We start from the raw sequence: 142,620 nt of genomic DNA, 5'->3' as shown, positions 1-142,620 counted from the left end.
GATATGTTTATATTCCTGAGGTCATGAAGAAATTTGTTCCTTGCTTGAAGCTATATGATGATACTAAATTAACATATCACCATGGTAACGGTTTAATCTTCAGCCATTAACTTTGATTCAAAACTAGTAGCCTAACTCTGTTTTCACAAAACTGAAAGGACTGAAAAATTGTGTGAGGTTGAATTTCATTTTGAGTTTCCTTGCTCAGCTGAAATCCAGAGTGAGTCAACACTTCCAACCACCATTACTTCTGCCTCCTCAACTCGTTATTGTCGTCTCCCGACCGCAGCCGAACCAGCTATCGTGTAAATATTTCTAAAATATATGACACCCACAGTGCAGCATGCTCAAATGCTACAGTAAAACACTGTTTAAAGGGCCCAATCAAACATATTCCTTCGATTAACTATAACGATAGCAAACTGTTACTGGCTCCACTGTGTAAAATGTCTGAAACTAGTTTGTCAGCTTTAGCCTTTGACAACAGAGGAAATCATTAGCACTACCTGACAGTCAGAGGATAGTGGTATTAGTCAGATGAGTCTTCTTGCTCTTTTGTTCGTGGTGTCAGAGGAGCTTGTAATGAAGTATAATGTTCCAGCAGAGTGTAACACAACACAAGTGTTAGCTGTTAATGGGATGGTGTTTGAAACAGGTGCTGAATATTGGCAGGACTACACAGTGACACATTACTCTACATTTCAACTTTAGAGAATCATTTCACTGAAATTATAGAAAAATATATTTTCTTTTTTGCCTCTGGTGTCAAGTCATGCAGATATATTTGGATTTATTCGCTTACGTTTTCAGTTATGAGATTTAAGCAGGTCAATACAGGAAGGTTAATAGATGATATGTCTTTGGGTTAGATCCTTCGAATTTTCTAAGGGTGTATTCACACCTGTGGGTCTTTGCTTTGTTCCTGTTGCATTCTGTTTTTGGGTCGTTTGTGTTCACACTGTAACAGTTCAAAGCGGTCCAAAGTTGTAAACAAATGCCATGTGCTAACCGACTTCTCTTATTGGTCAGAAATCTTCCCTGGAAGGAAGAGGAGGCTGCTCATGAAAAATAAAAACCATGGAAGAGAGCTAGGTCTCAACCGCTCTGAAAATTAAAATCTGACCCTGTCCGAACTGCGGTTGAAGCACCGACCCGACCCAATCCAAGTCATTTGTGTATATTTTCGTCCTAAATCCGACCAGAACAGCCAAAAAAAAAAGAAAAAAGAAGCCAACCGGAGTGATCCTCAACCCGAACTCGGCCTGAATCAGCGCGTCTGGTCGCTGTATCGGCTGTGTCGAATACGTTCTTACTGTAAACGAACCACTACAGGGCTCGAATGGAAACAAGCGAGATCTCGGCCTGCTTGTTTTGTTCCCCATCCGAGCACGATTGTTGTGTTCACATATGACCAAATGAACCGATCTTTGAGGTTGAAAAAAAGTTTTAAAAACATTAATGTTAAAGTTAATAAAGTATTGGTCCCAGACTTTTGGATTCCACTGTCCCATGATAAAAAAGATGAAAGCCTCATATATACATATAGAAATTAGCTGAAAGATTTATATGGATATTTTTATTGAGAGTTATTGAGGGTGAAAAGGGCACGTGAAGTTAATTTTTCCCATGATTTCCAAACCAATCTGGTGACGCTGCTGTTAAAGTCGACCTCCGACTTCAAGGAGATAAAGCTTCCTTTGCACCTCATAGCCTGAGTTCATGAAGTTCTCCGTGGTACTCCTTCAAGTCAAACCAGTGGCCAGCTTGTTTCCAAGAGAAAGTCACCGTGGGCAGAGCCCCTTCTGCCACTATTGTGCCTGATGGCGTGAGAAGAGATACAAATGATAACCTAAATGTATTTGTAATCACGGTTGTAACAAACATGTTGAGGGTCTTCATGGGAGATTTGTCAAACCACAAGAAGCTCTTTGTGCTGCTGCCCTAAGATCTGTCAGTATGACTCAGGCCACATGACGAGTCAATTCTAAGAGACAACCACAGAAGGAGGAAGGAGAGGCATCACAGATGAAAACAATACAGCTACCAATTCAAGGGCTATGACGACAACACAACGTTGATGCTGTCTCTCCCCGTTTCTAAGATCAAAAGAAGATCCTGCATCTCTTATCCTCTTATCTTAACTAGTGATAGAAGTTGTGTGTTTTAATGCGTCTTTTATCAAGAATTCTCAAAAACTTTAAAAGCCCTGAGGGTCATAAACAAAAATGCAAAAGTAGTGGAGAAGTCTGATGTTTTGGCAAGTTCTACACTTAAAAAGATGGCGACGAGTCTAAAGAAAACACTATTTTTGTGATTTATACAAGAAACAGGCTCTTTGACGTGTTTAATAGTGAGTGCAATAGTTTAAGGAACAGTGCAGTGCTGTCATCGGACTGGCTGCAACACAAAGCAGAGGCAAAGGGGATTAACATGGAGCTGTAACCGCAGTGCACTGATCATCTTCAACTGGCCTATGGCCAAACCTCTAGTCTGGACCACCAGCCGCAGGCTCCCCACTCATCACTATTACCACGCACACACACAGACATGTATTATCTGTCATCACTGTAGTGAACTGCAGATGGAATATACAGTGATTAAGCCGATGGGCAGTGAGAGGGAGCGAGAGGACAGTCAGTCCCATCTCATAACATCGCTGGTGGAATGTGAGAAAACCCTTCACTTTCAAAAATGTTGGCTTCCTTTTTTTCTTGGGGTTTTTAACTTTTTCTGTTCTTGCAGGAGACAATGAGGCAACACATGATGCAGTCACTTTTCTTTTTCTCAAATATGGTTATTGAGCTTTCTCTTCCCTTTTTTTTTTTTTACATTAACATAATAAACACACAACAAAACACTCAGTACAACATGTGTCTAGACAGCCCATACACACATACACCTCACATAACCCTCATCAGTACAATGAATAGGAAACAGCCCACATAACCCCCCATAGAAAAACTAGATAGATTAAAATATATATATTATATATTTGGTAGACACAGTATTTTAACACATGACTGATTAGTGCTGTATAGGAAAAGCTGGTTGGGGAGTGAATGTAACACAATCACCAGTGTGTGGGAGAGGTGTTAGTTCAGATGGTTAAATATTCAGGTGAAACCCGAGAATGCACATTACAATGTTCTGCCTCACACCTGTGACACATCATGTAAGAGTATGTATTCATACTGCGCAAATCTGTATTTAGAAGTGGCCTGATGTGTTTTATTGTGCAGAAATACAATGAAAGGAACATATCAAATGAACCGACTCTGAGACCATTTAACTGTTCTTCAAAGTTTTAGCTCTATGATTCATATTAGGTCAAAGAAGGAAATACACCTGCAACGCCTGACCTACACATCTTTGAATCACAGGATAATCTCAAAACCTACTGGGTCATATGATCCTGTATCTCAAATGACCTACGGGCTAGTTTCTTTCTCAGTTTTTTCCCCCAATTTGTGATCAAACTCACTTGAGATGAGGCATCACCACTCAGCCACCGTGTCTGTAAGTGCAATGGTCATGAAACCCTTGAAGTTTTTCCAGCACTCAACAGCTTTTAGCCCTTGCTTTTCTCCTTCACTGGCAATACTTTAAGGAGTTCATGTGTATAAACCCTTTTCTGAATGAATGCACCAACATGCAGGAGGTAAAGCAGAACTTCAGACTGGTTCGTGACGTGGTTTTCCGTCTGCTTCGGTCTGTGTTGTAGGAGTGTAATGATATGAAACAGCTTGCAGACAGAACGGACAGTAGCCCTGCTGGAGTGGAAACAGTCTGCTCCAATGTGACCACACTATGTCAAGCAAAGAGGGAACTGCTGAGATGAGTTGACGGCCTGTTTGAAAGCGGTGTGATCCTGAATGACACTGCCAACGACACACCAACCAGCAGGGATTTGCGTCAGCAGAATGATGAACGCTGAATTGTTCAGGATTGTGAGAGAATGTAAAGCTCTGTGAGATTTTTGCCTGTCACATTTATTAACAAAGGAGTAAATTAAGTCACTAACAGACAGAACAGATATCAGACATCAGATATGAGTGGGTTACTGGTGGTGTATGCATGTCAACATGCCTGCTAAACTGCCTATATGTGAGTCAAATACAGCTATTGACAAAAAATCTCACCACAAGGTCCTCTCATAAACTGTTCTGGAGATTTCAACTAGATTACACATTATTTTCCTCAGATGCAGTTGCCATAGAAATGCAGATGAACAGCTAAACAATGAATATGAATGAAAGAACAAATATCGGCAAGTTGCAATTTTGTCATTTGTCGAGCCTAAAGTGAACCAGGTCACTCAAACCAGACTTTAACTTTAATTTAAAACATAAGCTAACAAAAGTAAACTGCTGTAGCTGCTCAACTAAACTGTTAGCTACCTGAAACAGTAAACTCTGTTAAGTAACATTTACCCCACTAACTATATGCTACAAAAAGTACCTGTTGATCACGGGATATAATCAAAACAAAACATTTTCTCAACACTACTGTTTCCAGAGTTAAGAATGAACACTTAGTCTAAATGCATGCAGTTGCATTGTACATGAGTCTTTTTTGAACACAAACAAGACTGGGGGCAGAAAGAGAAATAATATGTACTAAAATCGAACCCAGTCTGGAGCCATTTATTTTTTATTGTAGTTGGGCCAGAACCGATTTAATCCCCAAAGACAGCAATTACTATAAATCTAAAACAAACCTTCAACAGTTGTTAACAGCTATTATATTTTTTGGAAGATAATTAAAGTTTAAGGCTTTTATTCCTGCTATTTGCTCCAACTTAATGGGACCTGCTGCGTCACTCACCATGAAAAAAAGAAACAATATGAATTTGGGAGTTACAACATACTACAGCTGTTCCCTTTGGGGTTATAAAGGTTATGAATGTTACACAATGTACATAGCATACACTGTCAATACATCAATGTACATTCCTCTCATCGTTTACACATATGGCTCCAAAGCACCTTTGCTACGCTGAGGTACAGAGTGGAACTGCTCTAATCTCCCTTGTAAACACAGTGTGTGTGTGTGTGTGTGTGTGTGTGTGTGTGTGTGTGTGTGTGTGTGTGTGTGTGTGTGTGTGTGTGTGTGTGTGTGTGTGTGTCTAAGACCCCAGGAGTCAAACCAGACCCCAACTCACCATTCATCCTCCCCTCATGAGGAAAAGGCAGTCCTCCCTTGCTCCTTGCTATCCCTCCATCCTCCTGTCTTTCACCACTTCTAATATCTCTGCATACCCCCTCCCATCTGACCCTCTGTCCCTCGTGTCCTCCTGCGTTTTGATGTCCTACAACTTAATCCATTGATGTCTTCGGCCCCCTTGGTCCTTTCTGTTTTCTTGTTCTCTTTTACTCCATGAATAAATGCAGTCTGCAGCCCTCTGTGTTCTTGTGTGTAAATCTACACTGTCTGTATACTCCCAAGTATTAAAAAAAAAAGGAAGAACCTCTCACTTCCTCCATAAACACCACAGCAAGAGCTTCTGAGGCTTTCACCCTCTGTAAATGCAGTTATGTCTTGTAAATAAGAGAAACATAAAAAGTTGTTGAAATGTCTGAGATGGGAAAAGATCTGTGTTTCTTAAAGCATGACCATTTTTTACAATATGCTCTAATTACATGTTAGCTAGCTACGGCTATCGCATTAGCCTATCCGTCAACTAACATTTTTTAGCTGCGACATTAACATAAATAATGAGGGTTAGACTTAATGTGCTGTTTTCTGCAGTTTGTGCTCTGTTCTGTTAATGTTGAGTATTTATAAGACTTTTTTTTCTATGTTTGTTTCATGTAATAAGATTTATGTGTTAATTACTGTAGTGTGTATGTAATTGCAGCCTTAATTGTTTATGTTTTGTTTGGGGGGCGCATACAGTTTAACTTTAATTCCTAACAAATAATGCAACATGCACACATAGTTGCACCAGTCCTGCATTCTTATCTTCAGACACAAACCACATCCATCTAAACTCAAAGCCAAGCAGAAAGAGCAACACTGCAGTGTGCCAACAACTGACACGCCACTGAATCATGCCGGTGTAAATCTACTGCTGATCAGGACGCTAAAACAATATGCACTTCCCAACCATGTAAGCAAGCACTCCTCTGTGATAGCTGCAGCAAAGTGTCTCCTCATCTTTGTCAAATTCACAGCATGAAAAAAACAACAACAAAAAAACACAAGATTGTTTTAAATTAGAAAAAAGATGCACACCTCAATGAAATCTAAATATTTAAGCCAAGTTTCTCCATTCATGGTCATGTTCTGATGAAAGACACAGGAGAGATGTATGAACCATATCCAGACTCACAACACTGAGATTAGATGTCCAGATCAGCCTACTGATAATCTGAAAACACACTGGTGAAAACACACTGGAGGTGAACACACACCGGGTGCGAGAGTAAGGCAACCAATCACAGCTTAGAAATCACTTTCAGTCATTTGGGGATGAATTAATAAATGAATGGATCATGAAAGAAAAAGCAAAAAAAACGTTACCACCAAAAATTGCAGCTATTTACGCTGACCATGAGTAAACATTGGTGTGTAACTTTCCAAAAATACCTTTACAAGTATTTACAAGCCTGTGATCCCCTAACAGACATCTGTTTCCCCCCTGAGGTGAATGGACCCTGAAATGAATCCTACTAAGCCAGAAAATGACTCACAGAGCAAAAACAGGGAGCAAACAGTTCAAACCTCTGACTCACAGCCCCTTTATAACCCCTCTATAACCTTTCATAGTCGAGTACGACCTTCTAATGACCCTTCATAGAGCCTTAATAACCCCCATGCAGGCCTAAGTGAGCAGAGACAGAACTGATGGAAATTTGATATCTGGTGCTCCGCTGCCCTGTAATTCACTCACACACATCATCTAGCTTTGACCAAGAGTCCACAGGCAGGTAGGATCTGCTCACAGGCATGCAGACAGCACAGACGCATCATGTTCACATGAACACAACCACAGACACACAGTGGCTGATGTCCAGCTGCTGTAGGTATGAAGGCTACTTTTTACTGTTAGAAAAGAAGAAGGGGGATAGTAGTAACGTGGCATGTTTATTTGGCCTTTGATTCATTTAAGTTATGCCATATGGTAGAAAGTGCCCCACAACACCGAGAAGCAGACACATTTTTAACAGATTACCAGAACAGGAAATAAAACTTTGACCTCTGTCATGTTTCTGCCATGCTTTAACCTTTGAGGTACGCAGAACAACAGTAAGTCTAAAAAAACAACTCCTCTCCTCTCTCAATAGAAAAATAAAAGCCCTTCCACGGGTTACTTTGAGCTAATCACTCAAACTCTTACAGCAAGTTCCTGCACTTTCCAAAAGACACTAAACTCTGGCAGATGCAAACCAAAGCAACAAGATTATAATGTATTTTAAAGCTTGTTTTTTTGGAGAATGCAAATATGCAAATATTCCGTTATTTCTGAGAGTTGATACCACTTTCTGTTTAGTAAATATGAAGCTACAGCCAGCAGCCCAGCTTAGTACAATGTCTGTAAACATAGGAAGAAGCTCTGTCCAAAAGAAATACATCCAAGTAGGATATTATAACCTGATCTGTGCAAAAACAGGCAAAAAGGTGTGAAAGCTATGTGTATTATTGGACAAGAGTCCAAGTGGAGGTCTCAAAAATGACCCTAACAATATCACCACGCTGTGTCTAATGAGAAATTATTGAACTGAGTTATTTGTCTTCAACAGACTGAAATAAAGAATGGCAATAAACCAGAACATGTGCTTGATAGAAAACCATGTGTAAATTCAAAGTAGGTTTCCAGCTGCTTTTTTCCCATTCTTTTTCTGCAGAGCTCAGTGTGACTGTGGCATCACTGTGGGACACACTTTCTGTCTTGTTTTCTGCCTAAATCTGTGGTGGATCTTCCCTACTGTGGATTCTGTGGATAAATTGTCCTGACACAAAAGAATAACATTTGAGAAACTGTTATGTTTCATGCCTTAGCTGAATTATGGGCGAGCTGAAATGGAAAAACCTGCTGTGTGTAAACCAGTCACTCACTGAATCTATTATTCAACAAAAGATACCCCTGATTACGGCGCTTTTACACTGAGGCTGAACACACAGGAAACTATCAACATGCACTGAAGTCACACAGGAAGCTGCCGTAATGTCAACAAAGCACAATGTCATCATCAAAGGATCCATAACAAGAAGGAGGAGGCACTGGCCTCACATGCATCAGGGATGGAAGGGAAACCCATGGAAAAAAAAAACTGCCCCAAACACCACACACCTACACGCTTGTGATGACAGCAGTAGAGACTACTGCTACTTAGGCTGCAGATGACTTGAGTGAATGGCTGCTCACTCTTTTCAGCTTTTCATCAGCTGCTTCTTTGTGATACAGACTCTGTTTTCCCTGTGGACTATGTTTCTCGCATCACCAACCAGATGCCTTTTTTAGATGAGAGTTAGTCGAAATTATCTTGCAAAAATCAATATCTCACATCGTGCCTGCACATATCTGTCTGTCTGTTTGTGAGTGTAAGTTTAGAAACTATTTTTCATCAGGACAGACAGGCAGACACTGCCCATTGTCCAGCGCAACAAAGAATAAACTAACCTTAACCAAGACTGCTGCTGCACAGCACAAAACACATTACAGGTCGGCACAAACAAGCACTTTGCAAAGGGCAAATGCTGCACACAGTAAACCGTATATTGGACAGCCACAGAATGATGCATTGTTGTTTTCTGTAATTCGTATTGCTATTGTTGTTAATGACTGTGCTGAAGTTGAAAAGTCAACATCTGTCTTTTTCAAATGTGAATCCTATTACAGCAGTTGCGTCATTTCTTCCCATGTTTGCCACACAGCTGTAGTAGAAGTTGATTTGTCATCTAAATCTGGACACAGTTAGCTGCTGGAACAGAAATCAAAATGCCAAAGCTGGTCATCATGTAGGTCTAAGGGAGATGAATTTTGACTCCGTTGACAGCTAGCTGGGAGAAAGAGAGTTGGGGAGAGCAATCGCTTTCTCTCTTTATCTCCTTCTTTTTCTCTGCCCCCATTTCCTACATCTGTAAAACCGATTATTCTTGTGGCGGATGGGTGAGATTAACCCCTAATAAGACTCCACATTAGCACCTCTCTGCTCTACAGCGTCTGCCTGGCTGTGATATGACGGATTAGCTGCTGAAAGCCTCGCGGTACGGGGCAAAGCAACAACACGCACCTTCTCCAGGTCATGGAGCAGGGAGGAAGATAACCTTTGAATTTTGGCTTTGTTTTTACAACTTGCGTTTTTTCTTGGCACCTGGCTGAGTCTCTGTCTCATGTGCACACACCACCACATATCCTCCTCCTTACATCCACACCATCACATATCCTCCTCCTTACATCTTCCCTCTGTTAGAGGCCCTGTGAGAGTTACACACACACACACACACACACACACACACACACACACACACACACACACACACACACACACACACACACACACACACACACACACACACACACACACACACACACACACACACACACACACACACACACACACACACACACACACACACACTGGAAGAGTTAAGACTTTGCCTTCAGCCAGGTCATATCGACTTCCCCTGTGGGAGAGCGGGAACATACAGTGTATTAAAAATTCATGGCGCATGTCTTAAACTGGAATGATCCATAATAAAATAGGTTCAACCAGGCTGAGGGTGACAGGCAACACAGGAGAACACACAGACACACACTCAGTTAATAACCACAAAAGACATTAATCAGCCTGGCAACAGAGAAAAACCACAAATGCAAACACAAATTTATGCAGAACTAAGCTCACAAAATTCCTGCACCAAGTGTTTTATACACATTTCGATAACCATGCCTCTGGGGGCACAACGCCCCAGAGTCCACACACAAGTCATGATATTGATTTTCTCACTCATGCAAAGACACGCAGTCTAAGTCTTTCAAAATGACGTTTATGGATGCCACCTGTCCATATGGGATGTGATAAACACATCAGGGCCTCTGTCTTGTTTAGCTGAATTTAGTCTCTGTGGCTGTTAACACACGGCACCAGCCTTCCTGCCCGGCCTGTCCTCTCTTCCACGCCACCCCACCCAACACATACTCAAACTGACACACTCAAACAAAGTGTCCAGGGTTGCCTCTGCTTGCGGTGGAAGTTATCCATCACATTTTCATTCCCTCTCTTCATGGAGCCCCTCACAATCACCTCATCTCTCCTCGTCACATCTGCCAAAAAACCTTTTTCTCACGCTTGCAGCACCGACCGTTTGCAAATGTGCCCCCTGTGAAAACTTCTTAGACTTCACTATATTGACATGATGTTGAGTTTTCAAGTTTGGCCATCACCCCAAATCCCTGGATGACACCTCAGCTTGGTTTGAAACACTTTGAAAAAGGAAATGCCTCAGTGGTTGATATACTGCAGATCTATGGTGGTCAGGGTCAAGAGCTGTTGGGTGGATAGAAGCTATGGATTGTTTACATTGTTCTGCAGATTCAAGTCCTTGATTGATTGTTTAGTCTATGAGACAACAATTTCAGAGGGCCTCAGTGTCCTGTTTTTGTGTTGTAACAAAACAAAAATCCAGATATCTAGTTTATGATATGAATTAGAGTAAACTATGGCACAGTTTCCCTTGGAAAATTAGCAGTGTTTCTGCTTCACCTGTTTCTGTGGATGATCATCACTGTCTACAACAAACACTAAGGGGACAGAGAGAGAGACAACAAAAAACAGAGCTGCAGCCTTTAGCCCACACGTTGTTAGCATCGTTAGCTTCTTGCTTCACAGCAGTGCTGACAGTTAGCTATCCTGCTAGCAAACAACATTTGCCAAAAGTGTTTGATAGTCTACTGGTAAAAGTTATCTCCGCAAAAGTGCAAAACGAATATAGGTTCAGGTTGTGTAGCAAACAAGTTACTTACACTTCAAGCAGAGGAAAGGCCAGTCCCGAGTCTGCAAACAGGGTCTTCTGTCTTGATAGAGGAAATCTCGCTTCTGCTTTAATATAATCCGTTGTAAATGTGACACAGGTTGAGAAGAGTGAGAAAACTAGTTTTGACTGGTTTTAACGGGCAGCCGGTGCATGGTTTCTTTAATTAAGGCCTTTTTTTTCTTTTTGGAGAAAAATCACAGTGTCTGTCAAAGGAGGATGACATTTCAAAAGCCCGCTTTTACCTGGAGGCGCAGTGTGTTGTCCCACCTGTGGGCGGGCTCTGTCGTCACCTGTGGAGAGGAGGACCCACCCACCCAACACGACGGACTGACTTACTCATCAGAGCAAATATAAAAAAGAAGAAAGAGACACACAATATCCTCTGCACAGGACGTTGTAAGGATAGGTGTTTGCTGCTTTGTGATTGTTTAACAGAAAGGTTGGCGGCACTTAAATAGCCTGCCCTACTACATTTCCTTTTCTCAGTGGTGTGAAGAATCAAAGCACTGTGAAATTGTTGTTGACACTTTCTGAAGGTCAAATTAGCCCCCCCCCCCCCCTTGCTGCAATGACACCATCAAAGCAGAAAACTGCAAAAACAGACAAAAATAAAAATGATATTCATTGTGGGAAGTTACCATATAATGTAAACAGTGTTGAGGCTTATAGTGGGAAAAGAGAGGTTTGAAAAAGATGTACTTATATTAAATCATAAATCAGCATCACTGTGTCCAAGAGCAGAAGGCAGACATTTTTCTGTGAAAAAGATCCATTGAGTCTCTGAGCCCTAAAGTTTCATAAGGCAGTTTGACAAACACTGGATCAGGGCCAATATAACAGCATATATAGAGAGATTTACAGCCTGTCAAAACACTTTTTTGAAAGCCAAAATTCCAGTTTGATTTGTGCACAGATTGCCACAGCTTTGTCTGGATTGAATATAGGTGCAAATATATATATAGCACAGTATGTATGTATACATGTATAATATATATATATATATACAAATACTAAAGGTCTGCAGAGCTCATTGGAAATAGGTACAATGAGTGATTTTGACCATGACTGGAGAAAGCATTATGGAGATATGGCCCACTTCCTGTTTTTTTTTTTTTTTTCAACCTTTATTTTACCAGGAAAGTCCCTTGAGATTAAATCTCTTTTGCGAGGGAGACCTGGGTGCACTGGTACAGCAGAAGCAGGTTACATAACAATATAAACACTTACATATAATACAAACATATCAACATTCAAAGCAGGTGCACTTTTCTATTACTTTAAAATTTATAAGGGTTTTGAATTCACCCAGGGAGATAAAATTGGATAACTGAAGTGTGTTCTGAGTGGTGTTCCAGGACCAGGGGGCAGCGTAGGAGAAAGCTGCCTTACCATGCTCAGTGTGAGTCCTGGGGACTTTATACAACTTCCGTGTAGAGGAGCGGGAGTTGTATATAGTGTGTGCTGGAGATAACAGATCGCACAGATATGACGGCAACTTATTGAGGAGCGCTTTGTAGGTGAAAGTAATCCAGTGGTGATGTCTTCTGAGTGTTTGTGTCATCACTGCCAACTTTGCCTCAGCCAGTTCATTTTAAATAAATGCTCCTGTCAGAAGTCTGAAATAAACTCACTCACAAACTAAAATAAAAAGCTTCATTTACTAGAGCCTGTCAGTTTTATGGGTTTTGGCCAATATGTGGAACTTCAACACTCTAATGCGCTCGATAAAAATAGGACAAATGAGAATGTTACAAATAGAAACTATGCAAATTGTTTCTGTGTTAACCAGAAAGAATATTATCGAGAATGAATCAACAATATAAAAGAAGCAAGATGCAAATCAGTGAATAAAATGGCTGGAACTGCTTTATTTGGAGTTTGTACTCATTTTATATGAAGTTTGATTAAATTTGGTGTGTTGGTGGTGCTGCAGGAGTATTACATTGGTAATATTTCATCTTTCAAACTAGACACCCTGCAAAACCATCTGAAAGTTAGTGCAGTTGGTATCTACTCTGGCCAAAGCCAAGACAGTTTTAAATTAACTAAACAACTTTTTTTCCTCTTTTTTTAAATGCCTGAACAGTCGAACAAACCACGTTTTAATCACTGAAGAAACTCTGGGGCAGATTTTGCAACATTAATCAACAGCTCAGAAGTTTGGATGAGTTCCCAAAGGGAAACAGAGACAGATAAATAAAAGCAACCCAGGACAAATGTGTTCAGCAGCTGACAAGCCTGTGTGGCTTATTCTGTGCTTTCAGCTTGTACTGAGACAGATAATGTGCTCCATTTGACTGAACAGCCTTAAGTAAAGATAGTGTAAGCGATTGTTATCCATTACATTTTGTAAAAATCAAATTCAGTGAAAATCTCCAATGGTCTGCCAGCTGTCCATTCTGTGGGCATGAAGAAAAAAACAATCTGATATTCCTATTTAAATGAAAAAATAAACGGCTTGGCTTGCTTGTGAATTATTATCATTAGCTTAGCTACAAACCTACAGTCATCTTTTCTGTCAGTGTAATTTTGTAAATCAATTTAAACCACTATCTCTCTGGTCTAAGAATGTTTTTTATAAGGTTCATTATGACTCAGTCGTGTCCATAAATTTGGTAGGAGGAGCTTCTGAAGGAGCACTGATTTGGGGAAAGCCTTGACAGTTTTAGCAGCTGGTGGAGTGTGCTGCCGTCTAGTGGCTGCTGAAACAATCAAACGTTTGCCTTTCCTTTTTCCCTTGGGGTGTCTTGGCATTTAAACAGACTTAGAAATGGCAAGTCTTATTTTACATGTGAATATTTATTTATAATTACAACAACAATAACAAATAGAAAAGTGTATATAGAAAAAGAAAAAAAACACACACAAAACACAGTACAGTCTGATCAGACATCCATAAAAAATTCAACTCTAGGTACAATAACTACGTATTTTCAATGTATCTGTTATGGAAAAAAGACACCACTGTACTTTTTTTTTTTTTAAATATCTAAGGTTATGAGTGATACAATACTTTCAAAACTTGTTAAGAACACATGAAACAGATGAGTGAATGAAGGTGAATGAAGTAAATTGTTTCTTCTTTCCAAGATAAGATAAAATGAAAGCACAAATGATGGTGGATAATCCCACTCACTTACACAGTCCTTGAAGTGACCAGAGATCACTTGTCTCTTTACAAACTGACCGCCTTGGACTTTAAGCTCTGCACAGTTTCCCGCATCTTCTGTATAGCCACCTCGTCGTCCTCCACGGCCTTAGAGCAGGCACGGTGAACTCTGCTGTGCAGCTCCTCCAGGCATTTCTGTAGCACAAAACGCCCAATGGTGAGCAATGACCCGCTAAGAACAGCCTCATCACATCAACACATTTTAATATTAGAATATGAACACAGGTTATTGAATAGTTTGTGCTTTAGTAGTTATATACGTAATAATTGATGTTTGCTGTCATTTATTTCCTGTATGACAATCAAGTCCCCTCTGCACGAAATGCTGATATTTAGTCAACAGTCTAACAATAGGCCATAGTGAAATATTTGACACTTGATAGCAATGTTCTCTTAACATTGTGTTTGATCCACATAGATTGTATTTCCTACTTGAGACCGACACATCGTTGCAGGAACATTTTTACCTCTGTAGTCGACAGGTGGTTAGCAGCTGTGGTAAACACAGATGCCAGGTTGTTAGCAACTGTTCGTCTCTCCTCATTGGTCTCTTGCAGCACCAGGTGGTACCTTGAGAAGAGATGAACACAAATCTTTTATTCCGGACATAAAACAGACAGAAATGGAGACTCCAATGATGTTCAAGCTCACACACTAATTCACATGTCACAAATATATTTTGTTAATAAATAAGGTGGCCATAGAAGACCATACTGTTTGTTTTGAAGCAGCAAGTTTTAGATATATATTCTAGTATTGATAGTCACTTACTGTTGCTGTGCTGCCTTCAGCTGTTGCACTGCATCATCGTATCCATAATTTACTTTCTTCTCCAAAAGTGTACGATGGTTTTCCACAGAATCCATCTCTGCTGCCCAATCCTCCTCCTCTCGGGCCAGCTCCTACAGACACAGAGACACAAAAACCACAACTGCTTCATACATGTAATATCTGATTTTCTGTTACAAACATTTTTAAAAACCCAATTACTTTCTCTTTGTGAAAAATTCTGCCTCACTGCACTGAATCCCATTGTACTGGATACTATCACAAAAATTCTCTCTTTTTGTGGGTTTCTATACATTGTCTCTTTAATTCAATTTAATTGTTGGAATTGATGAAAAATGGTTGTTCCATGTCCAGGGTATCAATCAATCAATCAATCAATTTGTTTATTTCGGGCATGTCAATTTAAATCATCATCATCACACTTCATCTTAGTTCGAGTAATACAATACACATGGCCGAAAGGGAAAGCGGGAGAAGCAAAAGCTTATCTAGTCCCGCCCCCATTACCCACAGAATAAAATCTTTTTCATAATCAGATCATATCATAATCTTTTTCTTTTGTTTTTGCTTTTTTACATTTTGATATAACATTCTTTTACTTATGACATTTGACATAACATGTTACAAACAAAACAAAAAAGTATAAAATTAACTTTTTGACCTACCTGCCAATGGCAGGCCAATTTTACCGGCCAAAATATGTTTTCACCGGCCACTTAACTGCTCACAACACAAAGTCATTAAAATCAGCAGTGTCTTCCCCAGTGCATTATAGTTAGGCAGCTGCCTTAACAACACACACCTGCCTCCTAACCTAAATTGTTGCAATAAATATATATATATAAAAAAAGGTTTAGATTAGCTGATGGAATGACAACTGACATTACATAAATAGGCTTTCAGAGGAAGATATAGTGATGTGAGTTTTGAAACTTAGCCTACATTTAATTCAGACTGAATAAGTGGTGTGAACACAGGTTTTTTTTTTTTTAAATGTAGCCTAGATTGCCTACTGTTCATCCTACAGTAGCCTATAGAAGGATGCAATTTTCTTTTGAAATATCAAACAAAGAGAACTATGGACTGTGGAAGTTTGAATAGCCATACAGAAGTTACCATGACGTGAATCATATGTTGCGGTGTAAAAAAAAAAAAAAGACCGTTGATTCGGTGGAAACCCGGCTTTACGGGCGGGGGCTGCGGGGGTATAGGCTATACTTTATGGCCCAGAGTGTCACTGACACTGTCGAGCCCAGTGTTTGAATTTCTCAGCACCTCTTCACAGGATTGCGAGTGGGGTGATGCTGCATTCAAGTGAACTCGGAAATACGAGAAAAACGCGGTCCCGTATTGATGCAAAACAGGACGCGGTTATTTAATCTGCAAATACGGGATGATTCCATATTGTCGGGGACATGTGGTCACTCTACCCCTCACCATCGTGATGTGTCGTCACATAAACACGTTACCACAAACTAAGGTCGCTCGCTTCTGACCGCCTCCTCTGAATGACCGACTGAACGCGAACGTTACAGCAGCAGAAAACTTGATACATTTTCTTAAATGTTGAATCACGGAGGATAACGAGGGACAACCCTGACACTCGAAAAAACAGTCAGTAGATCTCCTGTAGCTGTAAACTGTTCGTTTCACTGTTCAGCATTTATGATGACAATTATATAGTGAAGTTGGCATATTCCAGCTGCCGGCCAATGGCGAGTGGCCTAATAATTTTACTCGCCAAATCATATTTTTACCCGCATTTGGCGAGTGGCGGGTGCTAATTTTAAACCCTGTCCATGTCTGTAAAGCAGTGTCAGTTGAGTGACTATTTAAAGGCTGCCAGATGTACCTGCATGTCAGATTCCAGCCGTTCATCCAGCTTGCGAACTTGCTCTTTCAGCTGCTTCAGATCGTTGGACTTGTCCAAGATGTTTGAATTCAACTAAAAGACACAAACACACAACCAAAGAGACAAAGACACAAAACGAGTGTTAATGTCAGAACCCCATCAGACACAAGATTTTAAACCTCACATCCCATTCACTGTCAATTTTTGGAGATCACAGAGAAAAGCCCCACATCTGCGACTCATCATTCATGTCATACGTGGTGTGTACATGCCTTTAGATGTGGGAATATTTCTGGACACACGTGCAACAGTTTTGTTACCTGTTCACACGACTCCTCCAGACTGAGGTTCATGTTGGCCAATCGACTGTTCTCCTCCTCCACATCACTGATCAGCTTCCTCAGGAGCATCTACAGCACAAATCACAACAAGTGCACACGATTCCACAATCTATCAGCAAACAGAATAAAATAACAATACCACAAATAGTTGCTGGCTAGTCCGTCTAGTTCATATTTAACTGATTTAAAATATAAAACTCTGTTCTTACATGGATGTAAATAACAGCGTATACTGGATCACTAGCTGAAGGTACCTGTATCTGTGTTTTATGCTGGACTGTACTGCTGGGTCCACTTTCAAAAGGCCTCATCTCAAAATCATGACCACAGGCATTCTCCGCAGACTGTGGGATCAGCTTCAGTTTACGCGCCAACTTGTGGTACTCCGCTACCTTTACCTCCGCCTACAATTGAGGGAAATAGGAGGACAGAGCAGACGAAGAGGGGCAAAGAAAAAAGAAACCACAGGTCAGAATATGAGTCACTGGATCAAAACATCTGATCTTCTACACTAACTGTAAACCGCACAAGCACAATAGAGACAAAGTATACTTAAAAATCACAAAATTGAGTTTCATTCTGTATGCAGAGAATGATATCAAGAAAAACACTGTGATTTCAAAAACCATGATTCATGTGTGTCATGTACCCCACCAACAAAATGGGGCTGATGCCTACATCTCTTTGCTTGTGTGCTACATGTACACAGTACCTTCTCTTTCACTTTGGCCAGCATGATCTCTGAATTCCACATGTGCTGTTCGGCGTCTTCAAGCGACTTGCTGAGGGTGGAGATGGTCTGTTGGAGCTCTCTTTTCTCTCTGTTGATCCTCTCCACGTCAGCTGGAGTAAACTTTTGCTTCTGTAGGAGGTTTTGCAGCTCCTCCCGCTGATGTTTTAGAGATTCCACTTGACTGACTGCAAAAACGACAGGAGAATCATGATGTATAAGAAATCAGCAAGCCGCCCACAGATCAGGCTAACAATTGGTCAAATTGAGCCTATTTTATTCCCTGTGTTTACCAGAGGCCTCCGACATCTTATTCAGCTCTGAGTCTTTATTCTCCAGGTTGGCTCTAAAGGTTTCCAGGCTGCTTAGATAACTCTGGAGTTTCTTCAGATCTGCCTGCAGCTTCACCTTTTCTATCCTCTTGGTATTTAGACGGTCCTATCCAGGGGAAGGAGAAAGAAAATGATCTGTGTGATGTCTTGCTGCTCATCCTACTCACATTTCATCTACTGAAAGAACTCGGCACACTTTAATGCACAACTTTCCAAATATTTAAAATCATGCTCTAATCTACACACATAGGTTGGTAGTATTAATATTATTTAGGTCCCTGACCGTCTGGTTCTCCTTCTCCAGTCTCTCAACCTCATCACTGAGTATTTTGTGCTTCTCCTCCATGGAGGCCAGCAGGGCTTCGTCAACGTTGTAAAGCTTCTCTGCAAAGACAAACAGAGCACACGCAATTCTTACTGATTATGTTTAAATATAAAGGGAAATGAATTGAATATTTTAAAATAAATAAATAGAAATAAATGCTGTGCTATTTAGTTTAGTGAGGAATGCGTCATCAAATACTTTAAAATAAATAAATAGAAATAAATGCTGTGCTTACTTAGTTTGGTGAGGAATGTGTCATTGTCGTCCTCAAATGTGTCATTACCCTGCATGAACCCGGCGTATGTCTCAGCTGTGTAATCAAGGAAGAGCTGGAACACACACACACACACACACACACACACACACACGTTTACATAAAACAGAAATTTCTGCTACATTCAATTCTATGGGAACTTTGATTCCAAGAAAACCTGAGCAGCTTTGTTAACCCCAAAACTAAAGAAATATACACAGGCTTTTAAGTGATGGGGTGTTTCTGGCTCGTGATGCTGTGGAAAGATATCAAGGTACCTTGTTATATTCAGCCCCATCCTCAATATTGTCACCATCTTCACAGAAGTCAGTGAACAGCAGCTCCTGCTTACTCAGACTCCAGCTGACCTGACACACAGAAAACACACAAACATTTTAATGTATTTCTTTAAATAGAAATTAAACGGTTCATTCTATATTTGTAGCAAATCAACCTGCTTTTAGATTAAAAAAAAAAAAAAAAGAGGACCCAGAACCGATTGCTACTCACCTTGACGTTATTAATGAGCCACATGAGAGCACCCAGGGCCTGAGGCCAGGTATGGGGAGCTCCAACAGAATACATTGAACTCTTGGAGAGAACAAATGGATACCTAAAACCATAAACAGGATGAGCAACAATGAGCAATGCCAAAGAGTCGACATGGAAAATCATTAACAAATGGAAGGTATTAGTGCTTGTATATCTTTGTCTGTGATCTTTTTAATCAACGCAGAAGTCCTGTGTTATATACGTATGATAATGTGTAAAATACGTAACACTTAATATATTTCACCTCAGGGCTCTTATGAGAGCTGGAACCTCCTCCTCAACTTTGGAGTCTGGCATCTGAAAGGTTGGGTCCAGCTGCCGGTAGATGAACTCAAACATCTTCACAAACTCCTTGGTAGAGGGAGACTGGAGAGTCTTAGATGACAAAGTGCCCGGGTATCCGTACTCTGTTAAGAACTAGAAAGATATAAGACAGAATATCAGGATGGCTTCTGACCATTAAAATTACTTTTCATAAGACATTGATCCTGTACACTCATTACACAGACTGTCAAATTGTGTGTAACATAGTGAATTTACCTCATGTAGCTGTCTGATGCACTGCTGAACAAAAGATTTATCATGTAGAGGTCTGGTATCTTTGATCTTCTCAGTTCCTCCAAACCCAGACATGGTGCTGTTGCGAGGCATGCTAGCACCACTAGTTCTACAGTGAAAACAGTGACATACCACCTTTATATCAAATATAAATGTTGCTATTTGAAATTAAATAAAAATGGACATCTTCATTTTATTTGCATCTAAATATCTGCAATGTGGAAATGTAATGATGGGAAAGCAAAAGGCACATTCATAAAGTTAACAATTTACAAATTGGATTGTTGTTTTGATAGAGCAATTTCACTACTTTATTTCATCTTACATCTGCTTTGCTACTATTGGTGTTTGTCCCACTTTATCAATGCATTTGTGATTTGCTTTCCATCATTACATTGTTACCACAGTTTCGTAAGTTTCTGAAATATTATTCACATACCGTGCACCAAAGAAGCTGGTCCGCCTTTCAGATGTCACCGACTGTGGTTTGGGTATATTAAGCTTTCCAAAGGAATGCTTACTGTAAAGGAACAAACTGAGTGTGAACAAATGGTCGTGTTTCACTTGTGGACTCACATTTGAACAAGCGGCCAGCAATCCACCGATTACCTTTGTTAAACCATTTAATATTATTGAACAGTGAAGTCTGAAAGTTTGTCATTGCACATATAGAAACTGCAACATAAGTGAAATAAGTAAAATAGCTTACAACAATTTTACTGCAAACTAATCAATTTACTGTTTTAGGCAGCTTTCAAGCAGAAGTGCCACTCATGTCTGCTGTTCTTCCTGGTCTTTTTTTTTTTCTTTAATTACACAGATCAAACAGTTCTAATCTAAAAATGAATGTTCAACTGTTACAACCAGCAAATGTTGTCCCACTTTATTCATATTTAAATTATTTCAGCATTCTTGTGTTAGTGAGAGTAGTCACGTACTAAAGCATAATAATTCCTTCATGGGTGTGATTCACATTAGGTTTTACCAACCACACATTTGCTTGATAAAAGGGTGCAGTAAATCCAACCCAATCAATTTTATTTAACGTTATAAAGCACAAACACAAAGGTAATAACCTACGTAGCGTAAAAAGTCCAAGAAAATAGGTGGGTTTAAGAAGAGTTTTAAAATTAGAAAGTGAGGAGGCCTGTCTAATGTGCAGCGGTAGTTCATACCACAATTTTGGAGCTGCAGTGTCAGTGTAAGATAGCAGCATATTTACTGAATAAGTAGTACTGAATAAGTATTATGTCCAGAGACGTTATGTCTGAATGTATCGTAGCCTGAGTTACGTTACTTTCACCAACCTCTGGGGCGTTGTGTACACATTGCTCATCCTGTTGCTGTCTTGAACCCGCATCGGCAGCTCGGATTGTCTGCCTGCTCGACTCTTCCTTCCACTGGACACATGTTATTATACAAAAGAAACATTTCACTTATTCACGTTATTGTACTGTTTAAAAAAGAAACTCACCCGCCACAATCTATAACTACACATTAATGGGATAATACAATGGTAATGCTACGTTTTGACGTGATGACCGCGACTAGCCAACAACGTCCAAGCAAAGTTAACAAAACTGCCACATTTTGTCAGAAAATAACTTTCAGTCGGACAGAATAACATTAATAAAGGTCTTATAGTGAGTTTGAGACGTACCGCTCCATTTTTCGTGGGTTAAAAACTGATCAAATAAATCGACACACCGAGCAACGGACGAAGCAGCGAAACCGCCAAAACAATACAAACGGCGGTTACGTCAGCAGCAGAGTACGGCGCGCAGTGTGGTCCAAGAAGGCTCCGTTTGAGCGATCTCTTATTTTGTAGGGTATGTTGTTTTTACCATAGAGTGAGTGTTTTACACGGTATGATAAACAATTAGAATTAGAAAAAATGATTCGTTATTTTTTTCTTGCTTAGATTTTGATACGATAACAATAGTTTTAAGTTTTCTTAATTCTTAAATGTACCTATAAAGAAATAAACATACTTTTTTTTTCTGTGGCATTTCAACATTTCAATTACATCCAGATTGCTTACTCTTTTTCCTTACAAATAAAATTAACTTTTGGCTTGGTCTTGGCCTTATGCGTAACACGCAGGGTTGATTTTTGTAGGTAATTAGGCTATCTGGATCAAAATGAGCGAAAATGCACCTATAAAAACATAATGTTGTGTGATATGGGGTGGGGACATGTGCTAAGAGAGAAAGAAAAATAACCCCTGTGGATCATGTGACCAGATTTTTGAATCGTCCACTCCCCTAAGAAATATATTGACCGATTAAATGGGTGTGTCATTCTGTTACCAAAAGCCAAAATAGGCAATGATATGTTTCCTAGAGGCAGCAAGCTATCATCAGGGCGGCTTCCACCCAGGATGTTGCACTACCGCCATCTACTGGTGCCGAAAAATTCCTAGCCATCGGTCAGATTTTGGCCGCCAGTCCAATTTTTTTGAAAGGCTGATTAGGCATTTCCTGCCTCGTCCATCTCCCACACATCCCAGTATGTTCTTTAATCCATTTCCTGTTTTCTGCATCCCCTCCATCATGGTCTTTTTCTCCAATATGTGTTTCCTACACTCAATTATCACATGCCCCCCAGTTTCCTGTTTTTACCTACCGTAACTGATTCCCTATGACACAGAGTACTGCTTTATATCTATTATGTCATTAAATCATCAGCCCCTCCCTCCACAGAATAGTATATGTTATCTTCACATTGAAAAATACTGACACCACTGTCTTTTTGTTTACATGGGCTTTCCTTATATCATCTTCCAGACACAAAGCTGGATCCATAGTGGCCCTTCCTTTCCTAAATTGGCTCTGATAAAAGGCCACCATACCTCTTTATTCCAAGCTGCGCATCAGTCCCCCATCAACGGTCCGCTCCATTAATTTACATGCATTTGATGTTATTTTTTTGTCTTTACAAGCGATCTAACTTGCCCAAAATGTAAACAAACATGCACACATTGTAATTCTAATTATCAATTGTAAAGACAAATTTAAGAAAGATGATCCAAGATTACTTATCTAAAATCTTTTTGGTAACATTTGGAATTTGTTTGTGATCTAGAAACTATAGGGAGAAAAACAGGTTCAATACGTAACCCACTGAGTTAGTAGGAGACTTAAATCCTCTGACAAAATGACAGCAGTATTAACTGTGATAGTGATAATCCAAAATGTGTGCGACATTTGCCCCACATGATAACGATTTATGGATTACATATAGCCATACAAAAATATCCTGTGAAACATAGCAACATCTGTGTAGTAGTGTAGTTATCGATGTAGTTGTGTAGTTTGACTCTCCAAAGGGTGCAAAACAGAATTACATGATGGCATTTTCAAATACTAGAGCAACAATTTAAACCACAAATTCTAACCTTACTTCTGGTTTTGTTTCTTTGGACATCTATGAGGCTGAGCCTCTGTGACCAACCCTCTAAATTCCTTTCAGGCCCATCCGAGTTTTTAACAATGTCAAAGTCCTACACTTTTCTTCATTTGCAAAATGAAAAGATCAGATTAACACTTGAGCAGACAAGTGACAAAGAGAAGTAGAAAATTTATTGCAGTATTTGTTCCACCAAAAGGGTATGAATCCCCTTTTCCTCTTATTACTAGGGTGACCTAATACAACAAAATCTACATTTACAAAATATCCTCCTGCAATAGGCCACATATACTGCATGCGTAGTTCGAAATAGAATAAATTATATTCAGAGGACTCTGCCATTGTACAGCATGGACAAATAAAAGTGAACAAAAATAAAAATTCTTATTTTTTTGTTCTTTTTCTTTTTCTTTCAAATATCTAAAAGCTAAAAGGAAAAACCATCAGGGTGCTAGTAGTATAATAAACTCCAAAAACACTTTAATAAGAACATCAAAAAGACTAATTTCCAACATTCACTTAAGGTTTTATTCTTTTTTTTACAGCTTTTTTGTCTTCAGAGATATAAACATTTTAGTTTTTTGTCGTGTTAAACTATGATACAGTGGGAGTAGAAATGAGCGACTAGAATCTGCTGCACAACAGCGAAGGAGCTCCCACAACAATGTTGACAAAACATTTCCCTCCAGGTCTCTTTTCTGATAGCCTTTTTAAGGGATAATTTGGGTGAATTATTCCTTTAATGCCTTCTGGACTCTATCCTCGGAACTTGTACACAAACAAAACATGAGCAGTCCCTCTAATATAATAAGTCTTGTTTTGTGTCATTTTTGCAAGAATAACTCATGTAAAAGTATGTAGTGTCAAATATTCTTGCCCTCTTGTGTTTTCTTACAAAAATGAGGAAGGAGAGGAGGAGGGTAGGAATCCAGTGAAGTTTGGCTGTGTCGTTGGAGGTGGCAGGTTGAGGAGGAGGCGCAGGAGCAGGGAAAACGAAGATTCTGATAAAGTAGAAATGGAGCAGGGGGATCCAAAAACAAAAAACAAAACAAAAAAAAAGGGAGGGGGAAGGGGGGGGGGCACCACCACACAGGAGCCATTAGCTAGCCCCTCCGTCCCGCGCTGCATACATTGAGCGTAAAGTCTGTACTACTTTGTTGCTCAGTTTGTGGTTGCTGGTCAAGGCAATCTTCTTGTAAATGATGTCCGACTCCTTAATAGTGTCCACCCAAGGCACCTGTTTGCGGCCGTCACGTTTCTTGGCCTCTGCCCAGGGCCCCGAGTAGGAGCCGGCCATCCAGTGGATGCTGTATCCGCTGGAGGTCCTGTTGATGACTCGAGCTATCTGCGGCCGGTCCTTGTATTTGGGGCAGCAAAGGGCGATCACATCCATGGACTCCACTTGCTCACTCATACGGCCGGGGTCCGAGGAGTCACCAGCTCGCCTTGACCTTCGAGAGGACTGCAAGGAGGATAGAAGAAAAAAAGAAAGAAAAAAGGTGTGAATATTTTCTCACATTGTTAGATTCTGTTGTATTAGGAGTTTGTGTGTATCCGTGCGGCTGTCTCACCCCTGGAGTCCGTTCGTCACCCTCACTATCATCGTCATCTGTCTCTGGTCCTGCCTGATTTCGTGGGCTGGGTCCTGACATGGGGCCCAAGCCTCCCAGTAGGGCGTTTATGGCTTTGTTTCTGATGTTGGCGCTGGCAGACGCTTCTCCCTCCTCGTCCTCCTCATCTGGATCCAGATGTTCCATCAAAACCTTGAACTGTGTCGTGTTAAAAGACAAGAAACGAGTTCAGAGACGCCAACATCTACTAAAAGAACAATGTTGGGATAATCACTGCAAATTAATCAGTATTGAATGATACTGAATGAATGATTAAAGGGGAGAACCCTTAATGAAAACCAAAGGTACATTAATCTCATCCATGACAGAGGAGTAAAGGTCATCATGACCAAGTGAAGTCTGACAAATTAAGTTTATGTCAGGCTGCCATGCACTTCAGACAAATGAAACAGAAGTGTAAAAAAAAAAAAAAAAAAACTCTCACTAAGTTCTCCAGGCAGATGAGCCTTTTTTTTTTGTAGTTCATATTTCATCAATTAAATCTAAGTTCAGGAGTAAAGAAAACTATTTGGAAGTAATTTGAAACCACATGTTACTGGAGAAAAGACAAGAGAGAGAGATAAGAATAACTGAATCTGTGTAAAGAAAAACACTGGCAGTGACGTCTGACACCTGCTTCAGTACTTACATCTAGGTACTGTCTTACTATCCGCTTCTTGACATCGTCCGTCAGTGAGGCATGAGCCATGTTGTTGGAGATGAAGTCAATGGTTTGTCGTGGGTGGAAGTGAATGGTGCTTTTTCTGTTCACCGCCTTATCGTACACCTTGGCTGACTCTGTTGGAGAGTACTTCTGGATTTTACTGTTGGAAGATAAAACAATGTCGGTTTAAGTGGACGTGGACTTTCAAACAAAGGTGAATGTCTGAAGAGGTAGAAGTAATTCATACTGAAAAATGAAAACATTACATTGAATATAATCTGTACAGAAACAAAGTTGTGTTGATTTTACCCGTCAGAGAATCCGTATTGGTTCTTCAGATGCTGTTTGAGCACCAGCAGCAACAGGATGCCCTGAACGGCATTAGCGAAATCCAAGAGACTCCCGGGGTTGTCTGGGAGGAGCCTCATTACTTTTTCAGCATCCTCTACATCCAAGTCCTCCAGATCGGACTCCGACTCCGAGCTCTCGGCAGCAACAGGTTTTCTGGCCTTTTTGGGCCGACGTACCACATCCTCGTCATCGCTGTTGATGTTTTCTTCATCGTTGCTCCTGGGGGAATCACAGTTCATCTTCTCCTCCTCGTCCTCCCCATCTGATGTGTGCTTCCATTCCTTCTTTACTTTCTTCTCCTTGCGCCTTGGTTCTTTTAACAGAAGCTAAGCAGAAAGAAACAAAGAATAAAATTCTATCCATGATAATATTTTGCACTTTCTCCAGCCCCATTTTTCTTCAGCTAACACACAACACAAATAAAAAAATATATATACACATGCTACTCTCAAAAGCGCAGTTACCTCTTTGAAGGTTTGCAACAAGTTGCTGCCAGAAACAGACAATGTGATGTCTATGTGGTGCATGATGAAGAGAGGCTCCTCCTGGCTCTGGTATGGGAAACAGGCGAGGTTGTCCGCGACAAACAGCAGCATGTTCACTTCCGACTTCTGCAGAAAGAAAGAGAACATAGGAAAGTTGAAAGTAGATGGCTGATACTCACATGATATAACTAATATTGCTGAGTTTGCTGATAAGAATTGAATCTATTCATACAATATATTTTTTTTCAACTTTTTCTAGAAGGTTTAGTAAAGGTATAGAAAACCAACAGACCCAACAGGCATGACGTGCATGCTGCTGATTCTGTGGCGTGTTCAAAAAAATAGCAGTGCCAGGTTCAATTATTGAGGTCATTGATTATGTGAAAAAAAATAGGTGTTAAACAGGTGGCCCTTATTCAAGGATCAAGGCAACTGATGCTGCATATGCTGGCTGTGCATTTGTCCTTGAAAAACAGAGTAAAATGGGTTGTTCAAGACACTGTTAAGAAGAAGAGCATTCTTTGATTAAGAAATTAATAAAAGAGGGGAAAACCTATAAAGAAGTGCAGAAAATGATAGGCTGTTCAGCTAAAATGATATCAAACGCTTTAAAATGGCAGCCAAAACCAGAAAGGCGAGGAAGAAAAAGAAAAACGACTATTCGAAGGGATCGGAGAATAACCAAAATGGCAAAGGCTCAGCCAATGATCAGCTCCAGGAGTATCAAAGAAGATCTAAGATTGCCTGTGAGTACTGTAACAATCAGACAACGTCTATGTGAAGCCAAGCTACCACCAAGAAGCCCCTGCAAAGTCCCATTGTTAAAAAAAATACATGTAATGAAGCGGTTACAATTTGCCAACATTGACTGGCCTAAAAAGAAATGGCGTAATATTTTGTGGACTGATGAGAGTAAGATTGTTCTTTTTGGGTCTAAAGGCCACAGACAGTTTGTCAGACGTCCTGCAAACACTGAATTCAAGCCACAGTACACAGTGAAGACCCCCACCCCCCCACAAGCATGGTGGTGCAAGCATCATGATATGGGGATGTTTCTCGTACTATGGTATTGGTCCTATTTATCGCATACCAGGGATCATGGATCAGTTTGAGTACACCAGAATACTGGAAGTAGTCATGTTGCCGTATACTGAAGAGGAAATGACCCCAAACACACCAGCAAGTGTGTAAAAAAAGATGTCAACACTGCTATTTTTTTGAACATTATATTTCTTGACTTTCTGTAAAATATTTTCAAATTAAATTACTTTTTCCAATTTTCTTGGTTTGAAATAGAATGTGCAGTGTCCCCAATGCAGTTGTGTTCCTTAAAATACAATTTATTTGAAGAATTTTGAGGTTTACTCACCTTTTTAAACACACTGCTATTATTATGAACATAACTGTATACTGTATATATATTAAAAAAACACTGCTATAAAATCATTGATGTTGTCTGTATCCTGTATGTTGCTGTATAAAGCACTAATAAATATTTCTAGCAAAATATACTCTTGGCATAAGTGTTACAAACATGAAGTATATTTAGACTTGGCACACAGGCAATCAGGGTATACCACTTTAGACTGAGTGGTGCAAATGTGTGTTAAGATGAGTACAGGTTCACTCACAGAACTGTCATCAAAGAGGCTGAGCAGTGAGATGAGGAAAGCCCTGCGGTGCTGGCGGTTGCTCCGGATCATGGTGAAGAGGTGGGAGCAGAGTGCCGAGTGCGTCTCGTCCTGTCTGAAACCTCTGATGATGCGTTTACGAGACATTTCGATGGCCTGCTGCAAGTTGTATGACATCTTCATCCCAGCAACTGCCTTCATCTTTAAAAGAACATGTTCAAAAGAGATGTGTTACAAACCTGGCAATTTAGACAACTGTTGAGCAGCTGTTGCAATGGGCATGTGCGTAAGTAATAGTAGGACTACAATTACACTACATCTAACAGTACTACAAAAGTTCAAAAGTCAACAAGAAAAAAGACATTTATCAAGTAATACTGTATATCTCAAAATAACCACATCAAAATCTAAAAATAACTGAGAATAACATTGAGACTCGCAAACAATCAACACCAACTCACATGGATGAAACCTGTGTACTTCTTGTCAATCTCCACCAGCTGCTGGTCAGCTTTGTTCCTCATGCTGGGCTCTGGGTCTGTTCCCATTGCAATGAGGTAGGGTACGCACTGCACAAACAGAATGAAAATGATGTCATGTTCACATGCATTATATATTTAAGTGGAAGCAAATGAAGATTTCACAATACTAGCACACATGAGTTTAGAAGCTCTAATAGCATGAGAGCTATTATTAGGCGTCTAGTTGCTTACAAACTATTTTCAGATGGAAAATTGAGGTTAGGGGTAAAATGGACATGATAAGCCCATATCTATAAAACCAAATTCTAAGACAAAGACATGTCATTAAAAGAGGACTTGTCTATCAATTACCTGAGCTGGAAATGTGTGTGTGTGAGTAATTAGGTCTTACCTGTACAGGATGAATGAGACCCTGGTTGAGCGTGAGAGCTATGACGTTGAGAGCAAAGTGCCGTACACTGGACTGGGTGTGGAAGAACGCCTCCAACACTTGTTTTAGATAAAGCTGCATAATGGAGCTGCTCATCCCTGAAGAGATGTCGCCCATCTCCTTCAGATCCTCCTGTTTGGACAGTTTCTTCCCTGCAAGGACGCAAAACACCATGTGTTGACTGTCCATTCATTTCATTCTATCACAATAAATATAAAAATTGACACAAGAAAGTACTTTCTGCACACCAACATTTTGCAGCAATGCATGAAACACTGCTTGATCAAAAAGCTGTTGATGTTCAGCAACAACCGCAGCTTTACTTACATTCTCTGTCTGCTTCCTGCATCCGAGTGTCCTCCTCCTGAAGGTACGTTTGGAGGTTTTTGAGGATCTGGATTTTGAGGTTGATGGAGGAGGAAGCATCAGCCAGGATGCCATTGTACAAGGTCTTCACCTCAGGCATAAACATTTGGCTGGGATGCATGATAACAAGGAAGCCTGAGGGAAGAGAGCAGCCCACAGCAAAGGCATTTAAAATCCAGTTGGCATTACAGCTTCCATAGAAAACCTTCACCTGCTGCTGCAGCTTCATGAACATCTCTGGCTTTCTAATACAGTCTTGTGACTTCCCAACATGACACTGTAGGTCAGTCACCAAGAAACAACAAACATTACCTTGGATCATTCTGAACACTCTGTCTAAAAAGGTCACATTTTTAACACAACAAATAAGTTGACCTTTTAATCTTTTAACTAAATTATATTCAACAATGTTGTTCTTGCCTAAGCCGATGATAGCTTTGGTCTTGACCTCCTCATCTTCATGTTTGGTGAAATATATCAGCAGCTCGAGAACTTTCTCCTTGATAACAACCTGTACACAAGACACAGAGACACATTATGAGAAAGCAGATATTTGATCATTTGCAGTAGCAACGGCGTAGGGCTAGAACGGTTCACAAAATCCATGATTAGGTTTGTATCACAGTTTTGTGGTCACTGTTTACGGTTTGGTATACGTTGTTATATTTATCACCACAGAAAAAACGTATATCAACATAAGATATATATCCAATAATTCACCATTTACACTTTAAAAAAAATGTAATTAAGTCTTGCTGTCATATAAAAGAATGCACACACACCCATGCTTTCTTAAATGTATTATTAAAAAAAGAATCATTTTAATTGTCAAGTTCTTTATTTAAATAACTTAAACGGACAACGAGGAGTTTTTTTTTGGTTATAAAAAAGTCTCATATTAATGTGGATGTGATGAATCTACGTTACCCACGCTTGTTAATGGGTCCATTTTCGATAAATATATTGTTTTGTCTTCATAGTTATTTTGATATTATTATTATATATATTATTTAGTGGTTGCTCGCCCAGCATTTCCCACTTTTGGTTTCCCGGACGCTGCCGAATTGCCGTTTATGGTCGGCACTACGACGGTGTCTGATCGTCTTCGAACCTCCGACTTTCATTCTTGATGAATAAAAACATTCTTGGCAAATGTTTTCGCTTTTGTCCGTCTTGTGCCTGTCCAAGAATTTCACCGTGCGTGCGGAGGCTCATGGGAAATGTAGTGTGAAAACACTTTGCTTTCCAAAACTCCTCGTTGTCCATTTAAATACCTTTTTCAGACACAATATTGTGTCTGAAAAAAAGTGACTTCAACACTTTCAGTGTTTGACCTTCAGCCTACTTGTTGCAAAGTTTGCACCCTTTGTTTGAACATCATGTTTTGATTCAAGCTCCTTTTATACAGCCTGTTCAAGGCGGGAATGTTGCACAATACAATTATTCCGCCTCGCCGCTCTGTATAAAACATACGAACAGGGAATGGAGGGGCATTGTTGTTCGGCCTTTGAGCTGGCAGCGGAGAAGGTAGTCACAGAGTCAAATTGACGTCTGTGTAAAAGGGAGGACTGGCATGTGAACACACAAAGCCTGCATAATGAGGGGTCTTCCTTAACGGCATTATTGTGGGATCTCTGTCTAAAACAGTGTACACAGAGAGCAGGGGCTGTTCACAGACAGGTCCACTGTCAATGTGTTTGTGAGACAGAGAGTGGGGAAATGTCCACATCTGACTGCCTGCTACACTCCTTTGCCTCCATATTAAATTAAAACAAAAAGAAGAAAAAGTTGCGCATGCCTGTGACTCAAACGACACACGCTGCAATCCAAGGCAGTCGAACCGAATGGTTCGGAGCGTTTTCATAAACTGTTCCAGTCCTACATGGGTGGTGGAGCAGCAGGTTTGGTTTCATATGTCAAGATATTTTTTGCTTTGTTGCAGTTCATAGCTTTCCATAAGTTTAATTTATGTTAAATATTGAAAATTAAACTGCTAATTCTACCTTGTTGGTGCCCTTGAACTCCTCCAAATCAAAATCAAAGTGCCGGGCCAGGGCACCCACAGTGAAGAGTGATCGCAGCAGGAAAGGCTTGTTTGCTACCAACGTCGCGCTGTTAGGATCCTCCTGATGCTGAATCTTGAGTTTGTTCAGTGCACCTGAAAAAGAAGAAAAATAATTCTAAGTACTTTTTAAGATATAAATTATGGATGTCCTTTTATGTATTTTTCCCCTCTAATGTTGCTGGTGGCCAGGTGAAGCTCTACAATGACTCCCCTGAGGGAATATGTGGATAGACTAGAAGATGACACGTCAAAGCTGAGCACACCAGGCTGCTGTTATCTTTGCAAAAGCAAAGATCAAAGAAGCTGGATATCTCACCATAGAATCTGTTGAAGCAAGCCCAGACAAACTTGTAGTTGTGCGTCACTTTGTTGACAACAGCTCCAAGACAGCTCACACAGTGCTGGACCACCTAAACAAAAGGAAGAGGAGATTGTGTCAGCTCAATATTTTCACAGAGTAAACATGGCTCTATATTGTACACCCTATATCAAGTTCTTAAAAGATGACTCCCACATACAGTCATGCCATATTTGATGATGAGCTTCATGAGGTCTTCCTCGATGGTGGCAAGGAAAGTTTCACTGGGGTGCTCCATCAGCGGTACCACAAGTTCCAAGATCTTTGCAACATTACAGATGACCATGAAGTCATTGGCAGTCTGCAAGGGAAACAACGTAACAGCAATTACTGAGAAGCTCCAAGAGATCACACAAACCAATTGGTGGTCCTCTAAATTCACCAAGATGGAAACAATAATCAATTATCCAATAAGATTTTTCTTTTCTCTTAATAATAAAGCAATAACGATACTAACTTTGTGAACACAACTTACGTTACACTTTGTGGTAAGGTAGGGTTGCATGGTCATGGCATGTTTGACCATGAGTTGGGCCCTGATCTTGCTGAACAAGTACAAGGTGGTGATACACGCCACTAACCGCGTTGAGTTTACACCCTTGTTCTCTGCAGAGGAAAGAAAAAAACTGTTGTAACATCCGACAGTATAGACAGTAGTGTAAAGGTTCATCAGCTGCGTGCTTTACAACACAGTTCGAGAAGGTGTCGGATGATAAACTTGCATACCTGCGAGAGATTCCTCGTATTTGAGGATGTGTTCTACCAGATTGTCAACGAGCTGAACACAGGCCTTCTTGGCTGGTTTATATGACGCGTCCTCTTCAGACTTGAGAAGCTAGAGAAACAGAGACAATAGTTTATTTTAAAAAGTGTTTCAACACTGATGTACTGTCCTGTGTCCACCAGGTAAAGTTCTGACACTCAAAATACTCACATTCTGAAGAAGTTGCTCAAACCAGTCATAGCCGGTGTCTCGACACGCTGCAACCTGAAGAAATCAGACAGAAGAATTAAACTTCACCACGAGACAAGGTCAGAGCTGATAAAAGATTTAGCCTTTTTGTTGCGGTTCAACACATTTATTACTAGGCACAGACTGGTACGGCACTTAAACTCACCACATCAGTGATGTTCAGGATCTTTCTGGTCATGGTCTCTTTGTCATGAGCTGGAGTTGGAGTAAACCACAACTTCTGGAATGTTTCATTCACCAATTTCTAAAAGGAACATAAGTTTGTGTGTAATTAGCTTGGATCTAGAGTTTTTGACAAATGTTTTAAACTACATCTTTTGTGATGAATATTTTTTAAAAATGAAATGAGAAATTAATAGAATGATTAAAAATGGGAGTCATATTTCTGACAACGAACACAGAGGTGCAGTTGATCCATACCTTGATACCTTCCTCATCATTGACTCTGCGGATCATCCTCACACACATCTCAGTAATCTTACTGAAGGTTGGCTGCTCCAGACAGATGTCTCTGAGGATCTTAATCACCCGTTTTCTGACGCTGATACCAGTGTCCTGTGCACCAAAACAAAGAGAATTCATAGAGATTTTGAATTTTCTGCTCTTGTTTCCATTCATGAAAGAAAACACCTGCATGGATGCAATAGCATATTTTTGCCAATAGGTGGCAGTAAAGGACCGTGATGATGAGTGAACTTCTCATGAACCCTTGTGAATATTACCATGACAACAGGCAAAACAATTTCAATTCATTCACTACTCAGATGCTAAATACAAAGAATAAGTACGTGGCTTTTGTGTTGGACTGAATCTCAGGAACTATAAATGTACATTTTAGTGACCTGTCTCAAAACTCAACTGCTTCCTGCTTTTAAACCGGCTCCTTATTTAATAATTCTCATCATATAAAAAGAAAAATATATTTTCTTCAAGCTCAATCACTGGAGATGCTTTACCATCTAAAGTCAATGACCAGATAAATGCACTTTCATGCTCATGAAGTGAAAAATAAGCCAGGCTCCCTCATTTGTATATGCATTCAAAAGGTGCAAGAAACAGCAGCTCCATTTCCACACAAGCAATTCATGTGATCAATTCAAGTGCATCTTAAAAGGTCAAACTTGAAAAAACTAAAGAAGATTCAGCTGTATTTCTACAGGTGAAAATCTCCAAAGTGCACACACAGTGAACACACGGCATCTCAACTATGCCCAATCCAAAAGCTTGGTTTATAAAAGGTTCTTGAACAAAGAACAATCAACACTGGAGTTATCAGGTGGCTAATTGCCGGTCTATGGTATAATGGGCAATATCATAAAATGAAACAACAATTCAAGGGACAATGTTACGCTATAGCTGTAATGGTGAAACAGCAGGGTAGGTCTTTAATATATATGCACTAACAATGTCTAACAACTGTCCATTCTGATAACTCATCATTCCAGCTGCAGACACACAGTGTGGTGTAAACAGCATGAAACACAACCCAACATTCATTCAACTGTGCAGGATAGTGATGGATGTGTAGTTGACAACAACATTGCACTTGAATTCATTGATGGCCAATATTCAATGGGGATTTTAAGATATTCCAATGTAATAATGTGTCCCAGTGGGGAACTCACCAGTATCCTCTCTATGAGCATGTCATAGTACTGTTCAGTGAGTTGGGGTCGGCTGAGGACGAATTTGCCGAGCAGCTCAACAGCTGCCTCCCTCACACTGGTGGAGTTGTCCATCAGACGACCATGGACGCCACGTTGCATGTCAGACTACAGGAGTGGAGAAGAGTTTGAGTGTGCAGCATGGGGAGAGAAGAAAAAGTACATAAATTGCAAAATAATTTTCCTATAGTGTTTAACAAAACATAATTTAAGACCACACATTAAATCAAACATGAGAAAATGTCTTGACAAAAACAAATCCTCACATACCCTTGCCAGTATGCTGGGGTCCACAGCAACAACCTCAGACAGACATTTCATGGCTTTAGTCCTGACAGCGATGGCACTTTCCCCAAGCACTCGCAAGATCTATTTGAAACAAAAACACAAACAACAACCTATGATTACACAAACTGATGATGTTTCATTTCAAAACTATGGAGCCCTAATATCAACTAGACTACACATTTTGCTTTCTCAAATGGAGCTATTGTGCTTCAATAAAAAGGCAAGGATACTTGCAGTAAGAATATTACCTGTGTTAAATAAATATCAAAGCTCTGGGCGAACGGCCTCATGGAGGCCAAATAACGCACGATTAGACAGGAGTCTTCATAGTCCACAGTGTCAGAGTTCATTCTGTGAGAGAAGGGCAAAGAGGAAGAACGTTGGAGGATTACACAGTCATACAACAGGCAGGGGGAGTATAACTGAAAGGCAAGTGTGACACCAAAACAGAAACAGGGAAAGAGATGGAGCAATACCATCAGAAAGAGTAGGAACAACCAATCTCTGTTGTAAGAGTGATGCCAAAACATTCACACATCCTTACTTCAGTGTAGCGAAATGAGCTGGCGTGGTTTTGATGATGTTGCGCAGGAACTTCTTGCGCTTTTCAGCACGCTGCATAATTTCACCAGTGCTCTCCAACTCCTTGGCGTGTTGCGGTCCGTCCGATGAGTCCTCATCCTTCGAATTCTGGTTCCGCATGGACTTCTCCGCTTCCGTGGTGGCGTCCCGGAACCACTGGGCGATGTAGAACTTTCTGGCAAACTAAAGAACGAAAAGAGTCTCAATATCAGAGGCAGATGGTTCAGTGGTTACAGTAATCACTTGTTCAGTCAGTCTAATGTGAACCCACCACCAGTGAGGCATCAGTCTCTGCGTTTTCTTCCAAGTAGTCCAGTAGAGCCTTCTGCAGCTGCTGGGTCTCATCATTACCTTGAGACTATATAATCAGAAAGAAACAACCGTCACTCACTCCAAGCCATTTTTGGGAAAACGGTAAATAGAAACTAACTTGTAACATTGCATTGCATTGCACCATTTCCCCCCACCATTATACGTTTAAGAGTATGTGATATTAAATACCTGTTGTAGAATACGATCAATTGATCTCTGGTCCATCTTGCTGGTGACGGCGTCCTTCCTCAGCCGTGCAGCCACTGTGCCCAGGTAATCTAGAGACGCTACTCTCAGAGCCATCTCAGTCTGCTTATTACTGAACTGGTGTACCTGATGAGAGAAGACACAAAATGTGTCACCAAGAACTGCACTGTTGTGACAGTCAACATGCTACACTTAGAACGAATTTCAAGTTTTTCAATACTTTTCAGCCCCAAGTCCAAAAGTGGCTCAAGATAACAAACATCTGATCAAGTACAAAGCAAGCGATATTAAAATGTTGTACGGCTCTGCAACATCGTGGCTTAAAATGGGGATGTCTTACAAATGAGTTGCAACCTCTTCTGTCCACATCTCATGGCTAAAAGGTTTTTTTGTCAAAAGATCGTAAAGCTGTCCACCGCTATTAACCTGGATCATCTATTTCTGGAAACACTTAAGCACAAATAGGAGCATTTTTGGTCTACACAAAGAGCTGTCGTACTGACCAGTAGTCTGCCAAGCAGACTGAGCAGAAGCTCAGCAGCAGGCCACTCTGGTTTGTTTACTGTGGAGAGCAGATCCTGAACAAAGTTCTCAAACAATGGCCGGTAATCTTCTTCTCCCTGCTTGCTGCCACACCTAAAGGAGGGGAAGAGATAAAAAAGTGTCAGAGGAGGAGAAATCCCAGATAAATAACAGGTTAACAAATTAATGGATGCAATTATAATCAGAGAGACAAGGGACCATGACACAACCAGGACATTTTGACAGAATAAACAGCAGTGTATATTTAAGACGGTGTAATTACTTTTTGAGGAAGACTGAGAGGAAATTCTGTGCCGTTCTCATTGCCGTCTCATACGAGTTGGTTATCAACACATCTTGATCCACCTAAAAAGAAAAAAGAAAGGGAAAAGAGTTGAGCAAATAATGTATCTGATTGCTTACTTGTTGTATTTATATAAATTGTATATTTGTTTGTTTACATAGTGGCTCGCCCTCCTACCTTGGTGTCGTACTCATCAAACATGTCCCTGTCACTAGGGAGGTGGACCACACACTGGATCAGCTGCAGCACTAAAGCCGTCACCATTTGGATGTACATTGGCTCTCCGTCCTGGTCTGAGCTGTTCAGCCTAATGAATGAATAAAAGAGGTCAGTAAACATTTGAAGTTGCTATGTGTGTTTTCAGGAAAATAATCGATCCGTTAGGTCGTGAAAACACCTTCAAATCTTTGCCTCTGCCTCAACTACTGTTTTGATCTACCAAAAACATTTGATACCGAATCATTGCAACACCAAACTGCAATAAATCAATGTAGATTTGGGTAAAAGAAATTACCTGAAATTCCTGAGGGAGCGTTTGCTGGTGGGCAGCCTGGCCAAAGAGGTAAAGATCTCCTCCAAGATCAGCTGCCGATGCTTCTCATAACGCGAGAACACCTGGACAGGAAATAAGGCGCTTAGTCATTTCATGGTTTTGTCGAGCAGTAAAACACATGCAAGGTCTGTATACAAAAGGATGTAATGTAGTAGGGTTAAGTGACCCCAAAAGATGGTCACAAGTCTATATGAACTCTGAATTTCTGTCCATTTCCTATGAGGAGAAAAAAGACACTTACTGCTGTAACTAGTTTAATGGCACACAGCTGCAGCTCACTGACATTCTCCACAAAGAATGGAGTGATCCCCATAGACGAAACCTGTAAGAAAATTAAAAAAAATAAAAAACACCATGAGTCATCATTTGGTCTAGAACGTTTTTTTTTTTTTACTTAGTTCAACATTGTTTTGAAGTATTTTGAGTTTTTACCTGGAGGATGGTGGTGTCTGTCAGTAGTTGGATCTCTAGGAGCTCCGAAATGTTGCTGACGATGTCGCAGATTTTGTTGTACAGCATAACAATCACACGTTGTTTATGTGTGGAGCATTTTGCCCGCTTTGCCTTGGAGCTCAACAGGCCACCTGAATGGACAAGAGTAACCCAGTCAAACACTTTTCTGTGCTATGATCATGCTGATGCTGATGATTGATCATGCACCAAATATGTCTAACTATTGTTTTCTGTTTGCAGTATTTTACCAACAGCATTGAATCAACTAAAACTATAAAAAATAATTTTCCCCAAATTTCACTGCCAGGCCTAAATCCACTACCCATTTTTGAACAGTGAAGACCAGCCAGTCAAACATTTTTATTTGAATAATAAAAATCTGTGCCAAACTCCACAACGCAAGAGCATTTTGATGCACTATGACCGAACTCTTTACCATGACAGTGCTAACAAACTGATAAACCCATTTCATTAATGTACTTGAAGTAGTCTTTCAAGACATTTTTTAAATTCACCTCCACCTGTAGTGCAAATAATTTTGCTCAGTGCGATCAGGTTATTGCTGCTTTAATCTCAGCTATAACATGAATAAGGAGCGTAAAAGGTAAGTAAGAGAAAAAATATATAACTTACTGGGATAACTTAAGGATCATTGTTTTATGAATACTCAAAATCACCACAAACTTCTTAATTTAGTGTCATTCAGATCATACAGCTGTATAATATCATATTTATCCTCACCTCCATGTGGGTCCACCCTGTAGACTGGGTCGTACTGTGGATACAGTGTGTTCTGAAGGTGGAACTTGGTGTATTGTAGCACCCGCTCTATCACATCCTCTATATAGACGGCCTTAGGCATGTGCGATGAGGTCATGATGTTAAGAGCCGTCAAACAGGCATCTGCTGACTTTGTGACTCTCTCCATTATCAGGTCTCTCCAAAGTCTCTCCTCATCTTCTGCATCGTGGTCCTGAGAAAGAATGAAAATGCACTTTACAGAAATGAACCAGTAGCCGGAGACCAACAGCTTTGAATTATTTAATCAAATAACCTTTGGTAGAATTTCAGCAATTCATTTCTTAATTTTGCTGTCACTGACAGCATGTTTTAAAGGGATACTGTATGGATTCCTGAAGTAAACCTTCAAAGATCCTAATGACATTTAAGTACCACTACAAAGAATATTGAACACTGAGAGAGATAGAACTACAGCTTACATGGTTCATCAGTGTGGTGAGCTTGGATCCATCCTGGATATTCTTTTCCAGTATGTTCAGCAGCTTTACCAGCTTGTCTGATGGGATCTACAACAACAGAGATCATTATTTAGATGTACATCCCACAACAGTCCATTTAAACTATTTCTATTGACATTGTGTACAGTACCCGGCTGGAGATGCCCATGGCCTTAATCTTGGCGGACTCGCTGCCCAGTTCATTCAACTGGTGTTTACCGAGCAGCAGTTCCTGAGGTATCTCATCATCATCTGCTGCTTTGAAACATGAAAAAGAATTATACTTACTGAACAGAAAAAGGTTAAAGTTTTTGTGCTTTTCAAAATGGACCACAATGGGAGCTTTAAAGTCAATAAGCACTGTACCCATGGTAGTGAAATCCACATCCTCCAGATTCTCCAGTATGTTGTCAATGCTGTTCAAGAACCGCTTAAACGTGGACGAGTCCATCAGCTCTTCTTGGGTGAGCTTGGGTTCATAGGCTTTCCGTTTCTTCTGCTTCTGCTTCTCCTTCATCTTTCTGGCAACTGGGTGAGATGATAGAAATCTTAATTATTTTGCTCCTTACATCTGGCAGATACCAATCTGTCTCTTTAGAAGTTCATTTCTTTGAGAAACTATATCTGTTTTGTCACAATATCCTGGCACTAAGTGATATTTGAATGCATTTCTTTTTCTAGTCCAGCATACAGCATTATTGCCTGTATATATGGACATAAGAAAATTACTCTCCAGTCTAAATTAGCATTAAATTTAACCCTGAAGATCCAATTAGGCTTTATATACAGTTCTATTACTGCCATTCAAAAAGGAAAGAGATGCATAAGTTGAAATGCTGTGGCACTTGACTTGAATACACACTTTCACTCATGCTTGGCGGTGGTGAACCTTCCTCCGAGGAGTCACGGTAGCGGCTGCCTGAGCCTCGTCGGCTGTCCCGTTGCCCACTTTTTCGATGCTCCCCTGAACCCCGACGCTCTCTTTCTTCTAAATCCCATGACCTGTCTTTATCTCTGCGCTGTCGTTTCCTTGCAGCTGTTGATGATGAACATAAAAGGACAGCACCTTACAAAAGTACATTGGTTTTCAAAGCAAAAACTTATGCATACAAATATCAATCATGATATATTTTAATTGATTACATTTTGAGATTATTTCTAAACTGAAACGACAGAATCTTGCGCAAAGGGTACCAGGCATGAATCGAATAATTTCACTCACACTCCCCGTTTGCGTCAAAATCGTCATCCGAGCTGACCTCGGCATATTTGGGCTTCTCATTTACGGTGCTTCGTTTCCTCTTGTTCATTTTTACCCTTTCACACAGAGGCATAGTTGACTCAATCTCTGCAAGCAGCTCTGGAGGCAGCTCCTTCAGAACAGCTGGGTCCATACCACCTAAAATGGGACAACAGCATTTTTAAGTTTTCACTTTTTTGTGTTCAAGTTGATGGAAAAATACAATGCAGATTTTGAAAAAAAGATGCCGTTCAGTTAGATGAATGAAATCAGCAAAACTGCTCGCAGTTCCACAGTTAATTGTTCTTACTTTTCCCAGACTTTCCTGATGAGATCCTGTTCTTTCCAGACTTGCTGTGCCGGATGATCCTCTGGATCTGGTCAACTGAGAGCTTTTTCAGAACCACTACAGGCTTGGGCCTCTTCTCAAAGTCCTGCACCAAACCAAGCCTCTCCAGTTTGACCTTGGGCTGGCCCCACATCTGACCTTCAGTTGACCCACTGGTGTCTTTATCACGCTTGATCTGGAAAGAAAAAACAACAGCTGTCAGCAAAGACCTCTCTCAAATTACAGTAAAACTCAAGTTCACACAGTTTGTGACTGAAAAATGCGAGCTGCGTTTACACAAAATAAAATCAAGTAAGATAATAAAATGTAAACAATGCTTCAAATTGACCAACACCAAATTAGTGATTTTGATGTTAGTTTCCAGCACAATACTGATAAAAATGTCTTAGAGGAATACTCCACAGTTTTTTCGAACATTACCAGCAACAGTCAATTCAGTGTTATAATACATTCATTGTCCTCGCAGCAGTTCTAAGGTAGCAACTCCCCCTTGCCAGTAGGGGTGAAAAGGAAACTCTAGAGATGGCAAGTGTGGATGCTTCAACAAAGAATTAAGGCTGATTATAAATATTTGCCATAAAAGTATAATGCCAAAGTTTGTGACTAAGTTATACACACCTAACAAACACAAAATAAATACAGCAACAACAACAACAGCAGCAGCAGCAACACTGACCCTCTCTTTTGTCTGCTATTGGCATAGCTTACTATTGGTTTACCACTTAGTTAGAAGCATTGGCTAAGGTAGGTGGCTGGTCATCAGCAGCTGATAACAATGGGCTCTATGCACAGCTCCACTACTTCCTGAACGTAATGCTGCTCCTTTGTTTCCTGTCTTACATTATTGGACAAACCGATTAATCCAGGTGTGTCTGAGTAGTGGATGGAGCCCATTAGACTTAATAGCAGTGCAGCTCAACGCTAAAGGTGCTGATTGGGAAGTTGCATTCAACAAACAATTATACTGGACAGGGACTGGGTTGACAAAAACACCAATTAGTAACAAGTAATCCGCCAACAAACAATAGCCAAAGTATTTTTTACTTTAAATTACGGTAAGTGATTTGGATCATTCTTGAATCACTGACTGACAATCCCTTCAATTCAAGTAATTTGAACAAGGATTAAAAATCTTTTTCCATGAAAATCTCAAAGAGCGTAATTTGATTCAATGAATTCCAGCACATGGAAGTCACAAGTCATTCTTCAAAGCCAATTTTGACCATAGTGATGTCCTGCTCACACCTTAATCACAATGTTGCTTAGTCCTATTTAGAAGTGATTATATGTGACTGGGGACTGCGTCTCTTAAGACGGAGTTGACAGTAGCTATAGTGAATGAAAAATGGGCCATTTTCAGCCCAAGTATTTTGGCAGCACAACAGTAACAGCAAGTGCTTTCACTAAACATTCACCCATGTGTAAGATCTGAAAAACAGCAGTGGAGCATTTCTTTAAGGTACTTGCTTTTCTTAACACACAGGATTTATAACTTAATAAATAAAGCAAAAAATAAATTCTACATTTAAGAGATGGTTAGGTGAAGGTTAATGTGTTAACAGAATTTGGAGACCAATTCCAGGAATAAACAAAAGGCTTATGAATGGAAAACCAAAAACCAAAAAGAGTGAGCAGTGGTGTGATTTGGTTTTGTGAGATTGCAGGCAGTGACAGTTGAATGATTGGAAGATGAACAGATTTTTTTTTTTTGGGGTCAGCCCAGATCACCTTAGGGATCTGGAAGTTCTTCAGTGCGCCACTATGCCCTCCCAGGAGCTGAGCAGGGAAAGAATCTGGAAGTTTAACGCCAGAGGCAGAAGAGGCTGGTTTGGAACCATCTTGCCTACTGCTGCTCCGACCAGGCTCTCCAGTGGAAGAAGCCCGGAAGCCAGACCTATCTCGATCACTTCGGCAACGAGAGTCAGGGGAGCGTCGGTCTCGACCGCCGGTCTCGCTCCGATGCCTCCTATCTCTGTCAGATTCTCTGTCCCTGTCTCGTCCGTGTTCTCCTCTGTTTGATGACTTTGGCATCTCTCCTCGTCTCTCTGAGGATTTCTCATCATGTCGGTGCTTTGATGACTCCCGACCCTCTCTCCTGCTGTCATGTTTATCGACCCGGTTCTTGATGACTTCTGGTCGTCCGTCTGGTTTCAACCGCAAAGCTGTATCAGAACCCTCCACTGCAGCCGGCCCACTAGCTGGTTCTTCAGGCCAGCGTTGGGCTTCTAGGGCTGGAATAGGGGCGGCCAGACAGGGGTCGAGCTGGCCGTCAGCTCGGCCTGCCTGCTGTAGGTCGATGCTCACCATGAGGGGAGGGCGGCTGGCACCATTCCCAGCTGCTGTGGCCTCTTGTGGGGTCAGTTTGCCAGCATTTCCCCCTCCTGTTGATCCACTCCCTGGGGCACCCGTGGGGCCACCTGGTCCCCCTGCACCTGGCTCCAGGGGAAATGAGTCCTGTTTTCTCTTCTTCAGTGGCTTATCTGTGAAGGGAAAGACATGGAAATAAAACTGCATACTCAAAAGGACAACAAAAAGAATAAAGTCAATTTGTAGCCATTGAATCACATTTTAAAATACCCTACACACCTTTATCTTGCACTTCCTTGGAGCACTTCTCACTAGCCGCCTCACGTTCTATCCTTTCAATTTCCGCAAGCGCATCCAGCTCTGCCTCGTCGTACGGAGAGCTGGGAGGCTGGAGACCACTGGCACCACCTGTTTGCTGGGACAACTGCTGCTGTTGCAGCCTGGCACCGAGATTTTGCTGCAGAACAGGGACCTGCTGAAAGCCCAGTTCTGGCTCCATATTGTCCGAGTTCTGATCCATACCCGGCATAGCATCACCTGTGATACAAACAAATATATATGTATTGTAAAATGCATGGTGTTTCAAGCAGTCAACGTGATTGAGCGTCAAAGATTTATTTCTGTTCTTAAAACATGTGACTGCATCCTCTTCCTTCTTCGTACCGTGGGAAATTGTAAAAAAAAAAAAAAAAAAAAACACACACAATGGGATCCAGCTTAGAGTTGCTGTAAATCTTCTCTTACCTGGAGTATCAGACTCATTTGACTTGACCCTTGACAATTTGAGGGTGAGTTTTGTCGAGTCCTTGTTTGGAGAGCTAACAATGTCGTACATGTCCTTCTCCTCTTTGACCGCTGGAGCTTTCTTCCGTTGTTGGGACTGCTGTTTCTGGTCAGGTCCCCCGTCCCTCGGTGATGGCGCATAGGGAGGCGGTGACTGAAGAATCAGTGGGGGACGAGAACCCGCTGGGAGAAAGCAATGCCAAATAAACAAAAAAGTTATCCCAAAACAGTATGCAAAAAGGAGGCTCATATGCCTGTCAACAAGAGGTATTCTGCTGTAAAGACATGCAATGCAATATTCAAAGACGACTGCTAAGTCTGAAATAAGAATCACTGTGGCCTTGTATCACTTTTGGAGGATAATGGCCTTAAACCATTCTACTGCTGGGAAATTAAATTATGAGTATTTTAGAGCCAAAGATTGCTTTTCCTTGAATGCAAAAATAAAGGGCAAAATGAAACGTAGCGCCTCTCTTCCTCTTCCAGTGGCCTTACGTTTGGGCGTTCCTTCACTCCCTGCTGGCGAGCAGCCTGACTGTGGAGACCTCAGAGAAAACGAAGGATTCCTCATGGTAGTTTCACCCTCCTGGACAAGGACAACATAAACAAGAAAGATGAAGCTACCACATATGCGCTTTCGTGGACATTCAAACATGTCAGCCTAAAAAAATTCTTAACATGGCTTATGGAAGTCCAAATTTGTCCAAGTGTCGCCAATAAAGTTTGTGTGATGAGGGAGAATTTAATTCGGAGTACTGGCACATCTGTATTATAACTACTAAACCAAAACAATTGGAAATTGATATAGATGCTCTCCTACAACACAGAGCTATAATCTTGATTTTAGATCAACAGAATTTCCTACTGTGTATAATAAGACCGATTTATAATACCCTTAACACACACACAAATATACCTAGTTGACAGATTTAATTTGAAAACCTCATCGCCTGGTTAGATGAATTACATAACCACCCCAACTAAAGTACCACTTTATTTTACTTTTCTTCTCTTTAGCCTTAAGCATTTTGTGAAATCTCGTCCCTGAATTCTTTCTATTTCTGTTTTTGTGGTCCAGAGTTCAATGACATTTTTCATTGTAGCCATAACCATGTTTTCCCCATATGAATGCTTTTAGGCCACTGCTGATGGCTGCCTGTTTGAAATAATAGTGCCGACTTTCATTTACAGCGACATCAGATGAAATGTCTTTTTCGTTCCCATGACAAATCATGCAAACCGTAAGTAGTGATTAAAAACAGCATTACTCACAAAGATAACTTTGTTGTTTGTTCATACAATTTGATGAAAAATTAAAATATAAAATATTGATTCTAGACATGTCTGATTCATACCTCATTGCCCAGTCGCTGTACAATGTTAAGGTAGTCCTCAGTGCCGTGTCTCTCTGAGTGGTGGTTGGCAGCATTGGCCATCTGACCCGATACTTTGCCCTCATGGATATTTCTTATGCCACCTGGGACCATGGGGCTGGCTGCAGACACTGCAGGATGAAAGAAGAAAAAATGTATTCTTTTTAATGTATCTATCAGCGTGGTAATCGTAAAGCTACTCACAACAGAAAAAATTACATGCTCTCATGTTATTAGGGGGGAGTCCCAAATTGATGATCAAAATAATGCAAATAAGTATTTACTGGAGCAAGCATCGTATTAGAAATGTTTTTGGTTCAACTGCTTGAATGAAGCATCAGTTCTTCCTGTTGTCCCAGAGAGACGGCATTAGACTGAGCAAAATGGTAAATGAATGAACTGCCTTTGAACTGAGGGTGAACAGTTTAATGCACCAGGAAAGATACGCTTAATGCAAAGATTTCAACTGCTACAGCTACAATGGTTGTCATAATATTAATTGTGCATTACTCGTGTCCAGAAGGCATGTATTTTCTGACCAAAATGGTCATTGGTGCCAATTGTATTAAACACATAGCATAGGATCCTATTCAATTTTTGATGATTACAGATATGGTTAGCATGACAGTACATTTTTTTACTGTGGTATTCACTGGGTAATAAACACTGTTGTGCATAAAAAAAACTGAATCATGAAACTTCAAAGCACAAATACGGGTAATATAAGATTATGCAACATGAAGATAAAATATGCATCTAATACACAGCCAATCAGATTTTTTATGCATAAATTATTTTTCCATAACTGACTGCATACAACAAAAACAATATGGTACAAAGCCAGTACTAACTGATGCAGGCCCTACAGAACATGGCCAAACTTATGAAACTTTCACACTGGCTCATAAAATCTGATTAGTGATTACTATTTATAGAAACTGTTCATGCTTTCCTGTTTTGAAGTATAGATATTTGTTCTGTTTTATATCTCAATTCAGAATCAAGTCTTTCACTTTGTGAGTTATTCTTAGTGAAAATCAAAAGTTATTGTTGCCATTTTCATTTGTGCTACTTTAGGAAATCCCTTGTTAAACATCTAAAATAGAAGTGACAAAAATACTTTTGGCAATCTGAAAAAAAAAAAAAATCAATTAACGCAATGAAGAATTGATGTAACAGGTGAGATATTGTGAGGCAACTGAAGAAGGAGCTGTTAAATTTGCATTCATCGTAGTTAAAAAATGAACAGAACCTTGTCCACAGAACTGCCCATAAAACCACAGCCACTGATCACATGCAACAAACAGCAAACTACCAGCAAAAACAGCACGCTTGTATTTTCCATTAAAATTATTGTATAGCTACCTGATATGTTATCACATTAACATCCTGTAAAACAAAAACTGTGGTAGACCCATAAAACCCGTGAAACCATGCTAAAGCAAAGAACTCCACATGGGGGTGTTTGCCAAACACACTTAGTGGCTCTTTGGCTGCATACATACAACAAGAAACCTTCTTGCCAAATTTATAAAGTACACTTGATTGTAATTGTCTAATTATGTCAGCATGTCAAAATCGACCACATATCAAACTCTACTACACTATGCAAGTCTGAAAACAGATGTACATTAGCCAGGGGAACTCCAAACAGACACAGGAAAGTAAGCACTGAACCGTATTTCAAGACCTCCGTCACTTCTGACATGCACACAAATTTGCAACGCACATGTATACACTCTCACCTTGTTGTATTTGTTGGTGTTGGGTATAGCTGGGTGGTTGTTGTTGGTGGGGATACTGCTGAATGTAACCAGTGGCGGGGCTCTGGGGAGTGTAGGGGCTGGGTACAGGGCTGTTCTGCTGGCCCATATACCGGCTACTGGACCCACTCGACGGCGCCACAAACCGGCTGGACAATGTGGAGGAAAGAACATGGAAGGTGAGCAAATGGATGGAAACTGCATGTTTAACAGTGGCATAAATAACATTATTTAACTTTACAATATCATTGCCTTATCTTTCAGTTGTGTCATGATACTACATAAAATACTCATCCTGTATGAGACTAGAAAATGATCCCATATGTTTGATATAACCGGGATAAACTAATTGGAAAAATAAATAAACCCTTATAAAATGTAAATTAAATGGTTATTATATTTTTACGTTTTATTATGGAAGGGCATATTTCTCAGTGTTGCAGCTTGACGCACCTGGTTGGACTGGGAGAGATTGCCGCTGGCTGGAAGTTTGCAGACTGGGCGGGGCTATGCATGGAATTCTGTGTGATCTTGAAGGGTGGTACCATTGGTTGCTGCATAACATCTGTTTAGAAATGAAATTACATTTGTTATTAAATATCTATATGAAATGTATCTATATGATTGCATGCTCTCACGCTGTAAAGTGCAACATATGCCATGTCTCCATACTTTTCTCCCTGAAGATGCCAGGGTTCCTGGCCAGCATGGTCTGCAGCAACAGTGGTGCATCTCCCTCTGGCTCATCGCTACCCAGGTTGTCCTTCAGCTCTCTGAAAAACATTCAGGTTCAGTCACATTACTTCATATAATATAGCAGGACAAGATTGCACAGGGCAAAGTAAAAAATAATTACTCAATAGACAGTATTGCTAGACTACATGGAATAATTAACATGTATTCAAAATGCAGCATGTATTGCATGTATGTACTTTACATCTACATCAAATCTACATCAAAAATTAATCTACATCAAAAATTACACCTTTCAAGTTCAATTTCATTTTAAAAGCTTCTTAATAAGCTATGATTTGAAATTGTGCTGGACTTTTTAATATAGAAGCAGTATTTGCATTTAACTAACTTGCCCACAGGTAAAGCATTAACATACTATATGTATTTATTAAGTCTTACATGTCTCCATCACATTAAAAATTCACCTTGTTGCACTTAAGCAGGTAAAAACTATTTATCACACCATCTTCACAAGTCAGCAGTGGAATCTGTTCAATTGTCATCTATTTTTTACTTAAAGGAAAGGTGTGTGTGAACCTAAACGGTAACACAGCCCAACCACCATATACTTACATGTGCTCTGTGGAGACCTGGTTTAGGCCATGGGCTAGCTGGGAGGCCAGATTCTCATCCCGACAGCCCAATAAGCAGGTAACTTCCTCTGCGATCCTCCCATTGTATAGGAGGCTCTTAGTGGTGGTGGCCGGGAGAGGGGAGGGGAGGGGTAGCTGGTTCAACACTGAGACGAGAGGTAAGAGATGTTGGGATACAGTACAGAGGTGAGGAGGTAAGAAAGTAAGAAAAGGAAGCACGGTGAGCAACCAGTAGTGCAATGTAATGTAAGACAGGTGATGGTAAAAAGGTAGAGAGAAGGTAGACAAAGTAAGAGGCAGGATACACAATCATAATTGCAAATGTGCATCTGTTCAGAATATAGTTCAGACAACTTAGCAATTTACACTGGTTGTTGTTGTGTTTTTTTTTTAATGCGCTACTGGGACAACTGAATTTCCCTTCAGGGACGAATAACGTTACATGTATCTATCAATGGAAGAGGAGACAGAAGAAAAGCTGTGACTGTGTGTTTGGAAGACAGCTCTGTTACTTACAATCTGTTAAGCTAGCGATCCCAGCAAGAGTGGTGATGGGAACATGAGGCATATCCCCATTCATGCTGAAGGTGAGGGTGGGGGGTGTGTTGATACACAGGTAGATCAGGGGGTCGATGGACGACACCCGTCCTCACATCTCCTGACACCTAGGAGAAAGGGAGGCTAGTTAGGAGGAGAACGAGTGGAAAAATGCATTTGATGGACAGGGGAAGGGTGGAAAGAGAGGGCAAGAGATAGCAGACATGTAAAGGCCGCAGGGAAACAAGGGAATAAAAAAGAGGGACAGTAGAAAAATAAAAAGGCAAATATTATTCAAAAACACTGAATGCACAGTAAATGGAGAGATACTTGCAACACCATATAAAAACTACTGTGTCTGTGCTGAGAATTAATGTTCTGTAATACTGCATCATCTGTAAGCCACAAATAAATATGTCTTTTCATACCTTGCCAATCAAGATAAATTATTGTGGTCTCTACATTAAAGCAAAGCACCCTAACCCTATTAGTACTACTATTATGTACGTATGCCACAGATGTATATGGGGGGTGTCATCAGTGCTCACTGCTCTGACAGGGATAAAGGGACATGGGTTTAGTAATAACAGGCCACAAACAAGAGTGCAGTCTTATGAAATGTTTGACAGAAACAAGCGTGCAGAGGATTGAATCCAGGCCTCACACTTAGAGAACAAGGTCACTAGCCGTTAGACAATTCTGCTGCTTAATCTTGCTATTTTATTATACTGATACAAACCAAAGACAGTCTCAATTCCACAGTGACTTATCTGAAACAAATGTATTGATAAATACAATGCACCTTGAGGAGTAAGTCCTTGTTCAGCCTTATAATACTAACTGCTAGTTATGAGTTATTATTATAAACATCCTTTGATATTACTCTCATTTCCCTAAATGGCAGATGTGCAATACATATACATCTTGGTGTCCACCATAGAATTAGAAACAAATACATTCTCAGTTTGGAATATTAACTATGAAAAAAACAATGCAATATTAACATTACTGCATTTTTTTTGTTGTTGCATTATTAGATTTGCAGAAAGGGGCTTTGAGATAAATAAGGGCATATTCATACTTATGTATCACACTTCCAAGAGTGTAAAATTTGTATTTATTTTAATAATACCAATCTCCTGTTATAATGCACCAGCACTACCATGAATAACTGTTGACTGTTGACTGACATGGTGGATATAACTCACTTTTTCTCCAGCTTTTGTCTGAATCGATTTTTACGAATTACACATTTTTAATGTTGTCAGAAACTGAATAAGTATTAATAAGTCAGATGAGGTAAATCTTGGTCTTAATACCATGGAAGTCTATTCCCCTTCATTAATTTCAAACCAGAGGGCTCTACATTTACAGTTTATTATGATAATTCTGCACAAATTAGGGCCCGGTGTTGCACTTAATCTGTCTTAAATCCCTTTGCTTGTTAGATGTCCTTGACCTCTCGAGGAAGACAGTACGAGAGGCCAAGAAAAACAGAGGGAAAAACCAGCTGCAATTTGCAGAATATCTAAACGCAGCCCACGCTTCATGGATAAACCCGGCCAATATAATAGGCCAGAATCAGGCCAGTGCAGGGCCAGCTTGGTATCAACATTAATCTCCATGACACAAAATTCAAAAGAAAGTGTTTACATGTTGCCAACATCAAAATGAGATACTATTTACACACACTTGCGTATCTAAATATGTTTACATTCTCACACAGTTTAGTGAAACAAAAAATGACCCAAACCATTATGATAATACCTTTTTGAAGAAGTCTGTGCAGTCTCGGGTGGACTCAATGACATTTCAGATAAAAAAGTCCTACTCCTTCAGTCTGTTGAAAGAGAACATTGCTCTGCATCAGACTTTGTGACATAAAACGGATTATCATTCTTCTTCACAAGTTTCCTAATGAAGTTGTGTCTACAGTTGTTTACTACAAACCTGACCCAAAACAGCAAAAATGGTGCCAATTAGAGCATCACAATGTCAATCATATTTGCAATGAGTGTTATTGCCGCTGGACAACTTTGCAAAACCAAGAATGTGACAGTATGGAGCACTGTTGCGCTTGTGTGTGTGTGAAATTGGTAACGGCTAAGGAAATGCAGCTACTTTTTTCAGCAACTTCTGCATATCACTGATGCCTCTTTCAATCTATAAACACTGTTGCAACCAGACCCGTGTGCAAGCCGATAACCGAGGCCAAGTAGTAGACGAGTGAAACTGCTTCTGCACGCCGTAACTACAACTGCGGCGATCAACAGATGGATATTGTAAACATTACTTTTTTGCTAGCTGTACTGTTAGCAAGCTCGGGTCTATGTGGTTTCCCTCTCGGTACGCAGAGGCTTGGCTGACAGCTGTGAGACTGACAGGCAGGAGGCAGCACAAAGGAACAGATGCACTGTGATGGTGGCGGCAGTAGTGGGGGGCTGCCTGCATCCTCCAGGAGCCAACAGCTACCGTACGCACTCTGCAAACGGGGTAACTGCAGAAAAGCCGCCGCCGCCAAACTGCATTTGTTGTGGTCGAGAAAAAAAACAGCCTCCGACAACCACTACTTAACAAGTTGCATGTCTACGAAACTCTTCATGGCAAAGTGACTATTAGCTGAGGCAACGTAGCCTGTGCTCAATCAAAACATTGCAAAACAGGGTAGCAACCAAAAAACCAACATTAGCTCAGCCAAAGTGCTCCAGCAAAAACAAAACACAACACAACACAGCATCAGGATTAAAATAACTTCCAATGTGATGATTTACCCAACAAACGCCTTAACGGTTGGTTTCAGTTAGCATCCATTTTTAACTGTTTATCTTAGTTTGCTGCTTTGCCATCTGTAGCCCCGCTACTTGCGAACAAAACCACCAACGCTACACTGTCAAGAAGTTGCCTGCCTGGGTCCTCCGAGCTCTAACCGCGGAGCTAAGTGTTACCACTCACGATAGCAGCTAAAATCATCAACGCTAGCTGCCTAACACTCGCTAACAACAATAGTCGTGTTTTAATGGCTAGCTGGTTATGCTAACTAGCTCGAACTGTTGTTGCTTAGCTCCAAACGCTGCTGCTGCTCCCCGTTCAAATAAAAAGGAAGGCGATTTAAATAACACAAGGAAGCGCTAGTCGTATTTAATAAAAAGCTAGCCCATTTCCCCTTGAGCCCAGAAAAAAAGGGGGGCGACGGGTTTGTTTTGCGTGAGTAGATGTAAATGCAGCGGCACGGTTTGTAATTCCGTGGCATCGGCCCAATCCTCGGGCTCGACAAATGACATCCAGTTTGAGGCCGAGCGCCTCGGCGGAGCGAAAACACACCTCAGCTAGTAGCTTCGGCGCTAGTCCGCTAGCTTCCGTTACCTCCCGGTCACAACGATTAACGACGCCGTAGGTGGTCGTGCAGCAGAGCGTTTATAAATGTGTAAGATGATAATAATAAGAATACAAATAATAATCGCAATTAAAAAAAAAAAAAAGTTTGGTTCTCGAAGAAAGATAGGTGATTACATTTACCTTCGGATGTTGCGTTCAAAGGGAGGGGAATGTTTTAGCTTGGTTTGAGTCCGTGTCCGTGTCTCTAGCTCCCCCTTTCTTCTCTCTCGCAGCTCCTCCAGGAGGAACTCGACTGGCTTGCCAGGCAGCTAGCTGCTGAGCTAGCCTGCTAAGCTATCAACAATAATCCGGGTCGGACCGATTCGTTCTTCTTCCGTCACTCAAGGGTGAATGTTTCAGCGCACATTCATGGGGAAACATCCGTTCTTCGGAGTTTCAGTCGGTCTGCGCCGACATAAACAACGAGTGTAGCCAATTTCGATAGTAAATGAGAAATATGACGATTGTTGCGATCATCAAGAGGCTCTCCTCTCGTAGAACAAAATGCCGACCGGAAGTTCTGCCGTCTGACTGACCAAAGATCTCAGGAGTGACTCCCTCCATCGGCGCCAAACAAAATGCCATGCAACGTTTCGCCGTTGAGCCGCTGGAGGGCGCTGCAACACAAGGTTGTCCTCTGCCACATTTACTGTAAATAGCGGACTGTAGGTTTTAATTTAGCGAAAGACATACAGGTGCTTGTCATTAAATCAGATGGAAAAGTCCATTTCAGTAGTTAAGTCAAATAGCCCCAACCAAGTATTGAGTGCATAGATGGACAAACTATTCAGAAGGCCAACATTTAGGCCTACATATTTTTTTTTATCGGTGTTTTGTAATATTCCTTTTTTTTTTTTTTGAGATACTGAATTTTAGGTAGGGTAGGCTAACCCATAAACATTACAATTGAAATAAACTAAATCAATAAAGGCATGAAATGTTTCATTCTGTGTGTGATGGATTATATTATATTATATTATATTATACCATATATTATATTAGTTTACATTATTTAAACGAATAGCCTAATGTATTAGTTTCACTTTTGAATTGAATTACTGACAAAGCCTAAATAAACCTTTCCATGATATTCTAATTTATTGAGATGCACCTGTATTATGCACACAATCATCATTAGGCTACATTTTGGGAATGAAACAGGCAGTTTAGCTATTTTGCATCATATTTTAAAGGCCCATCATATTGTTCATAAAGTCATTAGCAAGCTATGCTGTCACATAACTAGTCAAATGTAAATAAGCAAAGTTAAGTACCTCTAATTTAGCCTACACTATTCTTAAGAACTGGCTGTTGTGGAAATGTTGCTTTTTTACCACCACTGTGCTTGTGTGTTTTGTTTTGATGGATTTATGTGACATCAGTATGATTTACTTTATCATCTGATGGCATTTGAATATGTTATGTGGAGTGGTTGTACAATTAGAGTATAGATTGATTAAACAAATAGCCTACTTATGAAGGTGAAGGATGAAATAGATTTTTTTTAAACTCTTTCTTCATGTGCCAATGGTAAGGTGTTTTTATTTGTAAAATATGGCATTGTTTTGTTTAATCTTGTTTTCAAGTGTTGAAGAATACAGACAATCAAATCACAGTTTGCCCTCAAGGTGTCAGCATCGGCATTTTCTGAGTAAAAACTCTGTGTTTGTTGGAGGCAACAGCTGAAGGAAGCTGCACTGTTGATAAAATGCTCCTGTTTTCAAGCATCAATTCCAGCAGAAAAAAAAAATCAAGGTTCATGGAGTGATCGATAAAAAGAACTGCCCTCCCCTCCAGTTCCAACACCCAATTTTTCAAGCAAGAAACTGCCCCCACCTGCACTCACTAGCTGTTCTTACCGTCTATGTAGTGCAGGCAGCTGCTCCCTAATACCTGCAAACACTTTAAACTTTCAAACTAGTTGAACATTTAGGCTATTTAAAACATCCATCATACTTTGCAAAAGCAATGAATTTTTAAACACACAACTGATTTAACTTTTTTTTATTCCAAAAAAGAGAGAATCCATTCAAGATAGAACTACAACTATTATTCAGTCACATGCGTGTGTTCTGTTTGTGTTGTATGTGCACTCCAATATGAATTAATGAGAGAAACAGTCATATCAAGAGAAACACCAGCAGCTGTAAACAAAGGAATTATTCCATTTCCTCAAGTGTGTAGAAGAAAACATTTGGTCCTTTAAATCATCCATTTGCATTTGTAAAAGGAACTAGAGAGGTTGTTAGTCTGGTCATTAGGTTTGATAAGAGCATGTTACAGCATCTTTACATAAGCAGTCCTCAAGTAACCTTTCACAATTGAAATCTACAATTAATATACACTTTATCTACAGTTCTCTATACAAGTACAGTATATTCAGACGACTCTCCTATACAAAGCAACTTCTAAATGTTACATTTGTCATATATACTGAATTACAAAACAGCACCTAAAATTTCGAGCTAGCTAAAAGAAAAGATGCAGAATGAAATCTATTACTTTACAACATGCATCCTTATTAAATCAAATTAAACAAGCATTCGATTTCACAATCTACAGGAGGCTGAATTGAAAATAGTAACGATTCAAATATAGTCCAGCAACATTTATATATCCAACCTACTGACTACAATTTTATAAGTTTGATATGAAACACATTTTTATACTGACATATTATTATTATATGGATGTTAGACGGTTCGGTAGAGGAAATGACTGAGTGGCATCATTCAAATTTATAAAAACCTATTGTGCAATTGTTATTATGAAGATTAATGATTTGTTTCAGAATGGATGGGTATGATTTAGAAATTTAGATACAATTTTTGGTGCTTTTTTTGGTTGAAATAAACAGTAATTGCTTAAAATTCTGACATGATGACATTTCAAATGCTCAGCTCTGCAAATTAACAGGTAAAACATGTCTGAGTTATTTTGGTTCGTCATTCCTTATGATTGTGGGAATTGATTTGAGGAATATATAGCCTAACAAAAAAACAAGACTCGACTTCGCTGCCAAGACACTGACAGCTTTATTTACCTAAAAAAGCACATACCGATTTGGACTGATATGGGGCAAAAGTATGTGTGCCTACAGTAAAATTTCAGAATTCATCCTGCCAAGTTCTATAAAGCTAATTATAGAAAATAAAGCCACTAATGTCTGTACAGACGTTGGTCAATAGACAGCCCTTTTCCCCCAGAAATGCTGAGAAGGTCACTCCTGTGTATGTGCATGAGTTTCAACACTTTTCACATCAGTGTCCAGAGAGAGTTCTACCGACACCTTTTTCATACTGTACCAAAACAAAGGAAAATCAACAACTGTAAGGCCAAGCAAAGTCTGTGCAGATATGGGTTGTAATCTGCTGTGAAGCTAAACAACTCACAGCAATACTGGCCTCTAGTGGGCGAGATTAGTCATCACAGTTCTGAGAGGGAATTGGATATGGCATGCAGGCCACAGACCACCGGGCTCTAGAGTGGTTCATGTTTAAAAAGTAAACAGCTGTCACCCTATGGCAGTTACATGTAGTACTCTTAGAAAGCATCACAGCACAAACCCTCGGAAAAACAATACAACCATGAACCATTTCAAGACTACAGTGTGTCTACTGTGTGTCGAACCCTCCTCCCAGGGGTTTGAGCAAGGTTCGAAAATCAAAAAGAGGTTAGCTGAGAGTGTGGTTCAATACAGTGCAATGGTTTTCCTAAGAGAGTTTGCAACCTTGGACTAAAAGCTCTCCCCTACATCTTGGTCTCGCTGTCAGCTGGCCTCTCATTCTCATACTCATTTTCCTGGCAGATGAGCTGGTACGGCTTCTTGTCTGCCTCCTCCACCACAGAGTTTCCCACCTCGGGGTCCTGCTTCTGCAATTCGTGGCGAGATAGGTGTTCCACTATACCTGCACCAATAGAGTCACCAAGGACGTTGGTAGTGGTGCGCAGTCGGTCCCTGAGGAAAGACAGGGAACAGGTGAGAACAACAGGGAGACAGTGTAAACAGATAATACATGATCAAATGAAAAGAGAGAAAAGAGGTCAAGACTAAAAAAATACAAGACAAAATGAAACAACAGGCTGGAGAAAACAAAACGAGAGAAGGCAAGAAAAAAAACAGGAGAAGAGGCGAAAAGACAAAACAGGTGTGGACAAAGTAAGATAAGTCAAAACAAGACAAAAGAAGAGAAGACACGAGAATATGAGAAGACAAGGGAGGACAAAACAAGAGAAGACAAAACAAAAGAAGAGATGACAAAATATTGAGAGGAGAAGACAGGACAGGACAAGACCAATGAAGTAAGACATGAGACGACATGGTAGGACAAAAGAAGCTAAAGCAAGAAGACATGAGAAGACAAAACAGGACAAGCTGAAGCAATCAATACATACACAATACAGTGCAGGGCAAAAAAGAAAAGACAATGGGACAAAACAAGATGAAACAATAAGAGACAAGAAGACAAACTAAGACAATATAAAACGAAAGGACAAAAGATGACAAGTCAATGAAAACGAGAGAAGGCGAAACAAAATAAGGAAGGACAAAACAATTCAAGAAGAATTGAATTAAAGATACTGTAGATTAAATCCATGTGGCATGGTTGTAAATGTCTCCACATAAAAAAAAGTATCATTAGAAAACTGGAGGCAGTCCTTAATCGCTCCAGGCGTTCCTCCCACCACATGAAACACAGCCAGTAGATAGGAGGAAGTATGGCCTTGCACTGGGATTGGATTGTCGACTGAATAAGAACCAGATGGACGGAGGGACATGGAATGTGAAGGGCGTGTCTAAAGGAAGTTGTCCCTGCACCCAAGACCGTAGAGTGCACAAATTTGACCCAATAACCCACTGAATTTCCCTCTGGGTGTAACTTCATTGAATTCATACAATTTGTTTTCATCACAACTAAACTATCATCATCACTGTAGCCAACAACACCTTCCAGTTATTTCTGATCTCTTACAATAGCTTTGGTTTGAACTCCGGGTTACTAGAGCCTCCATGCTTAATTTCCTGTTTTTTCTTGTGGATGTCTTATAAGCTAATACTTACAGGAACCAGTCAACAGCAATGATGAGTGTGATGTCGTCAGTGGGCAGGCCTACAGAGGTTAGCACTATCACCATAGTGACCAGTCCTGCCTGTGGGATACCAGCTGCTCCAATGCTGGCTGCTGTGGCTGTGATACTGATGGGGAAAAAGTGCAGAAAATAGACAGATATTTGAAGATGTTTCAGTTTGTGGGGAAAAAAACTTCCATTACAGTGCAGCTGAAGAAAAGACAGACGTGTCCCCAATCTGAGTGGTCTACCAACCTTTGTTACAGCTTTGAAGAGGGTCACTTATAGGTTCATTCTTCTGGTTGAAATACAATCTCTCTAACCCTTGTCAAATACCAGCCCGGTGGTTAGAAAGTCTTTTATAAAGCCAGACCTTGTGGTTTTGTCGCTTGGAAATGTTTTACTCGAGTTAAGTAGTAGCCTATTTCATGCCATAATAAAAGACAAATGTCACAGAAAAACTGTCCGTGGCACCCAAAAAGTCTCAGAACAGGCAACATTTACTGAAACAAATGCTTCTTGGACAAATGTTGAGTGAATACAAACTGTTGAATGGTTGGCATTTAAAATACATGTTTCCAGAGCGAATGTTTTGTACATTATATACCTGATGGTGAGAATCTGTCCGAAGTTGAGGTCGTAGTCATTGACCTGAGCAATGAAGATGGCTGCCAGGGCCTCATATAGAGCTGTGCCATCCATGTTTATTGTGGCGCCAACAGGCAGCACGAAACGGGTTACACGCTTGTCCACATGGTTGTTTTCCTCCAGGCATTTAAAAGTGATGGGCAAAGTGGCAGAACTGTGATAGGAGAGATGGAGAAAGATGTGAGAAGCATAAGGAGAAATCCATCCTGTCACCAAGAACCACTGTCCTGATTTTGATTTAACCCTGACCAGTCAAATAAAGAAAGCAAATATGAATGACTTTAATTGTCAATTTTATGAGAGAATGACAATAAATTCCTCTTTGACCTTGACCTTTGTTTTTCAGACTCAGGTACGTGTCAGCCCACATACCTGGAGGATGTTCCCAGGGCAGTGATGAGTGCCTGCAACAGCCCTGCAATAAAAACGAAGGGGTTCTTCCTGGTGATGACGAAGTAGAGTGTCGGCAGCACAAAGAGGGCGTGGATGAGAAGCCCACAGATGACTGTCACTGTGTACATGCCCAGCTGGCCTCCCATGGATGTGATGTCGTCCATCTCCACGATTTTACCAGCAATCAAGAACAGGATACCAATCGGGGCGTACCTGAGGATTGATGGGTGTTATTACTGAGTTTTGCATTAGCTCCATTCACTCACCCCACCCGTCCCTCCTCAAACTTACCACATGATTATAGCAACCAGCCTCATGATAGCTTCATTGAGACAGTCGAAGAAGTCCTTGAGGGGCTGTCCCTGTTCCCTCATGCTCCCGATGATGAGACCAAAGCAAATGGAGAAAACCACAAGACCAAGAGCATTGACTCCATTGACCGCCCCTGGCACCGGGATCATCTCCTCCTTGGCTATTACCTGGCTGCCGTTTAGTGTGAAAATTGTGTCATTCACCGTCATCTTCACATGGACCACTCTCTTGGCATATTGCGTCTTGAACTGGAAAAAGAAAGACCAAGGTTAATCCCTGAGGCAATAGCATTTCATAAATACTTTTATTCAAGGATACTATTTGAGAGCCATGGTCAATCTAGCTAATGTATTTAGCATTTGCAATTATTTATGATAAAAAAAGAGCACTTAAGAATGCATTTGTTTGTTTGTGCTTGGTACATAAAATATCACAGTCTAAATGGAATATCTCCATCCACCTAAAATGATGTGATGAAATGAGGAAGTGAGAGTAACACTGACACAAGGACCTCAGGTTTACCACACAGATGTGTCAGGTGAACACATCTGCAGAAAGATTAGATCAATAGGTGTTGTGAAAAAGTCCCATTCCCCTATTAAATTATTACCATACACCTCTTTATGTCAGAACTGTGAAATTTTTAATACTATGAAATTCGTGTCCAGTGTAACAAAGATTTCTAGTACATAGCTGAAAGTCCACATGGCAGTATGGACATGAAAAGAAAAAGTATTAGAAAGCCTGTATCTGAACAGCTTTGAGCAATATTAAACAAGTAGCTACTTAAGCACTGGTGGCAATATACCTGAGTGTGACAGTTAAAGAATAAAGCATTTTATTTAACTGAGTGTAGAGTTACCTGTTTGGTGCAAGCTTCCACAAGGTTTGGAGGAAACATGTTTCTGGAAAACCAAAGAGAAGAGGTACAGTTTTAATTAATACACTTCTTACAAATTACAAATTCACTGTCACAATAGACAAACATTTAATAATGGCTATAATCTGATCAAAGCACATAAATAAGTGCTAGTGGGCACCTGATGAGATCCAGGAAGGCATCCGCAGGGCTGATCTGCTCTATCTTCTGCTGCTTGCCGAACTCATCCTTCGAGCCTTTTCCAGGATGAATAACGAGCACCATGACTATACCGATGAATACAGCGATGATGGTGGTGGTGGTGTAGTAGATCACTGCTCTCATACCCATTTTACCGGAGGCACGGCTGTCCAGAGCAGCCATACCTGAAAAGGACATGTCATATAAATGTACATCAGTATTTAACCATTTGTATTTGCACTCTTACTCATATCACTGATCAACTTTCAAACACTTCCTGTAGAGGGAGCAGCAGGGCAGCAACTAGTACTAAAGCCTGTGGGAATTACCATATTGTGGATGTATCAGTTCAGTTCTTTCTCTTAGGAATTCATTTTATAATGGTGATGATTTAATAATTAATGATTATATTTATTTACAAGCATGCATAGAAAAAATGAGAACAACAACAAAAAAATCTAATATTGCCTTGGTAGCATAAGCTTGATGAAATATAAATCGTTAAGTAGTTTATAAAAATGTGATATTTATATCTGAATATGGAAAACATCTCCTTCAGTCATGCTGGCCCATGACCTTACAGTTTGCATAAATGTGTGACCGTGACTAATCTGTTCCAGTGAGCATACAGTCAGCCTGGGAAAGGCTGCTGTAATTACAGGTGGAATACACCCATCTGGATTATCTACCCAACTATCTGTGACCACAAAGAGCCACAGGAAACATAATCTGACTCTGACATTTAGTGGTGGAAAAGCAACACCTACTGTACAGCACTCAGCGGCAGATCAAAATCTGTTTACTGAATTTTCATATTTAATAGATCATTTATTTTAAATTGGAGCTGAATAGAGAAATGTCTGAAAACTGGTGGCGATTTTGTGCTGTTCTATCCTCCTTTTTATTTGGTCATACAACAGACTGAAGTGTGACATTAGTTTGTTGTGAACACAGAAAACAGGTAGAGATGTCAGTTAGAGATTAACAGCCTGACCTCAAATGAGTATCTCTGTCACAGAGAAGAAAACACAAAGAAGACGTGCCTGTTGTCTGAGATGAAAACCGTATGCGCCGCAATGCATATCAAGCAAAGGCCAAAGCATGGAAAGTAGCTGAGGAAATTCAACAGAGCGACATTTTACACAGAAAAAATATGACGCTGCAGAGAAGACAGATCACAACTGAAGTTGCAAATAAATTCTTTGGTTGCTGCTTTGTCTGGTAACCTTTGCATTCCTCGAAGGCGGACTGAATGCCATCAAATTAAACATAACCTAAAATATGTGGCTGAATTCAACAGTCCTACTCAAAAACCGCAAATCAATTTCATGATGCATGACAAATATTTTGGCTACAATGTGGTTCTCAGTTATGAACTAACCACTGAAGGTGAAATACATTTTTATCAACCAGAATTAAGTTTGAACAGCTATAATAGCATTAAACAGACTTTGTAGGGATGATGGTGGTAAAAGGAAGAAAAAAAAAGTCATTCAAAAACATGGATTTGGAAACAGACAAGCTATCTCAATAGGCATGACAGTGTTGTATTTTCAAAGTGTCAGGTCCTATTATGGATGTTTTCTTCATTCAGAGCTGAGGCAAAGCGTAGCTTTGTGTGATGGGAGATGTATGTGTTCTTTTCATATGTGACACTTTGACACAGCGTATACTAAAGTGTGTGTGTGTGTGTGTGTGTGTGTGTGTGTGTGTGTGTGTGTGTGTGTGTGTGTGTGTGTGTGTGTGTGTGTGTGTGTGTGTGTGTGTGTGTGTGTGTGTGTGTGTGTGTGTGTGTGTGTGTGTGTGTGTGTGTGTGCCCCTGCTAGCCCTGCTTTGGCCCTCTTGTCTCAACATGCCCTGGACTTAGGCTTTTATCCTTTCTTTCTTTCTTTCTTCCTTATCCTCTTCATCCCCTCCTCACCCTTCCCTCCCTCATTCTCCTCCCCCAAATTCCTCACCTCCTTTCTCCACTACCTCTTGTTTCAGGGTGCCCTCTAGTACCCCTGCCCTTACTCTTCCTCCTCTCCCACCCCCACATCTTGCCTCCTTGCACTCTTTTTCTTGCACGCTGATCTTATTGCAGCAATCTTCTTTCATTGCCACCCTTTTCCTCCTAACCACCACCCCCTTTCTTCTTCTCTCCTCCTATTCCCTTTTTGACAGCCCTGGGAAAACTTGTTGACTTAGTCAGCCCCGCACACATGCACACAATGATCCCCAGCCTGTTGTCCAGGCAACAACGGACGCAGCCTCACCAATTCCATCCTTTCAAAAGAATGAAAGACCCAAGACTGAAGGAGCGCAGAGCAAATGACTTTCTCTCTCATATGGGAAATGTTCATCAAACACAAAAGTAGGCCTACTTCAGGGGGGAGTTGAAGCACAGGACATAGTAGCAGCTGAAAGAGGTCAGTGCCGAGGGCAATTAATGTCTGCTGATACTACGCAAAGATTGACCCCACACTTATGCAAGACATTAGCTGAGGGCCTACAGCCAGAAAATGTACATACACATCAGTCTATGGACTTTTAAAGATAGAATAAATCAATTTTAGTATATCGATCTTTAGTATATTAAACTGTGTCATTGGATTTTGGTGTACTGGTTGGATCAAACAACCAATTTGAATAACTAACTTCCAAGATGTTGTCATCTGCATTTGTTTTGCTGTTTTCTAGCATTGTGTAGACAATCTGTCATAGGCTTTGAAAAGAAATGTCAGTTGCAGCCCCACAAGTGTCACAGGCAGCATTGCAAAGATGCAGGGCAAAGTGGTGGGTGTTGGGTGCATGGGCGATATGAGTGCCTCAGAGCACACCTGCAGTTTTAGTTCATTTGCAGTTGTGCAAAGAGCGAAGGGTTTGGCTTCAGTGTAATACACTGCACGTCTCTTAGCCAATCATATCACTGCTATAATAGCTCTGAAACAGCTGTGCCAATCAGCAGCGACGACGACGCATGACATCAGCTGAGCTAATAGAAATAAGAGATAATATTGTTGTCTGGTTGGCACATGGTTCTACCTGGACCAACTCCATTAATAATATGCTGCAGGTAACTTATTCATCATTTTGTATATATTGCAACTTTTAGTTTACTAAATCCAGTTATTTACTATAACACTGCCTTCATCCTCTTATAATTTTATTCCTTATCCCGGCCTTCCCCTTAACTTCTTTTCCCTCCCACATTCTCCTTCCAACGTCCTTCTCAGCCCCCTTTTCCTCGTTTTACTGCCCTCTCCTCTCCCTGTCAAGCCCCTTCTTGGCTCTATAAATACTCTGTGGTGGACTCTATAATGAAATGCCTGAAGACAATGTGGATTTTTCCAAAAAACATATGACTGAAGTATAGGTGAGTGAGTGAGCATATATGAGGATGTGAAAAAAGATCAATGAGAACCCTGCAGCAGTCTACTCTTTCTCTTTCTCACTCTCCCGTTGAAACACACAAACCCCTTTCTCCTGATCCTTGGTCTTTAATTCTCCTGCCTGTGTGGCTGTCCTTCATTTCCTACCTTCCGCGGCCCCACTGGACTCTGCACAAACTTTTTGATTCCAAATTCAGCCTCACTCTTTAGACAGGGACAAAATTCAGAGGCAAGTTTTCCTTCAGCTGGGACAACCCATTTCACACAGTGGCACAATTTAGTCCTGGGAGTGTGACAGTCAGTTTGCACAGGAGCCACGTGTTTGTTTGCAGAAAAGAAGTCACAGGAATTTAGCTGTGATTCTCATATCCTCTGAAATATGTTGCTCTCAAAGTCATGCTTTAGAAATAGGTCTTGTTACAGTTAGATCTGGGCTGAAATTATGTAAATCAATCATGGAAACATGGACAAATGGACAGCCGAGTCTACCACAACAGTTGAGATCAGGAGTTTTCTTCAGTCTTAGGTTACGCAAGGTCTCTTTTATTACTCCTTGGTATGGTTAGTCAAGTTTTTCGTAAACCAGCAGTCTGCAGCTGGACACATGTTGTCAGGTTACATTGCTGCAAAAACCGTTGACTGTGTATCACAGATGCTTTTTTGTTGTTGCTGTGACCTTAATCTCCTCCTTCAAATTTCTAAACAACTACAATTCAGTAGAAACTGAGCAATCACTTCAATTATGCAATAGTTTAACGTCACGTATGAGATCTTTTACATTCAGTGCATTCTTGCAGCGTGTAATCAGATAATGTCAACCCATCCGCACAAGCTGTGGTTAAACTGACATGTGTCAACTCTTATGAGGTGAGGCGTTACTTTTGATGTACACAAAGTTATTGATAAGTTTTGTCTAAATTAGCCAAGTCCAAATACTATATTGGCACATACTTAATTAATATTACTCATATCAAAAAGTCTTGTTGTTAAAACTACATGAATAAATGTCATGAGACTTTTGCTTATTACAGTAAATGATAACTTTACAACAGGCAACATTGCTCCTGGTGACTTGGACAAGGGCACGTAAACACACACACACATGAGAGAGGAGCTGTGTGCTGGATGACTTGGCGACAGAATCTCTTTGTTGATTTCACATGTTGTAGCTGCAGTCATGTGACATGATGTCAGAGGATGCTGATGTTACGCCCCACTGCAGCACAAAGCAGGTTATTATAGGACAATGAGTCTCTATCATCCCCTCAGGAGTCCGGGCTCTTGCCCTGTCAATCACTGTTCAGCAACTGAGCATTTTGGCCTCACTGTGTGCTGTTTCTATTTGTCAGTCACTGCAGCTGTCCAGTGTTTTTTGGGAAATTCACATGTTCCATAACGGTATAAGTCTATAGCTCTGTGAAGCCTTGCTCAGTTGCAAACCCACAGACCTGCGGCCTTTACATCTGGAAGTCAACATCCCAGCATGTCTGAGTGGGCTTATGAACCGTGTCACCAGTGACGAATGAACTCGCTACATCCCTGGATTAGAACTGAGACCCTCAGTGTCATATGTTTGTGCTTTTTCTTTAGCACAAGCCCAAATACACGTGAGTTAAAGAGGGTACAAAATGTTCTGGTGCCACAAAGTAAAAAAAAATTAAGAAATGCTTGTTTAATTAAAACACATGGAGCTGGAACTGCTTCGGTCATGTTGGATCAAGGCTGAGACCATTACAACATGGTCCAAGCATTTGATTGAGACCAGTACTGTAAGATCAAAACATATCGCTCTCATTCTCTCTGCCTTTCTCTCGCTCATGAGGTCATCCTAACCCCCGTCCACCACTGCGTCCAAAACCAACAAACAGCATCGGCTGAACAAACAACTGGCTCACTCTGCCACTCATGAGGTACATGTTGGTCAGTTGAGCCACAGGACAACAAACAGCTCTGTCACTGGTACAAACCTTTTACATAAACATGTAACTTAAATATTGCACAAACAAAGTCAGAAAGAGGCCTCACGGTCTCCATGTGTGAAAACTGATGTTGCGTTCCCACATTCACTTCAGGCTGGTACTGATACAGTATGAATGATTAAAGGGAGGTTGGGTTTTTGTCTGGTTTGGGGCTATTTCTACAGTGGCTACCAAATGTAAAAGCTCTGTGGAGCCATGCGGAGCACACAGGGACACCAGAGAAAATGTAAGCAGGAGTTTTCTGACAGTCAGAGACACAGTGCAGTGCTGTGTGTGATGACTAAGGCATTTGATATAAATATAGAACAAACCAATGTCACACAAGCTGTAGCTGAAATTGTGATAATTTTAGACATCTGAGGTTCATCTTAACCGGAAAAAAAAGCTAGTAACAACTGAGCATCTTATCTACTGTAATGATATTAGACCCTTGTGGCAGTGCTGCGTGCAAACCTCGTAACATTCTCACTATTACTGATTCAAGGAGTAAATGATTTCTATTGAATTCTTGTGAATTAAAGATATTTAGCAAAAATCTGTGACGCTGTACATTTTTGGTGTCCATACCAGTGATGAGACTGGATACCAGCAGGGGCAGAACCAGCATCTGAAGCATTCTCATCAGCAGCTCTCCAGGGAAAGAGAAGAACTTCACTTCACGGTACGACATCTTATAAGGCCGCAGAGCAAATCCCAGGATTATCCCTGCAGCGAGGATCAGGTATGAAAGAAAAGTCAAAACAGTCAGTCTCCTGTTGTTGAATCCAATCATATAATAGAACATGTAGCACATTTATGTGTGAATATCAATACAATTTAGTTTTTAAACATCTCTGAATTTGCAGCTTCAGCATAATTTGTAGTTTTTACTTTATATTTCATAAGCAAATGCCTTTGCTTCTGTTGACACTTTATCCACATTTTAACAGATGAAAGTTATAGGCGCAGTTAAGAGACTTTATCAGATCAGCACTGAGCCACCATAAGGCCCAGGTGGCTGACAAAGCAGCCTGAAATGAAGGATATCCTGAATTTAACAATCCATCAAATGGCTTTGCCATGGCACCGTGTAATTCTAGCAGGGCTGCAGATGTGCAGGCAGTGTGTGGGCCTGGCTCACTTCCTACTGAGTAAGACTCAGAGGTTAATGGCAACAGGGCAAAGGTCAGCTGCAGGGTCGGAGAAAGGCCAGCCTGCTAAGTTCATCTCAGTTCCCACTATTCTTTTATCTGGCCAGTTTCTTTCTTGTCCCTCTTCCGTCCTGCGACAGGGGGGTTTGTCACACCAGATTGATGGATTAGTGGGAAAATCTGTTGCCTTCTTTACAAGTTTGAATAGAGGGAGGGCAACATAGTGAGACATGGTTTCTTCCTGTTATCTGCAGTTTAAAATTAGCTAAAGGACTAAATCATAACAGTAAATTACCAACAAAGCAAACTGTTTTAAGATTATCTAAAGCCCTCAGCCCCCTAAATAAATAATATGAATAAATAAATGAATAAATAAACCATACATACCAATAATGACAGCTGCAACAGTCAGGATGACAAAGGCATTTCTGATGAAGAATCCCTTCACATCATCCTTTGTGATGTTCTCCACTCTCTTCTTAGCCAGCAGTGATCGGGACTGGATCCCAGCCCGGATCTGGTGAAGACCACCACGGGTCCTATGTGGGTTTTCCCCGTTGCTCTGAGTCATAGCTGCCGCTTGGATCTTCAGATCTGTTGCAAATATGCAGGAGCTCCACTAAACTGTGATTGGGACGCTTCAGCACTGCTGCTAAATCACTTTGTTACCTGGCGTCTCTCTCCCTCTTTGTCCAACCTCTCCTTTGGTTTGAGGATTACAAGTTGTCTGATTGAGACACACAGTAAAAGCTAAGATTAGTCATCTGAGCTGAGTTGACAACCTCTCTGCTAACTGCAGAGTGTCATCGCTCTGTTGCACTGAACTGTTCATTACTGTAAAAGCTAAAAATAAGATAAATGAAAATACACAACACATAGGCTACACAGCAGATTGAAATCACAACTGTCTTGAATGAACTATTTTGCAGATGTTCAAAATGTAAAGTAACAGTCATGCACAGTCCTCCAAAAATACATTAGAATCAGTAAAACACTGTAAATCCTCTACCAAAGACATGCTGCTTTCAGTGAGTGAAGAACACATGTGTTGCTCCCACAACTCAGAAAAGCACACAGACTTCCTCAAACACACTCTGTTGTAACTACACACGTGTACCGTTTGTATCTAGTGGTTATACTGACGCTGATCCACGCTCTCACACATGCAGACACACACACACACACACACTCAAATTGTAGACATATGGTTAAGAAAAAACACTAAGAGAGAAGATGTTTCTGTACCTTGAAACTTGAGCAATAACTTCCTTTGGAGTAAAGTCTCTGTGTTTTTGTTTGGTTTTTTTCAAAGGGAAACCTCTGGTTTAAAGCTCGATCGGTGTGAGAGGGACAGAAGAGCTCTTTGGATGTGAGCTGGTTGGTGTGCGCAACCAGCATTGACGAGAAAGAGTAGAAAAAGAGGAGAGGGGAGGAGAAAGGAAAGGAAGGAGCTGCAAACGGGGATGAGGGAATAAAAGAGCCAGTGAGAGAATGGAGGCGGTGCTATAGTAGAAGAAAAACTAGTGTTAGTCACTCACACACAGTGTGGGCTTGTGGGGAGGTGAGGCGGAGACTAAAAAAGTGAAGTAAGGTAGAGGAGGGGGCGGGGTGGGGGGACTTTTCAACTTGAGGAATAATGAGCTTTCCAAGCAGGAAAAGGAGAAAGGACCTTCTTGTTTTCTTCTGTCTCGCTCAGCCTTCCTTTCAAATGCTTTTCCATGCTTGATAAGTTCAGGCTGATTGGAGATTCCTGTGGAGAGTGAGTCAACAAAGAAAGAAAGTCCTCCATCCATCACAGAAATATGGAAGTAGATCAGCCATTCATGCGTTTCTTTCAGCACATCTCCAACAGCCAGACCCATCCAATATCACGTTGCCTTCTCTTGCTGTGTTGTAACTAGCACATTACGCATTCTACAAAGTTCACTTGGCTACAGATTGTTTTTTCATGGAAAAGTGTGGGCTTTTTGGTTTGTTAAGCTAAACACAGAAGGTAAATATTAACCATAATGCTGGAGCTTGTGCTCTGCAACTTTTAGCTATCAAATACACAATCAGTGAGCCTGTGCATATTCTCATTTGTCCAGGTCATAGTATCTCAAAGGAATTTTAAGTCGAAAGCAACTGGACTTGGTTATTTGTCTAGGAAGACATTTCACCTCTCATCCAAGAGGCTTTATCAGTTCATGCTCTGGTCCCAGCCTGGTCAGATGCGAGCATGAACTGATGAAGCCTCTTGGATGAGAGGTGAAACGTCTTCCTATAGACAAATAACCAAGTCCAGTTTGAGACACAATCAGTGTAAACTAAATCTGGAGGTGACTGCAGTGCTGTTGTGACGGCTGGCCACGCACATGTGCTGTAATGAAAACTTAATGACTACCTAAGCTTCAGCATGGGAGAGTGGCTAGAAAAAAAGAAAAAAAAAAAACGTCCCGTGCAGGATGACCCAGACACAAGCAGGCAGGAGTTTAGTTTGGCAGCAGCACTCAGGAATTCACAGTTTGGCATGTGCGATGTGTTTAACGCTGAGGGTGAGCACGGGAATGTGCATGTGTTTATGTTGTGTGTACAAGGATGAATGTGTCTGGAAAAAAGTGTGAATGCGAGAGGCAGAGCTGAAGGCATCCTTTCTGACTCATACTGAGGGAATCAATGTTTGGCAGAGATGATATGATTTGAGAAATTTCTCAGCCGTCAGTTAACATACATACACACACACTCTCTCTTTCTCTCTCTCTGTCTCTCTCTCTCTCTCTCTCTCTCTCTCTCTCTCTCTCTCTCTCTCTCTCGGCCTAATGCTTCATATGACCTCAGTGAATTATATAACTTCTCTACTAACCTACTTGAAAGAATTTTAAAGTCTAACACTGTCTGGGCGTTTTTAAAGTAGTTAACATATTTACAGTGGCTGCACTTGTGTGGTAGATTTGACACAATTAGACATTCAGAGTATCAATTCATACCGTTTGTATTTGCTGAAAATCAGTGGAAACCTGCCAATTTGGCCAAACATTCCAGTTCAGCAGAACAATTTTTTTTACATAATGACACTGTTATGTGAACTCTTTCTTTGTGTAAACATGATAATTGTTTGTGGATTATTGTCTGTTTGAAAGGCTAAGAACTGAGAATGTCATTTATGTTGCTCTGAGTGCCACTGCCGCTGACTTGAGACAAACTTTGAAATTATCCTGATGGAGAACCCTTATAATTTCGTTATCTTGAGATAACAAAGACCGCTTTCCCTTGAGAACGACTTATTATTTCGTTATCCTGATATAACAAATACCGTTTTCCCTTGAAAACGAATTAATTTATTTTGTCTTCTCATTATAAGACAGACCATTGTCTCGTGATGACAGGGCCACGTGCACCATATGGTATTACTGTAACTTCCTGTAAGCTGTTAAGGAAAGTATGAGGGACATGCATTTACTGTAACGGTGTAGTGTTGTAGTGTTGTTGTATTTGCATGCCATTGGCATTTAGATTATTTTGATTTTATCTGATTTCAGTTTCGTTGCTGTAACTGTAATGTTGCCAATTCTGCCCAAAAGTTAAAAGTCTGAAAAAATGACAAGTACAATCTTCAGGTAAAAGCCAACAGCACATGCAATAAGAGAGCAAATACTATACTGCTGTTATTATTCACAATATAATACATCAAAAAAGAAAAGCATAGAGTTATTGTTGAAATAATCTATCTGTAGAGATGTTTGAGTCAGTTCTGTTGTCACTGTATCACAGAATCGTAGATGCTGCTATTACTGCTCACTGTGAAACAGCCTCTGGTATTTCCATACCATACATACTTTGACATGTTCCTTTGACAACAAGGCACTAATTTGTTAACTTCTGTTGTCATGTAACAGCACATGAGTCAGATTTTATGGAACATTTTGCAGGCTTTTGTGAATCAACCCCCTGCTTATGTCCAACTAACACAGGTTTATCTGTCAAAGTGGCCTCTGAGTGTAGCTTTATAGTCTTTATAAGACTACTGGTAACAATAACAAACTGTGTGTTGTTTATCGCCAAAGAAAAAAAAAATACACAAGAGTGACAGTCTGACCAGCATCCCATCAGGTGATGTAAATGGGCTGTGGAAAAACATGCTGAAGAAAAAGAGTTCCCAGTGGCTCACACAGCTCCTCTGCATCATGTCTTATGTAAATGGTCTCTGGTGCAAATTTGCAGTGACGTATATTTCTTTTTTCCTGGAAGGACTCAAAAATCATGTGAAAGTAGTTCATTAACTTCAGTAACTTTCTATTCATGATCTGATTTGGTCAGCAGAGGACATTGATCTTTGTGTGTGTTTCCTGAAATAATGATTCTGATGTGAAACTGTTAATGCTTCACCACCGCCAACAGCCACAGATTGTTTCTTCATTCTTTTGACCAGAGACTTTCAGATGCCCGAGGAATCCCAACCACTTTCAGAGAAATATTGTAAAATCATCCCTGGGCATTGTGCCTGTGTGTGTCACCGATACTGACATGGCCAAACGCCTGGCTTTCCCATCATTAAACCTCAGCTCCTCTGGAAAGCTTTAAATCAGGACCTCACCATTCCTCACCCTCACCGCAGCGACCCACATGGCATCCATCACAGAGCTATCCCAACAAGCAACAACACACAACAGACTCCTTTGTCTTCTGCGAGCAAAGCAAAGGATCGGCTGATGGGGTCGGGCCGAGGAGCAGGACTTGTAAAGTGAAGAAAGGGAGAGAGAACCAGGGACCCTGCCATAAAACACACAGAAACAACAGAGAAACATGTGATTGTGACATATTGCCATGGCTGCCATGGCTGCCATGGGATGAAATTTGTTGTCTGTTTGCATGTGTATTATCCTGTCATTGTGTCCGATTAAGGTGTAACAGTCAAAAACAGTTCATTGACTATAACGCTTATCCGTGTAGGGTTGTGAGGGGAACTGGAGCCAATCACAGCTGACAGTGTATGTCATGTGGACTGTGGGAGGAACGAGAACCCACACAGGCCCACGTGTAAACTCCACCTATGAAGGCCCCAGGCCCAGGAGTCAAGCCCAGAGTCTTCTTGGTGGAGGGGACAGAGCTGATCACTGCATCATGCAGAATGGCTTTATATGTTCACTCATTAACAGATTGTGTCTCTTTTTTTGAATCTTTATACAACAGAAGAAGAAATAGAAGAGCCTTTCATTTTGAACTGTGGAGAAAAACCACATCGGATTAATTATTGTTCATAGGCCTCAAAGCATGTCTGGAGGGGGTCTGTAATGATTTATTATATGGTTATGCATTATTGCATGGAATGAAAGTACTGTGTAATATCCTGTAAAAGGGTTTACAAATCAACATTTTAAAAATGTCTATGTAAGAAAGCTAAGTTTTCCTACACAATTCCTTTTCTCGCCCCTAACCCATGGATTAAACTAGAGAACCTCTCTGCTCTTACATAACACTGACCTTGGGAAACTACATTACCTCAAATATTTCAGAGGTCTGGTGTGAGTTGTCTTAAATAGAAACGGGAGGTATGTGGAACAAAATGGATTTACGTTTTCCTTCCTGATCTCTTCATTTATCACAGACTGCTATCTTAATGGCATCACAAGTTTTGCAGGAGAATTGAATAATGACAAAGATGCTGGCTATGAAAACTATGAAAAATGTAGACTTTATGTTTTGTTAATGCCTGATTTTTTTTTTTTTTGCCATCCCTCTTGAAATGTCATAAACCTGTGGAAAAAGTTGGTTGAGCAGTTTTCTTTTGCAAGAAAATGAAGAAAATGAAGCTAATGGTTTGTCAGTTTCATCACCTAATCCAGCTGTACACACACACACACACACACACTTTATATACAAATACACACAGACCTTACCCTCGATCTCAGCACCACTGTGTGTAACTCTAGCTGATCCAGGCTCCTCTAGCCGGCCAGTTGTTTTAGATGGGAGTGGTCTTCTCCCAGGGGGGTGATGTATCCAGGACAGGTTATAAGATCTGCAGTCTACAGTGGCCCTCTTGGGACACACAGAACTGGGGCCACATTGTTCACCACTGTCATTGTGCGTGAGGGTTTCCCATGGATCAAATGTTACAGACTTCAAACCCAGGGGTCTCAGCGCACTCGTAGCTGTTGTTCAATGGGCACGATGGGAGACGAGGCTGCTCACACACTGTTTCTCACTGATCTGAATGAGACCACACTGGATGTGGTCCCACTGGCTCGGCGTCCGTATGCGCAGAAGGAGTGAGGAGGAGGGTAGAAGAGAAGATGCTAGACACACTGATAACAACAGGACTGAACTGTGAGGAGACAGGGAGAGTGTGAAGGCAACGGAAAACACAGAGGAAGTCTAGACACTCAGTTACAGTAGCAGACTGAGCCAAGATGGCAGAGTTTACCACACAGGAAAACAAACTTCCCGTTCAAGCAAACAAAAGGAATCAATTCTGTTCCACACTGTTGATGTGACAGAGCAAGAGGCAAAATGAGACAACTGTCGAGGGTTGAAAACACAAAAAAACAATAATGTGTTTTGATGAGAGCATAATTGTACACATTTAATAGTGTTTGTATTGCCCCCCCCCCCCCCCCCCCCCCCCCCCCCATTACATTTATCTCACATCTTTAGCAATCTGCAGATTCGAATTATCAATAGAAAAATAACAAACTGATATTATGATGTAATGTTTCAGATAATGCCACCCAGCCTGGACTGAGACACTGCAATGATTCTTTTCAGCTGTTTTACAGTTTTAAAGGTCATGGGATGTTCATTTCATGTTAGTGGAATGAAGAAACTCTCTTTTTGTAACTTTTGATGACATCATGATATGATGATGATGATGAATGGTTGTCTCATCATGACAACAGGTGATTAATACTTGTAGCATCTGTTTGTGTCATAGCCAAGCCAAAATACATTCATAAGAAGAACATACTCATGTATTCTTCAGGCATTAACAATAAAGATTGTAACAGAAGGTGTGGTTTCTCCTCCTGGCTTAGTTGTTGAGCCAGAATAGGTGCATCTTTCCCTCAGTTATTCACTGATCAGTCATCCTGATATCAGGTCCACACCACACTTATTGACCTCCTCCCTTATGAGGGCAGCAACAACACATCAGTGGTGATGGTTATTTTGAGAATATATATCTAATATATACTATAATTAAGTTGTGATTTAAAGATGAAATAAAAAATCCATGTGATGTACTGACTGAGCCTTGAAGTTTAGCTTCACAACACTTTGTGACATAATTCACCATGTAAACCAGTTACATACTAAACTGGAGTAATCTAATTTTGGTGGTCACAGAGGCGTCTGATAATTATATTACAAGATTAAAATAGAACCAGTCATGGCTTGTGAAAATAGGTAAAACAAGACTTTACTGTGAGAGCTGGAAATTGACAGCAAGTGTGATTCCCCTAAATACTAACTATGACTGTAACTATAACTTAGGTTATTTTACACATGTGTTAAAATATTATCTTTATTGTAGTGTAAATATGCTTTACTGCTCAGCAATGCTGACTCCTCCTTTAAAATCATCTCCCATAAATTTGACAGTATAATTTCAGATTCTGATTTCAGGTGACACAGGGGTTGAGTTTCCCAAATAATCTGCGCCCCACGGGGGGCGACCAGAAACCTGACCGTGTTTTTGTTAAAGATGTATTTGAGGTTCTCAAAGACTAAAATATGACACCCTGCTTTTTTGTGTTGTAAACAACTGGGCAAATAAGCCTGTCTCTCTCTAAATAAGAGATGAAAGTGATTAATGACAGCAGAATAAAAAAGGGAAAGACAATAGCATGAAGGAGAGACAGCTATCTCATCTCATCACGGCTTGGTTTCAGTCTCCACCTCTGAGCTGAACTTTCCTTCAGATGAACAGGTGGCATGCATGTTTGTTTTTTTTTTTTTTTACTTCCTGCTACATCTTCATGTTTGTCTCTAACTGAAGACATGCCTTTGCAGACCTGACTGCATAATTAGATGTTATATAGACCCTGAGCAAAATGACCATGATGCACACAGAACACCATAATCCTAATCATTAGCTTTTCCATTTGAAATAACTAATGCACTTAAAATTCTTTGTTAAATGGTAAACTGGATTCATTATTTCACAAACTTTATCTGATTCCCCTTCCCTTGCCTTGTTTGTATGTGTAATGCTTCATGGGTTTAAGGATAGATTCATTACCTCCATCTAGTGGTGGCAACTATAAAAGTGTTCTGGCTTGTACAGCAGTTGCTTTTCTTTGATCTTAATTGTATCTTTGTCCATCATATCAAAACATTAGTTATAAAAGCAAACGCTATTATTGTTTCATTTGCTGGAGCTGTTACAAATCAACAAAAGTGGAAACAAGCAAGATTGCTGTTTTATGATGAAAATGACTTCTATTTCAATAACCTAAAATGAACAGAAGGGCTTTAACCACTTAACAACAAATCTTTACACATTTGTCATTTCTTGGCCCATGGCATCAAGTTTAAGCCAAGTGGTGACATGTTTCCCTTTCCTCACACAGTCCAGACACCTATACATAGGTGTAGAGTCTTTGTTTGTATAGGTTTGGTATAGGTATTGGGGCCTGAATGGTCACATGGTTTATTGCATTAATCCAGACGAGGCAAGGAGAGAGAAAGGAGGGGTGGCTATAGGGGTTAAGGTGAGATTGTAGGCTGACAGATGGCCTCACTAAGCACCTGCAAATGCTGCCAGGTTTTATCTGCACGGTAAGTGTTTCGCTCAGGAAAATCAGCCTGAACAAGATGGAGGCAAAGCAACAGAAAGGAATAACGCAACACTGCAAATGGACCAACTCTGAAGACCTCTCTTACATGATTTTGTAAAGAGTTAAATATACAGAATTTCTCTGGTCAGGTCTGGAGAGCGAGAAACCAGATGGAGCTGATGGATAATTTTCTAGAGGACTGGCCAGAATCTCTGGACATTTTTGGGTCGGTTTGGATGGATGCATTGGAGGTGTCCAGAGCAGCTGGAAACTGGTCCATCTGTCTGAATCTTGTGGAGCATCTGTGTCTGGGTCTGCTGAGCCAGATGGATTTTTTACTGGAAGACCAAGCTGTGTGTTTCAACGTACTGGGCCCACTGTTTGCCGACGACCCATATGTGTGGATGTTTCTCCACAGTTGAACTGGATTGAAGATTTGTGTTTTTCTTTGACAATTTTCAGATTTGCTGCTTGGCAAATTTTTGTGAAGCACTTGAAGTATAACATCTCCGGTGATTTTACTGTTTCAGCCAGAAAACAGTGGAAAAATGTATGTCTAACCCTAAAACTGAGTGAGTTTGAAGCAAAAGAAATTTCCAGTAGGCTACACGATGAATAATTCTTTTTGGATGAAAAGTGTCTGTGAGCATGGTTTTATTTTTTCTCCCAGGAGTGAATGAATGTGCATTTCACATGGATAATGGAGCAGAGCTGCATCAAGACTGTAGAACAATGGCATGTGTCTTGTGCAAGACCAAGACTAAGACTAAGACTTTGCAAATCAGTTCAGTTTGAACACTGGATATAAAAGAAATCTTAGAAAGCCACATCTAATAGCCTATACGTATATGTGTAATGTGTGTGTGTGATCAAGCTGTGGAGAAATGAAACATCATATTGATCTGAAAAACTTGTTTTGTGTCATGAGTCTTCTATGAAGGTGAAAAGAGATGAGAAACTGAAACAGTATTTTATACCACTGCAATAAACTGTCATGAATCTATGTGCAAAAGCCAATGATGATGATTTTATTACCATTAATGACTTTCATTTCTCTTTATCTTAATTGTTCCATAATTTACACACCATATCACCAAGCAATACATTCCTTAGTTAAGCAGTTCCTATCAATAGAGGATATTTGGTACAATATGCTTCAGTCCAAATGTAAATCCACAGATGTTGAGACAGGCTTTATTAATATGTTGATACATTAGCCTATTTTATTTTTATTCATTTATTTACTTCCTTACTTACCGGTATTTAGGCCTATTTACTTCAACCATTCATTTGTCTTTTGATTTTGAGGGTCCGTTCTTAGGGTCAATAGCCTACAATACCCAGAATTCCGTGTTGCAGCAGCGTGAGCCGAGCTTGTCGTTACGCTCGTTACGCAATGTTGTTTCAAAGGTTGTGTACATTCGCCGACGAGAACACATTGTGACAGCAAAATTCAGACGGTTTTATCAGTTTACAGGCTTCAGTCTGAGAGAAGCGGCTTCAAAGGTAAGATTCACGTCGACTGTGCTTCAATTGTGTAACTAAAAGGCTGTTTGTTGATAAAACAAACATTGTGGTTGAGAAATCAACGTTACGAGCTGATTAATAAACAAAGTCTAATGATAGCTGTCACTTACCACGAAACACAGTGCTCATCCAAAATGTTCCTCGAAAATACGAGACTGAGAACAGACCTACAGTAACTGGAGGCTGATAATAGTTCACATTTTGGGTAGGCTAACAAAAAAACAAACGCTTTGACTGTGTATTACACAAACCTGGCATGTTTTACTGTTTATTTTTGCTGTATCAACCCTTTTTTGTCATCCGTCCTAAATCTAATCTAATTATAGTTATTTTATATGAAAACTTGAATCATATATAAGTAGCCTATTACGACAATAGAAAATAGGCTAAAGAAATAGAAATACCAGACTTCAAATTGATAAGCTCTGATGTAAAATAGATTAGGCTATAGCCACCATGTTAACAGTCCAAAATATTGCAAAACCACTTAGTCTATACAAACAGATTTTTTTCTTTCTACCTCCCTCTAGCTGTTTGACCTCATCACTGGATCATGTTCAGTATTGCCCTGTGGTATTGCCCCTCTTGAGTGTGTTCAGCGTTATCCTGTAGATAAGAGCTGATCTCCAATCTGTTTGCAGTTTGTCCAATGAGCTGCTCCAATCTCCCTCTCTGTCTCTTGCTCCCTCCAGTCGGTCATCATGAGCTCCTGACGTCTGCCTCTTCATTTCTTACCATGAGTGGTGCTGCATTGGCTGTTGTGGTTGTGGTTGTCTTCTTCCTGGCCCTCTACCTCCTCCAGCGTTATGGAGATTTGCGGAAGCAGCAGCGGATGGTCTTGTTTGGGACGTTGCTCTCCTGGTTCCTCTGCTTCCTCATCATCTTCATCCTGCCCCTTGATGTCAGCACGGTATGAAACTGTGTCCTGACCGAATAATCGGCCAAACAGTGTAGTCAGCTGATTTGATCTTTTCTCAGACATATCAGTATCAGTGTATGCGTTGGCCGATAAAAACTCATGTTAACAGTTACTTTGCAACTTCAAACATTGCAGGTGAACTGCAAAGTGGCTGGATTAGATTCAGATCTGACATTGGTTTTCCACTGTAAAAAAGTAATGTAAGTGTTATTGTTCAATCATGTGCTGTTTATGTCATTTGTATAGGTTTGCCCCACACAATAGGGCCGATGGTAGCTTATGAAAGAATAGTGTCTAATGTTTCACAAGAGGCTTTTGCTGATTTTTGTAGTTACTTTTTATTCATTTGGTTTATACAGGAGTTTATGGCAGTGCTGCACTGATGTCATTTTGAATAAGTTAATTATTGTTAAACAATAAAATGTTGTGGCTCAGTTACATATTTGTAGTGTTCGATTTGAGAGATCACTGTAAATAATGTGTGTTCATGTCGGCTATACATGAGGAATATCAGTCGATTAATCAATTATTGGAATGTTTACTCCCTAATATTGATACTGGCATCAGCGCCCATATTGGCCGGGCCCTAAATGAAACCACTGCAGCTGTTTAAAGCACGTGTCAACATAAGGTCATTTTTCACTTCTAACGATAAAAACGTTATCAGCAGGATGTGAGTCTGTGTGTGTGTGCTCTGAGAACAATCTGTGTGTGAGTGGCAATGCAGAGCTGTGTGTTTACTTATGCTGCTCTTGCCCCGCCAACATACTTGTGCCATTGTAACGTGATGAAAAGGTTTTATCATGAGTGTTTACCTGACTGTGCAAACTCTGCTCCTCTCTCAGACCATCTACAAGCAGTGTGTTCATGACAATCCAAACCAGCCAGACCCTGTAACTCAAGCGAATCGGACTACGGCCGGCTCATCTCTTGATTCATCTGTGAGGTAAATAATATATTTGATTTAAGAGTACCAGGGCTACAGTTTGCTATTTTATTCTTACATGTTGTGTTTGTTTGAACGCCATCCAAAATCGTACACAGCATTTTACCATTCAGGTCGAAGTGGGAGGTTCCTTTGACATGGTTTTCAATGTATTCAGTTGCTTTAAAGAATAGAAATGACACATTTTGTGTGGTTGATGTGTGTAATTCAATTTGATTGTAGTACAGTTGGTCAGGCCAAGCATATGTCAACAATGTGTGTGCCTTTGTGTGTGGCAGTGTACTGAAGGTGTGTGAGAAGCCCTGGAGTTATATCCCAGATGGCGTCCTCCCAGTGTTTTGGAGAGTTGTATACTGGACATCCCAGTTTCTTACATGGTGAGACTCTACCACACATTCGCTCATTTGCTCAAACAAAGACTATAACTTCTGTTAGTTCCACACATTGTTATATGGACAGTTTTTTTTGGAGGGGGGAGGATGTTGACTCTCTTTCTTCTGTGTGTGTCACAGGCTTCTGTTGCCCTTCATGCAGTCTTACGCACGATCAGGAGCTTTCTCCAGAGTTGGAAAGATTAAAACAGCTCTCATTGAAAATGCTATCTATTATGGCACCTACCTCCTCATCTTCATCTCTCTGCTCGTCTACGTGGCTGCTCACCCACAGTGGAAACTCACATGGTAGGTGAAGAGTGACCTGACCCACCCATATCGACCTCAAACAAAAGAAAGAAGAACAATTGCTCATGTTGCACCATGATTGTGTTTCATAAGTGGGTATTATGCATTTATGGATTGTGCATTGATGTAATACTTCTACTGTTGATTTACATATCTATTATCTGCCTTTGTAAAAACGTATTAAGGGCAGAGCTGCAGACCATCGGTATAACAGCTGCCAACAGCTGGGGCCTCTTCCTCCTGGTGCTGTTGCTAGGCTACGGCCTGGTGGAGATCCCACGTTCTTATTGGCTCTCATCCTCCCACGGTTACCTGTTGGCAAAGGCCTATTTCAAGGCGGCAAAAATGGCTACTGAGAAGGCCGAAGCGGAGGAGAACCTAGCAGATGTTATGGAGGTCAGTTTTATAAGCGGCTGAGTTCTGTAAGAGCTTTCAGAAAGTGTTAGATTGTTGTCCTTAAGTGTATGAAACACTAAAGAAAATAATCAACAACAAAATCAACATATCACCTGCATTTTGGCTTGTCTGGCTTTTACATTGAGAACAATATTATGTATTATCAGGAGGTGGCTGCTGCACATCAATCTGTCAGGTACAATCACTCTCTCAGGAAGAGTGTGGACACCATTTTGACAAAGGTGAGACATCTGTGAAGATGATTTGTTCCCTAGATCAAAAGCACTCAGCAATATCATTTTCCCTTTTATATGCAGATGAAAAATGTAATGTTAACATATTTTACTTTAAATTTCAATTGAGAATCATTTCATTCCAGTGTCCCACTGACTACCAAGAGGAGATGGGAAGAAGTGTGGAAAGCTCTGGTGGGGAACCAAATCTCTTTCCCACCAAAAGAGGACTAATTCAGCTTCATAAAAAGGTAATTACTATTATTTAACCTTGCACTCTCATTTTAAAAGAGGAAATGCGAATATGTGAAATTTGATCAGCCCTGGGTGTCTGATTGTCTGTGTGTGTTTCAGGTGATCTCTGCAGTGCAGCGACACGGTCAGGCTCAGGTTCAGTGGTCTATCTTATTGGACCAGGCTTTTCACCTGGAAGACGTGGCTAAGAGCAGCAGCAGCCTGGTGCGACACTTTGTCCACAGCTTACCCTCAGTGCACCACCACAGCTGGATCCGTAGGTTCATCTACACTCCCACTGTGGGTGAGTTCACTCATTACCTCTATTTTGTGTGTGTGTGTTTGGGGGCGTGGGGTCCTGTAGTCTCTCCCATCATAAGTCCCCTGGAGCTGTCCCTGTCTGCCCCGCAAATTGTGTGCGTAGTGCATTAAAATCGGAGGACGTGGAAGGTGGCCAGGTATCCACCTCTCCATCCCCCGAAATGTAAGTGTATGCTACTGCTGTCTCATAGCCTGTCCCACCATGAGCCCCCCTGAACCCTCTCCAGTCTGCCCCGCGATGTGTGAGTGTGTGTAGTGCATAAACCCTGAGAGGTGTATGGTGGGGAACTATGTGAGGTTTAGGAGGCCAGGCAAGTGTGGGTCCGGTCCGAACAGCTGTAGGATGGGACGATAGGAGCGAGACAGTGGTGCCAGCTAGACCGCGGTGCAACTTTCATATTCAAACAGCCAGTTTTTATGTCCAAGCTTTTGAGAAAAAACCTAAATAATGGCTTATATTTGTACATTTTGTTGAAGTAGTGACTTTGCAAAGGCCTAATTTATCCCAGAACTCCCCCAGTTAAATAGTGGTGGTGTGATGTCACTGCTGAACTGTGTTACTGTTGTTGAAACACAAATCTTAGGGAATCACTACAATTCAATTCCATGGGATCTCAATTATTGGAAGCTTCAGTTCAAGGCCAAGATTTTGGATGTACCTGACCTGTACATGTCCATGCACATCATAGCAAAAAGTATGAAGAACTGTTGTATCACTAGGACTGGGTACAAGTCAAGACACACTTCAGTAACACAGTTTGCTTGTTTGTGAGTTCAGTATGTGAAATATTTAACTCCAATTCCAGTTTGAATGTTCCTCCTACATTTTTATTTACGCATGTGTGTGTTTGTCGTCCCCAGAGTGGTACTGGGAGTGTGTGTTCAGGCAAGGTTTCTACAAGCTGCTGGCTGTGCTCCTGGGTCTCCTCTCCGCAGCAGTAGTCTGGTCCGAGTGCACCTTCTTCAGCACACACCCGGTCCTCTCTCTCTTTGCTGTCTTTATTTGGATGGCCGAAAAACAATACAACTACATTTGTATCGAGGTAATCGACCTGTAGTCTCACCTCCAATATCTTGTGAATAATCACAGAACAAACAAATAAAACAAAGATGTATTTCTACTCTCTTCAGTTGTGATACATTGAACTAATCCAGCCATCCTGTGTCTTTTTTCTTTTCCCCAGATGGCATGCTTCATCAGTATCCTCTTCCTGTGTGTGTGTGTCTACTCCACGGTATTCAGGATACGATTTTTCAACTACTATTACCTGGTGCCACATCACCAAACTGATGCTTACAGCCTGCAGTTCAGCGGCATGTAAATCCGACACACATCTCTCATGAAGTCACAATTTAAACACACGTTTACTTCACATCATAGGCATAGAGTGTTGCTTCAGTTATTCAGTTTACAGCACAGCGCCACACTCTACACTGTTCAGTTCTTGTATTATGATTCAAGGTTTCTTCCTTTTACTTATTTTATACTCAGGTTGTTTTGTCGCCTGACTCCTCCATTGTGCCTCAACTTCCTGGGCCTGATTCACATGGACTCTGCCATCTCACACCAGGACAGAATACAAACTTCCTACACTTCTGTAAGTCACACATGCGCGCACACATGCATGCACAAGCCAACAAAGGCATTTATCACATATAAGTATTCATGCACCATAACAGAGAAGAGCTGTTCAGGAAATGCAGTGTTAGCACTTAAATGTACACAGATGGTCTCAAATGGAGTGATGCTATGTCTCTTTCTCTCTCTCTCTCTGTCAGATCATGGGCTCTATGCATCTGCTACCTTTCATATCTGATGGGTTCTACATTTACTATCCCATGCTGGTTTTGCTGCTTTGCTTTGCCACTTTTTACAAGTAAGCCAACTAACCACGCTGATCAGATATTAGCTTATTGCAGATTTATCAAAATCAGTAGTATCATAACAAAAAAACAAGAAATAACTGATCAGAAATGGCAAATAAGTAATTAGGTACATTAGAAAGTACTTCTTCATTTCAATGTCCACCAGAGAGCATTGAAAAGTTGTTTTTTCAACTTGACTCGGTTATTTTTTGATGTTGCAAATAATGAAAATGTGTTTGATATTTGAAATTGTCTTTGTAGCCTGGGCTCTCGCTGTTTGAACCTCCTGGGCTTCCATCAGTACATTACTGATGATGACTTGACCTCTGACCTGGTGGATGAAGGCAAAGAGCTCATCAGAAGAGGTAGTTTCATCAGAGAGTTATATTTATTTCTGATGTATCTGTGTATCATTACTTGTTAATCTTATACTATATATTTATATCTGACATGTCAGTTCACCTTAAAGGACAATTCCAGGCATATGGTGGTGTATAGCCATCTGATGTTGTCTGTGAAACATCAGACAGAACTACTGCATAACAGGAGCAATTAAAAATAAAATCTTCAGATTCATTCTTTTAGACCTAAAACATTGGGAAACTATAGCCCCAGGTTGAATTTGCCTGGAATTGTCCTTAAAGTTGTTAAATATGTGAATTTAATATCAATTTTAATGAGCAAATGCCTGTTAAGAAACTGTAATGACATGCACTTCAATTTGTTCCTATGTAGAAAGAAGGAGAAGACAGAAAGATGAAGACGCAGAAAATCGGAGATGGGTAAGAAGTTTTTATTCTAATTAATTTCTCTCAGAGGCCAAGACAATCCACGCGATCTATTAGCTCACTGTTTTAACTGGACAGTGTATCCAGGTATTAATGAGCCTGCTTTTTCCCCCCTGTTTAAGGCCTGGAGGGAGCGATATGGAAATCATGGGGCCACTGGGCAGAGCAGAGCTGGTTACACTGAGATAAAGGATGACAGCCCTGTAACAGAGACCAAGAAAAGTGGTAGGGGTTAAAGAAAGCTACTATACCTGATGATAATATTAATACAAATATTTCTCGCTGTTGCTAACAGTTACTGAAACTGATATGACAATACATGTCAACAGGGGTTGGCTGGATGGCTTGATAATACATAGTACATATCTCCTTGTCAGGTTTATGTGGTTTTTTATAGACCATGTACTTACTGCCTGTACAGGAAAGTAAACAAAAGGCACCCCACCCACATAAGGTTGGTTGAGGCTTTGCACTGTGTCAGGGTGGGTTACTGTAGAATTTGAACCACTCATTGACTCCCATGTCCCAACAGTAACTTAGATCTACTGAGACATCTATTACAAAAAAGTAATTTTATAACGGCTATTCTGTCCACCAAAAAGTAGTGTTAATATCTGCATTTGTTGTCACCTCATATCTTTGTCACTTTGTTGTCATTAAAATGTGCATTCGTGGTTCAGGATCACTTAATTTCCACCATGAATACACCTATACATTGCTCTTTGTCATTCTCAGTCATAACATTCACCAGAGGAGATGGAGAGACAGATGAGCAGCAGACTAGTTTACTGCGAGACAACTACTCCAGTGATGAAGATTCACCAAACAGGAGGTATGGTTCTCATCAAATAAAAACACTTAGTGTTTGATAGGGGCTGAATGTCCCACAGAGCAGCCAGACATGTTTTCACTTACTCTGCCTCTCTGTGTTTGACATAACAGATCTACAGGAGGACGTTACCGGTCTCTGTCACCCCCTAGGTTGGGCATCTTTGAAGATGTGTGATTGAGTGAGGGCATGGAGAGAAACCAAAAACCTAACATAAAATAACTCTTACACTAACACTAAAGTACTGTATATTTTCTTGACAAAGGGAATATGAGAATGTGACATGTACATTATCAAAAACAGATGTGAACTCTGTAAATAAAGGTTGTTGTTTTTAAAAAAAAAAATCTTGTCTGATTTATGGAACTGGTTTGTAGAAAGAGATTAGTAACTGTTAAGGGATGTTACTAAACCTAAGACATGCCCTGTTCGTATACAACCGATCCCCCTTGATAATCTCTTGAGCAACTGCGATAAGCAGGTGTACAGTAAGAGATGAGTGAAACAGTGAGAACATACAAACTCAACCCTGAGCTCTCTTGCTGTAAGGAAATGTGATAAAACACTTCACTGTGCTGCCATACATCCATTGCTTAGGCTATGTGAAAATTTAATATTGACACATTTCATTGATGAATTATATGTTAGGCTGTGCAGGAAGGAAGACACATTAACATAACTAAATGCATTTGAACATAGGCCTATGTGATATTCTTTATTGATGTCGTTCGTTAATGTAGCCTATCTCAATTTAATTGAATGACAGAAATAGTTTTACTTAGTTCATTAATTTACTTAATTTAACACAAACTACATAATAAGGAAAATGCTCATTTGCATCCAGGTAGCCTATCATACCACAGTAGCCAGCAATATGCTATTTGCACCCGTGGTCTGGACCACAACCACGTTCATTTCCTGACCTTTAGTTTTAGTGATTAATTCAGTCAACTTAGTGAGTAAAACTTTTCGCTTTTCACACAGGAATTGAATGCCAGTCTTTTGGAAGAAAGTGCTACCCTTGGCCCTTAGCACCACAATACTTTCTTTGTCCTATCTGACCCATAGATCTGACCTGACCACATAAAACCTTTCTGCTACAGAGGCGATCAGTTCAGGAGCACTTTACCGACACAATTTGTTTTCTCACATATAAAATCAGAAAGCGGTTAGTAACGCTTGAAAGAAAATTCACACCCAAAAAAATGATGCAAAAAATAGCGATCGTTTCAACGCTTCGATTTTTGGTCGTTTGCGGCACCCGTACCGTAAACACAAGCGGAATGCGCAAGGGGAAAAAAAACACTCGCCACTTGGTATTCAACACAGAAACACAGTCTGCCGTTTGTATGGCAATAATGGATACGAGCTAACTGGCCATCGCTGATAACCCGGCTACGTTGTTAGATATATCGACCAGCCACTCTGTGTGCATCACATTGATATTTATTCATTCCCGTCGTTTCGTGTCTCTGTAATCCACCGGGTGAGTAAACTGTGGTTTGTAACGTTATTGAACGGCAGCTATGGACAGGCTACGTAAGTTAGCTAGCTCACAGACGCAGCCTTATGTGGCATCTCTGATTTGCTTTTAGCATTGACTCAGTTGGTCAAACTGCGCCTTTTAAATAATACGTATTTGTAGATTTTATCTTTATTTGTTTACATAAACTATACTGTCGCATGTATCTCTTGCAAAACCACAAGATAAGACCAGCTGTAGCGGACGACAGCCAGTAGTCAGTCTTGACCTGAGTTTAGCTGGTCCACCCTTTTGGCTAGCTGTTAAATGTTAGGTTGGAGACAAGAGGCTCAGTCTTGTTACATTGTCAAACACGTTTTAAGAAGCTGAAGCTTGTAATTTGGCAGCACAGGCCAGAGTTTCCTTTTTTTAATGCCCCGGTGCTTGTTTGTCAGCTTGGTCTTCCTGCGCCAGCTTTTGCTAAACCTCAAGGATTCATTCATGTAGGCATCATCTTTCAGTCCCAAGCGCACCTCTGTCTGCTCTCATTTTTTCTTCTTCTCCTTTCTCTCCTTTTTTAATGTGTATATGAATGCATGTGCTACGAGGGATAAACAATCTCGTTGTGTGGTCATATGCAATGACAATGAAGTGTTCTATTCTATTCCGAATTCCATTCCGTTCCATTGTCACGACTGACTGTATCCGTGGCGTTTGATTTACAGCCGCAGTTTTATGATTTACCACCGTGAAATCAGTTAGTGCTTTAACCTATGAGAAACCTGCAGTAAGTCATTCATGATGTGACACACAAGCGGGTGTTTCCCAACTGGTTTCTAGGTTGTCGTTTGTATGGAAGCGGTCACAGCATGGAGATAGACTGGGGTTGATTGGACGTATTAGTTACATGGACAGTATGCACTGCCACCACCAGATAATAATAGGATACTGTACTAGAGGTGTGTGTGTGTGTGTGTGTGTTAGTTATGCTTGAATAGCATAGAGTTTCAGCACTCATATGTCCGTGGGAATGTCCTGCTAAATGAGGACTTTCTCGCTGTCTTGCAGGCAGATAAAGAAATGTCAGCATTGACAGGAACAAACTGAGACCTACCTGCCTATCCTCCTCTACTGCTCCTCCTGTTTCTTCAATATGTTGTCATCCCCCAACACAAAAAGACTGACACAAATCACTCATAGAGCTGCCAAAATCATTGGCCTCCCCACCCCCATCCTCTCTGACCTCAACACCATAGCCATAACACGCAGAGCACTCACCATCACCCAGGACCCCGGTCACCCCCTAAACCCGTACTTTGCGCTGCTTCCATCTGGCCGCCGGTACAGGTCCCTGACCTGGAAGAGGGTCAAGTTCAGCCGAAGCTTCGTCCCCTCTGCTATAACAGAACTAAATAGATTGCGTCGCTAAATGTGTGTTCCTGTTTAATGTGTATGGGTGGGTGATGTAATGTATGTATTTATGTATCTTGAGGTTGTGTGTGGCGTACGGGGGTGAAAACAAGTTTCCTTGTAAAGGACAAATAAATCTGAATCTGTTGAGTGTGTCTGTCATGAAGGTTCCTTAAAAAAGTGGTCCTAATATTTGTGCACTTGAAAACAAAATTGCACATACAGTATGTATAGTTGATTGGCTATGGAGTTTTTGTACTCAGCATTTTTTTTGTCACTAAAGACAATGATGCAACTCTCAACTGATGCAAGCAGAAGTTGCTCAGAGCTACTTGCAAGTCTGACAGCAAGTTTTTCCACATCAACCTGTAAAACCATAAATACCTTAGCCATAGCTCGCAGACAGAAATGACTTGTTTCAACAGGTCATTATAGAGTTAAGGGAAAGTGAGCTGACCCCCCCTGTGGTTTCTATCTCTCCAGTCTGTAGACAGCTATGGGTGGGCTGGGGAACGGCCGCCGTGGAGGAAGATCACCCCCTCTAATGATTGGCGCTCTGATCGCCTGCATCCTTGTTCTGGGCTTTAACTACTGGGTGTGCAGCTCACGCAACCTGGAGCTTCAGGTAAGTTAAGCTATCTGTGTTTATGTGTTTGCATATCTTCAGCACAATGTACTCCCCTTTTTAAAAAACCAACAGCAATCTACTGGAAAAAGTCAAAGGTGGCGTGAGCAGTGCCGGACAGAGACTGTTGAAATTTTAACTTGAAAACAACACTGCTCCTTCACAATCTGCATGCCCCAAATTCATAGAAATGCATTATCACTGGTCTGACACAGTTGTGGTCTCCAGAGCTGAGAGGACGTGCAACCGGATACTTTAGTTGAAGCAAAAAAAGGCTTATGGTTAGCATCAGACAAACACCAGGCACATAAACAAAGTTAAGTTAAAGCTAGTGAGACCTAGTTAGCTTTTTTTTTTATAATACTACAGTGACAGAAGAGAGGATTGTAGGCGTGAAACTGCTAACAGTGCAGGTAACGTTGCATTTAGGTGTTTAGGTCTTCTTAGTTATAAGCTATAAGCAATAAGTTACAAGTTGTACGGATAAATGCCATGATGATACAGGGCAGATGAGACAGCGTACTGTGGCCTGGCTTCAGTTTGCTCTCTCAATGTTACCCACCTACCAAGCAGATTAACTCCTTTACAGAGCCAGGACTGTGCAGGTACACAAGATGTCATGCTAACTGAATGGACAGCTAGCAGATCATGAGGACTAATTATGTCCTGAATTTATTAAAAAATGATCGTAGAGTACAATTGCCCACTTCTGCATTTTAGTAATTTAAAGGATACCATGTCACTAAATCACACTTACCTGGTCATTTGAATGTAGCTTAAGGCCACATGACTCTGCAGTTCTTTATTCTTCTTTCTCATCAGTTATGTTCCTCATTTGATCTCCCTTCTTTCTTCAGGCTTTCACGGTTTTGTTATGAGAGAGTCTTTTTGTATGCTATGCAAGTTTCTTATTAACTGTCACAATAGCGATCACCATTAATTTGGAAGACATCTGTAAGCAACTTACTGAGGAACTTTTTATTTGGTTGTTGGAACAGGAATAGTGAAAATGCTTGAGTAAAGATGTCCCGATCTTCTTTTGCTGTATGGATCTAAATAGCGTAAAAAAGACCCCCACCCCCAAAAAAAACAAAAAAACAAACAAAACAAAAACAAAAAAAACAACCTACAATAACGCTTTATATTGTGTTCCTATCAATTTTGTCTTTCTGTGTGTGATACAGACTAAGCTCTATGAGTTGGAAGGCCAAGTTCGACGGGGGGCAGCAGAGCGAGGAGTAGCAGAGCTCAAGAAGAATGAGTTCCAAGAGGAGATCCAGAGGCAGAAGGAGCAAATCAGCCACATAGAAAGCCTCTACAAGAGACAGCTGGAAGGAGCCCAGAACACTTGCAGCATGGAGAAGGTGCAAACAAACTTCGGGAGGTTAAATGGGAACAAAATGCAACCGGAACAAATTGCACATAAAACTGTTGTCTATAAACAGCAGCCAGCCAAAGAGTAGTTCATTTGGGACCAATTCAAACATTTCTTTCCTTTATTGCTGCTCACTGTTTTGGTTCTCACTAAACTCATAAATTGAGAGGAGAAATATTGACTGTGAATATTGATTGTTGTCACTTTTTTTTTTTTTTTTTTTACTTTTAGGGTACACTCCAGCAGAACATTTCCTCCTCTACCAAAACCATACTGGAACTCAAGGGTAACTGTTAATAATTAACTTCTTCATTCCGAAAATGGCAGATTTCAGTCTTGTGAATTGTTATTAAGCTTTTATATTGTTTTATATCTTGTTAGGTCAGTTAAATCAGCTGAATGATGACCTGGGGAACCTGCAGAAGGAGCTACAGGGTTGCCAAAGCAACATCAACACACTTGACAGCAAACTCACTTATGACATGTAAGAAAAAGATTCTTTGCTGTGGTAAAATGCATGTTGATGGAAGAGAGTTAAAGATGAATTGTTTTTATCTTGTTTTATGGTCCATTCATTATTAACTCAGATACATCACATTAACACAAAGCGCTGTTTAATATCAGCTCAGTCCAGTGAATAGAGTTTTGTTTGTGTGTGTTTGTACACATGTGCAGGACCCATTGTCAATCCCAGGTCCTGTCCCAGAAGGAGTTGTGTGATGAGAGAGTGGCAGCTGCAAAACTTGAAGTTCAGAAAAAAATGGATAAACGTATCATCCCTGCTGTAGGTGTCACAACACAGGTAGGTTGTTTGATAACATATACCAGCCTCTCCCCAAGAATGGAATTGGGGCAGATAGCTGTGAAGTATCAGCTATACAAGGCCTGATCCATTTCTCACGCTTTGTTTATTGCAGTTTGAGCAAACCAGTTGTTATTAATACTTCACTTAGGGGAGAAACCATAGAAGAGTTTCTCAACACAAACATGTGCTGCTCACCCAGCTTGGTGATGTTTTAATCCACCCACCTGACACCTTTTTCTTAGTTAGTTCACAGTCATTCTCTTTTTGCAATTATTGTTAAATCCAGCTGTTTGCTTTTGGTAGTGTAAAAGATATATCATGATGTTTACCCCTCAACAGGAAAATGCAGTGGATGGAGCCGTCAAAGAGGACAGACTCGCCATGACTGAGGCAGATGGGGTTAAGATGGAAACAGTTGTTAACCAAACTCCAAGTTTGTCTCAACCCAAAGAAGATGAACCTGAACTACTGACCAATGAGATCATTTTAGACAAAGGTAAAAAAAAAAAAAAACATGGAGAGATTGGGAGGTGGTGGCTCTGTGTAGTGAACTGAAATTTAACTTAAAAACTTTAAAATAAGTGTTGTTTTTGTTTTTTTACTTAACATTTGATGCATTTTGTATATATTTATATATCTACATATTTCCAAGTTCACTTGCAAATACAAATGTAATCCCTCACATTGCACTTGCTTCCTGCTTTCTTATATCCCAGATATCGATGCTCCTGTGGGCTTACAGGCAGTGAAAGAGTCTGTTGCCCCTGATGCTGAAGTCAAGCAGGACATTTTGCTACCACCAGAGGGAGCTGTCAAAACACAGGAGGATGAAGCAGAGAGCAGCAAACTCTTGAAGAATAATCTGACTGAGCAGAAAGAGATGAAAGTCATGGATGATCATGAAGAGGGAGCTCAGACAGAAGGTAAAGGACTTGGAGGATCGTACCATACGACAGGCTCAGTGCTTATCAGTTGACTTTTTTTTTCTTTTTCAAATGACTTGTTGTACATGTGGCATACATTACGCTGTTTAAAGACACAGTTTTCACAATACATCTAAACAAAGTGCTGAATTTGACTTTGCTCATAGCACTGTAGCTTATTTCCAAAACACATTGACGTATCAGAAGTTAGTGCCATTCTGGGTCCGACTGAACATGTGACATGACAAAAAAAAGAGAAGAATTATCCTTCATCTTAGATTCTTGACCTTTTCAAAGTGTAAATGCTTTTGCCATCCTCAAATTCTTCTTTTTGCAACAAGTAGACGGCATGTATATCCTATGGATGCATAAGTGTCTGTTCCCTGCTTGAAGTGTGTAACGTATCTGAGACAGAATGGCAGTTCATGGTCCCCTCCACCTCATTAAGTAGCAGCAGTTAAACACAGTCATAGAGAAGAGGAAATTGTTCATAAAGTTAAAACTCCAATTTGTTCCCGTCTTTTAGAGGCTGACCCTGGGATGGAAGGCATGTTGATTGGCCAGGGGAAGGTCGACGAGACTGCGGTTGGTCAGAAACTGGATGAGCCAGACGAGTATGATGGAGACGAGCAGATAGTGGGTGGAGTCGATTTGGAGAAAGATCACCAAAATAACAAGCCTGAAAACACAGGTGTGTGTTTGATAAAGTCCATAGTGCACAATCTTTATAAAGTGCAGATTGACTAAGGGATAACTTGATATAAAGAAATAAAAGTGTGAATGTGTTAATTGTCCTGTTTGATAGATATGGCGGAGGAGCTGGCGGACTATAACGGGGATGATGAGAATGAAGGAGAGTTTGAAGCAGACAAACAAGCTGAACTTGCTCAAAACTAAGGTATACACAGAACAATGCATTGTCTCCCGCACTTTCTTTCACTTGTTTTATGCTCAAAGGGTTTTTATGGTAATGAAACTGACTTTGCATGTAGTCCTATCATATTTTACTTTTCGATACCTGTGAGTTTCTATAAATCACTTCTGAGTATCTTTGCTGCATTGAAAGTTGTACGTGTCATATTTTTTTATGACATGTTTGATTAAAAAAAACAACAAAAAAACAACATAAAGAGCATTGTCTAATGCAGTTTTTATTGTTGAACAAATTTTATCTTTTTGTGTTATTCATACAGTTTATTTCTCATACAGGGATGCAGCTGGAGAAGGATCCTGGACAGGACATCCGGAAGCAAGACCTGTTTTACACCTAAGCACAATTGCACCGTACAGGTTAACGCATCCCTTCAAACATAGGTGAACACAAAACAGACCCGGAGGGGAAGAATTACTACACGAAACACTTTTCATGAGGATTTACTCCCTGGTCTTTTCATTTGTCATATTAATTCCATCTCAGTCACTTGATTTTATTACATTTTGTTAAATATTTCTTCCCTCGGAATCATCTTCTCTTATTGTAGTACATATCCAAATCACAATTGAGTGCAATATGCAAATGTCAGCCCACACACCTTTTTCCATTAGCATTCATTTCACTGTACAAAAAATCCTTTTTACAAAGTGGTCTGTGCTGACATTCATTGCTGTCTATCTTGATGACATGAAAATACTTTGTACCAAGTATTTTCATGTCAGGTGCTTTGTAGCACATCCTCAAGATTTGACAGCATTTCGCTTGAAAAATTCAACATACCTGGTAATCAGTGATAATAGGCGTATATTTGCCTGTCATGTCCACTCTGTAGTGACTGTACCTGGATGATAGTGTGCAGACCCCAGTAGGGTTACAAGGTGTCGAATACTGAAGCACGTGTAAATGATCTGAGTGATCCCAGTGACCCACTGACTCCTTCAACAGAGGGCAGGTCTCCTCACTCCGAGGTTCAACAGCATCTTAATGCCTTAAGATACTTTGGTACAGTTTCCAATCGCAAGGATGCTAAATTAGGGAACATTTCATGCAACAAAATGTCCACAATAGCAGATGTTCTTCTTGAACTGTTGTTATTTTGATGTTACCCCATTCAAATGGAAAAAGAAACACAGCAGCTCTTTTGATTCCTCTGCAGCCAAAGATGCTAGTGTGCCACGTAACATCTTATGGAATATAAACTGCTGTAACTTTTTTCAGGTTTTATGATTGCTGTAAATTGACATGTATGATTAATCTCTTCTAAGGCATCACTTTAATTTGGTAGCATTATTCTCAGCTGTACTTCAAATCAAATGTCCTAAGGTTAAATATGTGCTGTTTTCCACATGTAAGATCAGTGACACAGGACAACAGGATTATGTTATAATGAAAGGAATACTCTGGAACATCTGGATATTTGTAAATGAACAAGTTTATTTTTATTATGATGCATGCCTTATTGATTCCGTGTGCACCAGTTTCCTCTACAGCCGTGTACTTCTGACTGTGGACCGGCTCAGATATTTGTGACGTTACTTTGTGGATACTGTCTCTAATCTGCTGAATCGGGTGAACTTTGTACACTTTGTTGAGAATGTGGAAAGAGTTTTCTATGAATTGCTGTAATATTATTATGAAGGACATTTCCTGGAAGTAGGACCACTGTGTTGTCCGTTAAGGCTCCTGGAATCCAGTAGATGTGAATTGGTCAGTAGGTCTATTAAAATGTATTTATCTGTCCATCTTGGAACTGAACTAGACTGGAAATTGTGTGGACGAGCACAAACCTGAACTAATTATAGGCATCGGGAGTAACAAAAAAGTTACATTTGTGGCGGGTTATTTTGTTGCCTTGTGTTTTATACAGATGTCCGATGACTTGTTGTATTTTTCAGCTATTCAGCTTCATGTAGAAGTGTTGAATGTGACTACAGACCCACAGTTACTCATTACACTGTGGTTGTATTTGCCATAATTTCCATAATGCTTTGACTTATCCAACAGAGAATAACTCACTAAAGCGGTATCTTCATAGAGTGCTGGTATTTGCCTAACTGAAATCTTTAAACACGTGCATGGTTGGTGGAATACAATGGTGTGCAACACAGTTCAGCTATTTTGCACATGGATGTTGCAAGGTCAAGTGTGCAGGAGAGAATTGAATTTTGCGACAAGGATAAAGTCCAAGACAATGGTTTGGTCCTTCCTGATGTAAACCATAAAAAACTTGCATTATCAATTTAAAATTTTGTTAACTTATTTTTAATTTATGTTATTGTTATTGGTTTTTTAATCTGGGCCTTGTTATCATGTCATAACCATGTAAATACAGAAAAGCGAAGCTGATTTAACATTAATGGTGCAACTAAGATCAGTGATAACTATTTGACCATTACAAAATGGGAAACCCCTTTGCCAGTAGGTAAGACCATCTCCCACTGCAACATCTGCCCAGACTGCTAGAAGGCAGTCAGACCTGTTCACCGTCAGCACCTGTAAAGACCATAATCCCTTTTGTTTGCCTTTTATCTCCATTTTGGATGATGTTGCAGGGGAGGCTCCTGGGATATTTTTTATGATGTCATGTTGTTTCCACAGTTGCTGTTCTTCATTGTCTGGCCAATGTGGCAAAGCTTAGACAACTATTGCTTTGTTTTGTCTGAAACATTTCCCAGCCCAACTGTAAATGCTGAACTACAAGTCGATCTACCTGGAGAGAAAATGTATGATTTTTTATTATTATTTAATAAATTTGATCAATGGGTTTGGTTGATTTGTTGATTTTTTTTGTTTTTTTTGTTATTTCATTCTGTACTGCAGAGAAAATTTGTGAAATCTCTAAATAACCATAGCATTTATTGAATAGAGAATAAAATAGTTTTTACTACCACCTTCAAGACTTTTTTTTAACTTGTTTGTGATGAGAACATTTTAATCTTTATCTTCTGAGGAGGAACTGCAAGATTATTGCAATTGAAGAACAAGAGAACACATTTAACACATTAGACTATTAAGCTCTACTTCAACAGCAAAAAAAAAAGACAATGTACAGTGAAATGACAAGGGATATCTAAGTTTTTAATTTGCATAGATAACAAATACTTTCCACTCTTTCCGCTTGTGACAGTTGAAGATGACACTCAGTTGTTTTACATTTGTGACAGATTTCTGAAGAGAGCAAAGAAAATTAAAAACTGAGTTACAATTCACTACTCAAACACATTCAAGGCATTCGACAACATGTTTTACAGCTATTAATTACACTTTGCATAGATAGATAGATAGATAGATAGATAAGCTTTATTTCGGTGTCACTCCACAACACACAATAGAAATCCAGAGACAATATAAAAATACAGTATTGATTACAAAATGACCCGTTCCCCCTTGACAAAATTAAAAGTGTTGGGGACCACTCAAAAAGAGAGTTGTGAGACACCAACTACTAAAAACATGAATAGAAACGCACATTATGGTATATATGGCATATGTATACACAAATATGACTTGAGACAATACTGAAAGTGTGAAATATAGAAGTGTGATATCTCCACATCTGATGAATTGGTAGGAAAGGGGCTAATTTTCGTAATGTAACGCTCCTAACACAATACAAAAGAAAAAGTGCAAGATATATTTTTTTTTACAGCTTTACCTATTGTGAAAAGTTTGCAGAGACCTTTAACAAAATGTTGTTGAACATACATTTTTTATGTCAAAGCATTCAATAGCATAAGATTATAAATCGATATTTACCAACATGTTTTATTGATGATTTACTTACATTTGAAATGAACATTAATCATGTTTGTCGATGTCCTACAACTGAAATAATGTGGTACTGAGGCTTCAGCTACACTCTATAAATGAGAGTTAAACAAAGTGTTGAGTTTGAAGGAGGTGAGCGAATGCGTAGTAAACAGAGGTTTAAATAGGGTCCAAGTGTAAAAACTTAACAGATACCATTTTAAATGACAGCATATCCACAAAAACTTGTTTCGACAGACAGTGCAACAAAGGTGCACTGACCAGCCCCTCCTACTTTAAGGCTCATATCTGATGTTCATGTGCATAATTATCTTTTTTTCTATACACTCTACTCTTTGTCCCACCCCAACACTTCATTCTGTTGCCTTACTAGGAATATGAAGTGAGGTAAGGACAGAGCTGGGCGGGGCGTACTCATGGTCATCTAACACAACTTTCTAACACATAATTGTTGCCAACCAAAGTGGAGAAAAGATTAATCTGATACTCACTATATAAGGCTGGAAAAATTGCCGAAGGGCCACATGATGTGGTCCACATCCCAAGCAAGCATGGTGAAAGTTGCCTTTGTCCTTGTGTTGGTTCTAGCAGGTGAGTTCTCTTTTCTCTCTTCTTGAAGTTATTTTCTTGTGCATATACCACACTTAACAAGCAAAATGTGGAGTAGTATAATAGGGTTAAGTACAACAACTTTTAATATTTTGGACCCATCCAGGCTGAGGTGTGCCGCTGTTTCACATGATGTCTGTTCTGCTTCTATACATCAGATGCTGCATTCGGGACCATTGAGAAGAGGATTGTTGGGAGTAAGGCCTGTGACAAGGACAGACAGTACCATGTGCAGATAGAGTCTGTACAGGGGGGGAAGTTCTGCGGAGGCTCTCTGCTGAACACCCGCTGGGTCATCACTGCTTCCCACTGTGCAGACCAGTAAGACACTGTCATTTTGCCATGTGACACAGCTTTCATGTGTTTACAGAAAGTCAACGCAAAGACTTTCTTAACTGCTGCCATAGTAAAGTTTCAAATCTCAGAACCACTGTATGGAGAGGAATGCATACTATTTGCATGATTTTTTGACTTCAATCTCATGACAAAAAGTTTTCCCCTCCTTTGTTTCTGCAGGCTTGTGAAACTGAAGCTTGGCGTGAATAATGACGTGTCAGCTTTGAAAAAAGCATGGTCTTGGATAAAAGGATCGTCCAAAAAGTATGAGCAAACCATTTCAACTGACCGTCAGTTTACCTACAAAGAGGAGGAGAACAAACATGACATCATGCTTATAAAGCTGATTACGGACATGCCTGCTAGCCTTCCCACCATCCAACTTCCTCCTGTTGATTGTACACCACCGGAGAAGGGACAGCAGGTTGAGATTGGAGGCTGGGGTGCCAAGAAAGCTGATGTGGAAAGTGAGCAAAATCTGGCAACTTGATTCAGTTCTATAATAGCTGATGTGTGTATGTGTATGTGTGTATACAGTATATTCAATATAGATATTCAATGAAACTGACATTTCTGTTTTGATTTAAATCATCAGACCCCAAAAAACCAAAGCATTTGAGATGTGCCAGCACAGACATCAGCGAATGTGGTGAAAATGACAAACCTGGGTCTAACTACTTCAGTGATGAATCTACCACCATGTGTGCCTTCAAATCTGGCGTGGAGGCCTGTTTTGTAAGCAACACATTTTTTTAAATGTATTTCTGAAATTTTCTGGCTGACCTTTTCTTATAATGACTAGTGAATGACTACAACTCATCTCTCTCTCTCTCTCTCTCTTGCAGGGTGATGCAGGTTCAGCTGTGGAGTATAATAATGTCTTACATGGGATTATTGTTAGCAACCCTGTGGATAAGTGTGCAAACCCTATTGTGATGCTCAATATCTGTCACTACAGGAAGTGGATTGATGAAACCATGCGGAACAATCCATGAATAAACCTCATACATTAACACCCTTTAGAAACTGATTTCACCTGTCAAATTTGGTGCAATTTGGTATTTTATCTTGTGTATGGAGGCAAAGACATATATTCGAAGTGCTGTACTTGTTCCCTCTGTTAAATCAAATTTGCATAAATTACAACTGGTCTCCCAGAGTCTGTGTGTTGGCTGTTGAAAGTTTATTTGAATGTCAAATGTGTGGTATGCATGCACTGCGTTCAACTTCATACATCACTGTCTCTTTATAAGGTGCCTTGGTCTAACGATATGTAACAATATGGCGTTCACAACATACAATACCAATTCAGAATCATAAAGCAAATGAAAACAGACAGAGAAAGACATATCTAGCTGACAAAGTCCAATGGAATTGCTCTAAATCCTGCACATCATTTTTAAAAGACCTAATCCAGATCAGCTCATCTCTCTGCAGACCTTCCTAATATAAAAGTGTAAACCTCAGGGACAGCCGGTGAAAGGGTGCCATTAGAGTACAAACAATGATTACAGGTTTTAAGTGCGATACAGCCCCAGACAGACCAAGGATGGACTTATAAATAGATGCCATTAAGTGAGTCTGTGAATTAAGGGTCAAAGAAGGCCACTCAACTCTGACATACTGGGTGAGTGGGATCTTTACAGCCTGTGCCAGTTGTACACCGAGTTGAGCAAATGCAAGCACTGCACAGAGGTGTGCACATAAACCAGGTCACCGAAGGAAGGAACTCAACCTCAACATTTATTTTACTAGTTTAAGAAGAAAAACTCTCAACTCTTAACCAAAATACCTAAATATCTGTATTGAGACTAATTTCATCTGACTGCTTTGCATTATATAGTCAAGGAGAGAATCACTGCATTAATTAGGCACACACAAGGATCACTAACATTAGTTGTGAAGTAACCACCAGTCTCAAGAGTACCTATTTATGGTGGCTATAATTAAAATTAATCGATTAAAGATAATTGTTCTGCGCAGACCTATCTGAAAATAAGTGTAAGATTCAATGGGTTAAAGAGGTCTTTAAAATCAAAACCCAAAGTAGATCACCTGTCAAGATGATATCGCTGTACGGCAGCTGTCACATGATCTAGCCATATCTTCATTTCAGTGTCAGCTGGGCCAGAGCTGCGGGGCGTACTACTGTAGGGCGACTCCTATAGGTAAAATGTATCATGTTGTCGAAGTCATAAAACACAATACAGCTTTTCAGGGCAGAGAGCCACAGAGAACCAGCTCAGTGCATATGTATGTCTAACTCAAGTGTGTCATGTCTGCTTTCAGTTGTATATTCTTTCTGTTTCTGTATGTACAGTCAAGTGAAAACAAATCTCCCTTCTGGGACAAATAAAGTCCAAGTCTATAATCGATGATCCTTTCCACATTGTTCCACATTGTAAACTAGTGCTGTCCAAGGGTACAGGATTAAAAAATAATAATAATTCAGATACACACATGAATACATAGAAAGGTTTCAAATGGTTTAATGATATGCACACACTTTCATTACAGCAATCTTTTCAAGCCTTAACAAGACAGTTCTGGAGGTGGCTTATAAAAAATGTCATTGGCTAGTTTCTTTTTTTGCACAAAAAGCACCTCAACTTGTGTCTGACCTGCACACACACAGACATGCACACACACACACACACACACACACACACACAAGATTTTCACAGATGCAGATGTGGATATTGTCGCTCATTTAGGTCCAGTTGTGACTCATTCAGGTGAAAAAAAGAGTGGGTTGAAACAAACACTCCTTTACACAGCTTTACAGTTAGGTGTATAAACACACTCACTCACACACACAATTGTTCTGACATGGATTGGATCGGGGCCATTGCACACTTGTTCATGTACGGCTGATGCACAGAGACTCATCCTGAGATACAGAGCACAGTCAGATAATCTTGACCACAGGGAAATACTTGTGAGCGGAGAAGTCAAACTCTGGTAGCACCTAGAGGACGCAGACATAGTATGTAATGAACTGTTACAAACACTACATAAAGGTCAGTCAATCACAGCGCCTGGTTATACACACATTACATCACTTTAAATAAACCAATCATTTCACAATTGTGTCTTTTCCCTTTGTGTGGCTGCTAAACACAACTTTTGTATGTTAACCACAGAAGTAAATCATTTAAATTTGAGAATGTGTATATTGTTACCTTGGTCTCCTTCTTGTGTCCTCCAGCCAGGAGCTTCATAACCACAATGTTGGGTTTGGCTACCTTCAGTATACGGTTCACCTGTTGGCAGTTTTTGATATCTGGTTACTGACAATGGAAAAGGTAAAAAAAACTAACATGCAAAGAAACTATATCTTAGGTTGGTGCCATGCAGCAGAAGAATATTGTGACCCCATAAAAGGAAAGTCATAGACCTTATACTTTGTTTGTTTGGTAATTATTCAAGAAGTACCACAGGTCTTGGGGAGAAAAACTCTATTCAGAAATAGATTTTGATGACAACTAAATTGCATTTATTTAACAGAAGTTTAATGTCCTGACCTCTGGATCTGGGCTGGGCACATTTTCTAGGATGAGCTTGGCCTGCTGGAAGTGTTTGCTGGCTGCCAGGTAGAGGTCAGCAGAGCCTGGGGGAGGATTGTACTTCTTCAGATCAGACATCTCCTGCAGGAGGAAAGAGCAAAGTCAGGGGGAGCATAGAAAAGCAACGACAACAAGAACGAAAGGGATAAAAAAAAAGAAGGATAAGGGAGGATATGAATTACTCCCCCAAACAGTACCTTGAACTGGATGTAGTGCACAGGTGGAGGGGTGACCACACTGTTGAAGGGGGCAAAGCGATGCTCATAGCGAACCTGCTCGCTGTCCAGCTCAAACTGAGGCTTACGCACCTTTCCATCCATATCCAGAGCTACCATGGTCTGAAGAGAGAGAGAGAGAGAGAGACAGAAAGGGGTAAATTATACATCAGTGTGCAAGAAATGGGTGGGGAATGGTTGTGAATTTATGCCTTACCTTGTACATGCCAGCACACATGTTCTGGTAGGCTTGACTCATGGTAATCTCCTTACTGAGGGGACGAACTGAAAAGTAATTCCAGATATAATACCGTTATCTTAAAGATTCCGCACTGACATAAAATGAGAGTATTTCTTTACACATTTGAGCTGTGTATCACACACACAAAGAATCAACTGCAGATAAGGATGATGCAACAAAGCGTACCTTTTTTCTTCTTCTTGGTCTTTTTGCTGCTGCGTCCTTTCAGCTGCTCCTCCAGAATCCGCTCCTCTGCCATCTGAGAGGAGTCTGCTCTGCTCAGAGTGGACATCAGCCACGCGTAAAGGAACTCTGATAGGTACCTGCAGATAGAAAACAGGCAGATATTCACTCACAGATAAACCACAGGTCTGTCAGTATCTGCGCACGATACCGACATAATGTGCCTCGACCGAAGCAGCAGCAAACATGCAGGTGTGTGCTTACCAGTAGATGTAGTAGTACTCGTGCATGCTGTACAGCTCCAGTTCAAAGCCACTCAGCAGGTACTGGATCATGATCCTCAGGTTGTGGTAGAGGATCCAGGTGCCGAGACAGGCTAGGTGCTGTCGCTGGGGCTCAAGTTTCATTAGCAGGCTATGCAGCGCCGCATCGACTTTCTCTGCCTGCAGAGCACAAAAGAGGACTTCAGTATTTAATATTCTAATACCCTAATACCGGTAATTATCAATTTGTGTGGTAGTGGTATTGTATTTAAACGCTGGAAGGAAAAGAAAGGAGATAAACCACAAAAGAAGCAGCCCCAGTTCACCTCATCCTGCAGCGTGGCAAACTCCTCAAGAATGTGTCCCAGCTTGTCTCTCTGCCGAGCTCGGTTGTGCCCGTGAATCTGGATCAGACTGCAGAATGGCTAAAGGGAAAGAGAAAATATGTGTGAGGAGATTATATGTGTGTGAGAGTGAGAGTATATGTGTGTGTATGGAGAATATATGTGTGTGAGAATGCCAGAATGAATTATGTCTTGTACGGCCCCTCATAGGAAAATGTTAAAAAAAAAACACACGCACGCACGCAGTTACATTCAACATCCAAAGTACCAAAAAATCCTATTAAAGTAAACTCTAAACTTCTTGTCCTTTCATTTCAGTTGATATCACGTCTCTCATCGAGCTCTTTTTATTAAAGCGATATTAGATCCCCCCTCCACACCATCTGTTTTATTGGGGGGGAAATGCTCCATTAAGCTCACTGGGTAACTGAGGTATTAAAATATATCAAACTGCATCAGATGCACAGACTGGTTTGAGCAGTAACGGTGGCGGTGGTGACATACCCTGGAGCAGTGTGTAACAAAAGAATCAATATAGTCCTTGGCCTGGTGGTTATTAAACAGACAACACCTGGAGAGAGACAGGTACAGACACGTATGCAAACACATCATCATCATCATCATCATCATCATCAAACTCAAGATAAAGAACAAAAACAAAACAATGACCCAAATTAACCTATGATGAAACCTACTTGTAGGAGAGGACAGGTGGGCTGACAAAGTATCTCAGAGCATCTTTAATCATGTCCTGCATCAGGTGTGTGCCAAACACCTTCTTATTATCTATCAGGAACGTTGTCTGGATTTAGAAAAAAAAAAAAAATCAGTTCAGTATTCATTTTTGCGACAACAACATGTAACAAATGCCAAGGGGTTTCTCTAAAGACACCAATAGTGATTTCTACTACACACAGACAGGAACGACTCACTTGAAGTAGAGATCTGGAGAGCACACAGGGAGACTGCTCACTGAATTCACAGAAGAAGTCCTGGTAAAGCCAGAGACACAATATTTAAGTCAACAACAGTTTCCATCTTTAATATTTACATGTTCTAGTGTAGGTCAGGAGATTTGGAGACTTTTTTTTTTGTATGTGCATGTCTGTTGTTTTTTAACCATCTGTACTTACCAGTATGCCATGTAGGTTGGTGGTGTTGATTACGTCACAGACAGTCTTGATACGTTCAATAAGTTTGCTGAAGTAGGCCACCATGTCCTCCCTCTTAATGATCTTAGCATAGCGAGGGAAGGTAGGTGGCAGAAGTCTCTGGTTGACCAGGGGCTCAAACCCCATCATGATAGGGTGGTCTGGGGACATGCAGAGAAAAAAAGCCCACAAAGGTTAACACAGGTCACATTATGTAGTTTGAATGTTCCCTATGAGTCTCCGATTGTAGAGCGACATAAAAATTAACTGAAGTTTTTACACAGACTTAGTTGTGCGTCTCTGTGTCACAATATTTCTTAAAGTAGAGGAGGTACACTGGAGTGGACACTGGATGTAACTGTCTGGGTGTTGCCACCACAACCTCTTCACTGGATGGCTGGAGAGCAAGAATGCGTATAATGGGTAAGCGATTTTGTGTGTGTGAGATACTGTTCCAGTTAAATATGTGTGTGTGTGCGCGTGCATGTGTGTGTAATACTTTAGAGTTGTTGGTTTGTAAACTCATGCCAGGACAAATTATGGACTTGATTGGATGGCTGAAAAGTGTGTATGTCTCAATGTGTATGTGCGTGTTAAGTGTGTGTGTTACCTCCTTTAGTGGTGTCATTCTGGGACTGGATGCCGTGCTGAATACTGGAATGAATGGCTGATAAGAGGTCAGCTGCCTGAGCCACAAGTTTCTGGGCCTCGCTGACTGAGCTGGTCTGCAACAAAACACACATGAAACCAAATGTAAATAAAATCACAGACTCGATATATATGTATAAATATACACACATGTGTAATTCACATGTTTTTAAAAAAGTGTCTGTCATTAACTTTGTCACAGGCTTGTTTTTGTGTATTACCTCCTTTTTGGTAAAAGCAATCAGTGCAGTAAGTAGAAGCCGTGTGAACTTGATTCTATTGAAAAGTGCCAAGTACTGCTGATGCTGAAAAAAAGCAAAACAAAACATAGAGCAAAATTAAACAGGCACATGTATACATACAAAGCTATTAATACAGACACAAGAATTTACAAAGGCTGTTTTTTCCCCCTAACCACCCAGAATACGTCTATTTTTGGCTCTGATATTTTTCTTCCTTTAATTATGTTACTATTATGGACCGGCTGGAAATTCCAGTCTCTAAAGGTCATCTCAGGCCCACAGTCAGATATACAGGAGATGGGAACAATTTTTAATAAGCAAAATATTGAGAGGGTACATGTTTCAGTGTATGACTTAAATGTTAGGATACTACTGTAAATACTGCTCCAAAAATGTACCTTCATCCGCAACAACAAACAAAAAACTACGCAACTTACCTCGAGCTCCACCTCTGGATCTCGCTGCTCACCCTGTCGACTACGCGTGCTCTGAGGGAGTGAAGGGTTTTAATTAGGAAACTGTGTAATATTCTGAATTATTAGCAGTTGCACTGGCAGTAAATCATTGAAACGGCAAATCATGAACACATACCTTAACTTTCCTCTGTAACTCATCCTCCACATCTTTTAGCATACCTGATGGGATAAACACATGACAGAGTTAACGTCAGGTACTGTATCTCTGGTCTGTTGAAAGAACTGGATGAATCTGGCACGGCTTCAGTTGTCCACAGCATGTGTGAAGCTGCAGCCCTTATCATAATACAGTACGTGTACCTGTCACCCGCAGGTCTGTGACATTATTGGCCATTTTGAAACCATACGTCATGGCCTGGAAGTCCTCCTACAGAAAGGCACGAGGTCAATCATCAATAGCCCGTTGCAGTTTTATCTCATTATAAATAAATGTTAAGCTCAAACATTGTCACACACATTTGTAAATATAAAGCCTTCTCACATATGCACATGCACTGACGAAGACGACTGCAGACATCTGCTTACCTCCTCAAAAACAGCAGCCTTGTTGACTTTCTCTCGGGCGATGTCACACACCTTCAGGATGCCTAAGGCGAAAGCTTTGAGCGCTGGTTCCTCAATCAGGTCGGGGTTATGAACATACAAACAGGTGAACACTGTCTGCGCCAGGGAGTGGCCCTCTAGCCATGTGATCTAGGTAAACACACATGGTAGACACAAAAACACGCTCCAGAGTGGATTTCACAAAGATGGATGTAGTGAAAAGGGTCTCAGTGATTCAATGCTTATACTGCCCTGCTGTTCCACTACATTACAATATGTTATAGCAAAAGGTCTGAAAAGAGGGTTTCATTGTTCAAGAGAATGAAACTCACCAAACAACAGAAACATGTGTCTATGATGCCAATGAGTTCAGGAAGACTAAGGTCTTTAACCTTGATAGCACCTTCCTGAAATGAAGATAAGAGCATTATACAACTGCAGGGTTGGATTTAGTGTTATGATTATAAAAACAAGTACAAATGGAGTGGTACTGCACCTTGATGGCTTGTTCAAAGTTGAGTACTTTCCTGTTGACCTGATTTCCAATCATTCCTGCATCCATCTTAGGATCCATCATCTCTATGGCTGACATGGCCTCGAACAGGCCAAACCTGCCAACAGAGAGCCACAGCAGAGAGTTCAGTGTACTGTACAGTGTATTATCAACAGTATATATTGTCATGTTCAAACAAGTTGATTTCAAAAAGTTTTTTTTCTGTTTTTCACTGAAATTACGTTGATCACTGGGTTTTCAGACAAGAAACATTTTCTCTACTGAAATCAACACTAATAGTACATTTTTAAGAGAGTAAACAAACTGACCCACTTAACCTAAGGGTAAGTGGTAGAAAATACATTTTCGTAATTTGAGCTAACTGGCCCTTTAAAAAGTGTTTTTCTTACTCACAGTTTGTCATGAAGCAACTCCCCAAGGTTCAGCTCTGCATAAATAAAACAGGATGAGGAGCATGTCAGTCACTTAAACAACTGCAGACATATCACACACACACACACACACACACACACACACACACACACACACACACACACACACACACACACACACACACACACACACACACACACACACACACACACACACACACACACACACACACACACACACACACACACACACACACTCTCACCTTTGCAAGCACCCTTGAATTCTTGCGTAATATCAACCCAGTTGGCATTGTTCTTCATTTTTTCTGGGATGCCCAGCCCCCAGCCAGCATCATCATCCTCAACCGCTGACTTCATCACCATGGTGACCACTGAGGACACACAGAAGCAGGACAAGGTGTTCAGAATATATCAAAGCGTTAGCTGATTTTCCACAACAGCATGCCTCATTATAACAGGAACTGTCTTTAAATAATTCCTCCCATGTCTATGAACCATGAACTGGAAAATACACACACAATCATTTACTACATCCCTTCACTGGACATAACCCCCGGCAACTTGGCACACACTTTAGTGACTCATCAAGCTTTACACATGTGGTGTAGTGGCTTAAACAGCTCACATGTTCAGGCTCCATCTCTGTAGTGCATGTGCACTAACCAGCCATCACTGCCTTGACACTTCAGTGTAGCCAAATGTAGAAATAAGGGCAGGCTCAAAATGTAACTTGTTGTTTCCCGGCAGCACTACAGCCTTAACTCCAACAGGCAGAAATGGTTATTAATACCTGACCCGCACTCCTGGAAAGCTGAACAGGCAATATATTATGACCAAGTATTACAGCAGAGGATTAACATCTTGCTCTGTCAAATGACTTCGCCTAAAAAGGTGTCAATTGCATGTGTGAGTGCTCTGGAAAGTCTCTGCCTCTTGAATCAAGAACATGTCAGTACTATGAAAAGCCCTTCCTCCTCTGTATGACTGGTTTACGCATCCTTACCTGATTTGTACCTGTTCATTCACATCATTTTGTTATAGAACATGTACATCATAAGAATAATGTACAGTTAATTGACATTTCACCAACTGAGCCACGAGACAACACATTAAAATCAATTCGACCTGATCTGCCGGTTAAACAACCACAGATTTAAGAAGATACTGATGTTTTTCCCTCAGACCTGGTATTCGGAAAGCATTTCAATGACAGAGAAGCATTTTAGTTACATGCACCTCACATACACAACGATACAAGGCCGTTTTCGCATTGTCCATTTACAACATTAATGTAATCAGTTAACTTTAATTTGTACTGTTTAGAAAAACATACATTAACGACGTAAGTTACAAAAACAGCTAGCTATCTTCTAACACCGTGTGCTAACAGGCTAATGTTGCCCACAGGGGATGTTTCCTGTGAATAAAGCTCGAAAATCGCGAGTTTAATACATTATTGGATTTTACCAGGCACACACAAAACGATTACTGTAATCGAAAAAGAAATATTTTCATTGTGAATTAGCACGTACCTTAGTATTTAGTGTTAACCATGTAGCTAATAAAGACCTGCTTCGGAGACTGTAAAGATTGACGCACACATTCGACGTCAGAATCCACTGTCAACACGGGAAATGTAGTCCCTCACTGTCATGAGATGACTCAAGCCTCCTAACAACAGCTTATAGCTTAAAATCGGGTGAGTGTAACCGTGAAACAACACTAAAGTAATCCTTTTGGTAAGGCTTGAGGTGCACTTGGCTCATTCGGGAGCTTTCTACCCGGGTGTTGACTTCGCTCAGAGCCACACAGAGACATATTCTCGCGTTGTTCAAAGACGGTGGTGTCTGAGTGTGACAGTTGGGGCTGGTCTCATCATCATCACATCACAACATCAACAGGGCGTTTCAGGCAACGCTCACACACACATACACATACACACACACACACTGACACACACAGTAGCACTGGAATTGGTCCACCCTGAATGGGACAGCAGTTCCTTTCCATACAGGTACGTAAAATCCTCTTTTTTGTTAATATTGTACACACGCGTTGCTGCAGCTAACATCGTCCGCTTGCTCTTTATTTAGCATTGCTGTGTGCTCTTTATTTAGCATTGCTGTGTGCTCTTTATTTAGCATTGCTGTTAGCATACACCACAGCTAGCCTGCTGCAGCAGACAGGCGGCCGTTAAATGACTGACTAGTCTAGCAGGTGCAGCGGACACCAGCAGTAATTTAGCATCTTGAAAAAAACAGCCGTACCTTGTGGTTTATCTTTGCAAATAAACGTCCACTAACCCGTTATTTCTTAGCGGGCTGCTGCAATGACAGAGCTTATCAAGTTTTTTTTTAAATTGATACAAGGAGGAGGATAACGTTACTGGGTTGTGGTGGGAGTGGGCAGTCATGTAGGGTTGTTGTTGTGGCCTGGTTGCCATCTGTCCTGTGTAAGCTGCCTGGCCTCCTCCATAACATGTCAGTTTTATGATCGCCTTGGCTGTTTATTGTCTGACCCCCTCCAGCTACATCTGTGCTCCCCCTCGGCTCAAATGTACCAGTACAGGGCGGGACCTTAGATCCAAGGGCTACCTGGTTGTACCTGTTCAGCAAAGGGAGGGCTGTTGCAATCTGACTCTGCAATGTTTGGGCTCACTGAGTTGTAATAGCTAGCCAGTTTAGCTTCAATCTTATTTTAACTCAAATGGATTTACCATAATTATTTTGTGTGTAACTGTATCTACTGTTTTTTCCCTCTTTACTTTTAATTGTGATTGTGCTAATGGTTAAATGTTTTTTTTTTATGTGTCATTGTGATTTTAATTGTGGTTGTATTTTGTTAAAACACAACCACAAATAAATCACAGTCTGGCACCACTGGTGTAAATTTTACAGCAGTTTATGACTCATCCACAAATGCTTCACTGTCTGACCTAATCCAAGGCTCTTGGGAGACCTGTGAAGTTGCAGCAGGCAGTTGCAGAAGTTTTCTCTTAAACTAGCTGAATGATACAGAGATTTTTTTTTTTTTTTTTTGGCAATACGTTTTGGCTCATTGTTGTTTATTATAATACAGCTGAGCTGAAACCGTGTAATGCTTCTTAACTTAATTGTTGGATTAATTTGTCTGCGGCTCTTTTGTCTCTCAACATCTGATATCTGCAGCATGTTGGGCAACTCCTTTGTTCTGTTTCAAATCAGTCTGGAGATTATGTGTATTTGATAGTGGTTCGGTTCTGGCACGGTCGATATGAAGCTGCAGGTTGCCCCAGCATTCACTGCTAGACATGTACACCCCAGACAGGTCACTAATGCATTTCAGGGCTCACACATATTGACAGACTACCGGTATACGTTTTCACAGCAATTGAAAGTTTAGATTTAGCATAATCTGTTTCTAACTTCAGTTTCCGTTTGCAGCACATGAAGTTTAAAAAGTGTGTTTATGTTTGTCATTGATTTCTTTCTTCTTTTTTTTGTCTTGCAGACGACATGAAATCTTGATTTGGTGAAAATGAACAAGCCCAAAATGGCCACAGAGAAAGGGTGAGTTGCTTTGTTATTTTAGAGCAAACAGATGCAATTTCATTATTCTTTCACAAACACACATACAGGCTGTGATACCTGCATGTGTTTCTGTGTGAACCCTGCTATGTCACAACCATCTGTTTACACTCTCTGCTTTCCAGTGTACCCTCCTTAATATGGTTCTGCCCCTTAACTGTTTTACCTTTTTGATCTATGTTTTCCCTGTCTTTCATTGTCTTTTCACACTATGTGTGTGTTTAAGAGAGACAGAAGCCTTGCTGGAACTAGTCATACATATTTGTCATTATTGAAAACAACTGATATATATAGTTAATGTCGAAACTGCATGGAAAAAGCTGTTCATCTGTGTTTCTTATGTAATGTGTGTATTTAGCCTGTACTTGTCCTTCAATATGTTTTCCGTTCTCTATTCTTGCATCAGTCCTTTCATCATTCTTTCCATTTTCCCCAGTTTTTTCTTCTTCTGTTTGTAGCAGTCTCTCTCTCTCTCTCTCATTCCCTCTGTCTCTGTCTTTATATGGACATATGAGAAACTCAGTTGCACTGGGTACAATCACAGAGTTTTGATTCTCTCTCCCATGTTTGCTGTTGCTGTACCAACAACTGACCTATAACCTCGTGTTTCCATTTGAGCGCCACTGGGCTAAGATCATAGGCGGAGGTTGGGTCAGTACTCCAGAAATAGTGAAGCAGGAGGAGACCTCTCCAACAGTCAGCTTTATAAAAATATATATTGAGGAGAGTTCTGTAAGTCAGACTCAAGCTATGTTTAAACATGGTTTGCCTCAGTTTTTAGCTCTGCATTACAGAACTGTCTATTTTTGTTGATTATTACGTATTTGACCCTCTGAATGAATTCATGATAGAATTTGCATATTGGGGTTGTTTTATGTTTGTTAAACAATGTCACCCAATGCTCGTTGCTTTCACACACTTAAGTGAAAAAACTGGTCTTTCCTTCTGTGTTAATTCTAGATAGAGGGAAATAATGTCAAATTCCTATGCCTCAGAACTAGTGACGACCAGTGCCAGAAACATTATTTTTTCATGTTGTCTGTCTGAACATATTTTCCGTTCTCATGGACAAGATGCCTCAGTAGTGCCTCGAGGGAATTTCTTTAAATTTGGCATTAATGTTCACTTGGACTCAAGCATGAACTGATTAGACTCTGGTGGGCAAAAGTCAAAGTTCAAGGACATGGCATCTCAAATTGGGACATATCAGGAATGTCCAGAGGGATGAAGGATGAAGAGATAAGAATTTAGTGGTGAAAGGTCAATGTCATTGTGACCTCACAACATCTCGTTTTCAGCCATAACTCGCAAATTCACCTATACGATGATGACGCAACTTGACTAAAAACTAGAACATTTTCTCCCAGTAATTTGTAGTTGTGTGTGTGTGTTAGACTTTAATCACAATGAAGAAAAAAAAGCCAAAAGTTTGATTGACAACACAGTCAATCATTCAAGTAACTCGTCTGACCTGCTTAGGGTGACGGTTCACCAACTTGGAAGAGACCTGCTTCACCACTGGTGGATGTCTGGCTTAGATCTGATCGTGTCATCCGATAACGAGTGTTGTTTGAGTTCTCAAGGTGGCAATTATTCTCAAGGTGGCAGTGATTGACAGGTGATGTCATGCCAGGTCGGGCCAAACCATCCCGGTATGAGGGAGAGACTCTGCTTTTTTCTTTAGGATAATGAAATTGAGTAGCCTAATTTAAGATTCAGTCTATGAAATATTTATGTAATAATTACTTTAATTATTATTATTTTTTAATCTCATGTACCACCTGGATAGCCCTCACGTACCCCCAGGGGTACACGTACCCCCATTTTAGACACAAGGCTGCACACGTAGTTTTTTTGTGGGTGGGACTTGACAGTGTAACACAATAATAACTTACATGGCATTTTTTCAATAAAAAGTTACATTTTGCTACATTTTGGCCAGATTGGTCTGTCTACCAATCTGTCCAAAACACCTGTCTGTCAACCTGCCCTCAGAGGTTGCCATGGTGATTTTTCCCGCTTGGTTTTTACTGAGCGAAATACAGTTGAAATGTGCCTCCCAAACTCTTGACTGTTATCACGTAAAGTTACCTGTGTGTGTTTGTCTGGTGGTGTTTTACAGAGACTTCATATAAATGTATGGGAGAATGGGGTCAGAAATATCAGTGAAATAGTAAACTGCAGAGATGTTGGAGGAGTGAGTCCCTAATTCATGAAATGGTTTCAGCCTGTGGCTCTGGCCTGAAGCTCAGAGGTTGCCACAGTAACTTGAAGTGTTACCATGACAAAAGAAAGACTCCAGGCAGAGGCAGGTAAAAATAAAAAAAGAGGGTATTTTTCTGCCAATGCAGTGGCCTCACACGTTGACTTATTGTGACAAAACAGTAGCTCCTATCAGACCAAGAAGCAGACCGTGAGTGGCGAAAGACCTTCTTGAACACAATATAGAAAAATATTGTGGTAACCTTTACAAGCTTCTGCTTTTCCTGTCTTTTCTCATCAGCTCCAAATTTTGTATTGGAGTTAGCTGCTTCATAGCTAAGGAGGTCAGTGCCTCGAAGCAGATCCCCGTGGCACTAATTATGAAGTGATGTTATTTTGTATCCAACTGGTCAAAGGTGAAATTCACTGTAACATCAAAATATCTCTAGCCATATTTCACGCCAACTGGTTAGTGGGATACAATCAGTGGTGGACAGTAACGGAGTAAATTTACTTGAGTACTGTACTTAAGTACATATCCAGAGGATTTGTACTTTACTTGAGTATTAGATTTCTTTGGTACTTATTACTCTTACTTGAATACATTTCCAAGACAAATATTTTTACTTTTACTCGAGTTAATTTCTAGGAAGGCTGAAAAGTACTCGTTACTTTCAGGTCTGCTCTTTTTTTTTCTAAAATACTATTGGACACAAGCTGTGTTTGTCAAAGTGCACAGTGCACGCTCTCCACTGGGATCTACGTAAAAGTGGAAATACGTCATCCCTCCCCATAAGGATACCCCCAAAGCAGCCACGCTCTCGACTGTGTTTGTCAACTCAAAACTATACCACGAGTCGTGAAAATGACAATTGATGTCATCTTATGATCCCATTCCTTTTATTTGTTTTTATAGGTGTTTCTGCAGGCTTTATATAACACTGTGGTTCTAAAAGCAAGCACATCAGTGCAGCTGGTTTCAAAGAGTTAATTCTCAGAAACAAGAGTTAAAAGGTCCTTAAATTAATTTAGAAAAAATTATAGTAATTCATTGATGTGAAAAATAAGAAATTTACTCTTACTCTTACTTTTACATAAAGTACTTTTAAAAGCAAGTACTTTTTTACTCTTACTCGAGTAACATGTCGACTGAGCTACTTTCACTTGTAACAGAGTAAATTTTGACCAGTAGTATTTGTACTCTTACTCAAGTACTGGGGTCGAGTACTCTGTCCATCTCTGGATACAATTGGTTTGGTAAGTTGTTTTACCATCCACTTACTGTACTTGTGAGTGCAGCATGATTCATTATATGTCATTTACAGCATGCAATGGCTGGACAGTCCGGCTGGGCCAAAATTCATGAATGTATTGTATATACCATCTCATTAAGGTAAAAATGTCTGTATGCTTGTGTTTTTAGTGTTCCCAGTAACTCCAGGGTCCTGATGCTCCTGGGCCAACTCGAGAGGATGAATGGAGAGGCCATGGTGAAGGATGTGGACACAGCACGACAGGTCACTGCAAAGATACTTCATCTCATACAGACGCAGGGTGAGAGAAAATACACACACTCGCACACATAATGCAACGTTTCAGGTTCTCGGGCCGAGTTGTTTAATTTGTTTAAAAATGGGAGTCCTCTGCACTTGCAGCGTAAATAAAGCTGTGATGGGGCATTAGTAGTTAAAGTGCGGATGGATGGATACAGTGTCTCTGGATGTGGTCTCTCTGTTTACGTTTTGAAAGGAGAGCAGGGAAGAAGATCTCACAGTGGAAGAGTGAGGCATTTGTGTTTCCCTGTCATGTAAACAGGCTGAAACATGAGTGTGCCTCTTCCACACTGAGCAGGGATGAATGGAAATCTCTGATGAAGCATCCTTGCTCTAGTGCTTCTAATAATTAGAGGAGTTAGCGTGTGGCAAACCGACAAAAAACGTGAACAGTTTTGATAAATCGTTTGATGTTTTACATTCTAAATTCAATACTGTATGTTGCACATTGAACAAAACTGACAGACTAATTGATAACTTGCTGGTTTCAATTAATCAAGATCCTATCTGTGGTTTTTCATCTCTGAATGCTAACCCACAAATTATTTTCTCTTTTAGTTCTTTTCCCTGGAGCTAGTAGTTTTCAGTCAGTGGCATTTTCAGTGTGGATCTTTTGACCGAAGAAAACTTGTAATCACTTGAGTCATGCCTCGGTGGAATCTGTGTGAATATGCAGCGTGTGTGAAGAATTCTGCTGAATCATTATATAGTATTTTGAGCCCGCAGGCGTATTTTGAACATGCTTTGAACTTCCTTCCACTCAATTTTTTTCAATTTGTTTCCCCTCTTACCATATTTGTTGCGTGCTTCTTTAAAGTCACTTGTAGTTAATCCATCATGACTTATGGGCGCAGTGGAAAGGCTTCTGTCTGTGACCATGTCGGTCATGATATATCAGCTGTTCCCCTCTAATCTACTGCTTGGCGGTGTGTCACACCCTGCCTGCCCCCAGCCTCAACTTAAAATGTGTCTGAGTGAGACGCTGGTTGGGGGGGAAGTGGGGGAGTTTGTGGCCCTGTCCGTTGTAACTATACACCCCACAGGACTTTGCTGTACTCTTGTCTCAAGTTCAGTTATTGGAGCTTAGTAGAAGTCGAGGAATACCATGAGAAAGAACAAGGATGATGGTCAGAACGGAAAGTCAGGACTTGTAAGTGAGGTAACCTGAAAGTCAATACAAAACAAAAAATAAAATTAATACACATGACCAGAGGGATTTTAGTTCAGTTCAGTGATTCAGTTTTGGAGGCAGCACTTCTCTTTTTTCTCTCTCATTTGCTGTCAGAAATCCAGCGTCTGTTGTCATTTGAGAGTTTTGGCAGCTCTCCCTTCCACCCAGTGCTGAGTCTGAGAGAGGAGGGGGTAAGAGAAAGAGGAGAGGACGCGTGAGGAGTATCTTATGCAGTTGGCAGTTCTCTATAGGAGCAGTCGGTGGTTTAGTTTTCTTGTAGCGTACAAGGGGGGGGGGGGGGTTCACATTTTCCTCTCACAGTCAGAGAGTAGTAAGATCCATCAGTTCAACAGGTTATAGCTATTGTTAGAGGGATAGAGAAATATGAGTAAAGTTTTAAAGGGGATTTGTCTATTGGCTGTTATACAAGATCAAACTCTTGAGTGTTAGATTCACTGAAGACATGGACTGAACTTGAAGAAATCCAAATGAGGTGGACCAGGAAATTTGGACAATAGAACTTTTTTTTTTTTTTTTTACCCAAAGCTTTGATGAAGTTTGTTGGAACTTGTCTTCAAATGGAGTACCGATACAGCAGGACGTACCGTGAGCCTGTGGTCTCTCCAGACTCACCAGGTATGGTCTAAATCATGACAATAAACTAGAACAATATCAGGCATTTAATTTGGCAGTTGGCAGTTCAAGGAACATTTGTGTTACAAATATTTTAAAGGTTTTCCTTGGTTGGGTCAGCTGAGGACGGAAAGAGAGAATTGAGCAACCATGCAACCTCAGGAGTTCATGAGCAGTGCCAACCCAGCAGTCAATCTCAGCTGATTAATAACTGAAATCAATAAAAGAAATATACAGTAAGCTATATACAATATTAAAGGGCAACAGGTTTACAGGTCCTTGCGCAGGTCACAGTTAGCTCTGCTTTATGTTGGACATAAATCTTTCTCTTGACAACTCACAATTTTTAGAGCAGTTGAATTTAAATTTTTATTTATTATTAATATTTTTTTCTTCAGTGATCGTCTATATATAATAACCCATCACGCTTTTGTTTTTGAAGATTGGTGTTGAAATGCCATTTTGTTTTGAAGAGCTTTAAAAAGTCTGGCATGACAGAAATGTTTTAAGAGGTCACTGCTCTGCAAGGTCCTGAAGTGTGTGCTTGTGTGCTCAGATACAGTATGCACATTGTTGTGCAAGTGTGGAAAATGAGTTTGTGGAAAAAAATGTGTGTGCACACACATAGCAGTTGTGTTAACTTTCACATGCATTTTAGTAACGGGATCATGAATCACAAAAGCTGCACGCTTGACACTTTCCACCTCCCCCGCTGTTAAGATGCCTTCCTAAACTGGGACGGTGTTCAGTGCCAAACACGGACCACTTGTCACTAAGTCATCACCAAGTGATAAAATAATTTAGTTGTGGTACCAGTGATATAAACTGATCTCATATCTGACATAATCTGCTGTCATATAAAAAATCTGACAACATTATTAATATCAGTGTCTTGTAGTATTTCATATATTTATTTATTTTTTTCGAAATGTCACATTTATCTATGATCCTCCACAATCTTCTACGATCTTTTCTCTCCTAATATAATTTCTCTCCTCCTACTCACGTGTTTGTGATCGGAAGGTTTGCATTTGTCTCAGGACATGACAGAACAGGACCGCTCACTGCGGCCTTTTCAAAGAGGTCAGGAATTTGACAGCTCCTAAATTACAGGGCAAACATAAGAGGTTGGGAGGTGAAGAAAGGAGGAAGAAAATAGAGGCCGAGTAACAGTTGTAAGAGGACCTCTTGACTTATTTCACGTATTGTGCAGTAAACCTCACGTGAAGAATCCAACAGTGTGCTTCACAGATATAGTATCTGTTTATTGTGAAATACAGCAGAATATTTGTTTGTCTCCGTAACCCGGGAAAGAGGTCATCACATGTGCCCAGATAATCCCCTATGACATTGAGACTTGTCTTTCATGGCCCACCTGTGAAAAAGCCCCTCAGCCGTGTTGCACATATACAGCACTGTTTGTTTATCGTCCCATTTTGGATCATTTTACTTTGTTTGTGTTACAGAGAAGAGCGGAAAAGAGGTGATGTCCAAAGGCTCCAGTGGCATGGAGGTCATCCTGGCTTCACTGGAGGTCAGCTCGTCCATCAACACAACCTGATAAAGCTACAAAAGTATCTTTAACCATGGCATGGGATTTTTAGGATTTTGCTTGTGCCCTTAAACCATCAGTACTTGAAAAGGTGTATACTCACCTATCCCCCCTCAATGCTGTCTCATTAATCATACAGACATCCGTGTTTTGAGCTTTGCCCAAACATTAGCCTCACACATTGCTTTATAAAATAGTATCTCTTTCCTCTACCAAGGTAGTGAGGTTTATTTGGGTGTATCTGTTTCTTCTGATCTTAGTCCATCATTAATCCAGTGGAGGCTGTCAGTCCCTTGACAAAACAGCCTCGGTGTCACATTGATCAGTGTGTTTGATTTGGGATTAGGCTGTTCACCTCGGATCAATGACATTAAGTAGAGTTTTATATTTCTCTCTGGAGGCAAAAAAGAAGTCATCGTGCACAACTCTATAATTTAGTAAACTGAACACACCGTTTTAACAAATTAGCTGTTTGTGACTTTGACAGAACACCCGCGATGTCCAGACCACCCTGAACATCCTGTACATTCTCAGTGAGCTGCTGACTGCGGGTAAGTATTGATGAGCCTCATTTGTAGAGTCATTAACATTGTCCATCTCTCTCACACACAAATGGTCACTTCATCATTCATGGTTGTGACAGTTGGTAAACATTTTCTGATAAATTGTCCAGTGGTGGTAAATTGTAGATAATGAGCTCTTTCTTAGGCTGAATGTCTCTAATTCCTTCTTTAGATTTTATCACATTTAAAGTTTGTTTTATTGGTTGTTTTTTTTCTTAGGCAGAGGTCGCAGGGTGGGAGTGTTTGTATCCAAAGGAGGAACAGGGATATTATTCCAGATTTTGATCACTGCCAGTAAAGAGCTGCCTCCCAGTGAGGAACTCATGCTGCAGCTTCACTCACTGTTGGCCAAGGTTGGCCCAAAAGGTATGTGTAATGTGCAGCTTAACACAAACACAGTACACTAGTATACACAATGGTGTATCAACTTGTGGTCCTAGATATTTAATGGCTTGTGTTTCTGTTCTCGTAATTTGTGTGTCCAAAAGTCATATCAGTTGCTCTGTGCTGTTAGAGATGTAGTTTCTTTGTAATCAAATAAAACATCAATTTTTCATCAAAATGTACGTCGAGTGTTGTGTTCTAACAAACATATTGATTTAAGGTAAAAAACTAAAGGATGGAGAATTGGGGACAAAAACATGGTTATGTTGCGCACTGACTTTGCAGTCTCTGTGTTCAGACAGGAAGTTTGGCGTGAAGGCACGTTTGAGCGGAGCTCTGAACGTCACAGTCAACTTAATGAAACAGAACCTACAGAATACCAAGCTGCTTCTGCCCTGCCTGCAGGTTCTCAGGGTTTACTCTACCAACTGTGAGTAACTTTAAACTTCAAAACACGTTTCTCAAAATATTACCTCTGTAAGAATACAAGCAGATTACTACCAAGAAGTCTCTAAAGAAATGCCTGTCAATACACTGGCACTGTCTGATACAGCTCTCGTCTAATATCCCACCATTCATGTGTTTGTTTATGTACAGCGGTGAATGCTATTTCTTTGGGCAAGAATGGAGTGGTGGAGCTCATGTTCAAGATTACTGCACCATACAGCAAGAAGAACACCAGCCTGCTCAAGTGAGTGTCTGTCTCTGCTTCTGCCTGCATCAGTGTGGCATCCACAGGCGACATGTCCCTGATCTCTTCCTGATGTAGTCCCCAATGTTTGTTTGATAGACCATGTAACCCATTTGCCTTGTTTCTAAATCAACAGGGTAGCTCTGGATGCACTGGGAGCACTGCTCAAATCCAGTGAGTAATTTTCTAGCACTGACTTTTGACTTATCGGTGGTATAGTGTAGTGATCTCTAATTTGTGTTTGTGTCCATGCAGCTTCTGTCTGCCTTCTCACACGTCTTTCATCATGAACCATTTGTTTGTCACCACTGCTGTAAACCTACAACCTTCCCTCTCATGTTTCTGCTTTCCTTTTCACTCCACAACATCCCACAGTTGTAAGGTGCTATTCATTTTGTGCTTTGTCCTCTTCTTCCAATCCCTTGTACAGAAACTAATGCCCGTCGTGCAGTGGATGGCAAACACGTGCCTGTCTTGCTTGCTCTGTACCTGGACTGGCATCGCAATGACACACGGCATCGCCACATGCTGATTCGCAAAGGGTTACTGGTCTGCCTCAGGAACATCACCAACATCAAGCTTGGCAGGAAGGCATTCATAGAGGCTGATGGCATGAGGATCCTCTACAACACATCCACTGTGAGTGAGAGTATGGCATGCAAATGGAAAGCAATTAAAGCATGCAAACATCATAAGTACTGCACATACACGCTGACTCTCGACTTCTGTGTGGTTTTCATTTCTAGGAGTGTCTCCCGGTACGGACTCTGGATCCTCTCGTCAACACTTCAAGTCTCATCATGAGGAAGTGTTTTCCTAAGAACCGGCTGCCTCTGCCCACCATCAAATCAGCCTTCCACTACCAGCTGCCACACATACCTGCTGCAGGACCTGTGGCACAGCTGTACAGCCAGCCTCCTGGGGGTGAGAACGGACACACACACACACACACACACACACACACACACACCACACACACACACACACACACACACACACACTTCATTAGAGTGTGTCCTAGCTTATTGCAGTGTATGCACATAGCTACCATTGGCAACAGACAGACACACACTTGTTAATCGCAGTCATCGTTCGTAGATTTAAACTCTCATACCACAAGACACACACGCACAAATAATGCTTATATCCCTGGACCGACTAAATGGATAATGACAACATTCATGACACTGCTGCACACAATGTGCCTTACAGGAAGAACAAGTCATCAGCTCAGCAACAAGCCCTTAAAGAAGGGTAAGACGTACGTAAGACATGACTCCATCCTCCGATTACATAGACCTGGCACGTCCAAACTATTCCACAAAGGGGCCGTGTGGCTGCAGGTTTTCTTTCCAACCAAGCAGCAGCAGCAGCACCACACCAGACTTGACTCTTTTAATCAACTGATCTCAGTCTTCAGACAGTCGATTGGTCAAACTGTGTGCTTTTATGATTGGTTTGAACAAAAACCTGCAGCCACATGGCCCCTTTGTGGAATAGTTTGGGCATGCCTGACATAGACTCACTCACTACTGCTTTCTCATTCACGTCACGTCATATTCTAACTTCACTAAACTAACACATGATATGTGTTAGTAATAAATACTTAAAACAGATGCTTAGAGCTTACTGCATAGCGCTTGCTTACTCACTGGTAGATGTCATCTACTTGCACTGTACTCGACTAATTTGCTTCCGACGAAATATCTGAGCCTCTGTCCTCTCTCTTAATCCGTCTCTCTTAAAAATGTCTTATCGAAAATGTTTTTTGTTTTTTTTTACCTCACATATAGTTAGTTTGTTTTCTTCCTTTCTGTTTAAGAAGTGCAAAATCAAACAGAAGCTCTATAAAATCGACACCATAGTTTTAAGGCTCTAATTGGAAACACAGTGATGATGTCAGCCGTAGCCATGTCATGCTGACTCATGTATACCCCAACAAATGTCTCAGTGTTGTCAGTCCCTCAACCATGGAGAACAGTGTAAAACTGTAAGCTACTGGTATTGCGCTGACTTGTCAGTGAGACCACCCGCTGAATGTACTGGAAGAAATATACTCAAAATTTCTTCTTTCTTAAAATAAATCTCTCACTCATCTTGTGATCATGGCTGCTCACATACTTTTGTTAACATTTTCATTCTTCCTGTCAAAACAACGCGACTCAGTGACCAAAAATCATCTGAGATCTGCTGGTCTGGTTATATACCACTTTTGATGCACATTTTGATATACTGAACTCCAGAAGAAAAGGAAAAATATCAGGTAAATCAGTTTTGAGGATATAATCATTAACGTGTGTGTTTATGTTTGTTGTACCAGTGGATGATGTAGTGGATGAAAGTGATGATAACGAGGAGGCAGAGGGAGACACAGAGAACGATTCTGAGAACGACGAGGATGATAAGGATCATCGCAGTGCGGTAATACTCACATACACACGCGATATTTCACATGGCAGCATTATCTGTTACACTTAGTGTTCAAAATGTTCTTCCTTTTGTTTGATAGTGGGTCTCCAACATTGCTACGTCTTCGTGAATGACCTTCTTAAAAGGTTGTGATGTGTAATGTAATTTGCCCTAGTTGGCAAGAAGATTTAAAATCATAAAAAGGCCATTTGACACCTGCAGTTCTGTTCGTTTATATATTTAATATTACAATTACATGACTCATTTTCATTATACAATATTGAATCTCTACACATTGTGTCAGTTGAGGACAGAATTTCTCTGAGAGGTTTCAAATTTTTGCCAGTCTCTATTAGTACTTTCACACATGCACTGCAGCCCTGAAGCTGAGCTCTGTGAGAGCAGACAAATGTCCAAATCAGTTGGATTGGTGGTTAAACAGACTTTACCCTGTCAGCTCACCAGTATAAAGTCTGTGTAATGTCTGATTGAGCCAGTGTGTAAGTAGAACGGATCATTGTCCGGAGAAGCAAGCGAGTGGGCGTGCTGATAATGCCACTGCTCTCCTAAACTGAACAGAGTATTTCCAGTAGGTGAGAGTGCATATGAGGTGGGCAATCTCCTGTTGTGTGCTGAAAAGGCAACAGATCAGTTCAAATCAGCTTGTGTGACAAAAGGGCTCAAGTCAAAAAGTCAGCCATGTGTAATATATGTTTCTGATTATTGATCAAAACTTGGTTCTGCCCTAAAAGAGAGTGAGAGGGACTTTGACCCACCCAAAGTAAATACAAAATATGGGATCCTAGTTCTTAATTTAAAGTTACACATCACAATAAATGGATTTTGGTTGTGGTTCTCACAGCTCTCAGACTCAGAGCTTTGATCATTTCTCATCCACTGCAATCCTTTTTGCACTTTGTTTCCTTCATCTCAAAGTCATGAGAGAAGCTGACTTGATTAGTAGTCCAAATGCATCTGCACAACACATTAAAATGTACACTTCTTTTGTGTCCTGTTAATCAGAATGATGACATTGAGACTGACCTGAACAAGCTACATCCCAAAAAGAGCCCTGACCGTCCATACGAGGAGTTAAGAGTCTATGAGAGATTCTTCCTGGAGCTGTCTGAAGACTTTCAGGTCAGTGCTTCTTCCAACTGCAGAAAATTTACCAGAACAAATGTCAATCCAAGCTGAGAATTGTCTATCGGTCTGTTAATACTATGTTGCGGTCTGTTGTTCTGTTAACAGTATTTGACAATATATTGCCACAGTACCGTTTTTGTGTTGTCTGGCTGATTGGCGTAGTCTCAGTTATTCATATTGTGTATTTTCTGGCAGGGGTATAACTTTGAGTGCTCAAAGAGTGCCTCCACAACATCTTCATCATCACCATTCACCTCCTCATCAGCCTCAAGCAGATCCACTCGCCCAATCATAGTGCCCACAGCTCAAGCCCTGTCCCCAAAGCACGTCCCAGTACCAAGTTCCCAGGAGGATGGCAAACCTACCAAAGAACAACACACTCGGCCTCCTCCCTCTGCTCGTGCTTCGTCTACCCCTGCTCCTCTAACGCCTCTAGAACTAGACACCATCCACCTTACTGAGGACCAAGACAAAAAAGAAGCCCACATTCCTTCCCCAGTTGGACCTGCAACTTTGTCCTCCGTCCCCAGGCCTCCTTCTCAGGGGCAGAGGATAGAACAAGAACTAGCGAATGTGTTGGAGTGCGTCTCTCTTGAAGAAGCAGGAGCTCTGAACGCAGAGGAGGGAATAAAGGGGGTCAAACAAGAAGGATCTCCAGTCAACGCCACAAGGCACATACAGTCTCCTTTGCTCTTGGGAGGCATTTCAACGCGTCGTGTGGGAGGAGGAAGCAGCAGCTGGGGTTCAGATTGTGGCTCGGAGGGTGCTGAGGATGAAGGAGGGGAAGGAGCAGTTCTGGAGGTGCCGGACACTGCGTTGCTCCTCTCGTTGCACGATCCTGACCTTTACGTGGAGATGGTGAAGGGAACACACTCTGTACCCCAGTATGCTGAAGTGGCTTACCCGGACTACTTCGGCCATGTAGCCCCAACATTTAGAGAACCCCTTTTGGAGAGAGTTTATGGTGTTCAGAGGTGAGATATTTTTTTATTAAATTGGTGGTTACAAAAAAAGATTTAGCCAAAACATTAAGGCACATATCCAAGCTAGAATAAAGCTGAAAAAGTACATTAACAGAAGTATGCTGGAATGTTTTCTATTTGTGTTCAGATTAGTGCAAATATTTTACTTTTAGAATATTCTTTTGTTAAGTCTTTTTCATACACTGATTTAAACTTTATTTTGGGGCTCCAGACAGATGCAGACAGGCATAATTTGGTAAATATTAAATGCATTCATGTGGGTAATGCATGGCATTCCAAAAAAGGCTTTCCAAAAAAAAAAAAAAAAAAAACTTTGCTGTGAATTTTTATCCATTGTGTTATGCATGAGTTTGTTTGTGGGTGTAATTCTGCAGGTCTAAGATATTCCAAGACATTGAGAGGTTGATTCATCCTAACGATATCGTGGATAAAGTAGTTTACGACCTGGATATTCCCAGGTGAGTTCCTGTTACTGAGATGGAGATACAGTTTATTGTTTTTCTGGTACTGTTGAGAACTGTGACATTTACATAGCGTAGAGTATCTCAATCAATAATCATCTATATTTTAAGAAGGGTAACAACATCTCTGGACTGTCATTTATTCCTTATCACATTTCAGTTGTCCTGTGATTGAAGACGATGGCGAATCACTGAAGTTCAACTCTCAGTTTGAGTCTGGCAACCTCAGGAAGGCAGTTCAAGTTCGGAAGTAAGTATTTACTGTCACATCAGCTGCAGGGGAAGCAATAAGAGTCAACATTTAGATGTCCAGTAATAATCTAAATCACCTTGATGCAGACAACTTTTACTATCATTTAATAACATGTGGCAGATGTTTTGGGTAGGTAATGTTTGGGTCCATGTTCACAGCTTGTGTTGTGTATTTCTCCAGATATGAGTATGACCTTGTGCTGAATTCAGACATCAACAGTAATCACTACCACCAGTGGTTCTACTTTGAGGTGAGCGGCATGCGGGTGGGAACTACCTACCGCTTCAACCTCATCAACTGTGAGAAGTCAAACAGCCAGTTCAACTACGGTGAGAAGCAAAACAACACCAGCAACTCCCAAAACAAAGTCTGACAGTTGTCCACAGCACACATTCTTATCTGTTGTTGGTTTCCATTTATGTCTGTGTGTTTGTGTGTGTGTAGGCATGCAGGTGCTCATGTACTCTGTGCAGGAGGCAATCAGTGGCCGACCTCGCTGGATCAGAACAGGAACAGACATCTGTTATTACAAGTAGGTTCACTCAAAATACAGTGGACCCGGAAAATGGAGAGAGACGAAAAGTAGTGTTACAGATACAGGGGCAAGATCAGGGCCGTCATGAAGCATACTGATTTTTCCATACTACACCATGTATACTGCATCAGTCCTGATGATGTTACATACACCCAGTGGGCATTTTATTTGACACATCTTTGGCATTGTGTCTCTAATATCATAGAGGTGCTTTTATTTTCTATTTTCATACATTAGGGTGCAGATGCAAATCTTTTACATTTTGCATAAGTCTTTTGCATACACTGATTAAAACTTCATTTTGAGGCACTAGACAGATGCAAGCAGGCATGTATTTACATACATTAGAACACACTTGGAACACTTCTTAATATTTTACAGCCCAGACCCCAATATCAATTTCAATTTCAATTTCAATTTCAATTTGAAATCACCAAAATCTGAGCATTATAAACTTGTAAGAATTCATGTCTGACTAATCGTAACGCATAGTACAGGTGTAGCTAACACAGCAATATGTAACACAGCGGTATGTGTTGTGGCTGCTACGTTTTAAAACATTTACTCAGGAAATGTCCCTCCTCCTCCACAGGAATCATTTTGCGAGGAGCACCATCGCAGCTGGTGGTCAGAAAGGAAAGTCCTATTATACGCTGACCTTCAGCACAAGCTTCAGCCATAAGGATGATGTCTGCTACTTTGCCTATCATTATCCTTATACATACTCCACTCTTAAGGTAGTATTTCACTTCCACTGTTTGCTGTAATCTGGACAACATTAGCAGTTAGTGGTGTACATAATATATCTGACCTTTAACAAATTTCCCCGGTCCCTTGACCCTAATGTCTAGTTCTGGCTTTCTCCCAGTGGAAATGTCAATTGTGATTTTTTTTTTCTTTCTTCCATCATTTTATCCTCAGATGCACCTGTCCAAACTAGAGGCTTTGAGGACTCCTCACATCTACCTGAGGCAGGATGTCCTGTGTGAAACCCTGGGGGGAAACAGCTGCCCCCTTCTAACCATCACTGCCATGCCTGAGTCCAACTCCAATGATCACATCTGTCAATTTAGTAAGAAACCTGGCACGAACCTGTGTCATTGTGTCTTTCATTGCAGATCTGTCAGATCAGGATTTTTATATAACCTGGAAAAACTGGAAAACCTATGTAGAATCAGCAGTAACAGTGCAGCCATCAGGCAATCATCTTGACAGGGCAAGAAGTTTTTAAAATGTAAACTGACAATCTGGATGATGGTACAATTAATGCTTGACTGCTTGACATCTGCTGTGAACCGTGTTATTGTTTTTTACCCATGTCTCCAAAGAAAACATAATTGATATTGAATTGATTATTCTGCTTGAATTAAATAGATTTAACTGAGTCCTGGATCATTATGAAAAAAAAAACATAGTAAAAACTGGCATGTCAATATTGCCAGGGTTGTTGGTCCGTGTACGTTTCGTTAGTTTGATTTTTCCTTTAAACCGAACTGTCAGAAAACGAAAGTCAGCTGGTAATTTGGTTTTCCGTTTCAAACCAAAATCCAAAAAACCACAATTCAGGCTGGTTTTTTGTTTTTTGGTTTTTGGTTTTAAAACGAAAAAACGAGGAAACCAAAATCAAATTACGGTAAAATTTTGATTGTCTTTTTGTTTTTGATCTTAAACAACACATTAACGCCGATGACGGACCGGAAGTGTCGGAACTTCAAAATAAAAGCCCAGTGAATTGCGTTATAGCCACAGACTGTAGATGAATGGCCTATAAAATCTTTTTTTTTTCTTTGTAAATGTTGTGTCTTGAGCACATGGATACATTTTCACAGCTGTGCTTATTTTTTACACATAGCGAAGCTGATCGTTAACTCATCTTCCTCATGTAGGCTACTGTTCTCCTCGCTGCGCTGGGTCTCTGTCTCCATTGCGCACGCTGTAGCGCTTCGCTTCCACTCAGTCAGATCATTTTCACAGCGGACTTCTTTGCAGCCTGATCCACCTGTTTGTGTACCTCTGTGTAGGCTCCACCATGCCATGAGACAAACATGCAAGAAGTAGCGCAGTTTATTGTGTTTCACCGGCGAGGAGCTGTCATTACGCGCGACCATTAGGGCACGGCGATTCCCCTCATCTAAGCTGCCAATAGAGTGCCCTGTGCCGGGAAGGGAGCCTGATGAAATCCCGGACTGTAGCCGAGGTCTGGGACTGGATCTCATGTGACTGAAAAGAGTAGAAAAGAAAAGAACCATAAAGGGGCCGCTGCCACCTGCCAAATATGCCCGGGGTTGGAGACCTCAGGGTCGGGTTGAGTCTCTGAGAAGAGCTGGTCTATGACCCAGCCCCATGCAGCATTATTCCACAAGGTGGCGAACGTTACTGCAGCAGATCGTAATATAGCTATATTCCTCAAATAACAAAACAATCAGCCGGTATTCAATTAATAGGCGGGTCTCATATAGGCCTAATGGCGTTCAAGCCATAAAAAAAGAAAAAAAAAAAGAAAAAAAAGAATTAAAAACTATCTGCCGCCGCCTGGGACAAACTGAGGAGGAAATGTTCAGAAACTCTTAGTGGACTGTCTGTGAAGACTGACTGGAGTGAAGCTGACCTCATGTGAAAATGCTCTGACTGACCTGGGAGCGAAGCGCTGCAGCGTGCGCAACGGACAGACCGAGGCACGTGAGGAAGATGAACTAATGATGAGCTTGGCCGCTAATGTGTAAAAAATAAACACAGCTGTGAAAATGTATCCATATGCTCAAAACACAACATTTACAAAGAAAAAAAAAAGATTTTATAGGCCATTAATCTACAGTCTGTGGCTATAACGCAATTCACTGGGCTTTTATTTTGAAGTTCCGACACTTCCGGTCTGTCATCGGCGTTAATGTGTTGTTTAAGATCAAAAACAAAAAGACAATCAAAATTTTACCGTAATTTGATTTTGGTTTCCTCGTTTTTTCGTTTTAAAAACAAAAAAACAAAAAACAAAAAACCAGCCTGAATTTTGGTTTTTTGGTTTTTGGTTTGAAACGGAAAACCAAATTACCAGCTGACTTTCGTTTTCTGACAGTTCGGTTTAAAGGAAAAATCAAACTAACGAAACGTACACGGACCGTTGTTGTATTTCATTGCTGTTCATGCTGTTTTAAAAACGACTAAATTAAAGAATCTTTTTTTCTTTTTTCTCATCACATCTTCCTCCGTGTTTGTGTTTGTGCTGCACTCCCCGTCTTTCTCCCTCCTCAGGGAACCGTCCATTGATCTTCCTGTCAGCCAGAGTGCACCCTGGAGAGACCAATGCCAGCTGGGTAATGAAGGGCACATTGGAGTTTCTGATGGGCACCAGCCCGCTGGCAGCCAGCCTTAGAGAGGCCTACATCTTCAAGATAGTCCCAATGCTCAACCCTGATGGAGTCATAAATGGAAAGTGAGTAAAAATATTCTAGTGATGGAAATAGATTGGCAAACATTCACAGCTCTCAAGTATACACTCTGAAGACACACACATCTGCTGATCCTGGGCCTGCATGGTGGTCACAGCTTTATGAATATTAACACACACAAAATCTTTTCCTGAAGGATTCTCTAGCTGTTGCTCTGTTCTCCTCCACTCTGTATCCCTTCTCTTCCTCTGCCATCTCCTTTCTACTCTAGTCATCGTTGTTCTCTGAGTGGAGAGGATTTGAATCGCCAGTGGCAGAGCCCCAATCCTGAGCTCCACCCCACCATCTTCCACACTAAGAGCCTGCTGCAGTACCTTGCACACATACAAAGGGCACCGCTGGTATGACCTTTAATTAACTGGACCTAAATTACTTAAGGGCATTTAGCACTTTGCTGCATCATCTTCCAGTGGCTGAGTACACGGAATATATTCTAGCTTGTTGTTAATGGTGGTGTCATTTCTCCTGTTCAGCTGTGCATTCTGTTTGGCTGCATGTCCACTAAATTTCACATCAGTAAATCACCACATTAGTTGTAGGGCGTTAATGCAGCTACCATAAACAACTGCCTAGGCTGGCCTCTGTGCTACACTTTGTGTCAGCAATTCAGATATAATGGGATAGTCCTCTTATGGGAGACTTGTTTACTGTGCAAAGGGTGACGACTTAAAGGAATGAAACAGGGTGAGGCTGCTGTGCTTTGTCTTCAAAACGACCCGAGATTTACTGCCAGTAAATCTACCAGTCATCTTATCAGCACGATAATGTATAAACTTGCTATAAGTTATTGGAACTGTGACTCCTGTCCCCAGCCTCCTCTTGCTTTGTTTGTTTTATGCATCAATTGAACATGTTACTGCTTCTGTTTATTCCAAACACTCAACCAAACTAGTTTGGAAAAGGGGAGAGACAGATTTTGGTTACCAGAACTTACATACACACGAAATGAAATAAGGTTTTCTTTGTCTGCTTCCTTTGTGTGTGTGTGTCTGTGTCTGTGTCTGTGTGTGTGTATATGTGTGTGTGGGTGCATATGTGCAGGTGTTCTGTGATTACCATGGTCATTCCAGAAAGAAGAATGTGTTTATGTACGGCTGCAGCTTGAAGGAAACAGTCTGGCAGTCGAATATCAGTGCTACATCCAGCGACCTACAGGAGGACCTTGGATACAGGGTGAACATGCAAACACACGCGCACGCACGCACGCACGCACGCGCGCACGCGCGCACACGCGCACGCACACGCACACGCACACGCACACGCACACGCACACGCACACGCACACGCACACGCACACGCACACACACACACACACACACACACAATTGTGCCTGGAACACACACAAAAGTAATGAACAGTCCTCCAGGTTGTTTTTCCTCTCTGCATGTGGGAATGCAAAAATATATTTTTCTCTGAGCAGAATGCTAATAAAGAAGCCAATTCAATAGAGAGTTTCCTAGTGGATATGCAGCTGCGGGCTACAAGCCCACAGCAAACATTTTGGATTTCAGCAGTCAATACAGCTTTTTTTCCCAAAGAAACTGCTTTGCACATAAACCAGTCTCTGTTGGATTCCATTATTTGTGCCTACTGTAATATGAATTGTACTCCATAATCTGCCCCCCAATGCACTAACACACACTCACCTGTGCAGTAAACACTCCGACTACTAAAACATTTCCATGTGTTTTCAGGCACTTCCTAAGATCCTCTCTCAGATCGCCCCAGCTTTCAGCATGGGGAGTTGTAGTTTTGTTGTGGAGCGGTCCAAGGAGTCCACTGCTCGTGTTGTTGTGTGGAGAGAGATAGGAGTACAGCGCAGCTACACCATGGAGAGCACACTCTGTGGTTGTGACCAAGGCAAATACAAGGTAAGAGATATGGACAAGTAGAAGGCCTGGTCAGTGTTAAGAGGTTCAATCCAATAAACCTACAATCAAATATATAGTGCCTCTTGTTTATAGAGATGCTTCTTATTGGTTTATTTTTAAATTAACTGTCAGTGATGTCAAGGAAAAATGTATCAATTTATTTACATTCAGAGTGTATTCAGACCCATTTAGTTTGATCCAGGGTCTCTGCAGCTCAGCTAGAGTGACCACCAGGGCCTTGGTCACCTCTGGTATCAAGGCCTTTCTTCCCAGATTGCTCAGTTTGGCCAAGGCAGCCAATCTCAAAAGTGTCCTGGTTGCAAAGGCCTCCCATTCAAAAAATTATGGAGGCCACTGTGCTCTTGGGGACCTTCAACTTCTTTTTTTTTTGTAAATACCCCTGATTTGTGCCTCAACATAACCCTGTCTCTGTTCCTTCCTCCCCATGACTTGGTTTTTGCTCCAGTTTATATACAGACAGGTGTGAGCCTTTCCAAGTCTTGTGCAATCAGCTGAATTGATCACAGGTGGACCCCGGTCACTAAGGTGATCTTGAAAAATGGGAATCACCCGAAGATACTTGAGTTTTTCAAATTCCTAAAGATTTTGGTAGCACTTTGTCATTTTGAGGGATTGAATGTAATTACATGAGGAAATCTTTTTTTTCTAAAATCGTAGCATAAGCCGGTTCATGACGAATACAGCTGAACTCTGACTGGATGCACTGTAATCAGTAAGCATAGTAAGTGTTGAGATGATAGATTATGATAGAGGAAGATAAGAAGCGATTTTCCTCTCTGAGAAAATCATAACATTACATGGATAATTAATTACTGGGATGATGCGTTTGATTTTGTTGCTTTAAACAGATGTTTTTATTCTGTCTTATTTTCTTTCCTCCCTGTGTTAAGTGAGAGGGAGGTGCCCCATAAATCTCAAAGAATCCACCAGGTGGAGCCGCAGTTCTTCTCGTCTCCTCTTTGCTTTGTCTGTGTCTTTACTCCTCTTTTTACTATAACCTCTGTCTATCGCTTTCCTCTCTCTCTCTGTCTTTCCATCCCATTAGATTTCCTTCCGCCTGAACTCTGCTAATGTCAACATCTAACATATCCCACAGCAGTCTTGGGATGCCATTTTGGCTCCGATTTGCACCCCCACTGGTTTTTGTGGAATTATTTGTCCAGATGTGCAGGAACTAATGTGTACTGAACTCTGGCTGCATGTCTTTGTGGCCAGGCCAAGTTTAGATTTTCCTATCTTTGCTCTGGGGAAAAAGGAACATGAAAGTTTTGTGGTTGAGTCAGGGGTTAGCTCTGTCATTGTCTCCTTCCATGGGCGTTCAATTACTTGTATAATTGTACACTGCTGTGTAAACTTTGTTGGGTTTATAAGTATGGGTGTATATACATTATGCTTTAATGTGAGCGTCTCACACCTGAAATGTACTTCTATCACATTTCTACCTAAAAAGTTTCCTCTGCAAGTGCTTTCCAGCATTGAAAATTTGGGCGTTTGAAGATGGACAGTAGCTCCATCCCCAGGCTCCAGAGCAGTTATGGGAAAAAGAAACCCACAGGAGGCATTTTAAAGTACACATCTGTTGGAGTTTTGAAATATTTTAAGACTCAGCTCTGTATTGAGAAAGTGGGTGTACAGTACCTGCAAGTGTGTGTGATTGTGATGTCTTTGTTTGAGACGTTTTCTTCTGGTGAACCTAATGTATTTTAATCACTTTAATGCGCATGTGCATCTTCTCTTTAGGGTCTTCAAATTGGCACCAGAGAGCTGGAGGAGATGGGAGCTCAGTTTTGTGTGGCCCTGCTGAGGCTGAAGAGGCTGACGGGGCTGCGCAACCACCAACACCTGCTGGATTTGGAAAGCGACATCATTGGGACACAGACTAAAGTGGCTAGGTTAGTAATATGAAACACACTGTAACCACAACACACAGTCCATCTGGGTTCATGATGCTGTGAGACTATTCAGAGTGTTGTTTTGAGGGTTGGAAACACAACTCACAATTTAAACGAACCACTCACACGTGAGGATTTTTGATTTTGTAAAAACAAGAAGGCAGGATAAAACTGCAGATGTCAGATTTTCTTTTCTAAGCATTGTAACTGCAGTGTTGTTATCCTCATGCAACCTCCCTGAGATATCTGAGATTTTTTTAAATGTGTGCTCTCTCCCCAAACTTCTACCTGATAAAGAGCAAAATGGTTACAAGCTAGTTTTTGTTCTTCATACATACAAAACACCCTCATTACTGCCAGACACATCTCCCCTTGGCACTGTTACTCAACGGTGTGACTGTCACTCCTGCTCTCCTCTGAAGCACCATTTGAGAAACAAATGAAGGCCTGTATATATGCAGGGCTGCTATGAGCATCATTGAAATTCTTTCAATGATTATGTGTGATGAACATAATGAAAACTCAGGAGTGAGAGGGGATTGGGCATGAATAATTGTTGGCAGGGTCATTTTTCTCTAAAACAGAGTAAAGCAGCCAAAAGATCTTTTTTTTTTCTTCCCTTTTGATAAAATAGTTTCCACCTACATAGTGGGGTTTTCCAGACAGTGAGCAGTCAGTGGGACAGGATGATACTGTGTGGATCAAACGCACATGAAAAATGCAACCACAATAGTAGTCATAGAACCACAGTGTGTACTAGTCGCACTGACAAGTACTGTACCCTGCTTCCCCATACAGTTGCTTGTGTTTGATACATGTCAACACAAAATAAGAAATAGATATACTAAAATGATCCTTGTCAGAACATGAGAACACAAGGACATGTCCTTACCTACATAAGTGGCAATGGGAGAATCAAATGTGCTGCTGTAAGATGAGCACTATTCTCACTGTTAATATCTCTAATCGCATTGTCTTGATCATTGTCTCAGAGTTCACAAGTCAGTACTCTGGTCTCTCTGTGTCTCTGCTCTCACATTATGAAACATCTCACAACACTCCAAAGTATGTTCATATTTATAGTATTTTTTTGTGGTCACACAGACCACAGTTTTGTAAGTTCAAAAATTGTAATAAAATTGCAAAAGTGGCCGACAATTTTCTATCAAATTAGTGCTGAAATTACTGGTCTATTTAGTCATTTCTCATAAAATACATCAACCTTGGTGTCAATGTGTCAATGTTGGTATTTATCAAAAAAATACCAAACATCCTCTGGTTTCTGCATCTCCGAGTTTGAGGATTGTGTCTCTGTTTAATAGCTCAGAACTGAATATTTTTGGGTGTTAGAGTGTTGTGTCATACTGGGTTGTGGGAAGTTGCCATTTACTCTCCCACTCTTTTCTCATAGTTTAGACGTCAAACAATTAAACAAGAAATTACTAAAAATTTTCAGTGGGATAATTCAATACTGAAATTAGTCATTACTTGAAGCATCAGATTTATGTTTGTATGTGTATGGCAGCTTGTAATGAGCACCCACAATTGAACATAATGGGTAAGAGATAGATAAGGAAAAGCCATGTTCCAAATTTGAATACAGACTCATTAAAGAAATTCTTAATCCCCAGTTTAAGAAGTGGCATCAAACAATGAATCAGCAACAGTCTCTGTCTTCTATATACAGTATTTACTCACGGTCTGCACAGATTAGACTCTACTTTAGTTCAACACCACAAATGCATTATTAAACTTGGTCAAACCCAAGCCGTGACCACTAAGGTTATCTTAATTTCTTTTTTATTTTAAAACGTCAACATTCACTCGTTTAAAGATTTGTTAAAGCAGCTCATTTGGAAGAATGGCTACATGCTCAAAACCACTTAATGCTCACGTCCCTTTCTCTTTGTGTCTCCTCGTCTCTCTCTCTTACTAACCTACTCTACTCTCATATTGATATATTCATTCATCATTTATGTGTCTGATCATTAAGGGACTCCAAAAGTGTTCTGGTGTGTGTGTGTGTGTGTGTGTGTGTGTGTGTGTGTGTGTGTGTGTGTGTGTGTGTGTGTGTGTGTGTGTGTGTGTGTGTGTGTGTGTGTGTGTGTGTGTGTGTGTGTGTGTGTGTGTGTGTGTGTGTGTGCGTGTGTGCGTGTGTGCGTGTGCGTGTGCGTGTGCAAGTGTCCTTTGGGATTGGTTGCTCTCATCCCAGGTTTATGGTTTTATGCGTGGGGCTTGGTATTGTACCACTTACCGTTTAATAGGTCATCACAGCAATGATATTGTGGCCATTGGGAGGCGTCTGCAAATAACTGGGCGTCTCAAAGTGTGCAAAAGGGTGGATACGGGCATGGGTGTTTATTTGTGTGTGTGTGTATAAGGAAGACAAAAAGAGATGTTTGTATGTAAGATTTTGAAAATGTAGAGGTTTCTATGTACATAAATGGATCAGAATATTAAGATGGAGTGTGTACAGAGATGACTCTGACATTGTTACCCAGAGACAGGAGAGATTGGGTCTGGTATTTCTATAATGGCCTGTAATGGTTGAGTTACAACTCTTGTTTATTTGGAAAACATGCTGTCCATCCAGATCATTGTGCACATACACAAAAACACAGTCACACACATACACATTTACTGTCCATACACTGACGCACAATTTCTCTCTCTGCCTCTCTCACTCTCTCTCTTGCACTCACACACTGGTAAACTTGGTGGGAGATGATTGTCTGAGCCCCCTGATCGACTGTCTCCCTGGGATCACATTTCAGACCATTAACACCATTAAAAACCCACTAAAGCCACTAAAACCTCAACGAACCAGCAACCATTTAACCATTAAGACCCACAGGGAAAAAAACTGCCTCACCAGTCAGAGCACACAGGCTTTGTTAGCAGCAACTCTGTTGTTATGATTTTAAAACATATTTTTCTGCTCATAATGCAGTTGATTTAATTTCTGTTGTTGTTGGGTTTTTTTTTTTACTTTTAGTTTGCTGTTTATATAAAGGAAATACAACTGCAACAACTCTTATTCATTAATTGTTTAAGTCATTTAACAAGCAAACACGACTCTCAGATTCTCAAAATGTTCATCAGAACAAGAAATCTGACCTCATAGTCATTATATATGTACACATATATGTCCATATACACACAGAGCATAATACACAGAATATATTACGTATGTGTACACCATGTGTAATATATTCTGTGTATTATGCTCTGTGTGTATATGGACATATATGTGTACACCATGTGCAATTATGTTTTCTGTGGGTATGTGGATGTGTGTGTACACTATGTGTACATGTGAATGTGCAGGTGTATGTGTACCATGTGCTCGCTATGTGTGGTTTTAGATGCAGCTGTGTCAGCACTTGTGCCCAAGACAAGTTTCCTGTCAAGGACTAATAAAGTATATCTTAATCTTAATCTTAATTATATCAACAAATTAATTGATTCATAATTTTTAAACACTGGATAAGCTAATCAGTACCAAGAGTAATCGGAAATGAACATATTCACTGATATGATATGGATTATATGCAAATGACAATATGTATTTCTTCTGAAATACATAATTTATGACATCATATCTTAAAATAACACATGCAGAATTAGGTTGAACATCATCCTGCTAAAGTTTTGAAAAACAGAAAAAAAAGGAGATATGGACTTTCTCTCGTGACAAACTTACAGCAGTATTTTGTTTCATTTTGTCATCCAGCAGCTGCTCCACTACCTACGTGTTGGACGAGGACGAGCCGTCCTTTCTGGAGGCGATAGACTACAGTGCTGAGAGCAACGATGAGGATGGAGAGCCTGAAAATGAACATGTCGGCGAAGTCCTCAAGAATCCAGATCACCTCGATCAGCTGTCCGACACGGAGACAAATCACAGGGACTAATGCTGAGGTGTTTACATCTTCTATACCTGGTAGTTTGAGCTTATTACCAGCCAATGCTTGGGTTGTCAGCTGATCTCAAATACAAAAAACATAAAACAAAAAAACACAACAAAAAGAATCACAGGTTAAATAACCAGAGCTCACAGTTCTCACTTTGACTCAATAAATAGCATAACGTTACAACTGACCCTAATGACATGGCACGTTACGATGGTACATAGGTTACACTGGCACCGTCCTGGTGCTTTTCTCCCAGATGGATTGATATTGTTTGCCCATTGGAGGCAACCGTGTTACTCTTGAAGGTGCAACTCCACCTGCCTTTCCTCTTAAATAGGCTGATATAAGCCCTCAGTAAGATTTCAATGAATGTTCTCACCTTCCTCCACCACACTATAACCTTCATGAACTGTAAACCCTGACCTCAGACACCGTATAGCCTCTGAGATTCACATATAGCTAGCCAATGCAGCAAACAAGCAGGCACCGCCGATCCTTAACTTGAACCCTTGTCCACTCGCTCATTTTTGACAGCCGATCTCACCCTGAAGCTGAAGCTACCTGACGCGGCTGTGGTAGTGTTGTAGAGCCAGTGGCCTCTGTAGGTACTGTTATTGAAACCCCTCTTACCCATGACACTGTTTGATCAAACTGGATCTCCTACACTGACCAGCTTAGAGATCCAACCAACCTGCCTTTGTATTTCCTTTCCTTCTTTTTTTTTCAGTGTCATCCCGCACTTTAAATTTTTACTCTCTCCTCATTTGTCTGGGCCTATCTCTATTTGTTTCTTTCTTTCTGTCCTCCTTTCTTTGCTGACAAGCTATGGTATTGGTGTCTCGATGGGATCCAGGGTTAACCAAACAGCTTGCCTGCTGGTTAAACCCACTCAGATGCGACTATACTTGAGTTACAACCCCCCCCTAAACCCCCACACCCCAACCCATCCCTCTTCGGTCACAGTGCGCATGGTACAGTAACCCACGTGCTGTTTGCCTTGCTTCATCCAAAACTGAAACTATTTATATCACTCAAATGTAGAATGTTCACGTATTTATTAAGACAAACCTTGTACAGTAAATGAAAAACAGATATAAACTCACACCACAAACTAACTAACACAGATTTGGTTGGAGTTTCTTTGTCACGCACAGCAGTAAAGTGTGAAGATACAGTAGAATATCAAATATCCACATGCACTGTAGGTGTTTTCATTATTTGTAATAATAAACAGTATTATAATGTTAGACAAAGCAGTGACGGACAAGACGCATGAGCTGCATAGAGCAGAAAACCCTTTTGCACTTTGAAGGAGCACTATACTCACAAAACTTAGATGGAAACAAACTAAATGGGAGAGAAATATCACTTTACGACATGTCACAGTCTGTGAACCTCAACTTCAGTCACCTCATTAGTTTTTAAGTTCTCAGAGCCCAGCCTCAAGCTGATGGTAACGTTGCTGTGATGTTTTAGAAATTATACTGGAATTTCATTTTATTTGAATCCTTTCCTCCACTCTGTGTGTACATTTTGTGAATTTGCCTAGATGAGACCCATGCATAAAAACAGATGGTGCTTTGTATTGAGAGTGTAAAGTCCTTTTTTGGGATTTTTTTTTTCCTTTTTCTCTTTCTCAAGGAGACAAGTTGAGTTTCTGTTGCAATTGTACAGCTAGCGCATGGCTCGTTTTTACTTTGTAATTTATTACATATTGTTTCTGGTATGCAACCTGTATTGTATATGAGGCATTTCAAGCGTGAGTGTAAGTATGTGTATGTGTGTGTGCGGGAGATTTAAATTATTCCATTATTCAGCTCATCTAATGCTCTTACTGTGTTTCTTCTTTCAATTTGATTATCCCCTCTCACTCTCCCTCACTCTCTCCAATAATTTTCTCTCTCTCTTCTTCCCTCTAAACCTCTTTCATTCCTCTTTTCCTTTCTTTCTCTCAGCTCTACTTCCTTTACAAATTTGTACTCATAAACATCCTTCAAACCCAGGGATTTCAATGCTCTGTGTGTTTGTGCGTGCGTGTGTGTGTGTGTGTGTAATAAGGATATATGATGTGTAATGTAGCTGAAATAATGTTGGAACCATATGAGAATCTGTTTGTCTGTAGCACTTTATGTTGCTGGGTGCTGGGCTACTTTAGTTTTGTTTGTTTGGAGGTAAACAAGTGGAAATAGCAACTCATCTTAAGTCGATTGTAATGCAGAAAAAAAGAGTGAAGACATGGGAAATAAAATGTGAATGTGGTTAACCGTCTCCTTAACATTTCTCCTGATGAAAACCTTTCTCCCTTAATGTGGTGAAGGAACTGCAACTGATCCTTACTGAGATATGGGGAGACTTGGTGTTAAAATATTTTTTAAACTACAGTTTATATGTTTGGGAAATACGAATGGTTACAAATCGGGTTTTGTTTACAGTATATAAAGTACCCAGAAAATACCCAATACATACATTTGAAGTTCATTTTTGGCTGCTGCATATTTTGCTCCCATACATTCTCATAAAAACCTGTCCTTACACAATTATACTGGAAGTAAAGGCCAACAAAAGCCACAGGCCTCATCCTGGGTAAAAAAAATATCATCAGTTTAACAAAAGCTACAGTAATATGAGGCTTCAGTAGTCCAAGTTAGAAAAATTAACTCTTGTCTCTACTATGTTATCCTTCACCAAAGCTCAGCACTGGCTGGTGAAACAGAGGGAAATGTGATACACAAACAGTGAAATTTGGAAGATATTGACTTGATTTTCCAGACGGCTGAAGCCTAATATTATGCATTTTTGTCCCTCATCTCTTACACTGAAATTGCTTCAGAGAGGGATTTATTCACAGCCAGCATGGACAGAAGGAGCAATTACAGCAAGCAATAATTCTTTCAGTGGAGATAAATATGGGCATCTGAGTATTGTTTGAGGACAGATGTGAAAAAATATGGGCCTAACCTTTAATAGTGTCTTATATACAGTCACTTATTCACTGCCTGCAGACTTTGGTGCTTTGTAGTAGACTTTGTAGCTCTCTAAAACACAGAGAGGAACTTCCACACTCTCAGATTCGACCTGATCTGCTTCCAAGATCAGCAACATGTCAGGTCTTATGGGATTTCCCTCTTCTATCTTTTCCTTTTAAATCTTTTATCCATAGATCAGTATTGATTCTTCCCAGATATAATATTTTTATCACCATTTTAATTTTAGAGATGGCTGTGTGGTAATAATCCAGCCTTGCAATGGAGGGTGCAGCCATCAAAAACATGTTTTTTCAAGCAAATCATATTTAACTCAGTTATTTTAAAGCAGAAGTAAGTGATCCGGTCGTTTTGGCTAACTTTCTGTCAGCTGATGGAGTTAGCAGTCCCCGCCCTCGTCCCTACGTCACCACATTCACGTGCATCCCTTGGCTGCACACACAGAGAGGACCGCCCCTTTATGCCGTTCTCTCTCCTCATTGGATAAAGGTTGTCGGATACAAGACGTTTTCTCCTCGGCTTACAGCAGAGCAGAGTGACTGACAGACCCGTGTTTCGGACCAAACACTCTATATAAGTGATTGCTGTCGGAAGATATAACTATTTAAGACTTATATTAACACAAACATTCCGCTTACTTCTGCTTTAACCAATATCTGGAGGTAGAACTACAAGTAATTTTCTCCTGCTACATCTTTAACTATCTATCTACAGTATCATTCGTTTTATCGTTCGTTCTATCTATCTATCTCGTTCTATCTATCGTTCCTTCTATCGTTTGATCTATCTATCGTTCCTTCTATCTATCTATCTCGTTCTATCTATCATTCTATCTATCTAATCTGCTGTATTGATTTACTACAAAGATAAGTTTCTTTTCATTTCTCCAGACAAATGCAGCAGTTAAATGCTTCAAAAAATCTGATGATGTAATGCTTTGTCCTCAATCAGCCTCTATGAGTGCAGCGGCTCAAACATTTAATATGTTTTTCTCCACAGAGGCTTTTTCTAGTGGTAAAACTGTCTTGTTTTATCAATATTATGACACTAATCTGAAAATGAACCTATGGGACACAAAATATCCCTGGTATCAGCACCTCTACCTGGTTATGTCTGCAAGTCACTGTCTGGGTTTGGTTTGGTTTTAGCTGATTTATTTCTGGGCTAATAGGGCATAAGTAGCTATTCAATCACTTCATGTCAGTGGCACAGTTGTATAAGCATTTGTTTAGCCGTGTACCTCCGCTTTAAGTGCCCTGGGTAACCTAATCGTTTGCTTCGGAGGAAATGGACAAGGCGAGAAGGGGGCAACAAAAAGCCAGCACAAATGTCTTTAAAAGAAGTATTGTATGATGCTGAATGTAAATGGATATAAATGGACAGAGGAACGCAGAGGAGGAGGAAAGTAAAATATGGCAGAGGGAAGAAAAAGAGTGTAAGCGGAGGAAAGGCAGAGTGGAGGATGAGAGGAATTTGAAGAGGTGGAGGAGAATGTTAATCTGAGGAAGGCAGCATAGAGAGAAAAGCTCTTTTCCTCTCTGAGCCCCACGCCCTCACTTCCTGTCCCTGCTGTCAATCAGAGCAGCTGAAGTGCATCAGACAAAAAGACCCCCCCCCCCTCCCCCCTCCGCACAACACACACAAACGGACACACACACATACACCTTCCAACCTCCATCACAAACACCAGAATCTACCAATCAGCTGCTCCGGTCAGAAGATGGCAAATGTGCGTGCATGATTGAGTGCATGTACGTGTGTGTGTGTGTGTGTGTGTGTGTGTGTGTGTGTGTGTGTGTGTGTGTGTGTGTGTGTGTGTGTGTGTGTGTGTGTGTGTGTGTGTGTGTGTGTGTGTGTGTGTGTGTGTTGCAGGGTGTAAGGTTTTGAACCGCTTCTGTAGGTTTCTCATGTCCATCAGAGATACCTAATTAGAAATCTCTCTCCCTCTGTCCCTCTGTCTCACGCATTCACGCGGGCACTGTGCCCAGCCTCCATCCCCACACTGACGAGCTTATTTCTGTAGTCTAAGTGTGGCTCTGTGGGCCTCTAATAGCGTAGCCAATTAGTGCCAGAGTCCGACTTGGCTGTTGCTCTAACTCACTGGTGGTCCCACTGAGGGACAGAATGGCTCCCCTGAAAAGGTACAAGCCCACAAAGAACAGCCTGACAAAGAAGTGTGTGTGTAGGCTGCATGTCACAGCAGCACACAAGCCTGGAATAACCGTGTGTATATATGTGTGTGTGCAAGTGTGTGCATTTGATCTCATTGCAATTCAGCATTAGAAGTCCTCAATAAAGAGTTAGGCAGTATAAGCTGTTACACATTATGATAGGGCAAAGTGCTTTTGAGGATGGTTGACTGGTTAAAAACGGTGCCACTGACACTGAAGGTACCACACGTCCACGTGTTTCAGTCTGTCACCTGCCACAGTGAATTTACACTTGTAATTTCACAACATATGCCTTTTCCCCCAATTCCAATAATAGTACAAAATAAACACTTTGATTTAAAAAACTGTTACAAAGTGAAAAGAAAAGAAAAATGTCATTTCAATGTTAGTTTAAAAAAAACAACCATCACCACAATACAAGCTAATGCACCTCACATTCAGATAAGATGCAAAAACAAGTTCAAGATTCCAGAGGTATAAAAATAGCACGTTGCCACGCTGACATTAGCGTTTAGCTGGAGGCAACACTGTGCCAAAGTAGGACTTCACAGTGTGGCTAGCATGGCTGTGGGCGGTCAGTCCTCTCACTTTATTTCTATGACTCTGGAACCTTGAACTTTATTAGCATTTTTGTATCTTAGCCAGATCCTGTCTTTATTATTCTGTAGTGCAAGAGGGATGAGTTAGTGGAGCGGGGGGCATGATAAATCCTGCATGGAACAAACAAACTTTGAAGAACAAACCATTTTTGCTTCCCTATGCCTCCCTGTGTCTTGACAAAAGCAGATGTCCCCACTGACAAGGTGACCGACATAAAACAACCCCAAAAAATACAGAGGTCCTACCGCATGGCAACAGTGTGCCATAGATTGTATCTCGAGTCACTCGTGACTGTGTTCTTGTAAAGCTACAAGTCCCTCTGTGCAGGTTTTTGAACACCACAGCGTGAACACAATGTGTTTTGTGTGCTTTTGTGCATGTGTGTGTCTGTACACGTGACATTTGATGTGTGTGTGTGTGTGTGTGTGTGTGTGTGTGTGTGTGTGTGTGTGTGTGTGTGTGTGTGTGTGTGTGTGTGTGTGTGTGTGTGTGTGGCACGCGTCTGTAGAGGATGGAAACTGTGACTGGTGATAAACTGACGGAAGGCAGCTTGACACAGAAAACAGATGCATACACACCGCGTTAAAATAAAATGCCTTGCAAACATTTTTGCAGAAGCTCACATGGACCTGCTCTCTCTTTTGCATATCAATAGCCCCCAGATAGTAGATGCACACACACACACACACACACACTCAGACATAATTGGTTACGTAGGGAGCAGAGCCAACTTGCACCTCTCGTTGCCGTGGTAACCAGAGAGGCTGATTTTTCTAGAAGCACTTACTCACATCCCGTCTGTTATTCACTTGTTTGTTCATTCATTCCTCCTTTTAGCCTTTCTTTATACAACACTCTCCCCCCTTTCTCTCTCTAGGTGCTTTTCAGCCCATTTTCGTTCCCACCTCTCCTCCAATAAGATGCCCTCTCTTAGCATGCATATGCAAATGAGGCAGACTTGAAACCAATTAAAAATTATTGAATAACGAACAGCATTGTGTCCCCAGAGGCTGGACACAGAGATAGTGGCTCAGACCCACTGACACATCTAAGCAGTTACTACAATGTCTGTGTAATTTACCAACAGCAGAGCGTCAGCAGAGGATGTGGAAATCAGAGCAAGTCGCTTCTCTCATGGTGGAGATCAATTCAAAGAGCTCACACTGTTAGCTCGTTTTAACAGCACAATAGGGACTGATTTGATGATTCCATCAAGTCTTTTCTTCACTTATAACCCAAATGTGGCGTCGCTGCACTACCCCATCTCCTTCTACTTCTTTCCCATCTCATCCTTTGCCTCTTTTCCTCCACTTCCCCCTTTACTGCCCCCACAGCTCTCTCCAGGGTGTATCAGGTTATCATTGGCCAACAAAGCAGGAAACAGGAAGTATATATTGCCCCATAGACAGAACTCTGGAGATACTACTTGGACACACACACACACACACACACACACACACACACACACACACACACACACACACACACACACACACACACACACACACACACACACACACACACTACTAAAGTACTGTACTATTGCAGCATACCAATAATAAACAGTTTCAGACAAAAAGACAATATTTAATGAAATGTCATAAGTCTGTGACATTTACAACTCAATGATTTGAGATAGGTGGGGGGGGGGGAGATACAGTGGAGTGCATGACACACATTGACAGACACAAAGTTCACTACTGCAATGTTTTCATTTCACCCTATGTGAAATAATTTTGACTCAACTAAGATACATTTATTTTACCTGCAATGCTCTCGGTGACATTACATGAAACAAATGAAACAGCAGAAGAAATTGCTGCAAGATTGAGCATACAAATGGAAAATCAGGGTGTAAAGAAAGTGGAGAGAGGAAAGAGGAAAATAAATTGAATATAAAGAATAAAAGGTAATACTCAGATACAGTACTTTCACAGAGGAAAAACAACAGGAAGAAAAAGATGCTGAGAATGAGAGAAGAAGGGAGGGGGCAGCTCTGTATTCTTGTGTCAGCTTTCTGTCAGAGAGAGAGAGCAAGTAAAGAAAAAAAGAGACAGTGAGCTCTAATTTTTCCATGTCAGCGGCCAGTCAGTCCTCAGACCAGGGCGACACAGGGATGTCGATGGATGGACGCCAGCAAGGTCGCCAGCCATAACCTTCAGGTTAAAACAGGGACTTACCACACACTAAACACATCGTGCAGATGCGCGTGCAAGGCACACAGACACATTTACCATAAAGCATAAAGCATGTTAAGTTCATGGGAGAGTGCACATATGGTACTAATGAATGTGGTGAAACAGCGAGTGAGTGGTGATGATAGATCCAGAGAGAAACACACACAGACACACTGGCACACACACTGTCTCAGGAGTGTAATTAAGGTGTAGGTTAAAGTATGCCTGCTATAGGAATGAGAGTGGGGATCCCTCTGTGTCCCGCTCACTACACCCACACGCATTCTTTACTATGATGAACAGGGTTAGCAAATTAGAGCTGTTCCGACACAGCCACCGGTTTCGTAAATGGCTCCAGTAAAATACTGTGTTGGCTGTCGATGTATGCAGCCTTAACACCTTGTAATTAATTAGTTAACGTTATGGTTTCACACATTGCAGTTTTCTTGGAAAATTAATTATTCGTTTGGACTATAAAACAGTATGCCTGTTCTAGGAAGTCACACTGTGCAGCCACTGGTGACCACTGGCATCTACTGTTTTAGAGAAACCCCTTATGTCTGTATGTAGCTTTAATGGGCAGAGATAATTGCCAAAGGAGAAACAATGATGAGGAAACTGACAATGGTTCAGCAGCATCAAGGAGACATTTGGGAACTCCTGTGTGTGACAGGTGACAGACAGGCTTGAGCATCCCTGACCTGACAAGTAAAAAAAACTGCTTATCAATGTCTAAACTTTTTCTTTTTTTAACATGACTATGGGAAGATAAGTTATGTTTTCCTCCAGTGTATTTCTTTAAACACTGACAACACATGACATATTTTTCAGCTAATTCTGTGGCCTCTCTCTCTGGATCTCAATCAAAGCCTCTCTGATCCATCAAAGGTGAAAATATTTGACCTCCTCTGTGACCCTTAAGGGTGAGTGACTGCTGAGTGACTGCTGAGCCGCGCTTCAAGGTAATGGGTAGCTTCCAATCCCATCAGCAAAGAAGCTGTGTTACTCTCCTCCAAGATGTAGAGGATAATTTATGGATTGAGGCAGGCAGCCGCTACTCGGCTGTTGCAATTGACAAG

At 40.7% G+C, this 142,620-nt stretch overlaps 8 protein-coding genes across 15 annotated transcripts; 4 read left to right on the top strand and 4 right to left on the bottom strand.

Annotated features, from left to right (window-relative positions):
- Positions 1 to 14,126: 14,126 nt before the first annotated feature.
- On the bottom strand, positions 14,127 to 21,590 carry ndc80 (NDC80 kinetochore complex component). Its single transcript, XM_083978333.1, has 17 exons — positions 21,542 to 21,590; positions 21,189 to 21,281; positions 20,321 to 20,401; positions 19,864 to 19,990; positions 19,568 to 19,740; positions 19,282 to 19,384; positions 19,050 to 19,139; positions 18,754 to 18,847; positions 18,477 to 18,577; positions 18,155 to 18,299; positions 17,844 to 18,049; positions 17,386 to 17,535; positions 17,111 to 17,200; positions 16,791 to 16,883; positions 14,921 to 15,051; positions 14,617 to 14,719; positions 14,127 to 14,284 (listed from the first exon to the last, which is right to left on the bottom strand). Exons 1-17 carry the CDS (start codon positions 21,547 to 21,549, stop codon positions 14,156 to 14,158), a joined length of 1,917 nt encoding a protein of 638 aa, XP_083834459.1. The 5' UTR covers positions 21,550 to 21,590; the 3' UTR covers positions 14,127 to 14,155.
- A 1,909-nt stretch (positions 21,591 to 23,499) lies between these two features.
- Positions 23,500 to 52,400, bottom strand: nipbla (NIPBL cohesin loading factor a). 2 transcript variants are annotated; one of them, XM_083979390.1, is made up of 49 exons: positions 52,024 to 52,400; positions 50,275 to 50,347; positions 48,487 to 48,635; positions 47,951 to 48,116; positions 47,315 to 47,415; positions 47,096 to 47,207; positions 46,625 to 46,791; positions 44,862 to 45,010; positions 44,002 to 44,092; positions 43,468 to 43,689; positions 43,003 to 43,260; positions 42,145 to 42,896; positions 40,378 to 40,591; positions 40,050 to 40,226; positions 39,690 to 39,863; positions 39,194 to 39,355; positions 38,979 to 39,082; positions 38,810 to 38,896; positions 38,331 to 38,562; positions 37,569 to 37,720; positions 37,378 to 37,458; positions 37,098 to 37,198; positions 36,761 to 36,890; positions 36,563 to 36,645; positions 36,261 to 36,393; positions 35,740 to 35,883; positions 35,510 to 35,596; positions 35,201 to 35,421; positions 34,905 to 35,007; positions 34,639 to 34,737; positions 34,330 to 34,476; positions 33,125 to 33,259; positions 32,850 to 32,948; positions 32,666 to 32,719; positions 32,458 to 32,566; positions 32,207 to 32,337; positions 31,892 to 32,032; positions 31,690 to 31,783; positions 31,312 to 31,466; positions 29,729 to 29,819; positions 29,270 to 29,443; positions 28,904 to 29,094; positions 28,492 to 28,599; positions 28,031 to 28,231; positions 26,379 to 26,525; positions 25,873 to 26,240; positions 25,549 to 25,723; positions 24,861 to 25,058; positions 23,500 to 24,751 (listed from the first exon to the last, which is right to left on the bottom strand). In XM_083979390.1, exons 3-49 carry the CDS (start codon positions 48,548 to 48,550, stop codon positions 24,389 to 24,391), a joined length of 7,647 nt encoding a protein of 2,548 aa, XP_083835516.1. In that variant the 5' UTR covers positions 48,551 to 48,635; positions 50,275 to 50,347; positions 52,024 to 52,400; the 3' UTR covers positions 23,500 to 24,388. The 2 variants fall into 2 exon arrangements, with proteins under 2 accessions (XP_083835516.1, XP_083835517.1); XM_083979391.1 differs by having other exon boundaries at positions 42,721 to 42,896.
- Positions 52,401 to 53,871: 1,471 nt separating this feature from the next.
- slc1a3a (solute carrier family 1 member 3a) lies at positions 53,872 to 67,293 on the bottom strand. Its single transcript, XM_083979392.1, has 10 exons — positions 67,091 to 67,293; positions 66,233 to 66,572; positions 65,283 to 65,420; positions 59,346 to 59,550; positions 59,168 to 59,210; positions 58,285 to 58,553; positions 57,973 to 58,206; positions 57,560 to 57,754; positions 56,945 to 57,079; positions 53,872 to 55,840 (listed from the first exon to the last, which is right to left on the bottom strand). Exons 2-10 carry the CDS (start codon positions 66,414 to 66,416, stop codon positions 55,633 to 55,635), a joined length of 1,611 nt encoding a protein of 536 aa, XP_083835518.1. The 5' UTR covers positions 66,417 to 66,572; positions 67,091 to 67,293; the 3' UTR covers positions 53,872 to 55,632.
- An 8,730-nt stretch (positions 67,294 to 76,023) lies between these two features.
- On the top strand, positions 76,024 to 83,669 carry lmbrd2a (LMBR1 domain containing 2a). Of its 3 annotated transcripts, XM_083979888.1 has the most exons (19): positions 76,024 to 76,104; positions 76,656 to 76,698; positions 76,818 to 77,035; positions 77,890 to 77,990; positions 78,269 to 78,367; positions 78,503 to 78,670; positions 78,856 to 79,066; positions 79,234 to 79,308; positions 79,446 to 79,550; positions 79,654 to 79,837; positions 80,716 to 80,897; positions 81,039 to 81,172; positions 81,347 to 81,452; positions 81,634 to 81,731; positions 81,982 to 82,085; positions 82,456 to 82,502; positions 82,631 to 82,733; positions 83,244 to 83,340; positions 83,451 to 83,669. In XM_083979888.1, exons 3-19 carry the CDS (start codon positions 76,862 to 76,864, stop codon positions 83,512 to 83,514), a joined length of 2,052 nt encoding a protein of 683 aa, XP_083836014.1. In that variant the 5' UTR covers positions 76,024 to 76,104; positions 76,656 to 76,698; positions 76,818 to 76,861; the 3' UTR covers positions 83,515 to 83,669. The 3 variants fall into 3 exon arrangements, with proteins under 3 accessions (XP_083836014.1, XP_083836016.1, XP_083836015.1); XM_083979890.1 differs by lacking the exon at positions 76,656 to 76,698 and having other exon boundaries at positions 76,034 to 76,104; XM_083979889.1 differs by lacking the exons at positions 76,024 to 76,104; positions 76,656 to 76,698 and having other exon boundaries at positions 76,848 to 77,035; positions 78,861 to 79,066.
- Positions 83,670 to 84,646: 977 nt separating this feature from the next.
- golm1 (golgi membrane protein 1) lies at positions 84,647 to 93,762 on the top strand. Its single transcript, XM_083979514.1, has 11 exons — positions 84,647 to 84,823; positions 86,693 to 86,834; positions 88,019 to 88,198; positions 88,441 to 88,495; positions 88,591 to 88,693; positions 88,885 to 89,011; positions 89,354 to 89,510; positions 89,731 to 89,937; positions 90,464 to 90,628; positions 90,743 to 90,835; positions 91,147 to 93,762. Exons 2-10 carry the CDS (start codon positions 86,706 to 86,708, stop codon positions 90,832 to 90,834), a joined length of 1,215 nt encoding a protein of 404 aa, XP_083835640.1. The 5' UTR covers positions 84,647 to 84,823; positions 86,693 to 86,705; the 3' UTR covers position 90,835; positions 91,147 to 93,762.
- Positions 93,763 to 95,190: 1,428 nt separating this feature from the next.
- Positions 95,191 to 96,579, top strand: LOC310991009 (trypsin-1-like; the record flags this gene model as incomplete). The annotated part of the gene is made up of 5 exons (XM_083978577.1): positions 95,191 to 95,230; positions 95,407 to 95,569; positions 95,765 to 96,051; positions 96,180 to 96,319; positions 96,430 to 96,579. The coding sequence occupies 5 exons, from the start codon at positions 95,191 to 95,193 to the stop codon at positions 96,577 to 96,579; spliced, it is 780 nt and encodes a 259-aa protein (XP_083834703.1).
- Positions 96,580 to 98,081: 1,502 nt separating this feature from the next.
- naa35 (N-alpha-acetyltransferase 35, NatC auxiliary subunit) lies at positions 98,082 to 106,155 on the bottom strand. Its single transcript, XM_083978723.1, has 23 exons — positions 105,895 to 106,155; positions 104,605 to 104,733; positions 104,364 to 104,397; positions 103,953 to 104,067; positions 103,789 to 103,863; positions 103,439 to 103,606; positions 103,214 to 103,280; positions 103,029 to 103,072; positions 102,875 to 102,925; positions 102,417 to 102,500; positions 102,158 to 102,272; positions 101,530 to 101,708; positions 101,329 to 101,388; positions 101,092 to 101,198; positions 100,901 to 100,967; positions 100,379 to 100,477; positions 100,054 to 100,232; positions 99,793 to 99,929; positions 99,583 to 99,650; positions 99,348 to 99,488; positions 99,109 to 99,231; positions 98,767 to 98,847; positions 98,082 to 98,552 (listed from the first exon to the last, which is right to left on the bottom strand). The coding sequence occupies exons 2-23, from the start codon at positions 104,723 to 104,725 to the stop codon at positions 98,493 to 98,495; spliced, it is 2,175 nt and encodes a 724-aa protein (XP_083834849.1). The 5' UTR covers positions 104,726 to 104,733; positions 105,895 to 106,155; the 3' UTR covers positions 98,082 to 98,492.
- Positions 106,156 to 106,222: 67 nt separating this feature from the next.
- Positions 106,223 to 135,868, top strand: agtpbp1 (ATP/GTP binding carboxypeptidase 1). 5 transcript variants are annotated; one of them, XM_083978719.1, is made up of 27 exons: positions 106,223 to 106,376; positions 107,852 to 107,910; positions 111,554 to 111,684; positions 114,954 to 115,021; positions 115,527 to 115,590; positions 115,822 to 115,968; positions 116,285 to 116,416; positions 116,584 to 116,677; positions 116,814 to 116,851; positions 117,108 to 117,316; positions 117,424 to 117,601; positions 118,998 to 119,098; positions 120,110 to 120,226; positions 120,428 to 121,206; positions 121,427 to 121,450; positions 121,590 to 121,673; positions 121,837 to 121,926; positions 122,110 to 122,258; positions 122,374 to 122,461; positions 123,057 to 123,201; positions 123,386 to 123,536; positions 125,714 to 125,894; positions 126,122 to 126,251; positions 126,952 to 127,083; positions 127,606 to 127,782; positions 129,544 to 129,695; positions 133,432 to 135,868. In XM_083978719.1, the coding sequence occupies exons 2-27, from the start codon at positions 107,879 to 107,881 to the stop codon at positions 133,607 to 133,609; spliced, it is 3,771 nt and encodes a 1,256-aa protein (XP_083834845.1). In that variant the 5' UTR covers positions 106,223 to 106,376; positions 107,852 to 107,878; the 3' UTR covers positions 133,610 to 135,868. The 5 variants fall into 5 exon arrangements, with proteins under 5 accessions (XP_083834845.1, XP_083834844.1, XP_083834847.1 ...); XM_083978718.1 differs by having other exon boundaries at positions 106,224 to 106,376; positions 133,429 to 135,868; XM_083978721.1 differs by lacking the exon at positions 121,427 to 121,450 and having other exon boundaries at positions 106,224 to 106,376.
- The last annotated feature ends 6,752 nt before the right edge of the window (positions 135,869 to 142,620 follow it).

This window comes from Trachurus trachurus, assembly GCF_905171665.1.
Source record: "Trachurus trachurus genome assembly, chromosome: 9".
In the NCBI taxonomy this organism is placed as follows: Eukaryota; Metazoa; Chordata; class Actinopteri; order Carangiformes; family Carangidae; genus Trachurus; species Trachurus trachurus.
The sequence above is the reverse complement of the archived record's forward strand: the minus strand, read 5'-3'. Positions and strand labels throughout refer to the sequence as shown.

Bases quoted from the DNA above. Each gene is read 5' to 3' on its own strand.
- ndc80 (XM_083978333.1), bottom strand. The intron at 19,140-19,281 runs GTGAGTAGCAAT...TCTGTGTGTCAG, and splicing joins GGCTCATTAATAACGTCAAG to GTCAGCTGGAGTCTGAGTAA. The intron at 18,300-18,476 runs GTCAGGGACCTA...TCCCCTGGATAG, and splicing joins TGGAGAAGGAGAACCAGACG to GACCGTCTAAATACCAAGAG.
- nipbla (XM_083979390.1), bottom strand. From the start codon at position 48,550: ATGAATGGGGATATGCCTCATGTTCCCATCACCACTCTTGCTGGGATC. The intron at 39,083-39,193 runs GTACAGTGCTTA...GTTTCAAAGCAG, and splicing joins TGTGGATTTCACTACCATGG to CAGATGATGATGAGATACCT. The intron at 37,199-37,377 runs GTAAGTGTCTTT...TTTCCTGTCCAG, and splicing joins CCATTAAACTAGTTACAGCA to GTGTTCTCGCGTTATGAGAA.
- slc1a3a (XM_083979392.1), bottom strand. From the start codon at position 66,416: ATGACTCAGAGCAACGGGGAAAACCCACATAGGACCCGTGGTGGTCTT. The intron at 59,551-65,282 runs GTATGGACACCA...TGTCCTTTTCAG, and splicing joins GGTATCCAGTCTCATCACTG to GTATGGCTGCTCTGGACAGC. The intron at 58,554-59,167 runs GTAACTCTACAC...TTCTTTTTCCAG, and splicing joins TGGAAGCTTGCACCAAACAG to TTCAAGACGCAATATGCCAA.
- lmbrd2a (XM_083979888.1), top strand. From the start codon at position 76,862: ATGAGTGGTGCTGCATTGGCTGTTGTGGTTGTGGTTGTCTTCTTCCTG. The intron at 77,991-78,268 runs GTAAATAATATA...TGTGTGTGGCAG, and splicing joins TCTCTTGATTCATCTGTGAG to TGTACTGAAGGTGTGTGAGA. The intron at 82,503-82,630 runs GTAAGAAGTTTT...CCCCTGTTTAAG, and splicing joins ACGCAGAAAATCGGAGATGG to GCCTGGAGGGAGCGATATGG.
- golm1 (XM_083979514.1), top strand. From the start codon at position 86,706: ATGGGTGGGCTGGGGAACGGCCGCCGTGGAGGAAGATCACCCCCTCTA. The intron at 88,496-88,590 runs GTAACTGTTAAT...ATATCTTGTTAG, and splicing joins AACCATACTGGAACTCAAGG to GTCAGTTAAATCAGCTGAAT. The intron at 88,694-88,884 runs GTAAGAAAAAGA...ACACATGTGCAG, and splicing joins AGCAAACTCACTTATGACAT to GACCCATTGTCAATCCCAGG.
- naa35 (XM_083978723.1), bottom strand. From the start codon at position 104,725: ATGGTGATGAAGTCAGCGGTTGAGGATGATGATGCTGGCTGGGGGCTG. The intron at 104,068-104,363 runs GTGAGTAAGAAA...CTCTGTTGGCAG, and splicing joins GAGTTGCTTCATGACAAACT to GTTTGGCCTGTTCGAGGCCA. The intron at 100,478-100,900 runs GTATGTCACCAC...CTTTCCCTTTAG, and splicing joins TTGTTACACACTGCTCCAGG to CCATTCTGCAGTCTGATCCA.
- agtpbp1 (XM_083978718.1), top strand. From the start codon at position 107,879: ATGAACAAGCCCAAAATGGCCACAGAGAAAGG. The intron at 120,227-120,427 runs GTCAGTGCTTCT...ATTTTCTGGCAG, and splicing joins AGCTGTCTGAAGACTTTCAG to GGGTATAACTTTGAGTGCTC. The intron at 122,462-123,056 runs GTAGGTTCACTC...CCTCCTCCACAG, and splicing joins ACAGACATCTGTTATTACAA to GAATCATTTTGCGAGGAGCA.